Source organism: Hyperolius riggenbachi, chromosome 4, assembly GCF_040937935.1.
Source record: "Hyperolius riggenbachi isolate aHypRig1 chromosome 4, aHypRig1.pri, whole genome shotgun sequence".
Classification (NCBI taxonomy): domain Eukaryota; kingdom Metazoa; phylum Chordata; class Amphibia; order Anura; family Hyperoliidae; genus Hyperolius; species Hyperolius riggenbachi.
In genome coordinates this window covers 150,031,132-150,175,310 of record NC_090649.1, presented here as the reverse complement: position 1 = coordinate 150,175,310, position 144,179 = coordinate 150,031,132, and the positions used below count along the sequence as shown (strand labels likewise).

Sequence of the window (144,179 nt, the reverse complement as noted above, 5' to 3'; positions counted from 1 at the left end):
GCCGACCCCCCAACTTTTATCTAAAAAACCACGGAAAAATTATTGACCCGCATATAAGCCGAGGGTAGCGAATACGGCAGCTGCTGAGGTTTGTATGCACTAGAAGAAGCCAAGAGATTATGTGAAGATCCATAGAAACAGACACAAAAGTGGTACCAAGTGTTAACTGACAAGACAGGACTGGACAGTTTGGCAGCTTTACACTTGTGCTTTTTAAAAACCATAAAACTAATCTATGTTCTCATCAATTTGAGATTATAAAGCATTCCTGAATCCTGATAGAAGAAATGTGTTTTGTGCACACAGGCTTGTGCAACAGCCACCTTCCACACACTACCCCCCCTGTATATAGCCCTGTCACACATTACCCTCCCCCCCTGTATATACCAACACTCCCTCTGTATTTTCTCTGCTACAAAGCTAATTTGATGTGTGCAAACTTGCAGGGGATCTGCCATTTGCCGACACTGAAGCAACTTCAGTGGTCTGCGGATTACCTTTGAAGGAGTGCGGGGCTGAGAGGGAGTCCAGGCCTCACCGCGGGAGTTTTCTCTGCAGGAGTGCCCGGTTCACTGCCACCACGGAGTCTTGCACGGCTGAGAGGACGTTCGGGCCATCTGCAGTAGTCTGCTTGGCAGGTGTCCGGGGAGAGCAGAGCGGCAGAGAGATCGGATGCGGGCGGTGGAGAGGAGAGCGCATTGGTCGGATGCGGGAGAGGATGTTCGGGCCATCTGCAGTAGTCTGCTTGTCCGGGGAAAGAAGAGCAGAGCTGCAGCATGTATAGCCAGGCTACACAGCAGGAGCGCTCTTCCGTGTTTGTAATCTCGCGCTTCCTGCTGTCTCTGCATCCTGTGTGCCCATTGCCTGGCAATAGCTGGTAATAGCCAATGGGCACACAGGATGCAGAGACAGCAGGAAGCGCGAGATTACGAACACGGAAGAGCGCTCCTGCTGTGATCCCAGCTATATATGCTGCCGCTCTGCTCTCCCCGGACACCCGCCAAGCAGACTACTGCAGATGGCCCGAACGTCCTCTCAGCCGCGCTAGACTCCCGCATCCGACCAATGCGCTCTCCTCTCCACCGCCCGCATCCGATCTCTCTGCCGCTCTCTGTGCGTACACCTTCGGCCTGATCAGCTGGTAAAGAATGCCACTGACGGGGTCAGTCAGGTCAGTCCGCACCGCACACCCCTCACTGCAGAAAAAGGTTTGACAAATACTCATAGTGACGCGCATATAGGCCGAGGGGGTGACTTTTCAGCACATTTTTTGTGCTGAAAAATTCGGCCTATATGCGAGTATATACGGTAAGTAATTTGTGTTATGAATGTTAACTTTGTTCTCTGTTTTTTTTACTCCTAATATTAGAATAGTAACAAATATGAATATATTAATACCATCCTCACTTGACCTTTGAGGGTACCGGTCAGTTGGGGTGGTCGCAGTCCCCAAAAATATAGATGTTTTGAAGTTAAACATAAAAAACTCCCAACAGAGGTGATTGCGGCAGAGAAAAGGTAGGGGACGTTATCAAATAATTAAATACAGTTTTTAAAATAAAGTATTGGCTTATCTCCAAGTAAGACACAGGGCACAGAACACATCTACTTCTTCAGGTCAATAGATGTGCCAGTCTGCAGTGTCAAAAGAGCCCAGAGCGCCTCTACAGCCCTGGTCTTGCTGTGGTGGTTACGGTAATAATGTTCTCCTATGGATTTCCTGAGGTGCCACTTGCAACTTGCAAGTGTGTTTGCAGAGGAACAGGCAGGACCTGGAAAAGGGTAATTTCCACCATCTTCACCTCTGTGAACATACAAGGCTATAGAGTACAACGTATAGGCGAAAAAACAGCTGTCTAGACCAGGCTTTCTCAACCAGGGTTCCTTGAGTACTCTGCCGGGGTTCCTTGGCCTTTACCCCCATCTTGGGGGAAGTATAATAGAGCACACTATAATAGGTGGTACTGTAACAAGAAGCACTAAATTGGGGGCTCAGGAGACAGTATAATGAGTGGCAGTGTAATGGGGGTAGTGAAATAAACAGCCACACATACTTTTAAAGACCATGCCTCCTGCAAAATAAATGCAGGGGTTCCTCGAGATCAAAAAAATTGTTTGCAGGGGTTCCTTGAGATCCAAAATTTATTTGGATCCAAAGCCGGTCCTCACGGCCAACCAGCAGTGCATGTTTTACACCATTAAGCTGCAGTTATTAGCATCTGAGGTGTGCTGATGATTTACTTTTGGGGATTTCCACAAAACATGTACTGTTGGTGGGCTGTGAGGACAGGTTTGGAAAGCACTGCTCTACATAGTATCCCTCAAATATTCCCCCAAATTTCGATAAGTGTTTACTTCCAACAGGTAAATTATAATTGTAAGTTAAATGTAAGATATGTGACTTTAAAGGAAATATCCAGGGAGATTAAAAAAATGAAATTTACTTACCTGGGGTTTCCTCCAGCCCCTTGCTGCGGACATGTCCCTCGCAGCAGCTCCGGTCCCAGCTGCCTGTCTGGGGTCCCCATCGATACAGAGGCCGACCTCGCAAGGTTGTCCTCTACTGCGCTAGCAGCGCCTGCGTAGTACACTCCACACCACGTGCGAGGGATTGACAGGAGCAATAGAAGATGACCTTGCGAGATTGGCCTCTGCACAGATGGGGACCCTGGGCCGGCGGCTGGGAGTGGAGCTGCGAGGGACAAGTCGGTTGCAGAGGGCTGGAGGAAGCCCAGGTAAGTAAATGTCATTTTTTTTTCCTCCTTGGACATTCCCTCTAAGAAAGCAACTCCCGTTGAGGAACATCTCTGAAGAGAAGACACTCAACCTGAGGCTACTAGTCAGTTCTCTCTGCCTGGCTGAGCGAATTAAAGAAAAAACTTTTGCTATTATAGAGCCACTGTTTAGGTTAATAGAGATGTTTTGAGGTGTTGGTGAAACATGGCAAATGAGTACAAAAACACGCAGTTTCCATATTTTCCTGTTCAATTAGTTGTAGTTGAATGCTCCTAACAGCTGCAAGAAATTTATTATGCTAAATTAGTGCTCAGCTCCTGTGTAGACACACCCAATTCAGTTTTAGCAAATCCTAACAGCAACAGAGCAAAGGAAGCATAAAACAAATATATAAATATTTGATTACATTTCTTGTTTTCTTGAAATGCTTATAATTTCCTTAAGCCAAATATTAGCTTCCCTGTATCTGCAGGGAGTTAAAGGACACCTGACGTGAGAGGGAAGTGGAGGCTGCCATATTTATTTATTTATTTTAAAGCCATACCAGTTGCATGCTTTCCTGCTGAACTCTTTGGCTGCAGTAGTGTCTGACTGGATTAGCTGCATGCTTTTTTCAGGTGCGTGATTCAGACTTTTGTCACAAACATTTTTATTATTATTTAGTATATATCTAGCGCCAACATATTCTGCACCACTGTACTGTCTTGTTGCTTAACAGTCCCTCAGAGGGGCTCACAATCTAATCCCTACCATACCAATTTTAGGTGGAAGCCAATTACCAATAACTCACATATAAGCCGATGGGGTAACTTTTCAGCACATTGTTTGTGAGGAAAAATTAGGTGTATACACGAGTATACTGTATAAGGTAAATTATCTGCTCCTTTCATTCATTCAGCAGTAACGTTATCACTGCTTATCACTAGGGATGCCTAGGAGAACTCACGGAGAAGCATGTGATCAGTTTAAACAGCTGATAAGGTTCTGATTTGCTGTATTGACTTCCTGGTTTAACCCATGATCATGACCAGCAAATCAGAGCTTTACAAATTTATCAGCTGATCACATTGATCACATGCTTTTCAGTGAGTTCTCCTAGGCATCCCCATCCCGACTTATCACACATAAATGTCTATATCATATTTTTTCCCCCACAAATTAGGTTTTTTGTTGGTGATTCTTGTTTTCACAAATAACTATTTTCTATGCAATTTAAAGGGAAAATCAGGGGTAAAAATACACTATTTCTTAAATTCCATCTCCTATAGTTTTAAAATGAACAATGCTACTATAGATAAAACCCACACCTTTTATTTGCCCATTTGTCCTGGTTATCGCAACATTAAAATTATGTCCCTAGTACATTGTATGGTGGCAATATATTTTTTGTTTTCTCATTGTGCTCTATAAATTATTACAAGTACTAACAGTATTCGGTAAAATAACAGTAGTATATCCTCATGGCATACATATTTAAAAAGCTGAGGCCCTAAGGTAACAATTGATGTACTCTTTCTTTCATTTCTGTTACTTTTGTATTGTTGTTTTTTTACAGGTGTTTATTTTGTTACAGAGTACTGGAAAATAACATTTTTATTGCTTTTGATTCAGTTTGTCATTAAAAAGAATTCACATGCCAAAGGCCGCAACCCTAAAACACCCCAGATAGTTTTATCTTGCTTGTCACAGTTAAATGATACCCTACATAAATGATTAAATAGCTTTTCGTGCACACAGCAGACTTTAAACCACTAATAGCACCAATGGCTTTTTCAAATTCATTTTTTCATCAAAAGTAATACAATCATTCTTTCTTAGAAAAGCCACTGGAGAATCTGAACATTCAAGAAAACTCATAAATGTCACCATTCTGAAAACTAGAGATTTATTTTGCTATAGAGGGGGGAGGAGAGCCAGTGGCATAACACACAACAGTGTGGCGCAGACTGGGTGGGGTAAATAGGAGAATGGAGGAAACTAGGCTCTCACCAATCCCCTTGTTGTGTTCAAGGCTTTAAGCACAGAATCCTATATAATAATCGCCCTGTCCCTTCGCCCTCCTGTGTCAGCGCGCATGTGAGGCACGCAGGTAGACTTGGGACAGCACAGGAAGACGGAGCGCGTGCGGGGGTGGGCACGCGTGATTTACTGTGCAAGCATATCGGCGACTGGGGGGAGAAGAAATCCCCCAAATTACACTCACAATAGGGGAGGTCCTCTCACCTCTGTCCTCACAGCAGCTGCTATGTTCTTTGCTCCATTCCCTACCAGAGACATAGACCGTGAAATGCCGACACACCAAGGACCCAAAACAGGCTGTCCACAGCAGTGCCTGACTGCGCCAGGCCACCATGGCAACCAGGGTCACCATAGAAAGCAAGCGAGGGCCAATGAGATGCAAATTTTTCCTTGCATCCAAATTTCATGTCAATGTTATGCAGCTTGAACTTTGACCAATAAGCAATCAACAGGAAGTTATTGTGATTGGTCCAAATTCAATTGCATATAATATGTGTAGTTTGTGATTGGTCCAAATTCAACAGCATATAATATGTGTAGTTTGAATGCAGGTAGAAATGATTTGAATCCCATTCATCATCCCTATAATGGACTGATTTAACTGTGTTCCTGAAGTTAAATTTTTCAGCATCCATTGCTCTTCGCCTGCTATTACAGTTATTAATAAAAATCAGTTATGATATAAAGCTCATTTAAATTGCTTAATCGAATATTTCAGCTTTAATTTGTCATTTCTTTGATAGTTCGAAACCTCCAAATACATTTTACTTTTTTTTTTGAAAAAATCTGTCACGTTGTCTAGCAGACATCAGAGCCCTGGCTTCCTCTGCCATCTTCCAAATTTACATACTGGCACAAGAAGGGAAGGTCAGCACATGACATGCATTTGGCATTTTGGAAAATTTGCAATTCAATCATGATTTGTAACAGTCTACAGAACTATTACTGAGTTAAATCTTCATGCCAAATATAAGCAGTATCCATAATGCTTGAAAAAGCAGAAGCCATGAGCCCTAATTCAAAGAAATGCGGCAAGATTAAGCGTCCCATACAGAGTACATATTGCACCGCCGCCGGATGAGTTGGGCGCACAGTAGTAAAACTGTTACAATCCCCATCTGCTGGTGACATCCCTGTGAATATGTTGCATGAATGTTCTCTCTTCGCCAGCAGATGTCCTCATGAACCCTGCCTAAGATCATGTTGTTTCTCTGCCCGCCAGCAGAGGGCTCACTCCTCCTGAGCTTGCATTCCTCTACAGCAGGGGTCTCAAACTCAATTTACCTGGGGGGCCGCAGGAGGCAAAGTCAGGATGAGGCTGGGCCGCATAAGGAATTTCACAATCGCGGCGCATCGCCGCCTCTGCCCGCCCCTCTCACTCTTCCTTCACAGAGAGGGGTGGGGAGAGGCAGCAATCCGTGCGGCGATTGACGTCAGGAGGGGCAGAGCTGAAGCTGAAAGCTCTGCCCCTTCCAGGAAATGCCGGCGGATTGCCCTCCGGGCGATTTGGGGGCTCTGCAGCCCTCGTTTAGCGGCGGGGATGCGGCGGATTACTTGGGAGCACTGAAGCGAACTATAAGGAAGCTTTTGCCGGCGAGGGCCACAAAATATTGTATCGAGGGCCGCAAATGGCCTGCGGGCCGCGAGTTTGAGACCCCTGCTCTACAGACTGTTGGGAGGAGAGCTGAATTGTCACCTGATTTACCAGCATAGGATATAAACAAAGCCTGAGCACTAATCCAGTGCTAGTTCATTGTTGCTGCTTAGCCTGTGAGCTAGCCTGTCCTGGTTTCCCATGAGCCTTGTACCTTGTATATTGCCTTCCTGTGTTTTGACCTGTGCTTGCTATTGACGATTCTTTGCCTAAGCAACTACATCAGGGGTGTAGCAATAGACCCTGCAAGGGATGCAGCTGCAGGGGGGCCCAGAAGCCACAGTGGGCCCCATCCTGACAGACTGAGAACTAAGGTCAATGAGATTTAAAAAAAAAACGTTCTGCTCTTTGCTTAGTTCTAATGACTGCATCTGCTCAGCCACTGATAAGGAATCAAACAAAGTTTTGCAGACAAAGATTTGTAGACAGCCCCTATTCAGTGTACAGCAGGGTCTTGTGTACAGCGCCCAGCCTCTAACCTCTCTACCCCTCCCCAAGTACTCTGTACTGTAGTAATGCTTGAGGAGTCTGAGCATGGAGAGAAGGCAGGGGGACCCCGTGATTTCTAGTTACGCCCATGAACTACAGTGTATGATCTGTTCTCCTGGTTTAAAGTGGTTTGCAAAAGTATTCGGCCCCCTTGAAGTTTTTCACATTTTGTCACATTACTGCCACAAACATGAATCGATTTTATTGGAATTCCACGTGAAAGACCAATACAAAGTGGTGTACACGTGAGAAGTGGAACGAAAATCATACATGATTCCAAACATTAAAAAAAAAATAACTGCAAAGTGGGGTGTGCATAATTATTCAGACCCCTGAGTCATTACTTTATAGAACCACCTTTTGCTGCAATTACAGCTGCCAGTCTTTTAGGGTATGTCTCTACCAGCTTTTCACATCTAGAGACTGAAATCCTTGCCCATTCTTCTTTGCAAAACAGCTCCAGCTCAGTCAGATTAGATAGACAGCGTTTGTGAACAGCAGTTTTCAGATCTTGCCACAGATTCCCGATTGGATTTAGATCTGGACTTTGACTGGGCCATTCTAACACATGGAAATGTTTTGTTTTAAACCATTCCATTGTTGCTAGAGTTGGGCCGAACGGTTCGCCTGCGAACGGTTCCATGCGAACTTCAGTGGTTCGCGTTCGCGTCCCGCAGGCGAACCTTTGCGGAAGTTCGGTTCGCCCCATAATGCACATGGAGGGTCAACTTTGACCCTCTACCTCACAGTCAGCAGGCCCAGTGTAGCCAATTAGGCTACACTAGCCCCTGGAGCCCCACCCCCCCTTATATAAGGCAGGCAGCGGCGGCCATTACGGTCACTCGTGTGCTGCCTGCGTTAGTGAGAGTAGGGCGAGCTGCTGCAGACTGTCTCTCAGGGAAAGATTAGTTAGGCTTAACTTGTTCCTGTCTGGCTGCATACCTGTTCTGTGAACCCACCACTGCATACCTGTGCTGTGAACCCACCACTGCATACCTGTGCTGTGAACCCACCACTGCATACCTGTTCAGTGAACCCACCACTGCATACCTGTGCTGTAAACCCACCACTGCATACCTGTTCAGTGAACCTGCCACTGCATACCTGTTCTGTGAACCCACCACTGCATACCTGTTCAGTGAACCCACCACTGCATACCTGTTCAGTGAACCTGCCACTGCATACCTGTTCTGTGAACCCACCACTGCATACCTGTGCTGTGAACCCACCACTGCATACCTGTGCTGTGAACCCACCACTGCATACCTGTTCAGTGAACCCACCACTGCATACCTGTGCTGTGAACCCACCACTGCATACCTGTTCTGTGAACCCACCACTGCATACCTGTTCTGTGAACCCGCCACTGCATACCTGTTGTGTTCAGTGAACCCGCCACTGCATACCTGTTCTGTTCAGTGGACCCGCCACTGTATACCTGTTTAGTGACCCCGCCACTGCATACCTGTTGTGTTCAGTGAACCTGCCACTGCATACCTGTTCTGTGAACCCGCCACTGTATACCTGTTCTGTTCAGTGAACCCGCCACTGCATACCTGTTCTGTTCAGTGGACCCGCCACTGTATACCTGTTCAGTGAACCCACCACTGCATACCTGTGCTGTGAACCCACCACTGCATACCTGTTCTGTGAACCTACCACTGCATACCTGTTCAGTGAACCCACCACTGCATACCTGTTGTGTTCAGTGAACCCGCCACTGCATACCTGTTCTGTTCAGTGGACCCGCCACTGTATACCTGTTTAGTGACCCCCGCCACTGCATACCTGTTGTGTTCAGTGAACCTGCCACTGTATACCTGTACTGTTCAGTGAACCCGCCACTGCATACCTGTTCTGTGAACCCACCACTGCATACCTGTTAAGTGAACCCACCACTGCATACCTGTTCTGTTCAGTGAACCCGCCACTGTATACCTGTTCAGTGAACCCGCCACTGCATACCTGTTGTGTTCAGTGAACCCGCCACTGTATACCTGTACTGTTTAGTGAACCGGCCACTGCATACCTGTTCTGTTCAGTGAACCCGCCACTGCATACCTGTTCTGTTCAGTGGACCCGCCACTGTATACCTGTTTAGTGAACCCGCCACTGCATACCTGTTGTGTTCAGTGAACCCGCCACTGTATACCTGTACTGTTCAGTGAACCCGCCACTGCATACCTGTTCTGTGAACCCACCACTGCATACCTGTTCAGTGAACCCACCACTGCATACCTGTTCTGTTCAGTGAACCCGCCACTGTATACCTGTTCAGTGAACCCGCCACTGCATACCTGTTGTGTTCAGTGAACCCGCCACTGTATACCTGTACTGTTTAGTGAACCCACCACTGCATACCTGTTGTGTTCAGTGAACCTGCCACTGCATACCTGTTCTGTGAACCCGCCACTGCATACCTGTTGTGTTCAGTGAACCCGCCACTGTATACCTGTACTGTTCAGTGAACCCACCGCATCAGTGCGCATACCTGTGCAGTTAAGTGAACCCACCTACCTACGTGAGTGCACGCAGTGTGATATACCACTCCGTGCATACCCGATATGGACAAAACAGGTAGAGGAAGAGGTAGTGCCAGAGCCAGAGGAAGGCCACCCGGCAGGTCTGCGCGAGGTCGTGTAAATGTAATTTCGTGTGGACCTGGCCCACAGTACAGTGCTCGGAAGAAGGCACGTCCCATCACGTCCCAAGATTGTCAGGACGTGGTTGAGTATTTAGCGACACAGAACACCTCATCTTGCTTAGCCACCAGCACTACTACTAGCACCACTTCCGCTGCATTTGACACTTCGCAAGAATTATTTAGTGGTGAAATCACTGATGCACAGCCATTGTTGTTACAGCCAGATGAATTTTCACCAGCTCATATGTCTGCGTTACGCGGCAACACTATGGATGTAACGTGTAAGGAGGATGAAGGACCTACTGATGGTGCATGTTTGGATTTTTCTGAGTCAAGCGAAGCTGGGCAGGATGACTACGATGATGACGATGATAGGGATCCTCTGTATGTTCCCAATAGAGGAGATGAAGAGGGGGACAGTTCAGAGTGGGAGTCAGAGAGTAGTAGGAGGAGAGAAGTTGCTGAAAGAAGCTGGGGCAGCTCTTCGTCAGAAACAGCTGGTGGCAGAGTCCGGCACCATGTATCGCCACCTATGTACAGCCAGCCAACTTGCCCTTCAGCATCAGCTGCTGAGGTCCCCATAGTGCCCACATCCCAGGGTGGCTCAGCGGTGTGGAAATTTTTTAATGTGTGTGCCTCAGATCGGACCAAAGCCATCTGTTCGCTCTGCCAACAAAAATTGAGCCGTGGAAAGGCCAACACTCACGTAGGGACAAGTGCCTTACGAAGGCACCTGGAGAAAAGGCACAAACAGCAATGGGATGGCCACCTGAGCAAAAGCAGCAGCAGCACACAAAAGCAAAGCCACCCTCCTTCTCCTCTTCCTCCTCCATCAGGTGCATTATCTGCTTCTGCCGCTTTCTCTCTTCCACCTTCACAGGCACCCTCCTCCACTCCGCCTCTGCCCTTGAGCGGTTCCTGCTCCTCTGCCCACAGCAGCAGTCAGGTGTCCGTGAAGGAAATGTTTGAGCGGAAGAAGCCAATTTCGGCCAGTCACCCCCTTGCCCGGCGTCTGACAGCTGGCGTGGCGGAACTGTTAGCTCGGCAGCTGTTACCATACCGGCTGGTGGACTCTGAGGCCTTCCGTAAATTTGTGGCCATCGGAACACCGCAGTGGAAGATGCCAGGCCGCACTTATTTTTCGAGAAAGGCCATACCCCAACTGCACCGTGAAGTTGAGAGGCAAGTGGTGTCATCTCTTGCGAAGAGCGTTGGGTCAAGGGTACACCTGACCACGGATGCCTGGTCTGCCAAGCACGGGCAGGGCCACTACATTACGTACACAGCCCATTGGGTGAACCTGGTGGTGAACGATGGCAAGCAGGGCGCAGCGGACCAAATTGTGACACCTCCACGGCTTGCAGGCAGGCCTCCTGCCACCTCCTCTCCTCCTGCTACATGCTCTTCGCTGTCCTCCTCCTCCTTGGCTGAGTGGCAGTTCTCCTCTCCAGCTACACAGCCCCAGCTCCGCAGGGCCTATGCTGCATGCCAGGTAAGACGGTGTCACGCCATCTTAGACATGTCTTGTCTCAAAGCGGAGAGTCACACTGGAGCAGCTCTCCTGGCTGCTCTTAAGAAACAGGTGGATGAGTGGCTGACCCCGCACCACCTGGAGATAGGCAACGTGGTGTGCGACAACGGCAGCAATCTGCTTGCCGCTTTGCATATGGGGAAGCTGACACACATACCCTGCATGGCACATGTCATGAATCTAGTGGTTCAAAGATTTGTGGCAAAGTACCCTGGCTTAGCGAATGTCCTGAAGCAGGCCAGGAAGTTCTGTGGGCATTTGAGGCGGTCTTACACAGCCATGGCACGCTTTGCGGAAATTCAGCGCAAAAACAACATGCCGGTGAGACGCCTCATTTGCGATAGCCCGACTCGCTGGAACTCGACCCTGCTCATGTTCTCCCGCCTGCTAGAACAGAAGAAAGCCGTGACCCACTACCTCTACAACTACAGTAGAATGAAACAGCCTGGGAAGATGGGGATGTTCTGGCCCGACAACTGGACACTGATGAAAAATGCATGCAGGCTCATGCGGCCGTTTGAGGAGGTGACCAACCTGGTGAGCCGCAGTGAGGGCACCATCAGCGACTTAATTCCCTACGCTTACTTCTTGGAGCGTGCTGTGCGTAGAGTGGCGGATGAAGCTGTGAATGAGCATGACCAGGAACCGTTACGGCAGGAACAGGCATGGGACCAATTTGCATCAGACCCAGCTGTTTCCTCAACACCTGCGGCAGCACAGAGGGGGGAGGAGGAGGAAGAAGAGAAGTCGTGTGCAGAAGACGAGTCAGACTCAGAGGATGATGAGCAAGGTGTTTCTTTGGGGGAGGAGGAGGAGGGGACAGCGGCAGGAGAACAACCGCAGCAGGTGTCGCAAGGGGCTTGTGCTGCTCAACCTTCCCGTGGTATTGTTCGCGGCTGGGGGGAGGAGGTTGACTTACCTGATGTCACTGAGGAAGAGCAAGAGGAGATGGAGGGTACTTGATCCGACTTTGTGCAGATGTCGTCTTTTATGCTGTCCTGCCTGTTGAGGGACCCCCGTATAAAAAACCTCAAGGGGAATGAGCTGTACTGGGTGGCCACACTACTAGACCCTCGGTACAGGCACAAAGTGGCGGACCTGTTACCAACTCACCGGAAGGTGGAAAGGATGCAGCACATGCAGAACCAGCTGTCAACTATGCTTTACAATGCCTTTAAGGGTGATGTGACAGCACAACGCCAGCAAGGTACCACTGCCACTAATCCTCCTCCCGTGTCCACGCAGTCAAAGACAGGACGCTCCAGCGATTTCATGGTGATGTCGGACATGCGGACGTTCTTTAGTCCAACGCCTCGCCGTAGCCCTTCCGGATCCACCCTCCACCAACGCCTGGAACGGCAGGTAGCCGACTACCTGGCCTTAAGTGTGGATGTAGACACTGCTGTGAACAGCGATGAGGAACTCTTGAACTACTGGGTGCGCAGGCTTGACCTGTGGCCAGAGCTGTCCCAATTTGCCATCCAACTTCTCTCCTGCCCTGCCGCAAGCGTCCTGTCAGAAAGGACCTTCAGCGCAGCTGGAGGCATTGTCACAGAGAAGAGAAGTCGCCTAAGTCACAAAAGTGTTAAGTACCTCACCTTTATCAAAATGAATGAGGCATGGATCCCGGAGGGCTGCTGCCCGCCCCAAGACTAAGTCAGTCCCCGCACACACAGCATCTCTGCCTGCACGCCGTGTGACTGGCTGCCTGGCCTGCCCCAAGAAGACTAAGTCGCTCCCAGTCCCTCCACACAGCATGTCTGCCTGCAGGCCGCTTGACTACCTTCTCCGCCACCACCAACAGGGTCCGGGACTCCAGGCGGATTGCTGAATTTTTTAGGCCGCTGTTAGCAGCGGCCGCTGTAATAATTTTTCTGGTGCGTGTACATGACTGCCTAATTTTTCTGGCTGCACTGCGGGCAGCTGCAACAACAAAAGAAAAGGCATGTACATGCGCCCATTCCCCTTCGTGATCATTACCTTGCCGTGGTGAAGGGGCTTGCGTATCACAATGAAGCAATGACCGGCGCCTAGATGAGTGTCTCGGGGGGCACACAAAAGATAATAAGGTCGTTACTTCATTGTGGTCAGACCAAATTTGATCAGCTGGACAGTCACTGTTCTGTCATTCAGCTACATCAGCCAGGCGACCATATGGGCTGTAAAGCCACCAAAACCTGCACTCTCGCCATGGTGCGCACCAGTCCAGCACGGCCGTCACTACACAAACAGCTGTTTGCGGTGCGTTACACGGTGAGTTTGGTGTGTCAGTGTGAAGCAGTACCTTAATTACACCACCTGATTGATGTATACACATGCAAGATGTTTTAAAGCACTTTAGGCCTGTCATTTAGCATTCAATGTGATTTCTGCCCTTAAAACGCTGCTTTGCGTCAAATCCAGATTTTTCCCGGGGACTTTTGGCATGTATCCCACTCCGCCATGCCCCCCTCCAGGTGTTAGACCCCTTGAAACATCTTTTCCATCACTTTTGTGGCCAGCATAATTATTTTTTTTTTCAAAGTTCGCATCCCCATTGAAGTCTATTGCGGTTCGCGAACTTTAACGCGAACCGAACCTTCCGCGGAAGTTCGCGAACAAGGTTCGCGAACCTAAAATCGGAGGTTCGGCCCAACTCTAATTGTTGCCCTGGCTTTATGTGTAGGGTCGTTGTCCTGCTGGAAGTTAAACCTCCGCCCTAGTCTCAAGTCTTTTGCAGACTCCAAGAGGTTTTCTTCCAAGATTGCCCTGTATTTGGCTCCATCCATCTTCCCATCAACTCTGACCAGCTTCCCTGTCCCTGCTGAAGAGAAGCACCCCCAGAGCATGATGCTGCCACCACCATATTTGACAGTGGGCAAAAACAATATCCTCACATGGGCACCAGCTGGTGTTTAAACTGCCATATTTATTTGCAAGCTCCGCATTCAATAGACAAAATGGTACAGTGGAAGTATCAGCAATACATCACCGTCAGTCGGATCAAACCACCCACAGAGACCTGTCGGGTCGACAATTGTTTCGCTTAAGTAGCTTCCTCGTGGACCGCTGCTCTCCGCGGCGGGGATAAGGCTCAACGCCGCGGACCGAGTGGGCGCTTAAAGTACGTGTTGTGACACACGCCCACTTCTTCACCTCTGGTCCGTGATAGGCCCAAGTCCTCCAGCACGGGCGCGCATCATCACTGAGCGCAGCCTCATGCTGGTGGCAATCATGGTCACGTCACCACGCTCAGCGGCGCTGGGGATGGTGTGTTCAGAGTGATGTGCAGTGTTAGTTTTCTGCCACACATAGCGTTTTGCATTTTGGCCAAAAAGTTCTATTTTGGTCTCATCTGACCAGAGCACCTTCTTCCACATGTTTGCTGTGTCCCCCACATGGCTTGTGGCAAACTGCATACGAGAGGTAAATAGCATTCAAAGGTGGGACAGAAGGGTGAAAGAGGCGTGTTTTATGGGCACAGTGCGATCTATTCTTCCATACTGCTCTGATAAACAGGGAGACAAGGAGAGCTGACTAATCCACTTAGGGAGAGGTAGATTTGACCAATCCAACCAGTCAATCCCCTGTATAGTGTTTATATCCTGGGTACCACATACAGTACAGCACCAGTATCTGTTCATATATAGCACCAGTATATGATGTTTTTTGTTTTTTTTTATTTGGTGTGCGTTGAGAGGTAGTCTTATACAGCGAATATATTCCAAACTCCATATTTTAACTGGAAAAGTTTGGGGGGTCGTCTTATACGACATAATATACGGTAATAGAGATCTACAGCTCAGATTCCCCCACCTGAGCTGTAGATCTCTGCAGCTCGTCCAGAGTCACCATGGGCCTCTTGACTGCATTTCTAATCAGTGCTCTCCTTGTTCGGCCTGTGAGTTTAGGTGGACGGCCTTGTCTTGGTAGGTTTACAGTTATGCTATACTCCTTCCATTTCTGAATGATCGCTTGAACAGTGTTCCGTGGGATGTTTAAGGCTTTGGAAATATTTTTGTAGCCTAAGCTTGCTTTACATTTCTCAATAACTTTATCCCTGACCTGTCTGGTGTGTTCTTTGAACTTCATGGTGTTGTTGCTCCCAATGTTCTTTTAGACAACCTCTGAGGCCGTCACCGAGCAGCTGTATTTGTACTGACAGTAGATTACGCACAGGTGCACTCTATTTAGTCATTAGCACTCATCAGGCAATGTCTATGGGCAACTGACTGCACTCAGACCAAAGGGGGCTGAATAATTACGCACACCCCACTTTGCAGTTATTTATTTTTTTTAAAATGTTTGCAATCATGTATGATTTTCGTTCCACTTCTCACGTGTACACCACTTTGTATTGGTCTTTCACGAGGAATTCCAATAAAATTGATTCATGTTTGTGGCAGTAATATGACAAAATGTGGAAAACTTCAAGGGGGCCAAATACTTTTGAAAACAACTTTATGTCTTGCCTGTATACCCTTTTGTCATTAAAGAGAAGAACAAAGGGACACTGAGAGCCCAATAGTGTAGTATGTATGGATCACGGGGGGATATATGAATAATAAGTACAGGATACTCACAAACCAGGATTGCCTCCTGGGCAACCACTGTGACAGCAGGTGGGGAGAACAAGCCTGTCCCCACTATGGATTAAGAAGTTGCTCTTAGTAGATTGGAAGAAATGTAGAACGTTTTCCGCCCATCCACCAAGGGTGGGTAGACAATATAAGCAGGTGAACAGAGGCACCAAAAGTATAAAACAATATGATAAAAATTTTAAAACATGGACGTGGTGGAGGCCTAACCACTCAGAAGGACAAATGTGAGAAATACTTTTTCAAGTAATGCAACAAAAAGTTTAATAATACACTCCAAACAGCATACAACGGGTTTCGCGGGTGTAACCCCACTTCATCAGGCAATTCAAAACGGAGTATATATCAAACTGTCCTTTGGAGTGGTTAGGCCTCCACCTCTGCATGTATACCTTATGCAGGGTAGTCTAATTGTATATTGCATGTGTATACCTGTACAATACACCTGCCTGCAGGAATATTATCTTGTGTTGCTCTTGGATATTATTGCATTTATTTCCGTTGCCATACATGAAGTTAATGTACACTGGTGATTACGCGATTATTTACGTTCCTTGCATTGTTAATAAACTGTCTTTATTCATTTAATTCCTGGCCTCGTCATTTCAGTTATTTCCCGAAAAATGACTTTTCCATTCGGTTGCAGGTCTTGTGCATTGCTTGTGAGGTGCAATGCATGATTCCAATATACTCATAAGAGAACCCACTTGACCTACCACCTAAAACTAATCCCCCTCCTAGTGTCTAAAAGTAACCCCTCACCTAATGCCTAAAACCAATCCCGTTTTTTGCCGAAACCTAACCCCCAGTCTCCCACCCTCCCCGGTGCCTGCCATTTGTAGCCGGTCCGCTACTCTACTACAAACCTATTTAGCTACTTATGTACCTATGTAACAGGATCACCTGTTAGTGGCTCCAATGACCTTTATGCTGGGAATACACAGCTTGAGTCCGAGCCATTTAGATGACTCAATAGATAATTTCCGACATGTCTGACCTCCCGCCCGATCGTTTCCCCCGCTCGATTCCGCATTGAACACAATGAAAAAAGATAAGAAAAACGAGTGGAAGATAAGAGAATCGCCTGCGGAATCAAGCGGGGCATGAATCGAGCGGCAAAATCGAGCTGTGTATGCCCAGCATTAGAAATCTTCTAATTAAATTCTTGTTTTTGTTGTGCACAAGACTGAAGAGCATTCATCATTAATGTGGCAGCTACTGAGAAAGTCATCTCAACACAATGATCTCTATTATTCATAAAAGCCACGTGCTTACACATGACTCTTCCTCCCACAGACTTTAGTGTTTATTGGTTTTGCTGTCACAGGGAATGTAATTAGGTGGTTAAAAGACATCCCACACTACAGCCCTTCAGCAGTATGATCAAAGCAGAAACTTTTTGAAATGTGTTTCATTTTTCCTTGTTTCTAAGAGGCCGTAGCTTATTTGTCGAAATTGATGAAAAGGGAATTGAAATGATGCACACATTAACTGAGCAAACAGATTCCATATTGTCCATATTGTGAATTTAGTAAAGGACTTATGGGGGTCTCCTCGCTATTGATTACTATATTATTACCCCAAGCATATTCTAGTTGTCATTCATTGTAGTATTTCTATTGTATGGTGCTTGTCCAATTGTCTTAATTGGTTTAATAAAGGACAGTGGAAAATAAGTAACAATTCTGGGTGGAATAATGCTATAATAACATTCCTTTGTTAGGAGAATGTCCAAGTGTGGTCTCCAGGCCGCACTCCCCCCCAGCATAAACTGAGGTGCAAGGTCAGTCCGCCAGAGCACCAGGTCGGACACCTAGTATAAAGTCCACAAGGACCAGCACACTCAGGGATTTCTTCCAAAACTCATAGAAATCTTTATTACAGAATCTTCAACATCATAAGCATTAAAATACATGAGCCGTCACAGGGACATTCAATCGATACGATAACTGCCAAAGTTGGTTATAGCAGTCGGGTAGACAAAGGTCACCATCATATAGATAGTCCAAACATCACGGCAACAAACGCTGGCTAAGAGCTGTTTTGGGTGTCCAACCCGTTTTCAAGTCATCTGTAAAGGACAAGGGGGAAAAAGGAAGGGGAGGGGGAGAGCGCACTCAATAGACAATTTGAGAAAACTGGTTAGCCAACCGTGGAATAATCTCACATGAGATTCTTGCCGATTAGCCCATATGGGTTGGTCGGCTGAAGAGCTTTTGTCCCACTCAAAACCGGGGACCAGGTCTTTCCAGCGATCTTCCTCCACAAGATGTACTGGCACATATGCTCCTCCATCCACTGAACTTCAGTCCTGGATCAGAGGTATTTCCACTCCTCGCAAATGCTACCTACCGCTATAGGCGGCCACATTCATGCATAGAAGTGTCTGCATAGAGGTGTCTTGGATGTGCAGGAGGAACCAAGTTTGTGGCTAGATTACCACAGGCTACTCTGTAGGCTTTACACTTTTTAGCCACAAGCTGCAGGAGCTCTTGGAGCCAGGAGCAAGCTCAGTTTGTGTGAGGGGTAATGGCTGGGAGAAACTCCACTCTGCTCTGCATGTCTAGCACAAGCAAGCAGCAGGCAGCTGGAAGGAGGTTTGTGAGCTGACAAGCAGGTGCGTGGTAGAAAGGATAAAAGGCGGCTGCCGTGTAGTGTAGTTAAAAGTATTTATTCTAATAAACAGGTACGTGTTTCCGAGAGCTCAACTCTCTTTTATCAGGCTGCTTTTAAAGGAGCAGCACCAACTAATATACTTTGCCTATACTTTACATCGGTATTGCCAAGATTGCTCCCTCTGTTGAGTGTAGAGGTCAAACAACCCTTTCTTCCTCACCGTTTTCAAGTCAAGCACTTGAAGTGCACTTTACTTGGCTTGAAGATGGGCTGGACGCCTGAAACAGCTCTTGGCTCTGTCGCCGTGATGTTTGGACTTTCTATATGATGGTGACCTTTGTCTACCTGACTGCTATAAATACTCCTTCTGCTTGGGGACTAGGCTTTCAGTGGACCGTAGCCGTCTTTGGCGGTTATCATATTGCTGGATTGTCCCTGTGACGGCTCACGTATTTTAAAGAGACTCTGTAACAACATTTTCAGCCTTATTTATTCTATCCTATAAGTTCCTATACCTGTTCTAATGTGGTCTGTCTTACTGCAGCCTTTCCTACTTGCACAGTAGCTGTATTATCTCTGTTATATAATCGAATCTTCTTTCCTCTGACGGCTTTGTCGGGCTCAGGCACTCAGGCAGGAATGTGCTGCTCTTCTTGTGATAGGATAGGAGCTATACACACCCTCTCCATGCCCCCTGCAGGCTCTGTGGGAGTCACAGACTGAGCTCCTCTCAGCCTATCACAAGCTGGTTAGAAGCCATGACTTTTATTTGAAAACACTGCCTAAAACTGGCAATTACAAGCCAGGGTTGCAGCAGGGAGTAGGAGAAACAGCACAGAGGGGCCCAGGAGAACATAATGAATAGAATGGTATCCTTTTTATTGTACGAATTTTAGAGTACAGATGCTCTTTAAGATGCTGAAGATTCTGTAATAAAGATTTCTTTGAGTTTTGGACGAAATCCCTGAGTGTGTTGGCCCTTGTGAACTTAATTCCTTTGTTAGCTGAACAGCTTTCAGAGTGCTCTCTAAGGGCTGGTTCACACTGCAAGTGCTTTTCTTAGCCCCACTGATTTTAAAAGCACTTGCTAATGTAATGCTAGGTGTTCTCACTTGGCCGATGTGACTTTTAAAAAAATCACCCATGCTGCCCATGAAATTATAGTCTTTAGTTTGAGCACTGTTAGGGCTGGTTCACACTACCTGCACTTTTTAAGCACCCGTGATTTGAAAAGCTCTTACATTAACAATAACTTTTAACATCACTGGCACTTAAAAAGCACAGGTAGTGTGAACCAGCCCTAATATTGCTCAAACTGAAGACTATAATTTCAGGTGATGACGAGCAATGTATGTGTGAGTCAGTGCAGAGGGTAGTCTCTTGGACAATGATAGGGTTGGCTCACACCACCAGCGCTTTTTAGGTGCCAGTGATTTCAAAAGCTCTTGCTAATGCAATGCTATGGGTGATTTAAAAAAAAAATCACACCAGCAAGAGTTTTTAAAATCACAAGTGCTCAGAAAAGTGCTTGCAGTGTGAACCAAGCCATAGTCTGGTTGGGATGCTACATGCGGTGAACACACAAGGTTTTAATTGCAATTCTGTGCAGAATGTGTTTTTAATTGTTTTAATGTGTGCATTTTTGATAACTCTTTCGATTATAAATAAATACTATGTAAATATATGTGTGTCCTATTATTGTGCAATAAATAAGTGTTTTGGACATTATTGGATGTGGTCTGTTAAGCTGGCCATACACTGGCCCGATTTGCCACCGATTCGACAGCAGATTCGATCACTGGGATCGAATCTGCTGCCAATCGTTTGCGCTAAACGCACCCGGCGATCCGATTTCCTCCCAAAATCGGATCGGTCCGTCGATCGCGCCATGCGGGTTACTTCCGTCGATCGCCCGCGGGTAGGGAGCGCGTCGCTAGCAGCGGCCGATCCGATACAGTTATACATTACCTGACGCTGGCTCCCGGGCATCTTCTCTGCGTCTTCTCCGCATCTTCTCCGAACTTCTCTCTTGCTTCCATCCCAGCGTACATTAACGTCCTGTGTCACTCCAGTGACCAGGAAGTTCAAATCGAGGGCGCTCTATTTGAACTTCCTGGTCACGCAGTGACACAGTGTACGCTGGGATTCGGTGCGGGGTGCAGCACGGAGAAGAGGACCCGGAGCCAGCTTCAGGTAATGTATACAGAAGGGGGGGGGGGGGGGGGACAGGCAGCAGCGGCGGCTCCACAGATTGTGATCGGTTTCAGGCTGAAATCGATTCACAATCTGTTTGCAGTAAAGGCAGCCATACGATCCCTCTCTGATCAGATTCGATCAGATAGGGATCTGTCAGCTGGTCGATCTAATGGCAAATCGACCAGTGTATGGCTACCTTTATACCTTTAATGCCACAACTATTCATTGATCTTTTTCGGTTGCACCAATCTCTGATACCCGAAAACATATAAGCAATATGTTATTTGTGCACTGAGGTGTGCTGGATACCCACCCAAAAACATTTTTATGTGTAAGACGACCTCCCAACTTTTCCAGTTAAAATATAGAGTTTGGGATATACTTGCCGTATATGACTACCGCTCTTCCAACGTACACCACATAAAAATAAAAAAACATCATATACTGGTGCTGTGTATTAACAGATACTGGTGCTGTGCTGTATGTGGTACCCAGTATATAACAGTATACAGGGGATTGACTGGTTGGACGGGTCAACTCTCCCTCTCCCTAAGCGGATTGGTCAGCTCTCCCTGTCTCCCTGTTTATCAGAGCGGTATGGAAGAATAGATCGCGCTGTGCCCATAAAACACGCCTCTTTCACCTGTCTGGCCTGCCTTGTATCCTATTTACCTCCTTCTCCGCCTCTCATATCTCGCACATGCTCGTGTGCGCCGCTTCACTACAGTCCTCAGCAGCGAGAACTGAGAAGCGGTAACAGGATAGGGCCGGCCAGACGGGTAGTAGAGGCGTGTTTTATGGGCACAGTGCAATCTCTATCATCCATACCCTGCACGTCCCTGACCTTGGTGAGCTACCCCTTAGCATATGCGGTAACCACCGAATCTCCAGCACCTGGTAATTAATCATCAGCATGTCACATATGCGCATTGCGTATCATCATCATGTATCAACCAGCATTAAAGACACCCGTCGTGTAAGATCACCCCCAACTTTTCAGAAGATTTTCAAGGGCTAAAAAGTAGTCTTATACACCAGAATATACAGTAGATGTCATTAAGAGCCACAATTAGCAGCAAGGAGGTTAAATTATGTTGTCCGATAAATAATTGCGGTTTTCACTATTGCCGCCTATGGTGGCGCCATGTTTATCAGCGCTTGTCCTGCATCATTATTTATCTGCTTCCCAAAGATCTGTCCACTTTAGATGTCACACAGGTAGGTTTACACTGTACATATGTGTGCAAGTACAGTTAAAGCGGATCTGGACTCAGAACTTTCTCTCTGCTCTAAAACGCAAGCAACAGCATAATAACTTTTAATGAAAAACATTTACTTTGTTACAGGCGCTGATACAAAATGCTACAATAAATCAGCAGTTTGTCTACTTCCTGCTTTAATGGAAATAGACATATTGCTAACATCCTATGCTTACAAATTAGGTCTCTGCTGTGGCAGTCAGCTGACACAGCTGAGGGATCAAATTACAACTTGTGCTTAGTCACTCACAGATGAAGGGGAATTAGACAAGCTAAACTCTCTAGGTACATACAGGGTGCATTTCCATATGTTTTCCTTCTGTCTTGTTCAAGAGTTCAGGTCCACGTTAAAGGTAAATCTCAATGATGGCGATGCAGACAGGTTTAACCTCTACTCAATCTAATTAGAACTAAAGCACTTCAATGAATTTGCAGTAGCAAATAGTATTAGCTACACTTGTTTCATTTAGAGTTTTAGTTTTCTTACAGTAAAGGGTATTGCTATGTCATATTACAAATATTTTGTCTCCAGTCATTGAGTAAACTCCCTTGGCAGCATTTTTGATTGCTTGGAAGTCTTCAGCTGCAGTCACTTCGCATGTAATGTAAATGGTGATACGTATTGTTGCTAGAAATCTCACCTGCAAAATACTTTTAGCAAAGTCCTAAAAAGATCATTGCAGGTACCACGTGAAAGCCCCAGCTGGCAGCCACTCGACTACACATAGACAAAACCTAGTATAGCATTGCCTTCTGCAAGTTAGAAGCATTTATATGTCCTTATTCCTTCCAGAACATCTGATGTCATAAACAAGATAGCAGTATTTTAGTTCAGGATAATGAGCAGAACAATGCAAATAATTTCTTTATATTCCTCTGGCTGATGGAATGGATGCCAAAAAGGCTGAAACAACTGTGGGTGTGTGATGATAAATCCTTGGCTTCTACCACGTCCTTCATTTCCATAGAAAAGACACATTTATCACATGATGAGGAGTATATCCCAGCTCTATAGTGTCTGCATAGAGTAATCCTTCGGTCATGCTACTCCACTCAACCTCTCCTTTCCCTCTACGTAGAATGTGTTGTGTGTGTTTTTGGAAAAATGGGGGTGTGGCAGTTGTTTTGCCTGAAATAAGTCAGAAATAGCCTTGAAGGGAACAAATCTGCATGAGGAGGAGTTCTAAAGGGGACAACATTTGAGACAAGGTTAGACCTGACATTTTCCCTCCATCAGATGTTTTAGAATCTTTTGGAGTACCGTATTTTTCGGACCATAAGACGCACTTTTTTACCCCCCAAAAGAGGGGGGAAATGTTGCTGCGTCTTATGGTCCGAATGTGCCACTGCAGACTGTGCCTCCCTTAAATTATTTGCAGTATTGTGGTCCCCTCCTTCCCTCCCTGCTTGAACGCTAATGTCCCATATGGATTTAGTGGTCACAGTAGTTACACCGGCAATGTCCAGCAGCAACCAACCCCCTCCATTCCCTCCCCCTCTCCCATGCACATGTTGCAGCGAGAGCGCACTATGCTCAGTTCGGCTGCGCTCGGCTCCCCTCCTCACTCCCTCCCTTTCTCCGATAAACATATGCCATGTGCTGCTGGAAAATCCGGGTTAGTGTCACTCACCCCGCAAGTCCCTGTCCGTGGAGCGGCAGCTGTACCATAATGATAACACTGGCGGATCGTCTTCTGAACTGTAGTCGCCTTTAATGTAGTGCTTCTGGGAGGTCTGCGCTGTCACTCGCCCCCTCTATCTGTGTCCGTGGAGCAGCTGTTCGTATTATGCACCGGCGGATCGTCTTCTGAACTGTAGCCACCTTTAATGTAGTGCTTCTGGGAGGTCTGCGCTGTCACTCGCCCCCTCTATTTGTGTCCATGGAGCTACTGTTCGTATTATGCACCGGCGGATGTTCTTCTGTAGTGTAGCTTTTATCAATCATTTTTTATTAAAATAAGAAAAGACAAATACAGTAGCGAATTATATAAAACATAGGTACTATTAGAGTAGCAAGCAGGATGAATACAGTTATCTTCACAATGAACGCAAGTTATACAGGGGAAAGGTTCTCAAGCCATAGTGGCATAGTTCACCCTGTAGATCCAATAGGCTCGCTAATCCATGTATAATGATGAACATAAAATAAGATGTATAATATGGCAGGACTTCCATATTAGGAAAAAACAGACAAAAACAAACAACACAGACTTATAACCGACCAAATAGTTAAATTACTCACACAAACCAACAGATACTAAAATACCATAGTGAACACATCCCAAACCATCCAAGCTAATCAAAAGGTATTCCATAAACAAAAAAAAATATGGGGGCTTACGATTACGTGACTGGAGCCACAATGTCAAATCCCAGTCCTCCCAAGGACCCCACAGCTCGCCATGTGCCTCGATATTATCATGGCTTCTGGCCGTTAGATCTTCCAATCTCCTAACATCATTAATCTTATCTATTAATATTGTTTTACTAGGAATCGTTGTGGATTTCCAAAATTGGGCAATTAACCTCTTTGCTGCAGATAATATATGTAACATAAGCTTCCACCGCTTACGAGGGAGATTATTAACAGGAAGGCCTAGAAGTGCGTTAAGCGGATGCAGGTCTACATGGGTAATGAAACAGTCTCCCAAAAAGGTTTAATTAGAGGACAGTCCCAGAAGATATGCATCAGCGAACCCACCTTGTCCTTACACCTCCAACAAGTTGGTGAGGTATTTGGGAACCAACGGTGTAATTTCTCTGGAGTCCTGTACCAGAGCAAAATAATTTTATAATGGTTTTCTTTGTGGACTGAGCATTGCGTGCATTTAGCGATAGACTGCCAGATCTTGGACCACATTGGAGCTGTGATATCCATAGAGAGGGCCCGAGACCAATATTCCATGTACCTGTGGAAAGGTTGTAGTGTAGCTTTAAGGGTCCCTTGCTTGATGAGGTCATCAAGCAAGGACTCTAAGCTACACTACAGAAGAACATCTGCCGGTGCATAATACGAACAGCCGCTCCACGGACACAGATAGAGGGGGCGAGTGACAGCGCAGACCTCCCAGAAGCACTACATTAAAGGCGGCTACAGTTCAGAAGACGATCCGCCGGTGCATAAAACGAACAGCCGCTCCACGGACACAGATAGAGGGGGCGAGTGACAGCGCAGACCTCCCAGAAGCACTACATTAAAGGCGGCTACAGTTCAGAAGACGATCCGCCAGTGTTATCATTATGGTACAGCTGCCGCTCCACGGACAGGGACTTGCGGGGTGAGTGACACTAACCCGGACCTCCCGGCAGCACATGGCATATGTTTATCAGAGGGAGGCAGGGAGTGAGGAGGGGAGCCAAGCGCAGCCGAGCTGAGCATAGTGCGCTCTCGCTGCAACATGTGCATGGGAGAGGGGGAGGGAATGGAGGGGGCAGGTTGCTGCTGGACATTGCCGGTGTAACTACAGTGACCACTAAATCCATATGGGACATTAGCGTTCAAGCAGGTTGGGAAGAAGGCATACAAGCTGGTGATGTACAAAAGCAATATGTTATAAACTGCTTGCATAATGTTGAGGGGAGACAATCTTTCTGCTTGATGTGAATGTAAACTCTCTCTCTCTCACACACACAGTGGAGGATTGCCTGTTCTTTCTAGTAAACATGTTCTGTTCATTTTGTGAATATGGAATTGAAATGAAAGGGGTTAAAATATTAAAGCTTGCTTTAGAGACTTTTATGAATGTGGAGTCAGATGGTGAGTGACACTGGTCTTTACTGCAGGCTGCAGCACACTGTGAGCATACAGTCCCTCCTTCTTGTCACTGCACTCAGTAGCTTGGGGGGGAGAGAAGCTCCACAAGACACCCCTGCACTATGGACGCACCAGGTTTAGTATAATTTTTTCCCCCCGGATTTTACCCTCTAAACCTAGGTGCGTCGTATGGTCCGGAGCGTCTTATGGTCCGAAAAATACGGTAAATAGTAGTGTACTATTATTACAACAATTCAAGCATGGAGATTGTTTCTCCACTTCTGCTATCCTGGCCTTATATTTTGTAAGAACATTTAATTTAAAGTTTATTTCAAAGAATACATTTTATTACTATCTGCTCCCTCTGCCCATAACTAAAACTGCCACTGTACTCCCCTCCAAATGGTCTCTTGAGCTAAGGCATTCAGGGCTACTATAGCTCAGATTGACACTGTCCTGGCTCATCTCCCTCCCAGAACCCCCCACACCATAAACCAGCAACCATGTTACCCCTAAATTGCCCTTCCCCCTACTCTCTATTTCAGTATTTTATGAAACCGCTCCTCCTCAGTGTACTGGGTACTGTACAGGAAATCCAATCAATGGAAGGGGAAGGGGGTGAGTGAACATATCTTCTTCAGTGGCGTAGCTAAGGAGCTATGGGCCCCGGTGCAAGTTTTACATGGGGCCCCCCAAGCACTTTATACATAACAATTGATATGGTGCACCAAAACCTGCCAAGGATTTCCACAGTGTCAGAGGTGCAAGTAAGGATGGGAAACAGTTTGTTAATGATTACTACTATTTCATGCATCCCTAGAAATGATTATTACCAGTACAGGACCAATAGAGAGCTAATATTGTGCTTGAGGGAGGGCCCCTCAGGGCCCCTCTGGCCCAAGGGCCCCGATGCGGTCGCTACCTCTGCACCCCCTATTGCTACGCCACTGATCTTCTTTGAGAAATCACTGTTGACCATAGGACTGTCACAGCAGCCTCCACCCAAACCGAAGCCCCTGATAACATCATCACTGGTTAGAACTTTTGGTGTGGGTTTTGAAGGCGTCATAATAATAACATCATTATTACAGGAAAGCCATCTTATATATATGTAAGAATATGGCCACTCCAGCTCTGTTGGCAGTTTTGGAAAAGGCATAAGAAAGGGTGTATGGATGTTTCCAATTAAAGTTCCAATTTATCTCTATTCAGAAATTTTCATCAACGAAGGGTTTTTTTCAAGACTGAGAGGAGTTACATGACAATCACTGAGGCATCTGTCAGCTCAAATTAGGTGAAGAATCTTATATAATAGATTCATCGTATTAACTTTGGTGCAAAACGGGACTAAGGTTTTTTCCCCATCAAAATACAGTTATTTTCTCCAATAAAGCCATCTCAGTGTGGCAGGTGGGAATGACAACTGCTTATATTATTAAGGACAAGATGAACAAATTAATCTGACACAGATAGGATCAGTTTTCAGAAGGAGATTTGCAGATTTTAGCCAATCTGCCAATGACAGGATTGAATCCACTTTTTTTTATTTCCTTTGACAGTTTTCTTGGAACTTGAAAGAGTTGGTGCTGAAATACCACCCCGGCCAGTTCACCTTTCAGTATATCAGCACCATCCTCTCAATACTGGAAGACTGTGAGAGAAAGACACTGACCGACATAACATAACGGGAATGTTACAGCCCTAACTACTTTTGTGGAAGAAACTAAACTCTTAGGCCTGGAACCCACTGCAAAGCGCAATCACTAATCGCCAACGCTAGCGTTTTGTATGGGCGTTTTTGTAGCGATTACTGAAGCGTTTTCCGGCGTTTTTGTGAGCGTTTTTTAGAAATGTGTAGCGTTTTGTAAGCGTTAGCGATTAGCGTTTTTGTGCAAGCGTTTTCCATTTTCATTGGTTCTTTCAAAATTTGACTGTTGAGCCAACAATTAAGGCACTATCAGCTGATCATTGATGATGTTACTAGCTATACACACCTGATAGTGCTAATGGCATCATGTGGACTATAAAAAGTAGATTGACACAACATCCTGTGTGGGTTTTGTAGAGGAGTAATTTGAGACAGAGAGAGAGACAGAGAGAGAGACAGAGAGAGAGAGACAGAGAGAGAGAGACAGAGAGACAGAGAGAGAGACAGAGAGAGAGAGAGAGAGAGAGAGAAAGATTGGTTGTGTGGTTTGTGTTGCTTCATTATGGAGGCATGTGCTTTGACCATCCTGATGACTGGAGCTGCTTTGGTGGCCCGACGCAGGAGAAGGGCACATAGGTACTGGGTGCACCCCATGCTTCAGGAAAGGGAGAGAAAGGGCCAGTTTAGAACTCTCTACAATGACCTGCGTGCAGATGCTGAGAAGTTTTTTTGGATATACCAGGATGTCCATTTCCAGGTAAGAAGGCTGCTTATGTTACAATTATATACCCTTATTTGTATGTTTACCATGTGTGAAGTTGTTATTAGTAGTGATTTTATAGTGATGGCCATCATCAACATGATAGAAGTATAAATGCATTCAAATGTCTAACACTGTAGTATGTGTAAAAGTACAACATAATATGTGTAAGCTCAGAGTTATGTTTCAAATATCACTAAATAAATGTCATCAATATATCTCCAAATTATGGAGAACATACACACACAAAATGAAGCACACCAAGGTTTTAGGATAGTATTTATTTGGGAAATGTAAAGGTAACCAATCCCACAAACATAAGTCCCCTTAGGAACATCAATGTTTTTGTATAATTTTTTAACTGGTCAACCAAATAGGGTTGTGTATTTAGCAAAATTATAACAAGGATGTTTTATGTCATAGTTACAATTCACATAAAGTGCTTTCACCCACATATTTCAGACAGAATGCTACAGTAGTAATAGAGTTTTTTTTTTTCAGATATAAACAAAAATGCAATTTTTTCTTGAAAATAATGTATATTTTTGTTGCTATTCTAGCTTTGACTTCCTTCTGGCCAAATTGAGAGATAGTTTGCGGCACCAGGACACACAGATGCGCAAATCTATTTCTCCTACTGAGCGCTTACTGCTTACTTTGAGGTAACTATTTTTGACAATAGCATATGCATCCTATAATGTTAAACAAACGATTGTGAACTAATGTACTGTAAACAATTATCTTGGTAATACTTCCCATGACTACTCTAAGAATGTATGGACAACTCAACATCTCTATTTGTAGATGAGACACTACTGCAGCCAAATAATTGAGTACTGTACAGATGGGCTACAGGAGTAGCAGTTGTTTGTTGGCCACTAGATGCACTGATAGACAGGGCCAGGGGGGTGGCAGATGTGTACAGAGTGTTGCTCCAGATGTAACAGATGTATTGTATCGGTAGAAACACATAAATCAGGCCATGACCCAGCATACTAATGTTGCAATGCACATCTTGAGTAGCTCAAAAATAAACACTACATAATTAACTAGGCCTGACAGCCATTGCAGTCAAATCTAGTTTGTGCCTGAACAAGCAGATTCTGTCGAGTTGTCTCGCCAGTAAAAGGTGGGTAGTAATATTGTAGTGATTGTGGCAATGACCTCATGGTGATTATGGCACCATTTCTGTACTTGCTGGTGGGGTGATTTGTGTGCTTCTATCCGATACAGTACAGATGTTAACCATTTAGTACAGTGACGAGTAATAACAGAAAGGCTACATATATATTAGTTAAAATATTATATCATGTTAATGTAGTGAAAGCATAAGTATGTAAGGGAACATACACATACCTGACCAATCTTCTGTCCACGAAATTTGTACTGGACCTAGCTTGTAAATTGTGCACGCATTGTTAGAGTAAATTGGTTCAGTAATGTTAGATTTTGGCTTTAATATGAACTGAATGAAACCTATGGGTGTATTATTTGCGCCCGACACATGCAACATAAATGGAGAGCTACCTAGCCATTTTGTAGCTAGCATTAAAGATAACTAATTGTCCTCTGGTCTCATCATTTCAAGAAAAGAGGTTGGCTTGGCTGCAGCATTTTCACTTGGTTGCTGAGGCCTTGTCTGACCAATATCTGCATAGAACACTTGATCTTGTGTGTGCTCCATATTACTATTTTGGCCTGGGTAAGGGTGCACATAGCCCATATTGCTTGGTGGTCTACATGGATAATTGGGGTACCCATAATCTGTCTCATGTTGATAATAGCTGTGGTGGTAATGTAAATTTGAATAAGGTTGCTGTCTATGATATGGTGCATTTGACACTGGAGGTGATGGTGATGGTGTTGAAGATGAGGATGAGCTTTGTGAATGTTCTACCGAACTAGATGTTGTATTTTTAATGGCTTTTTTTACTAGATCTATTATAGCCTGTCTTAGATCTAAAATACGATCCTCTGGCACTTTTTTCATATATGGCACCAGACTTACAGCAAAATTGTAGTGGTCACAGCTAGCATGATGTAAGACACCTACAGCTTCCTGCATCGAATTTAACACACCACTTTCAAAAGAACTTTGTGATCTCCCTCCGCCACCTTGTCGCCTTCCTCTTGCAGTTACTTTCATTGTTGTAGTTTTGTTTGTGGAGGTAGTTGGCTGCACCGGAGACAACACATTAACACTACTAGTATTCGACGTGTCATCACTGGGTGTGTCAGATGTGCTTAATAACGATAAAGTACTGTTATCAAGTCCTTCTTCTGCATCATCATCCACAATTTGGACCACAGGTTCTGCAGGAATGTTATCTTGCGTCCTATGGAAGGACAAAGTTAGATAAGGATTTGAAGTTTCAACATTACATGTGTTCAGATATGTGTGTGTTGGGATATAGAGATAGCTAATGTAGGCGACTACTATTGTACACAAACGCTAGGTTACTTACTCATCCAAATCCATAGTGGGTCTTAAGAATGCAAGTTCAGTAGTGTAGCTGTATTTTGTACGAGTTGATGCAGCGGAACCACTTCTGCCCTCTTTCTTTTCTTCGAGGAGTTCCCTTCGAAAGTTGTCCTTAATGGACTTCCATCTTGTTTTCACTTGTTGTACTAGGGGCAAAGAAACACACACACTATTAATATTTGTTTTGTTTTCACAGGTTTCTTGCTACTGGCCATACATATGTGTCTTTACACTATCAGTTTCGTCTTGGAAGGACAACTATTCGACGAATTGTTTTGGACACATGCAGCATAATTTGGGAGATTTTGCAACCGGAATTTCTGAAGTTCCCTGATATGGCTGATTGGGAAAAGATTTGTCAGGACTTTTGGGTGAAAACCAATTTCCCTAATTGTGTGGGTGCTGTGGATGGCAAACACATCCGAATTGTGATGCCTCCAAATACTGGCAGTAAGTATTTTAATTACAAAAAATACTTCTCGATTGTGCTGCTAGCAGTAGCTGATGCCAACTACAGATTCAGTTATGTGGATGTGGGGGCACAAGGAAGCAGCAGTGACTCGGGCATATTCCAGCACAGTCGTTTTGGGGTTAAATTACAAGAAGGAAACATCAACCTCCCTCCTCCTCGCCCCTGGCCACACACCAATGGACCAGATAGGCCACTGGTCTTCATTGGGGATGAGGCTTTTGCCCTGTGTAATCACTTGATGAGGCCTTTCCCACAGCGCAGTTTGAACCCTGAAAGGACTGTTTTTAATGTTCGCCTGAGTAAGGCAAGAAAAGTGGTGGAGTGTGCCTTTGGCATAATGGCTAATAAGTGGCATATATTCCACACAAGCATGATGATGGACACTGCAAATGCTGTAACAATTGTCAAGGCTGCATGTGTCCTACACAACTTCGTCAGGGACAAAGAAGGCATCATTGTGGATGAAGATGTTCCACCACCTCCACTGGAAGCACTAACAGCATCCACTAGAAGAGGCACAATATCTGCTACCACCCTCCGTGAACAGCTCACTTTATATTTAAATTCGCCTGAGAGCTGTGTGGAAACATTATAATGTTGTCGCTTATGGGGTTTCAATTATGCCAAAAGAGCAGGTTGCTTAATATTATTTTCATTGTTTGTTATTAAACTTTTTTTTGTACGTTACACAGCCTTTTGGTTTGTTAGGGACATATGCAGACATGGAAACATGTATGTCACAAGCAGTATCGATGAATGATGTTACATACTATATACATCCTCCAGGGTTTCAGACAATGAAACATCATCAATCGATTACATGTATGTATGTATGTATGTATGTGTCTCTATATATATATTAGTATCCTGAAGCTTGGGTGAAAGATTATTCCAAGTCAAACCAGCCTCCTCAAACAGTTCTTTGGTAATGTTGGACCATATTTGGTTAGCTAGCTGGTTCAGTTTGTGGTCTTTGTTTGTCTTGGTATACAAAACATCATGCGGCTGCACTTTTGCTATGACATCCTCGGTGGAAAACCACTTCTTCCTTGGCATTGTGGCATGTAATGGTCTCTACACACAGCCTGCAGCTCTGTGACACTTCCGTTCAGCCAGAAAGACATCAACAGGAAACTTGGCTGTGAGAATTGTGGGAATAACTAAGCCTTCTGGGTAGTTTCCGCGCAGTAAAAACGCACAAAAAACGCTATGCATAGCGATTTAACAGCGTTTACACAGCGCTTGTATACTTTACATTGAAGCGCAAACGCTCAGAAAATGCTGCATGTCCTGCGTTTGCGCTTTTGGAAAGCGCAAACGCTCCTGTGGAATTAAACACATAGAATCACATTAGCACAGCGTTTTGGAAAAACGCTAGCGCTTTCAAGCGCTCCATAAATGCGAATAAAAACGCCCTTGTGGGTTCTAGCCCTTACTCATGCTTACCACTAACCTTACACTCTATCCTAATTCTAACACTAACCTTAAGACTTAAATCATGTCTAACACTATGGTTAATTCTCACATTATAGGATTATAGTACCAACCTAATCACTATTCTTAAAGCAGAATGAAACCCAGCATTTCTTCTTTGCTCTAAAAGATTATTTACAGCATATTATATACTACCACCATTTTCCTTTACTAGAACAGCTTTCAACTAGTTAAACACAGGACTTACAAACTCCTTGCCGGGAAAGCTGGACGCATCCGAACTGGAGATAATGTTATCTTGTGTTTGCATTCCTCACTTGATACATTTAAGTAAACACTTCTCTGACACTGCAGACTCTCCTGAACACAGTAGACACTCAGAAAGCATTTCTACTTATATTACAAGATGAATAAAACAGTTATGAATAAAATGCAAAGTCAGCTCTCAGAGCATAAACATTTTACTTTAAAGGGAAGGTTCAGGGAGGGTGGGTAAAAAATCAAAATCAATTTCCACTTACCTGGGGCTTCCTCCAGCCCGTGGCAGGCAGGAGGTGCCCTCGCCGCCGCTCCGCAGGCTCCCGGTGGTCTCCGGTGGCGCGCCCGACCTGGCCAGGCCGGCTGCCAGGTCGGGCTCTTCTGCGCTCCAAGGCCCAAAACTTCTGCGTCCCACGCCGGCGCGCTGACGTCATCGGACGTCCTCCGGGCTCTGGCCAGGTCGGGCGTGCCACCGGAGACCACCGGGAGCCTGCGGAGCGGCGGCGAGGGCACCTCCTGCCTGCCACGGGCTGGAGGAAGCCCCAGGTAAGTGGAAATTGATTTTGATTTTTTACCCACCCTCCCTGAACCTTCCCTTTAAGGACCTTGTAATTTCTAAATGAATAATTATACTTATTCACAAAAGCAAATGTAACTGTATGGCATATAAAAAGTAGGAAAACATGTGATTGATTGAATATTATGTCAGGGTTTTATACCACTTTAACACATTAGTCCTCACATTGATCTAAGTGCAGAAATCCCCGGGCCCCCCTGCAAAAAAAAATGCCGGGGACATTCCCCCCCCCCCCTCCCTCACCACGGGCTCTCCTCTCAGCGCTCCCCCCTCCTGCAATCATTGGTGGCAGTGGGCGGGCGGCGGCAGGCTGAGCACATACCTCCTTCTCGCCGGAGTTCTTCCGATCTCTAAGTGCTTCATGTAACTTCATGTAACGCGGTGGCAGGAGTCGCATCCCCTATTGTTACGGCAGTGCTTAAAGAGACACAGTAGTGACATATATTAGAATGTAGTAAATTGTTGAGGATACTCACGTTTACATTAATTATAATCCTGGTTTCAGCATCCAAAATACTTCCTATATCTACGGTATATATTGCTGTATAGTGGTATGTAGCCCAGTGCTCCCAGTGATGTCACCCCTTAGACTGTTTAGTTATGTGGAATTCTCCTCCCATAGCAATCTGGGAGACCTGAGCCCATATGCTATTAACTTTTTCACCTGGAGCGAATTTTCCTAGGAGATAATTTTAATTTTCTCTTTAAACAAACTTTTCAGCATTTTACAATTGAAAATGTAGGCAAAAGTTAGTGAAAAAGTATTATCAAATTTATTTTAAGTATTTTCTTGCTTGCTGGTAGCTTAAATGGCATTTTCTGACAAGGTGTGAAAACATCACCTAGAGGAAAAAGGAATTGCATATGGGCCCAGGTATTTTTCAACTGGCTTTTGAACACTCAGGGCCATATGCAATTCTCTTTTTCACCTGAGTTTTCTCCCAGGAAATAATTTTTCATCTTTGATTTTAAATAACTTTCCAGTACTTTTTAACTAAAAAAAGTACCAAAACATTGGTGAAAAAGGACTGTTACAATTATTTTGAGCATATTCTTGCCTTCTGGGGGCTTAAAAAGCATTTTATTGACAAGTTTAAAAATATCACCTAGGAGAAAACTCAGGTGAAAAAGTGAATTGCATATGGCCCTCAGGCCCATATGCAATATACTTTTTCTCCTGAGTATTCTCCTAGGAGCAAATTTTTCATCTTCGATTTAAAATAGCTTTTTAGCACTTTGCAATGGAAAAGGTATCAAAAAGTAGGTGAAAAAAAGTACTGTCAAAACTATTTAGAGTATTTGTTTGCTTGCTGGTGGTTTAAAAGGCATTTTATTTACAAGTTCTGAAAATGTCACCTAGGAGAAAACATTCTGCAGTCATGCATCTGCAAGCAGTAAAAATGTCACCACCTGTGATAAATTTCAGAACGTGAATCAGGGAGAGGAAAGGGTGAGAAAAGATTTTAAAATTGGCAAACACTGACTAAATAATTTATTAAGTGATATTATAAAAAAAATGGTAATGTTAAGCATTAGGACTGGCTTAAAGAGGAACTTCAGCCTAAACAAACATACTGTCATTAAGTTATATTAGTTATGTTAAAGCGGTATAAAACCCTGACATAATATTCAATAAAAACATGTTTTCCTACTTTTTGTTTGCCATACAATTATCATATTTGCTTTTGTGCATAAGCATTATTATTCATTTAGAAATTATACATTCCTAAAGTACACTAATTTTACTCTAAAGGCTGACTCTGCATTTTATTTATAACTGCTTTATTCATCCTCTAACTTAATCAGAAAGCATCAGAAAGCATTTATGCTTGTCTGACTTTGTTCAGCAGAGCTGGCAGTGTGAGAGAAGGCTTTGTTTACATTTCTCACTTGATACAATTAAACACTAGATAACATTATGTAAAGTTTCTGAAGTGGCCAGCTCTGCTGGAAGGGAAGCTTCTAAAGCCTGTGTTAACCTCTTGAGGACTGCAGGGCTAAACCCCCCTAGTGACCAGGTAATTTTTAGTATAAAAGGCCACTGGAGCTTTAAGGCCAAGCTGCAGGGCCGCACAACACAGCACACAAGTGATCCCCCCCCCCCTTTTCTCCCCACCAACAGAGCTCTCTGTTGGTCGGGTCTGATCGCTCCCCCATGTTTATTTTTTTTAATAAATATTTGTGTTGCAGCTTTTTTTTTAAAAAAACCTCTTCCTTTAAATCCCTTCCCTCCCTCCCTCGCTCCCTCCCTCCCCACAGCTGGCCAATTACGGCAATCGGCTGTCATAGGCTTCTGCGGCGCGACACGGTCGGCAGGAGGTTAACCCTTTGAATGCAGTTCTAGTAAAAAAAATAAAAAATAAATGCTGGTTGTATATAATATGCTGTAAATAATCTATTAGAGCAAAGTAGAAATGCTGGATTTCATTCTGCTTTAATTAAAATAGATAGGTAATATAATCTCTTACCCACTCTGTTTCAAAAGAACAGGCAAATGTTTGATTTTATGAGGGCAGCCATCTTTTTGGTTGAAAGGAGGTGACAGGGAGCATGAGACACAGTTCCAACTGTCCTGTGCGCTGATCACCCCTCCCAGTTGCTAGGCAACGTGAAAAACAACATAGGAAATCCCATCATGCTTTTCACAGCATCAGGGAAAAAAAGCCCGGGCAGTTTTCTTTGATGGGTGGAGCTTAGCTAAAAATGCAGCTAAAAATAAGGCTTGGGGAAGAAAAACAAAGTTCTGATGCTGTGAAACTGTTAAAGAAACACCAAGCTTTTCAGTTCTGCTGAGTAGATTTTTAGTCTGGAGGTTCACTTTAACTGTCATTGCTATCTAAGCCCAAAGCCTCATATACAGTACACGCTACATGGTTCTCGGCCGAGGTGTTTGATCGGTGGCATTTCTGCCAAGAATCTTGTGTGTGAAATGAGAGCTGTGAAACATACAGTTTAGCAACAGGTGCCTGCCACATAAGATGATAGCGAATGATCATCTCTTGTGACTTAAATCTGGTGTCAAGACTGAAAGTAACCTTTATCTTCACATTAACCCTTATGCTCATCCTAAATAACCTAGTTAACCCAAAAACTATATTTAATGTATCTGCTGCAAAGCATGGGAACTGTTCATGGGGAGAATATGCAGCACCAAGACTATTTGCAACAATTGTATCACTTTAATTTGCCGAGAACCTCACAATATGCTGCTTGTGAAATCACAAAAGCAAAATATGCTGCTTGTGAAATTGCAAGGCCAGTGCTGGTCCACACAGCGTTCTTATCCTTTTAGAATAAACATGTTTCATGGGTCACAGATCAGAAGCCAAAGCTTTTGTTTATTGCTTTGCTGAGGGCACAGCGTTCCTATGCTTCACTAAGAATTCGGTACAGGAATGTATTTGTGTCCATATGTAGGGGAAGTGGATGGTTATTAGTATTCTTCAACACAATAGTATCCTATATAATAATAGGCAACTGTCCCTGCGTACAGCAGGGAGAGTTGTCTCTGTTTAGCTGGCTCCGTGCTTTTTGCTATTGCACGTGCGCAGCACGGACCCAGCCTTACACAGGCAGGACGACAGGGATGGATCCAGAGGGGCGGCCGGGTGTGCGACGGGTGTGTGTGCGGCGATTGCGCGCGCACGTGTGCGGCGCGTGTGTGATGGGTGGGTAGACAGACTTAGCCCGTTTTTAAACGGGCTAAGGTCACTAGTCAAATAACCTTCTCAGGGGCGCCTGCACCACCGGATACTGTAAAGTGTTCTCCGTCCCACTGCTCCTTGGGGCCCCAGCATGTAAGCTGCATTAATCACCTGTCCTGGCAGGCGGTGGCTGCATCATCTATGCAGTCTTCAGCCACATTGTCTGCCTCTAGGACCCGTTGCGTGTTTACACATAACGCACTGATTAGAGAAGAAGCAGACAGCGTGGCTGAAGACTGCATGGACAGTGCAGCCACTGCCTGGCGGGACAGATGGGTAATTAATGGACAAGGTCCCGGGGAGCAGTGGGGTAGTGTCTATCGGTTTGTGGGGGTTAGAGGAGTCCCCGCTTAAGGGCCCCTTAAACCAGCCCTGAACATGTGTATGAGACTCTACTGGAATCATCCTTGAAGAAAGATTGCCTGAGAATGTAGAAGCCCACGTGTATGGGTACCTCAATAGCAGATAAGGATGGGTAACTGGATAAAGCGAGTAATCAGACACAGTCAGTCAATATCTGGTAAAACAGCAGATGTATTGCAGAACAACCATATATGAAATTTTTTATTCAAACCTTTTTTCCTCTGAAAAACTTAGATTCAGGTCCAGACAATATTGGTTTGTTTGCCAAAAGTCCACAATCATCTGATTTAGACATCCATGGGGATAATTACATTTGCTGAAGATCGGGCTACACATGTCCTTTCCAACTTGGGTCAGCTGAATCATTCTTCCTGTATTCACAACTTTAGGAACATAATTGCTTTTTTCTTTAGACTCAACTGAAACAAAATGTAATTATTTGCAAGGAACAGCACATTAAATTAAGTTTTTGAAACCATTAATCTTTTAAATACATTTCCATAACGTGGTCTTCCTCAAATTTTCATAATTAATGTTCACTCAACTGTGGAGGCAGTTTATTCCGTTTCAATTATTTGCCATGTTAAATTTTTAATTTGGTGAATAATTTGATGAATAGATGGTGTCAACTATTGCTTCCAAATTTTAGCAATTCATCATATCACAATTATATGTATAATATTAACTTTTCATGAAACAAGTCATTGTAGTCTCTTTTCCCATAGAAAGTAACTGATCCCTGTACAGACTAAAGATAATGAATAGAATACACTGCACAAACTTGTACAGACTAAAGATAATGAATAGAATACACTGCACAAACTTTTAGGTGGTCACAGACAGAGATTGTTTATAAAATAGCAGGAAGATACTGTGCTGGCTGTTAAACCACAGTTAGGAGCGCCTCCTCAAATGCAAAAATGGCATTCATATACAGCACATCACAATTTAAAATCCAATCCACATTGAAATCTTTAAAAGTCCAAACATTATTAAGCTGGTAGTCTTGTGTAAAGCTGATCTGCATTTAAAGGTATAAGAAAAGCCTTCACCACACCTAGTCATCATCATTAGGGCTGGTCTTCAAATTAAGGTCACTATTAACTTCTTTTGGTTACTGTAGACTCAAAAAATAGTGATGGACGCAAATTGAAAAAATGCACCTTTATTTCCAAATAAAATATTGACGCCATACATTGTTACGGGGACATAATTTAAATGCTGTAAAAACCGAGACAAATAGACTATAATGGCTGAAAACTGAGAAATAATTTTTGCCATTTTTTTCTTAATATTCCTGTTAAAAGGCATTTAGAAAAAAATAATTCTTAGCAAAATGTACCACCCAAAGAAAGTCTAATTGGTGGCGGAAAAAACAAGATATAGATCAATTAATTGTGATAAGGAGTGATAAAGCTATTGGCAAATGAATGGGAGGTGAAAGTTGCTCAGATGCATAAGATGAAATGACACTGAAGGCTGAAGTGGTTAATAAACTTTTCAACATTTTACAATTGAAAAAGTACCCAAACGTTGGTGAAAAAAATAATTTTTAGTATTTTCTTGCATGCTGGTGGTTTAACCTCGAGGACCACAGGTTATACCCCCAATGACCAGGGTATTTTTTACAATTCAGCACTTCGGCACTTTAACGATTTATTGCTTGGTCATACAACTTACCACCCAAATTAATGTTTCCTCCTTTTCTTGCCACTAATAGAGCTGTCTTTTGGTGGTCTCTGATTGCTGCTGTGATGCGTAGGTTTTTTTTATTATTAAAAGATGAGGGTTTTTTTTTTGTAAAAAAACCCCTATTACTTTTATCAAAATTGGCCCTAGACTGCGATCCATACGCTACAGTTACCTCTCATAGGCATCAGCTCAGATTGTGAGCCACTCCTGGGGACAGTTAAGTGACAAGACTGTCCCCGGTACAGCGCTGCGCTAGGTCGCAGTGCTGTAGAAATGATAATTGCCCTTTTTTTTCTTCATTTCAGCCTGCCAGCTCCAATTGTGGCTGGCAGGCTGAAGACGGATCCCCGCTCTGTTTACAAGCAGGGAACGCATGAGTAAGTGCGCATTCCCTGCACATCCCGCCCACCGCACTGTCACGCCATTCGGCATTAGGCCAACCCCAGCGATCCACTCTACCACCACACATCAGCGTGAGGTGGTCGGGAGGTGGTTAAAGTTATGACAAGGTGTGAAAATATCACCTAGGAGAAAACTCAGAAGTAAAAGTAAATTGCATATGGGCACTTATCTTTATCTCACATTGGGCCATATGCAATTCAGTTTTTCTCAAGAGTTTTCTCCTAGGTGATAGTTTTACTACTTGTCATAAAATGCTTTTATAATCAACCAAGAAAATACTCAAAATAAATTTGACAGTACTTTTTCACCAATTTTTGGATACTTTTTCAATTGCAAAATGCTGAAAATTTAGTTTACAGAGAAGATGAAAATTATATCCTAGGAGGTAACTCAGGTGAAAAAAATAATTGCATATGGGCCTTTATCACTATCAACTCACTACAAAAAAAAGTGCTCAAAAGTTGCTGTTCCCAATTAAATTAACTTTGATATTACATTTCTCATCTGATATTGAGTCCTTTTTGATTGTTTGGTTCTGAAAAGGTGTTGTATGAGTTGAAATGTGTTGAAAATAAGGTGAGGTGGGATAACTCAAAAGAAAAGATTAGAGCATCCGGGTCTCTAAATATCCTTACAGAATCTCTAGATAGTTAGATGCCAATCATATTGAGCTTATAAAATAATGATGTAAATAAGAATGTTGTTCGCTGGGATTTCTCCAAGTAACTGCAGACGCAAGTGAACAGCTGCGATTTACTGATCCTGAAAGGAAAAGGCTCTGTGGATTGAACGTTGCAGGAAATCCTGTTGTTTTCTTAAAATAACAACACTGAAGGCATTTGCTGTGCACAGTTATTCCCACTGATGTTTATATGCATATTGAGGGGAAAAAAGATTTTCCATTCGTTTAATGATTAAGCTTGACATAAACATGAGATGACAGTTTCCCATTCTAGATGAAGTGACAATTTCATGTCTTTGGTTGCGACACATTAGCTTTTGGATGACATATCAATTGGAGCGTTTTGACAACCTTGTCTCATTACATTTTTATCCCTAATTTAAAGCTCCTCTATAGTGCAATATTTGCTTTTCTACAAACTCTGTATTTAGTTGTGCAACAGCAGTAGTGTAAAATCCTCAACATGCTTTGTTTTTAAATTATTCTTAGAAATGCATTTTTTTTCGGTTTGTGGCAGTACCTCTGCTGTCCTAAGACCTCCAGCATGCTGCTGCCGCATGCTTCTGGATGAAGGGCCAATGAAGAGGAGTGGAAACAGTAAGGGCTCGTTTCCATGCAGAGCTGAGCCATGTGGCTCTGTACATTACTCCCGGCGAGGGCGGGCCTTGCTTTCCCATTCAATATACTGAATGGGATTGCGGGCTGAAGCGCACCGAAATGTAGCAAACCATGCTCTGCGATTTAGTAGTGAATCGCAGCGCATGAATGGAAAAATCAGAGAGTGCAGTCTATGCACCGTCTGCTGTACCTGCGATCGCGTTTCCATAAGCGTGCCTAAAAGCGCACTATATAGAAAAGAGCCCAAAAGAGATTTCTCTGGATGCAGGAGGCTGTCAGTTCAAGCCCTGTACATGTCATATATGCTGGGTGCATGTCAACAATGCCAAGCAAGGAAAATACTGATTTCAATTATGTACAGGTGAAACGTGAAAAAATTAGAATAAAAAAAGTAAAATAAAAAGTCCATTTATTTCAGTAATTTAACTTACAAGGTGGAACTAATATATGAAATAGACTTATTACATGCAAAAGAAGATATTTTCAGCCTTTATTTGTTATAATGTTGATGATTATGGCTTACAGCTTACGAGAACCCCAAAATCTCAGAAGGGTAGAATATTGTGAAAATGTTAATAATTATTCTAGACTCAAAGTGTCAGACTCTAATCAGCTAATTGATCCAAAACACCTGCATAGGGTTTCTCTTGTATATCTTGGTTTGCCTTTTAAGTTGAATCACTGAAATACATAGACTTTTGCATGTATTCTAGTTTTTCGAGTGTCACCTGTAGTTAAAGGGAACCTGAAGTGAGAAAGTGAGAGGGATATGGAGGATGACATTTTTTTTAAACAATGCAGATTGCTTGGCTGTCTTGCTGATCCTCTGCTTCTAATACTTTTGGCCATAGACCCTGAAAAAGCATGCAGCAGATTAGGTGTTTCTGACAGACGTCTGACTAAATCTAGTGGGACTAAATTTTTATTTGAAAATATCACCTAGGAGAAAACTTAGGAGAATAGGGGCCATATGCAGTTCACGTTTTCTCCTAGGTGATATTTTCACACCTTGACATAAAATGCATTTTAAACTACCAGTAAATACTCAAAATGATTTTGATAGTGGGTTTTCACCATTTGAGTACTTTTTTAATTGTAAAATGCTGAAAAGTTATTTTAGAGAGAAGTTGAAAATTATCTCCTAGAAGATAGCTCAGGAGAAAAAACATTAATTGCATATAGGCCTAGGTGAAATGGATCAGCCCCATTGGCCCATATGTAATTCGCTTTTTCTCCTGAGTTATCTCCAAGAAGATATTTTTTCATCTTCTATTTAAAATAACTTTCCAGCACTTTTTTAACTGAAAAAGTACTGAAAAGTAGGTGAAAAAGTACTGTCAAAGTTATTTTGAGTATTTTCTTGTTTTCTGGTAGCTTTAAAGGCATTCTATCAACAAGTTTAAAATTATCACCTTCGAGAAAACTCAGGAGAAAAAGTTAATTGCATATGCTCCAATGGCCCATTGTGTCTAAGGATAGATGGTGTAGAGAGACAGATGCAGGTGCATATTCAGCTGCATTTGTAGCACCAGCCATTGGTAGGTACAATCCTCCTTTGCCTATTGATTATTCCAGCCCTGCTATCATCTCCCTTTCCATCTGCTGTTCTCTTGCATCCACATCTCTTCAGTAAAGCCTGACACCTCATCACGAAAGCACTCTTCCTTAGTAGACTATAGGCTCCTCAAGGGCCGGCGCAGCTTTATAGGCTGCCTATAATGTGTTTTTTTTCTGGAATACTTATAGGAGCTGATCTGCTGCCACCCGCTCTGCTGAACCCAATTTCTTCTTCTTTTTGCCAATTCTTGTGAAAGTACTGTAAATGAAGATCTGTGCATACCTATATTCTCCCTTTGTTGCCTCTGCTTGCTGATCCTTCGTTAGAAAGTGAGAAATGGATCAGGAAGTGAATTCTTTGACCCAGAAAATAATAAAAACAATGTATTTATTCTTAAAAATGTAAACACAATCGCTGCACAAAGCGTGTTTTGCGTTTTTCCTATTCCTACCATTATAGCAAAAATGCCTCAAAAATGGTACAGGCACCGCTTTGCTGAGCAGATTGGAAATGAACCTCTCAGCTGCGAACTCTCATTGGGAAACATTGCACAAGTGTTTTGTGGGCGATTGTGTTTGCATTTTTAAGAATAAATACATTGTTTTTATTATTTTCTGGGTCAAAGAATTCACTTCCTGACTTAGGGAGTGTTAGGGAGTGAATAAAAAAAAAAGCTGAAAAAGCGCTTAGAAAAGTGCTTTTTACAAAAACAGCACACAGTGGATCGCCGAGAGGTGGAAAAAAACGTTTGCGTTTTCGTTTTTAGGTGTGAATTGGGCCTTGTTGTATGTTTATTTTTATAAAATGCTTTTGCGTTTGATTCAGTAAAGGGGTTAATTTCCCTGAGGCTTGTAATCTTTTCATTATTCACAGCTATTAGTCCTTAAAATTACTTTTGTAGTGACTGTGCAGGTGAGTTTTGTGTACAGCAAAACTTTGTAACAACATGCAAACAGAAGCCTCAAGTTTATTGATGAATGTCTGACGAGTGGTATTGATCTGATGTCTTAATGTGGTGGATAGATATCACTTACTTCTTTCAATCCATGCTTGTTTGTAGTGAAATTGAAAACTATGCAAATACAGAACAGTTAAAACTAAAGCAATGAAGAAAACAGAAACCTTAGAGGTCTCAGGAGAATACAAAGTTTAATGAGTGCAATAAAAAGGCTGGTCATGAAAATATGATCACATAGGCAACTACAGTATCTGAATGCTTTGTCTAGGGACGTACATTTTACAGGTGAAGTCTGACCCATAAACTGAATAGTGTATGTACTACTGCACTCTCCACTTTGTATCTGTTAACAAAGAACAACTCCACACAAAGTAATAACGTCTTAAAGGTCCACTATCGCAAAATGTATAAAAAATAAAACTAAAAATTACTGATACATAAGAGAAAAAAGGAGTAGGAAGAGTAAGGGTTAATAGTTAGTTAAAAAATAAAGCATTCCTGCTGTTTAGATTAAAATTACATTCTGCATGAGTGTAATGCGGGGGAGGCATACTCTGAGTCAGCGTGTGTGCTTCAGACTATGTAGCTGGGTAATGGAAGAGGCTCCACAGATGGACACAGGAGTAATGAACAAAGGAGCAAGATTGCCCAGAGCAACTGCAGCTCTGGGCCGCCTATCAGGCTAGATGCTAAGTGATACAATACACAACAGACGTAGTCTGTAGCAGGCTTGGGTCATACACGTTAATTCAGATGTCAGTCGTATTGGAAGGATTAGGCAGATTCGTAGTCGAGAGGCAGGCAAAGATCGGTACACGATACAATATTACAAATAATACAATACTGACTGACTAGAGTACATATATATCATGCTGATGCGCAATATATGAAATGTAGCTCTCAAATAACTCACTAGCTAAAGCACAAGTAATGATAATTGCCAAAACAGACAACAGACAGACAATGCTCAACCAGTCTAGTCACTGTTTCATCGACGGCAACATTCACACTGAGATAGACAAGACTAACAGGTAGGAGCAAAACTAATGGCAACCGCTGCTATAGTTTATCCTCAAGAACAAGGCAAGAACAAGACTAGAAGGAATACTACCAGTCACCAACGTGGTGCTGGCAGAATCCAAACTATCAGGATCAGAAGGACTTCACTGACCCCCGCAGGTCAGCAAACATCCAGCAGACATGAAAATACAGAACAAGGTATTATACATTTTTACAATAACAACTTTCACAACAAAGTCCCACCGACAACTCAGAGAGCTGAACGCTATGTCGGGCGGGGTCTGAAATGGGAGTCAGACTTTTATGCCGGCATCAGCCAATGGATGCAGGTATGCAAATTCCCACACAGCTGAATGGTAAACATTCAATCCTGAGCTGACTTGATTACCATTTGCTAGCTGAAAGACTATCATAACAAATGCATGCAGTACTATGCAACAACATGCATGCAGGAAATCCAGTGCTATCTGGCTGCAGTTCAACTGCAGCAAACCATAGGAGGAATCCTGACAGCATCCTGAACTGCTCTGAACTGCAGTGCAAATTTGGACAGAGGCGCATTGCCACTATTGGACCTTTTTGAGCTTGCACTCCTTGCCTGATGAAGTGGGTTATACCTGCGAAACGCGTTGCGGAGTGCCAAAATAAATTGTTATTTGCGATTTGAACAATCTCGATTGTCCATCATTTCAGGAGGTAAGTCCACCTGTACTCCTCCTTTTTAGTTGTTTTTAGATCATTTTAACCTGCCTGGCGCCTGTGTCCAAATTTGCACAGTATATGGTCCACCTTGGGTGGAGGGGACTGTCCCTTTCTTTCTATCTACAGAGAGCGACTTCTTAAACCTGAGTGGGGTCAGGTTCTAATACTCCCCACCTGCATTTCAAGTGGTTGCCTATGTGGTATCCAGTGTTTGTGAGTATATCCACATCTGTTAATTATTTCGCCAACAATTGTTAGACTTACTGCACTATATTGGGCTCTCGGTTTTTCTTTTTGTTTTAAGTGCATCTGAACTGCAGAGTGATTGCAAATGACAATAAGATTCACTGCGAATGCGCAACCGAATGCAAGCAGACAAGTCAGAACTGCCCAGTTGCAGCTCCACTACAAGCGACAGAACAAGCTACAGGAGAGATCTTGACAATGAAAAGTTGTTACCAATAGATGTCTGGATTTCCTTATTGCTTGCCGTGGGGGAGCAATTAATTATCCTTTTGATGCAAGAAAAGATTCCCCTCTCATTAGCTGATAGTTGTTGGACCATCCCAACGACATATACAGCTCCCAGGAGTAATTGTCATCTGTTTTCCTGAAGAGATGCATACACATCATAGCAGCTAATTGACCCCTCTCCTGCCATCTCGATGTTAGCTTAGAAGTTGGGAGGGGCCCAGCATCCCAATTACACAATAGGGCCCTGCAGCTATACCACGAACAGAAGTATGGTATTTTGGTCTCTACTATAATTGTAGCATCTACTTCATGATATACTTACAACAGCATGCCAGTCTCAATAAGGAAAACAGTGTTGACAAGGGCAGTTTCAAGGAAACAAGAACAGAAATCTCCTGCAAGAGTTAAGTACAATCCAGATATAATCAAATTAACTGCAGACCATGTTCTTTAAATTAGCAAATTTGATATGAGTTGTTTTTAATTTTAATGTTTGTGTTATATTATCACGATACATACCTGCAAAGTACAAAAAAGCTAGTTACTCATATAGGTGACCACCTAATTAAACACTCCACTTATTAAAGTGAATATAAAGGCAATATAAAAATATACTTACCTATGAACAGGGAAGGCTCTGGATCCTATATTATTATTATTATTATTATTATTGATTTATAAAGCGCCAACATATTCCGTGGCGCTGTACAAAGTGAGAAACAAACATGGGGTACATAATAATACAGACAATGGTGTACACCAAAATACAAGATACATAATTAGTGACAAAATACAAAGAATGATACAAAATACAAATTATAGAATTGGTAATGACAGTGATAAAATTAACATGATGAATAAAATGTATAATGGTTACCAAGACACAAAAGGGGGAGAGAGCCCTGCCCTTGCGAGCTTATAATCTAAAGGGAATGGGGGGGGGGGGGGGGGTGGGGGGGCAGGAGGAGGGGTAGTATGCAGCAAATATATAGAGGCTGTGTGTTTTAGGATACCTAGTAGGAGTGCAATTTGGTCTTAGGACAAAGGGAGGTGGCCTAAGGTAGCGCATATGCTTGTCGGAACAAGTGTGTTTTTAGAGAGCGTTCAGGCTAGTTTCACAGCAGGACGTTGCGTTTTAGGGGACGTTATGGTCGCATAACGTGCCCCTAACGCAACCCCTGGTGCTCTCTAAGGTGGACGTCAGAGTGAGCCGCGTTGTGCAGCTCACTCTGGCGTCCGTGATGCCGTGATGCGCACTCTTGGACGCATGCGGCATCACGTGGTCCCGCCCGGCCAATCGCCGCACAGAGCGGCCGCTCCAGGAAGTAAACACTGCACGTCACTGAGTGCAATGAATATTAATTAGCCATGTGCTTGGCCGCTCTCCGCTCCTCCCCAACATTACTGCGCATGTCCAAGCAGTCTAACGCGGCTCTGCCGCTTACAAGGTACTGCATGCAGTACGTTGTGTAATGGCGCAGCGTTACTGTGTAACGCAACGTGGGCACTGTGAACGGCCCATTGATTTTTCATTGCTGTGCGGTGGGGTGCGTTACAGGCTGCACTAACGTGCGCCTGTAACGTCCCACTGTGAAACCAGCCTAAAGGTAACAGAGGTTGGCGAGTGACAAATGTGTTGTGGGAGGGAATTCCAGAGGAGGGGTGAAGCGCATGCAAACTCTTGTAAACGTGAATGTGAGGAGTTGATTCTAGAGGAGAACAACAGAAGATCATGTGCCGATCTGAGATTGCAATTGGGTTTGTATCTGGAAATTAGTGAGGATATGTACCGGGGAGAGAGATTGTGTAGAGCTTTGTAGGTTAGGGTTAGGAGTTTGAACTGAATCCTCTGGTTAATTTGCAGCCAGTGAAGAGCTTGACAAAGAGGGTCGGCAGAGGAAGATCGAGAAGAAAGATGAATGAGACGAGCAGCTGAGTTCAGTACCGACTGGAGCGGGCCAGTCTGTTAAAAGGTAGTCCACAGAGTAGTATGTTGCAGTAGTCCAGACGAGAAATTATAAGAGCATGTATTAATATTTTAGTTGTGTCTTGAGTGAGAAAAGGACAGATGCGAGATATGTTTTTGAGTTGGAGATGGCAGGAGCTGGTTGTGGCGTGAACATGAGGAATAAAATAGAGAGATTTATTATTTATTTATTTATTGTATTTATAAAGCGCCAACATATTACGCAGCGCTGAGATGAGTCGAATATCACCCCAAGCACCGAGCTTTGGGAACTGAAGTTATGGGAGTGTTATTAACATTTATTGTTACTTCAGGCAGGGAGGTGGACAGAGACAGTGGAAAAATTATTAGTTCTGTTTTACTCATATTAAGTTTTAGGAAGCGAGAGGATATGAAGGAGGATATAGCAGACAAGCAGTCAGGAAAACGTTTAAGGAGGGAGTTAAGGTCTGGGGCAGAGAGGTACAGTTGTGTATCGTCTGCATAGAGGTGGTATTGAAACCCAAATGAGTTGATTAAATCACCAAGACCGTGCATGTAGATGGAAAAGAGGAGGGGACCAAGGACAGAGCCTTGGGGAACCCCGACAGACAAAGCATGAGGAGAAGAGATCTGATCTGAGTAGGAGACTGTGAAGGACCTTCCAGAGAGGTAGGAAGATAACCATGTGAGAGCAAGGCCCTTTATTCCTAAATTTGAAAGTATTTGTAGGAGTGAGGTGTGGTCGACAGTATCAAATGCTGATGACAGGTCAAGAAGGATGAGTATGAAAAATTGACCTTTGGATTTGGCTGTAAGAAGGTCATTGGTCACTTTGGTAAGGGCTGTTTCCGTGGAGTGGTTAGAGTGAAAGCCAGACTGGAACTGATCAAGTAGGGAGTTAGCAGATAAATAATGGCTTAATTCTGCATGTATATGGCGTTCAAGTAGTTTGGATGCAAATGGGAGAAGTGGCACTGGGCGGTAGTTGGCAAGTGTGGTAGGATCTAGAGAAGGTTTTTCAAGTAGTGGTGTCACAACAGCTTTTTTGAGTGGGGACGGAAAGATGCCAGTAGAGAGGGACAGGTTAAGTAGCGTTGTTAGTGCAGGCATGAGAGATGAGGATAGCTGCGGAATGAAATGGGAGGGAATAGGATCCAAAGAACAGGTGGTTAGATTAGCTTTGGCAATTACAGAGGAGAGAGAGTGTTCAGAGAGTGGAGAGAAGGCAGTTAGAGAACAGTCAATGAGAGGTGTGGAGGTGGGATTTGAGGGCTGCGTGGAGAATTCACTTCTGATTTTGTCAATTTTATCAGTGAAGTATGTTGCAAATTCTTCAGCTGATATACAAGATGAAGGAGGAGGAGGAGGGGGATGGAAAACGGAGTTGAAGGTGCTGAACAAGCGTCCTATAGAGCAGGGTTGTCAAACTCAAATAGACAGTGGGCCGAAGTTAAAAACTAAGAACAAGTCTAGGGCCAACACACAGTCACATTTGTTAAAAAATGGTTTAAATGTCTACCCTTTTTTGCTTTACAATTCAATGCAAACCTTTTTTTTCATAGTCTAATGCAGGGGTTGGGCAAAATTTAACATAAGGGCCACAAAGAAATCTTACATTTGTTTCCTCCATAAAACACATATTGCGTCAGCGGTTTCCCCAAAATACACATAATGCAACAGCATGTTCCACAAATTACACAGTGCAACATCATTTCATCCAAAATACCCATAATGTGAAATCGTTTACCCCAAAATTCACATAATATGGCATTGTTTCCTCCAAAATACACATAACGCGGCAGCATTTCCCCAAAAATACACACAACGCGACAGCATTTCCCCAAAAATACACATTGTGCAGATACGTTTCCTCCAAAATACAATGATGCAACAGTGTTTCCTCCAAAATAGACATAGCGTGGCAGTGTTTCCAACAAAATACACCGGATGCTGAAGCGTTTCCCCAAGATGCACATGATGCGGCAGCATTTTCTCCAAAGTACACTTAACGTGGTATTGTTTCCTCCATTAACATAATGCATCAGTGTTTCCCCAAAATACACATAATTAGCAACATTTTTTACCAAACATATAAATAAAAACATATTAGGCAGCATTTCCCCCTTACAAAAAGTGTTAAGGCAGTGTTTCCCACTCAAGAGCTGCTCCAACACTATGGAACTCCCTACCTCCACCCATTAGGGCAGCCCCCTCCTTCAACATCTTCAAGAAGGCCCTCAAAACTCACCTTTTCACTCTGGCCTACCACCCCTCACAACAAGTGCTCTAAACCCACAGCTGAACTCTGGTCCCCTACCTTTTGTGTCCCCACCTCTCCCTCTAGATTGTAAGCCTTTGGGCAGGGTCCTCCTCCTTTTGTGTCCTACCTGATCATGCACCTCCATTACTGTGAACCCATGCTATGCATTTGAGTGAACCTAACTTGCCTAATCTCCATGCTCCCCTCCAGTGACTAAGCATTACCTTGTACTCATATTGTGCTGCGTGATCTGTTTTTTCTTGTATTCCTGTATTGTCATATTGCTGCATGTCACCCCTAAATATTGTCTGTAACCTAAACTAATGTCCAGCGCTGCGTAATATGTTGGCGCTTTATAAATACAATAAATAAATACATTAATAATAATAATAATAAATAATTGCTGTCTCCCCCCCTGATAGTTCTCCACAATCTCCCTGGTGTCAGTAGTGGCACCTGAAAATGCAGCAAGTCTGGCTGCAAATCTCCTGTGCTGACAGGCAGTGCAGGGCTACAGGAAAATGGCGGCTGGAGCCCAGCACTGGAGACACAAAGAGACTCCAATGCTGGACTTCGAACGCCATTTTCCCGTAGGCCTGCCAGTATGCTATAGAGCCTTCCGTCGTCTCTTGCTCCTCTCATTCCAGCGTTGTCACCCCCAATTGGTCGAATACACATCCACAAGCCCTTGGGAGGGACTGTATCAAGTGCTTCCAAAGACGGGTGGCTCCTTAATGCACTTGCGGGAGCGTGCACATTTGCGTCTTTAGAAGCAATTGGGTACACGAGTGCTACTGAAGCCTCCTGAGGCCCCAAATTAAACGGGGGTGACATTGCTGGAACACGAGATGACAGGGAATGCTCTGTAGGATCCAGAGCTTTCCCTGTCCATAGGTAAATATCCAACCTTTTTTTTATATTGACTTTACATTACACAATTCTTATATAACAAGAATGAACACTGTGTACATTTTTTAAATATTTGAAATAGTTGGCATACTTGTATAATTCTACCAATTACAATCACTATGTTCCTCATAAGCACTGTGGGGCTGTCATGAAAAGTAATTTCGCTGTGTTACACAATGACAATAAAGTGTGTGAATTTTGAATCCTTTATTTGAAGAAGCCTAGTCGGATTATCTCATCTGCCTCCCAAATTCTGCAACTACATAACGGCGATCATTCTCTGAAAGAATATATAGTGCATTTCCATGTGTAAATTGCTGAATAAAATTGCAAAGACAAAGCCTGCTGTGTTCTGGCAAAGCTTTTTAGAATGTGTGAAGGGCGAATTACAAAAAGCAGTGCAGAGCAAAACATTCTGTGAACCTGCAAATCCCCATTAGTCTGGGAAGGGAATGAAATTTACCCGCTCAAAGCCACTTGTTGCCAATCAGTTATCTGGCAGCTAATTCATTAACCAACAGATACTGGTTTGGAATGAACTGGACAGTAGAGGTAAAGCAAAGCAGCCTACAAGGGCCACACACTTATGTGAACTTCTGCAACACAGCAGGGAAGAACTTGCTGAAGAATATCTGATTTCCATTATAGAAAGAATGCCACATGTGTGGTCAGCAGCTATTTATTTTAAAGGTGTCTATCAGGGGTGTAACTAGACTTAATAGGGCCCCCCTGCAGAAACGACAGCATGGGGTTCCCTTGGTAACTGAACGTCACATAATCAGGAGCTGACGAATGGCAGCAGACAGTGTTCTGTTGTGAAGCAACTACTGGAAGCAGGAACACATTACAGACTACTCTGCATGACATGCACAGGTGGCAGGGATGGGTTTTGTGAGCGTACGGGGAGGGTTCTTTGCTAAATGGTTGTGGTTGGGGAGAGGGAGGAGGAGGGGCCCTGAAAAAGTCTCCGGGACCCCCTGGGATGGCAGTGTTTGCAGGGGTGATTGTTACGCCCATGGTGGCTACTTTGTTGAGTCAAAAGTTTAGCATAAATTTTGGTTTATACATGGATTCTATGATTTCTCTTTTCGCTTCAATTGTTTATTTGTTCAGTGCTCTAATTTCAGACTACGACAAGGCATCGAACGGTTTAAATTGGGTTTTCAAAAAATGTTGACGGTAATATGTGTATATATGTATATATATATTTAAATACAAACTGTCCAGTATGAACACAAATCCACAGTCCATGCCTGGTTGGCCTGACAGTGCCAGCATTAAGCAGGCCATTAGATCCACTAATCCAAATACTGTAACACAAAGAAGCTGTACAAAATTGTCTGCAAATAACTTTATTCAAATAGGAAAAGCACAATACAGATTAGACTTGGTACTATTCTTTTCTTGGATGAAGTTATGTGCAGCCGGTATTGTGCAGCTTCTTTGTGTTACAATATTTGGATTAGTGGATTTAATGGCCAGTTTGAAGCTTGGCACTAGCTGCCAGGCTGTGGACTGAAATTCAGACTAAGGCCTCTTGCACACTGCAAGTGATTCTGATTCAGATTCCGCTTTTTAATCAGTTTTTACATCCGATTCAGATTCCGATTTGCAGTTTGCTCCCTGCACACTGCAAATCGGAATCTGAATCGGATGTAAAAAACGATTCAAAAGCGGAATCTGAATCGGAATCACTTGCAGTGTGCAAGAGGCCTAATTGTAGTCTGCAATGAAAGCATCGAACACATTGCCTGAGTTCCAGGACTCTACCATATACAGGTGAAACTCGGAAAATCATAATATCGTACAAAAGTTCATTTATTTCAGTAATTGTACTTAAAGGGAGCCTGAGCAGTAGCTAGAATAAAAAAATGTCACTTACCTTGGGCCTTCTCCAGCCGCGAGGTTCCCCGGCGTTGTCCTGGCTCCTGTCCATGTCTCTCCGGCGGCTCCCGTTACCGGCAACACCCGTGCCGGGTGTCAAATGACTCTTCCTGGATCTTCACGCTCGTCGTCGTCATCACGCCGGCCGCTACGCACGTGACAGGTCTATCTACCTAATTGACTCAAATACTACACTATATTGGGCTCTTGTCTTCATTTTAAGGTACAGTATTTCATATATTAGTTTCACCTTTTAAGTTGAATTACTGAAATAACTGAACTTTTGCACGCTATTCTTATTTTTCGAGTTTCACCTGTATTTTAGGTGCAATATATTCCAAGTAATCAATCATCTGGTATCAATAGCTTCTCCATAAAATAAACATTCATTAAAGGGAACCTGTAGCAAAATAAGTGCCCCAAGGGGGTACTCCCCTCGGGAGGGGAAAGCCTCTGGATCGTAAAGAGGCTTCCCCCTTCCTCCTCAGCAGCCCCATTCAGCTCAGCTCTCTTTGGCAATGTAAGGCCTGATCGAATCCATGCTACTGCGCAGTAGTGCTTGGCTATTTCCACCGGTGCCTGAGTGGGATGGTGGTAGTGTGCATGCCCACAGAGGTGGGAGGGGCCAGCGAAGGCCGATTGGATCCTAAAGAGGCTTACCCTGAGGCTTCCCTCTCCTGAGGTAAGTATCCATTTAGAAAAAAAAATCGTACAGGTTTACGTTAAATCCACGTAAGTCTCATAGAAGAATTTCCTAGAAAATGTCCTCTACTTAGACCAAGGCTATGTATTTATTATGCGGCATACAATGAACATTTGGTTGTACATAGGAATATAAATGGATTACTTTGGGTATTTATTGTTCGAATCCTCTGTGAAGCTGTTTTAATGTAGATTCAACAAATGTTACTTGGACTTTATTGCTCTTAAATAGTAAAAAATGTTTTGCCTTGTACTGTTATGACCAAGGTGAGGGTTGCAAGCCTTTGTCACCCAATGGCAAATACTTAAAAAAAACACTCCAGGTTTGTAGTTTCCCTTATGTTTTTATCTGTTCTTCAACTTATGCAAATCCTCCCTCACCAACCTGGAACATGTCCACAGATAAAGTGATCTGACTCGTGTGTTTTTATTGACTTCCTGCTTATGGCAAGAGTGTGACTGAAGCTTCTGAAGCCAAAAACCTCATCAGAGCAGCCAAAAGGGAATGAAGATCATAGCTTTCATATTCTTCTCATTACAGTTTCCTTTAGCTCCAGTTTCAGTGAGAAACACAAATCAGCTCCAGGGTAAATATATGAATTACAAGGCTATTAGCAATCTTTATTACAGAGCCTCGCTGGCTGCTGTTCAGTGAGTTCTAATTGGGAAGCTCTGCCTGGTATAATAGCGTGGAAGATCCCAGACCTGCCCTCTCAGCATCCCTTTCAAGGACAACTATCATGAAAAATTATAAGATGTAAAATACATACATATAAAATGTACATTTCATCTAAGAAACTGGACAATATTTTTTCCCCCCTTGGTTGCATTCACTTACAGCAGGCAGTAAAAAACTGATCTGACAGATTTTAGACTGGTCCTTCTCCCCATGGTGGATTCTCAGAATTCCTTTTATTCTTTACAAACTGAGTCTCTGACTAGAATATATATAAAGATGTTGGTCATCCTCCCTACTTATTTGCATAATATTCTTGCAATGGGACAGAGCAACTGCCGTTCAGGAAGTGCTTTTGTAAATAAATACTTGAGAGTCTCCCATGAGGAGATGGACCAGTCCACAACCCGTCAGATCTGTCATATTTTGACTACCTACTATAAGTGATGGTGACATAGGAAAAATTAATTTATGGTACATTTAACCCTGGGAGAAATCTGCATTTTTAGGTATGTATTTAAAATTTTAGAATATTTTGCAATAGTTGACCTTTCATCTGCAGCACCATTAGCCAGTATATCATTAAATGTGAAATGTAGAAAGGAGGCTGGCACCACCAGAAGTAGAAAAGTAAAAATTAGCTCTTTATTGATCAGTCATAAAATGACAGCATGGTCAAAAATAAGGCTTTGGCGGCGACAGCCCGCTGTTTCGAGCTGTTATAGCTCTTTCTCAAGCCGAACAGCCCATACCTGGTATGGGCTGTTCGGCTTGAGAAAGAGCTATAACAGCTCGAAACAGCGGGCTGTCGCCGCCAAAGCCTTATTTTTGACCATGCTGTCATTTTATGACTGATCAATAAAGAGCTAATTTTTCATTTTTCTACTTCTGGTGGTGCCAGCCTCCTTTCTACATTTGACTACTGAGGATTCTGAGGCAGTGGCGTTCCTACCATAGGGCGGCATGGGGCGCCCCGCACCGGGTGTCGGGCGCCCCAGGGGGTGTCATCAAGGCCCCCCACAGAGGCCTGTGCCGGCCGGACAGGAGGGGGGAAGCAACCCGGAAAGGAGGGGTGGCGGGGAAAGCGGCGGGGAGGGGGGCCGGACCCCCCACCTCCCTCACCTGGGTCCCCTCCTTCTGGCGCTTCCCCCTCCTAATTAGCAGCAGCTTGATGAGCGGGCAGGAGCGGGCGGAGAAGACTTACTCACCTACTTCCTGCGTTCCAGGCGATGGCAAATAGCGTCATCGTCACGTGACGCTGGTCTCCACCTTCTCCACCGCCCACTGTGCTTCCTGATTTGCGGAAGCACAGTGAGCGACAGAGAGACCAGCGTCACGTGAGGATGACGTTATGCGCCATCGCCTGGAGCAGGTGAGTAAGTCCTCCCCGCCCGCTTCGCTAAGCTGCTGGCTGCTGCTAATTAGGAGGGGGAAGCGCCGGAAGGAGGGGACCCCGCCACCCCACCTTCCAAGCTTCCCTCATACCGGGGGCCACTATGCTACACTGGGGGCCACTATGCTACACTGGGGGCCACTATGCTACACTGGGGGCCACTATGCTACACTGGGGGCCACTATGCTACACTGGGGGCCACTATGCTACACTGGGGGCCACTATGCTACACTGGGGGCCACTATGCTACACTGGGGGCCACTATGCTACACTGGGGGCCACTATGCTACACTGGGGGCACCTATGCTACACTGGGGGCACCTATGCTACACTGGGGGCCACTATGCTACACTGGGGGCACCTATGCTACACTGGGGGCCACTATGCTACACTGGGGGCCACTATGCTACACTGGGGGCCACTATGCTACACTGGGGGCCACTATGCTACACTGGGGGCACCTATGCTACACTGGGGCCACTATGCTACACTATGCTACACTGTGGCCACTATGCTACACTGGGGCCACTATGCTACACTAAACTATACTGGGGCCACTATGCTATACTGGGGCAACTATACTAGCTATACTGGGGCAGTGGCGGTGCCAGGGGGGTGGTTTGGGTTCTGAAGCACCCCCTAATATTGTCCAAGCACCCCCAGCGTGAACTGATTTTCGGCGTCTAATAGACGCTGTGTCAGTTCACTGACAGCAGCAGCCCGCAGCTCCAACAGCGGCAGAGCAGGGCTACAGTAAAATGGAGTCCGAAGCCCTGCTCTGGAGACTGAGTCTGCAATGCAGGGCTTCGGGCGCCATTTTCCCGTAGCCCTGCTCTCAGCGCCGGAGTTTCAGTTGCTGGCTGCAGAGGATCGTGAGAGCTGCGCGCCGGACGGAGGCCGGGACAGGAGGTCTGCTGCTGCTTCAGGTGAGTAAATTTTTATTTAATTTATATTAGCAGGTGTATCGACTGTTCTGGCCAGGTCTGCTACATGATTGAAGTGTTTTCTGGCCAGGTTGGCCACATGATTGCATATATTTTCTGGGCAAATCTGCCGACATGATTGCATATATTTTCTGGGCAAATCTGCCGACATGATTGCATATATTTTCTGGGCAAATCTGCCGACATGATTGCATGTATTTTCTGGGCAAATCTGCCGACATGATTGCATGTATTTTCTGGGCAAATCTGCCGACATGATTGCATGTATTTTCTGGGCAAATCTGCCGACATGATTGCATGTATTTTCTGGGCAAATCTGCCGACATGATTGCATGTATTTTCTGGGCAAATCTGCCGACATGATTGAACGTGTTTTTTGGGCAAATCTGCCGACATGATTGAACGTGTTTTTTGGGCAAATCTGCTGACATGATTGAACTATTTTCTGGTCAAATCTGTTCACATTATGTGTATTTTCTTGAGAAAACCTGAACAATTATGTGAATTTTCTGGGGAAAGGCCCACTGTCTTTGTGTTGCACTTTTAAGGGGAACCCGAGGTGAGAATAATATTGGGCTGCAATATTTATCTCCTTTTAAGCAATACCAGCTGCCTGGCTGCTGTGCTGGTCCTCTGCATCTAATTCTTTAAACCATAGACCCTGAATAAGCATGCAGCAGGTCAGGGGTTTCTGACAATATTGTCAGAACTGACAAGATTAGCTGCATGCTTGTTTCTGGTGTAATTCAGTTCACTACTGCAGCCAAATAGATCAGCAGGGCTGCCTATTGTTTAAAAGGAAATGAATATGGCAGCCTCCATATCACTCTTATCCCGGGTTCACTTTAAATTAGTTAGCTCTGCCCTCATCCGGTCATGGCCACGCCCATTTTTCGCCGCGGCGCTTATAACCGCACCCATTTTTTGTTAGCTATACTGGTGCCACTATACTATACTATACTAAGGACAACTTTAGGGGGGGAGCGAGCCTACACCTGGCATTACCCGCCGTGTCACGTTTAGCATGCCACATTTGCTGTTTTTTTTTTTTAATGGGGGGGGGGGGGGGGGTGTCTTTTTAATACCCAGCACCGGGTGTCAAATGCCCTAGGTACGCCACTGTTCTGAGGATACAGGGATCCAAGGCTTGGGCACACAACAGTTCCTTCCTATGGATGAGTGCTCCTCCAACTTCTGTTTTTGATCATTAAATGTGAATATCTCACTGTAGTAAACCTATCATTAATAATAATAATCATAATATGCATTCATGTAGCACTGACATCTTTTGAAGTGCTTCACTGAGTACATACTCAGGTCACTAAATGCCCCTCAGGCGCAGACTGGCCCGGGAGGATGGGGGGCTATTGCCCCCCGGGCTGCCCGAATCCTCAGTAATTAGGGCCGGTGTGCGGGGAAAAGGTGCAGGTCCGCGCCACAGTGAGTGACAGTAGAGAGCTGTGCGCAGCCTCGCGCGATTAATCTGCCGCGGCTGCTCACTTCAAAGCCAGCCCCGTGCTCTGCTCTGCCCTACCTGGCCCTCCCCCCTGTAACAGACAGGTTTACTTTTCGGGCGGAGGATGAATTAAGATGCACAAGGTCGGTCTGCCTCCTTCTAATCCAATCAGGGGCTGAGGCGACCGTGGCGTGCCCTGGTCAGTGCACTGCACGCTATTTGGTCTGGACTTGACTCCGCCCCGGCCTGAAGCCATTGCTGCTCAGCTCACTCATCTGCTGAGGCAACCTGTGTGTGTGCCTGTCAGAGTGAGCCTTCTGCTGGGCTGGCTGGAGGAGTCAGAGAGATCTAGTCCTGGCTGGGAGAGGGAGACGCCGCCTACCTAAGCTGTGGAGGAGAGGAGGTCGGGTTTAGGTCGCCAGAGGAAGTTTTTATACATTTTGTTTTTGTACTTGTTGTCACTTACTCACTTTGTTGCTTGCTGAGTTGCTGTGAATTCTCTGCCCAGTGCCCTCTGAGTTTATTTGTGATAATGAATCACCCCCACATAATGCACTTCTATGTGACTGCTCTGCACGGACTGCGCTGATAGTAATCTCTCTGCAGCACACGCAGTTCAGCTACTGTCTCTGGCTCTGCCTGACCTGAAGTGCAGTGAAGTTTAAGTGCAGTGAAGTGAGCTCATCCTGGCCAGGCCCGCCTTAGTCCCCCTCTCCCGCCTCCCCCTCTGATTCAGTGGGAATAGAGACAGCTGCTGAAGTGAAGCTATGAAGTGAGAAGAGGCTGATGGTCATTTGCTAGCTGCTTCTTAGCAGCTGGCAGAAGTTAGTAAAAGGACACCCTATGTAACCTGCAGCCAGGTTTCCAGAAACCGCAACGATCTTCTATGAAAACCAGAGGCAGGCAGCTTGTAAGGTATACACGCATTCTTCACAGACATACTCTACACACAACCACTTGCACACTACATACACACGCACCCATTACAAAAACACACACTATATATACACACGCTAGGGCTGCTGAACTTTGCACCTCAAACACAGTAAGTTACTTACACACATGCGGTAACCAGGGGCTGCAACAGCCGAGACCGACCGTATCAGCCAACGATTGTTACGCGTGTACAGCAGCCGACGATGGATATTGCTCAGGCATAGTGGGTCGTTAAAGGACACACCCGAGAACATTAAAAATAAAAAAATCTACTTACCTGGGGCTTCCTCCAGCCTTTGCCAGTCTTCCTGTGCCCTCGCCGCCGCTCCGCTCCCCGCTGGTGGTCCAGGGTCCCCACCAGTGCAAGATGTCCACTGCACCTGCGCGAGCAGCTCTCATTGTCGCGCTGACGTCATCCGGACTGTATTACGCAGGCACAATAGTTCTGTGTCTGCCCAGAACAGCCTGGATGTTTAGAAGTATAATGGCTATGAAATTCTGGTGTATGGGGGCCAAAAAGCTTTCTGGTAGTGGTAGTGTGCCCTAGAGTTAAAAGGCAGACTGCCTTACATGGGGCTGCCGAGACCTGAAAGGGCCTCTACGATTTGTTTTCCCCCCAGGCCAAAAGGTCCCAGTCCTCCCCAATGCCCCTCATAAGAGCTCACATCAAAATCCTACCATAGTCATAATCTAACGTCCCTACAACTGTCTTAGGATCGGTTCACACTGCAAGGCAAAAACTGATTGCAAAAACAGTTGACGGATCATATTTTATTAATAGGATCCGTACACACTGTTAGTCTGGAACAGATCGGTTTGATCGGATCTGGCAAATGGAACCCAAAAATCCAACTTGTATCTGTACATTTCTAGGATACGGAAATCACACAAACATTCAATGCCAATGCCATATGTAGAACACACACACACGCACACGAACACGCACACGCACACACACACACACACACATATCCCCCCAAGACCTGTATCTGTATGCTTCTAGGATACGGTATTCACACAAACATTTTCAAATGCCATATGTAAAACTAAGGATAACCACCCCCCCACCTGTATCCCCCACGACCTGTACCTGTATGTTCCTAGGATATAGTACTCACGTAAACATACAAATTCCATATGTAAAGGATAACCCCCCCCGAACCCGTGTCCCTCCCCGACCTGTATCTGTATGTTTCTAGGATATGGTGTTCACGTAAACATAGAAACTACATATGTAAAGGATACCCCCCTCCCGAAGCAGGTTGCCAAACAGCGAAACTAGGCGCTGCTATAACAGCAATGCTATAGTGCACGGAGCGCATAAGGGTAATTAGGAATTCCAGCAATCACTGATCCCGAACTACATCTCCCTCTGAGTTGCAAAAACTCAGAGGGGGAATAATATTTAACACCACCAGGGATCTGAGCAGCAGCAGAATGAGCCGTTGTGTGGCTCACCCTGCACCCAACTCACCGGTGGCGTACTAATATGAATGCAATCCCCCCCCCCCCCCTCAATCTATAGCTAAATTATGAAAAACAAAACAATGACCACATTTCCATCACACACACAAAGGAGATGAAGATATTGTGCAAAATCGGAAAGCAGTTGCCATGAATGTAAGGCAGTAACATTTCAGTCTGTGACAGATTTAGAAAATTAGAGTTAGCTGCAGACTGAAACAGAAAGGTCGTTAAATAACATTAATTTACAAAATGTCATCACATTTTTTAATACTTTACAGCAAACCCTCTGCATGTGTTAAAGGAAAAATTAGAAAAACAAATGGTGTGATGTCATTATGCAGTGTGATCAAGTCGCCTCAGACTTCCTGTATTTGCCTAACTAAACAAATCTCCAAAATTTGGAATGGCAATGTTCGTCTGATACTAAAAATCAGATTCTGCTATATTTTATTTTCTGTTTTGACATATATTCATAAATATTTTTGTAGTAAGAGGCACACTTACTGTAACCCGCATCAATGTGTCCTGCTGATGGATTCGCCGCCTGCCGCAGCAGCTGGGTCTCTGTTTATAGTGCAAACTGAGCAACTGATACCTGGGGAGCAATTTTTCAATTGTACTTTAAGTGCATGTCTGCTGCATAAGTTACAGGACACATATCTTCTGACGACTGCAGAAATGTACCCATATGTCTGGGCAGCACAGGCACACCGAAGACAGATGGAAGGCTGAAATATATCATCCAAGCTGTAGTTATGTTGAATATTTGTATTTTTCATTTATGGAAATTTCTGATCTATTCTTTTTTTTCTACTTTTCAAAAAAGCTCAAAAGAGCTCTTGTTACCCTCTACTCTCCAGGACTTCTTAACATACAACTTTCATGTTGTATAGAAGTGTGGGAAAAGCTTAAAGAGAATCTGTATTGTTAAAATCGGACAAAAGTAAACATACCAGTGCGTTAGGGGACATCTCCTATTACCCTCTGTCACAATTTCGCCGCTCCTCGCCGCATTAAAAGTGGTTAAAAACAGTTTTAAAAAGTTTGTTTATAAACAAACAAAATGGCCACCAAAACAGGAAGTAGGTTGATGTACAGTATGTCCACACATAGAAAATACATCTATACACAAGCAGGCTGTATACAGCCTTCATTTTGAATCTCAAGAGATCATTTGTGTGTTTCATTCCCCCTGCAGCTATCTTCCACTGAAGAGTCAGGCTGTTTCTTCCTGCAGAGTGCAGACAGCTCTGCCTGTATGTAATTCCTTAGTATGTGAAAGCCCAGCCAGCTCAGAGGAGGATTTATCCAGCTTGTAAAAGATAAAAGAGAAGAGAGAAGCTTCCCTAATCTAAATAATACACAGGCAGTGTGCAGAGAGGGGCGAGATGCATCACAGAACCACAACACTGAAGAACTTGGCAGCCTTCCAGACACAGGCTGACAAGTCTGACAAGAGAGAGATAAGTTGATTTATTACAGAGATGGTGATAGTAGAACGTGCTGCAGTAAGCCAGAACACATTAGAATAGCCTTTGGAACTTGTAGGATGATAAAAAACAGGATGCAATTTTTGTTACGGAGTCTCTTTAAAGAATCATCAACCAAATAAATAAAAAAATCTGCTTTACTTACCTGGGACTTTCTCCAGCCCCTTGCAGTCGACTGTCTAACGCTGACAGCTCCGCTCTCCGCCGCCGGCCTGGGGTCCCCGCACGGTGCAGAGGAAGATCTCAAGGTCGTCCTTACTGCGCCTGCGTGAAGAGACAGTCGGCTGCAAGGGGCTTGAGAAAACCCCAGATAAGTAAAGTGGATGTTTTTTTTTTTTTATTTGGCTGATGATTCCTTTAAAGAGGAATTTTAACCAAGGATTGAACTTCATCCTAGTCAGTAGCCGATAACCTCTTTCCCAAGAGAATTCTTTACCTCTTCTCGATTAGATCATCAGTACGTTCTGTATGGCTGATATGGTGGTGAAACCCCTCCCACAGTGTGATGTCATGACCATGGACAGTTTGCGGTCTGTGAACCTCATTGCATTGTGGGAAATAACATCTTTTTCCAACTGCCAAGCAAGCAAGATCTCCCTTTGTGCATAGAACTCTCAGTAAATAAACAATTCGCAGAGCTGCACATGGCAGAACTAAAGATGTTACAAGCTGTGAAAAATTCCAGAATGTAAATCAGGGAAAGGAAAGATTCTATAATGGGCAAACACTGACTAAATAATGAATATTGTAAAAAAAAAAAGGCAATTTTATTAATTATGCCATTTTCACTACAGTTCCTCTATAAGTACCGTATATTCAGGCGTATAAGACGACTGGGCGTATACAGGGCCGGCCTTAGGTTTCACAGCACCCTGAGCGTAACCAGATTTTGGTACCCCCCCCCCCCCCCCATTTATCTTCTTCACGTGAGCACACGCACACATGCCCATGTACAAGTTCCCCTTTAGTGTATATAGGCAGATCCCCTGTTTTGGTGTATATGGGCAGATTATCCCCTTTAGAGTACAATATATAAGCAGATCCCCCTTTAGTATATATAGGCAGATCCCCCCTTTAGTGTATATAGGCAGACCCCCCTATATAGGCAGAGCCTCCCCTTTAGTATATATAAAGAGATCCCCATTTTAGTGTATATAGCTAGGCAGATAAATCTATGGTATACGAGCGTATTTAGCGTATATAGGCACCCCCCCTCACACACACACACACACACACACACACACACACACACACACACACACACACACACACACACACACACACACACACACACACACACACACACACACACACACACACACACACACACAATTCCCCAGCTGAGAGGCAGTTGGGGAATCTCACTTTTCTGCTTGTAGCTGGGGATAGAACATGGCCAGGAGTCAGGAGTGACAAGCCGGTCTCTCTCTGATTAGTGCGCAGCGCAGACATCGCCTGTAAGCGAGGGAGGGGCTACTGGCACGCACGGCTCACACAGACTCAGCAAGAGGCAGCAGCAGGTTCCTGGAGTCTTTGCCCCATCAACCCCAGTGGCACCAGTTGGTGGAGCTACAACTCGCACAGATGAACCTGGAGCCCACAGCCACAGCCAGCAGGTATAAATGTGGCCAGGGCCAGTTGAATGCACATCATGTGCGCCCCCTTCGAAGCTGGCACCTTGAGCGATCGCTCCGGTCGCTCGTGTCAAAGGCCGTACATGGGCGTATAAGACTACCCCCCAACTTTTCCAGTTAAAATATATAGTTTGGGATATACTTGCCGTATAAGACTACCCCTCTTCCAACACACCAAATCAAATTTTTTTTAAAAATCATATACTGGTGCTATGTATGAACAGATACTGGTGCTGTGCTGTATGTGGTACCCAGTATATAACAGTATATAGGCGATTGACTGGTTGGATTCATCAACTCTCTCTCTCCCTAAGTGGATTGGTCAACTCTCCTTGTCTATCTGTTTTATCAGAGCGGTATGGAAGAATAGATTGTGCTGTGCCCATAAAACACGCCTCTTTCACCCTTCTGGCCCACCCTTGTATCCTATTTACCTCCTTCTCTGCCTCTCAGATCTCGCACATGTGCGCCTTCGCCGCTTCACTACAGTCCTCAGCAGTGAGATCTGAGAGGCGGTAACAGGATAGGGCGTATCCCCCGGCATTAATGACACCTGGCGTATAAGACGACCCCTGACTTTTCAGTTGATTTTCAAGGGTTAAAAAATAGTCTTGTATGCCAGAATATACAGTATTTAATGTGGGCACTAGTTCTTTGGTTTCATTTGGGCTCTGTCATAAACATAAATTGCAAATTGCAGTTTGCAGGCCCTGGGTGCTCAGTATGGGCGCAGCCCCTGGCTAACCTAAAAAAGATCAAGAGTGTAGATTGGGCAGGATGGAAAATCTAATTCGATCGGGGGAGGGCAAGAGCAGCGGTAGAAGGTCCATAGAGTTGCACTGAATTGAACAGTGTGAGTGTAATAGTGTTTTCTCGGATACCTCATTATCCTATTCGAGTTTGGTCGAATTCGGATAGTAAACTATCCGAATTCACTCGAAGTTCAATATCCGATGTAATCGAATATCCGATTCGACCTCGAATATCCGACGTCACTATCCGAGTCTGTATTCGAGTAAAATATTCGAGCTGGCCTTAAATAGCTTGTAAAACTTGTATTGGAGGTCAATGATGCATGAAACCACCTTTTTTATGAAGAAAACATCAAGTGATTATGTGGTGATGTAGTAGTTATAAAAAAGGTCTCAAAAAAAGTAAATTAACTTCATGAAAAGTGTTTGCATGAGAAGGTGTGTCCAAAATGGGTGTTGGAATCCTCCTCCTCCTCCTCCTCCTCCTTCTATATCTTCTATATCTTCTTCTATATCTTCTTCTTCTTCTGCATCTTCTTCTTCTTCTGCATCTTCTTCTTCTTCTGCTTCTTCTTCTGCATCTTCTTCTTCTTCTGCATCTTCTTCTATATCTTCTTCTTCTTCTGCATCTTCTTCTATATCTTCTTCATCTTCTGCATCTTCTTCTATATCTTCTTCATCTTCTGCATCTTCTTCTATATCTTCTTCATCTTCTGCATCTTCTTCTATATCTTCTTCATCTTCTGCATCTTCTTCTATATCTTCTTCATCTTCTGCATCTTCTTCTATATCTTCTTCTCTATCATTATATTATGTGTCTTGGTTTTCCTTTCTTTTGTAATATTTTTTTTAATTCATTTGTGGAAATATTTTATTTTAATAACACCATAGTTATATTTGTGTTGATGGCATAATAGGTAGGTAGTGGCACATTGCAAGCCACAGCGCCTTTTTCTGTGTACCCTGGCGGTGGTAAAACACAGACATCAGCAGGAGGACGAAGTAGTTGCAGCTATTGTAGTGTGGTGGTAATAGCTGGTAGGAGAGTGGGTGGCAGAAGAAAATAGTTCTTCTTCTGTTCTCCCTGGCAGTGGTAGCAGCACACAGACAGCAGAAGCTTAATGCAGCTACAGGAGGAGGAGTAATGTGTGTCAGGCAGTGTGATGTGACTGACATAATAGGCCCTGGTTCCTAGCGGTGGTACCAGGGCCGTAAATGAACATCATGAGGTTCCAGACAGCGGTCGTGAAGCCCACATTGTGTCCAATACACAATTGGAACAGCACAGTTTTCAACCCGGACCCCTCTAAAATAATTACAAGGGTTTTCTTGGGGGTTTTTAAATTATCGCAGCTATTGTTGAGCGTAATAGCTGGTGGCGCTTGGGCAGCAGCACCTTGTAATGTGTTCCCTGGCAGTGGAGAGGAGACACAGACAGCAGGAGAAAATATAACAGCAGGCAGCTTGAGGAGGATAAGTGTGTGTGGCAGACTGGCATTTGGCAGCAGGCAGGAGGGCAGGCAGAAAGACATAGTAGGCCCTGGGTCCTAGCGGTTGTTCCAGGGCCGTAAATACACAGCATGAGGTTCCAGACAGCGGTCGTGAAGCCCACATTGTGTCCAATACACAATTGGGACAGCACAGTTTTCAACCCGGACACCTCTAAAATAATTACAATTTTTTGGGGGGGTTTTTAAATTATTGCAGCTATTGTTGAGCGTAATAGCTGGTGGCGCTTGGGCAGCAGCACCTTGTAATGTGTTCCCTGGCAGTGGAGACACAGATAGCAGGATGAAATATAACAGCAGCAGCAGCAGCAGCAGCAGCAGCAGCAGGTGTATGTGTGTGTGCCAGTCGTCACTTCATGTACCCCTCTCGCCGACAACAGGGGCCATGAATTCGCCTTCCACCCAAGCCTGGTTCATTTTGAGAAACATCAGAAAGTCCACAGACTTGTGAGACAGACAAGATCGCTTCTCAGTGACGACTCCACCGGCTGCACTGAAGCAAGGCTCTGACAGTACGCTAAAAGGGGGGCAGGAGAGCACTTCCAGGGCGTACTGCGCAAGCTCGCTCCAGATCGGCAGGTGCTTGACCCAATACTCCATGGGATCAACAGGGGCCACGCTGTCAAGCCCGCTGAAGGACCCCATGTAGTCAGCCACCATGCGGGTCAAGCGCTGCCTGTGACTGGAGAAGGATGCTGCTGCAGGCACCTCCTCTCTAGTTCTTGGCAGCTCTACACTCATGTAGAGCTCTTGGGTCAGAGACAGCAGGTCTGTGGTGCGCGAGCGCTTGCTGCTGGTGGATGAAGGCACCTGCTGCTGTCTCTGTGCTGGCTGGACAGTGGGGGTGGATGTCTGAGGGAAGGCTCTTGGGTCCTTGCGCAGGCACCTCAGCATGTGCGCTGCCATTGGGAACAGTCTGGCCACGTCTGTTGGCACATCATCGGCAGCCCCAGAGCCGACATTGCTGTCCTCCTCTGCCTCCTCCACCTCATCCTCTCTCCACCCCCGCACCAGTCCAGCTGCGCTCTGCTGCTCCCCCTCATCAGCAGCAAGGTCAGGGACCTCCACCAACTCCGAGCCCTCCTCCTCAGAGGTGGCCTGTGAAGCTGCCTGCAGCTCCTGCTGGTCCAAGGCTGCCGCTCCCTCTTCCACCAGTGCATACAGGGCCCTGTCCAGCACACACCAAGGGGACCCACTTGCACACCATTGCATGGTCCCTGCTCACCATGTTGGTGGCCTGCAGGAAGGGTGCCAGGACTGAGCACACCTGCTGCATGTGCCCCCAGTCCTCCGTGGAGATGATGGACGGGAGGTTGGTGGCGGCACACCCAGTTGCAGTGAGGGAGGCAACTGTTGCTCGTGCAACGTACTGGCTGACAGCCTGCCTCTGTTCAACCAGACGCTCCAACATCGCCAGGGTGGAGTTCCAGCGAGTTGGAACATCGAGCATGAGCATGAGCCGGTGCTGTGGCAGGTGCAGCTCCTTCTGCACCTCTTCCAGGCTCGCCACGGCTGCAGGCGAGTGCCGGAAGTGACGTGCAACCTTCCTTGCCGCCTCAAGGAGTCGGTCCATCCCCTGGTAGGTCCGCAGGAACTTTTGGACTACCAGGTTCAGGACGTGCGCCAGGCAGGGGATGTGGGTCAGGTCTCCCCTGCTGATGGCAGTAACCAGGTTTGCCCCATTGTCGGACACCACCTCTCTGACTCTGAGGCCTCTGGGGGTCAGCCAATTCCTCTCCTGCTCTCGGAGTTTGGCCAGGACATGGTTCGCCGTCAGTTTGGTCTTCCCCAGGCTGACCAATTCCAGCAACGCTTGGCAGTGGCGGGGCTTCACGCTGCTGCTGAGGCGGGGGGTTTGGGCTGGTGTGGCGGAGGATGAAAGCGGATCAGAGGAACCTGCTGCTGTTCCGCTGACCCTGCATGGTGGCACCACCCACTGCGTTGTTGGTGCTGCTGCTGCTCTGGCAGTGCCCGATGCTGCTCCCCCCTCCTCACCCCCTTCCACCAAGCTGACCCAATGCGCGGTTAAGGACAGATAGCGGCCTGTCCAAAACCCGCTGCTCCACGAGTCCATGGTGACGTGGACCCGTTGACCCACCGCGTGCTCCAGCCCTCTCCCGACATTGGCCATCACAGAGCGGTGAAGTGCAGGGATGGCCGTGCGTGCGAAATAATGTCGCCTGGGGATTGGCCAATCGGAGGCTGCACACATCAGGAGCGCACGCATGTCGCTCCCCTCCTGCACAAGGGAATAAGGCAGGAGTTAGGAACACATGGCCCGTGCCAGCAAGCCGTTCAGCTGGCGCACGCAATGGCTGCTGGGAGGCAGAACCCTGACCACCCCCTGGAAGGTGTCGCTGAGCAGGGTCTGGCGAGGTCTTTTGCTGGCACGGGAAGCAGTGGAGGGAGCAGAGGAGGCCACTGAGGACTGGTTGCCAGAACAGGCCTCAGTGTCGGCGGCAGGAGTTGCAGAGGGAGGAGGAGCAGTGCGTTGCTGACGCACTCCTGCTGCCGACGGCTTCGCAGTGGTGGTGGGTCTGCCACTGCCACTGCCAGCTTCCTTCAACTTCACGAACTCCTCATGCTCGTGAAAGTGTTTCCCTGCAAGGTGGTTGACCAGAGAGGTGGTGCCAAATGCAGAGGGCTCCTTCCCTCTGCTGAGCTGCTTGCGGCACTGGTTGCAGGTGGCATACTTGCACTCCAAATATGGAAGGGTGAAAAAATTCCATATTGGGGAGGTGAAGTTGCCCCTTCGGCTGGAAGGTGCTGCTGCCGCTGGTCTCTCTGTGGTGGTTGGGGGGGGGGGGGGTTCTTGGTGTGGCTGGTGGTGGCACTGGCAGAACTTGTCTCCTGATCAGCACACTGTGTGGCCTGCATACCATGCCCACTTGTGATCCTGCCCATGCCTGCGATGCTGATCCTTCTAGCAAGGCCCGCAGACGCATCCTCCTCCTCCTCCTCAGAGCTGATGACATCCCCACTCCTAGGACCTGGCAACCAGTCTTTGTCCTTCACAATGTCATCATCATCCTCCCCCTCCACAAACATGTCCTGCTGGGATCCCCCAAACTCCCCTTCTGCATGCATGGGCGGATGGACAGTCACCACTGTCTGACTGTCCAAAGCATCATCCCCCAAAGTGCCCATCAGCATTTCTTCCTCCTCCATTGCCAATTCTGCCGCAACAGCACTCCATAGCCCCGCTGTGCTTGGGGATAAGAAGGTGCTGAGTGACAGGGTGCTGGTGTCGCCCGCTGGGGCTGGAGAACTGCACTCCTCCTCCTGCTCCCCAGGCAGTGCTGGGTGGCTGCTGCTGCTCTTGCGAACAGGAGTGGTGGCGGGGGTGGAGGACTCGGTTCCAGAGCTAATGGTGGCCTGCTCATCCACCATTAGTTCCACCACAGCGTCTGCGTCCTTCTCCTCAATAGGACGGCTACGACCTGCCGGTGGGAGGAACATCTGGGCCACACGCTGCTGCTGCTGTTGCTGTGTCTCTGCAGCGTGACTCCCAGCTGTTGGGCGGCCAAGGCGTCCACGGCCAGTGGCTAATGGCGGAATAGCCACTGGTGCAAACGCAGAACTGCGCATGGTGGTGGTGGCGCGGCTGCCACGCCCACGACCTCCTCTCTTGGCGATGCCCTTGCTGCCCTTGCTGCCCCTGCCCAGACCGCGGCTGCCAGTGCCAGACATTGTATATTTTTAATATTATACAAATGAAAAAAAAAACTTATGTATGTAAAGGCGGGTGGGACAAGTGGGGTACTTTAATGGGGTGGGACTGGTGGTGGTGTGTGTGTGACGGACAGGTGTACTCTACAGCAGAGATCGGTGTAGCGCTAACGAGAGAGTGCGCACTGCGCACACAAAGACCCTAGCTGACGCTGACTGACGGTGTCCCTATACACAGACTACAGTACAAGTCAGCAAATACACAATAGAAGTAATATATAAACAATAGGACGGGTGTAGCACCAATGAGAGGGTGCGGACAGTGCAGACGTGCACTGCGCACACAAAGACCCTAGGTAACGCGGTGACGGACGGTACCTATACACAGACTAGAGTGCAGTGCACTACAGTACTACTAACTAAACAATAGAAGAATCTAGCTATATAATACAACAGGTGTGACTAGATTACAGAGAGCAGATACAGCAGGACAGGTATAGCAGTAAAGCTGGGCCTTGCTAACTATAAAATAGTACAATATCTATCTAACACAGAAGTAGTACAGTAAGGACAGGTGAGAGCACAGGTGAGGTGAGGTAACTAGAGACTAGAGCAAGAGCACAAAGCAGGGCAGGCACAGGGCCTAGCTGCTGGCTGCAGGCCTGCAGCAGCAGCACCAGTGACAGACTCTCCCTCCCTAGTCCCTAATCACACAACCTAAACTGCCTAAAATACAATCTATCTACAATACAAAGCAATACAGTTGAAGATCAAGTGTTGGAGTGTAAAAACGCTAGGTTTAGAACAATAGCAATGCACTTGCACACAGACAAAAAGCACTGGAGCAGTCTCTCAGTACAATCAGTCAGTAAGTCGCAAGCAGGGCGAGTGAGGCAAGATGGCGTCCGCTATTTATAGAGGGGGGCTTGGCCAGGCTCCCCCTCTGTGATTGGCTTGGAGCCCTCTGATTCGCTTGTGAGGACTCGAGGTGACGTCTGTCGTGACGCTATCCGAGCTCGTGACGCTATCCGAGCTCGGATAGCTAGGATATCTCTGGATAGCTGCTTGCTATCTGAGTGCGCTCGGATAGCACAGCCTGGATAGCTAATACTATTCGAGCTCGGTATTCGAGCTCGAATAGTGAAAAAAGAGCTAGGATATCCGAGTAACTCGGATATCCTAGCTCAGATGAGCATCACTGCAGTGTAACACTGTGGTTCAATCGATATATAAAAAAAATTCCCTGATGTAATCTATTCAAAAAATCCACGTGATGTACTGTATGCGGTAGGAATCCATTCCTTCTAAATGGATTACTTTCAGAAAGGAATACATTGCTTTGGAGCATCAGGTGGAAATCTATATGTGTATGGCTAGCTTTATGGTTAGGAAGTTAGAGTTAGGTCTAAAGGAAGTAACATTGCAGACAGATGTTTACATTAGTGGGGAATGGAGGAGTTTACGGTTTGGATGAAGAAGCGCATTGTACAGGAATAGCCAGTCAAGAGGAGAAGAACTGAAAACCTCAGCTAAAGTATTATCACAAGAACAACTGTAGAATATCTGTTATTCTAAATGTCAGCATCATCCAGCACCGTAATTACATTCTTGCTGAGGCTCTTATTTTGTGGGCTCAACTGACATAACATTTATTAGAAATCAGGTTTTTAAATGGTAAAAATTGTTTAAAAAAATATGTCGATTACTTGCATGTAAGAATGTATTTCTTGCATGTAAATTAACCATATATTAAAAGTCCAACATTATTTCAGAAAAAAAAATTTCATGGAAAAAATGAGATCAACGGGATCAGCATTTCTCGGAAATCTTGACTAAGTTGTATACTGATAAGTTACAAATGGCTGTTGTGGGTCTCACTGAAATGTTCAGTAGACGTCAAACCAACAAACAGTGATTCGGGTAATACCCTAAAAGGGGCACTACCACAATATTTTGGCTACTGGGATAACCCTAGTACAGGGGTCAGGAACCTTTTTGGCTGAGAGAGCCATAAATGCCACATATTTAAAAATGTAAAAAATTCCGTGAGAGCCATACAATATGTTTAAAACTGGCACAGTGTGCATGCACAGCAGAGGGCTCCCTGTTGCCACGGTGATGTGTATACAGTTGATCAGCTGGGCAGCAGAAGTGTCAGACACGTCTTCAGCTTCTCTTGGGATTCAGCAACATCAGCAATTTCCCAGACAGGAGAAATACCAACTAACAGCTTGTACAATTAACTAGTGGACTTGGGGGTTGATTCACTTTGTAGGACAAGATCCCTGCACTTTGACCCAGAAGGCTGCCTGTCAAGTGACAGGCAGCCTATTGGGCCAATCAAAGTGCGGGAATCTCATCCTACAAAGTCACTGGACCTGACAGGGTCCAGGGTGGGACAATTGGAGCAGCTGTTCGTTTTGGGGTAGCACGAGTAAGTTAGTTGTGCATGCTACAGCAGTAGCATGCTTACTATGAGAATCTTGTTTGCGCTGCCACACTAAGCTGCACTACTTGATCAGTGTAGTTTAGTGAATCAACCCCTACTGATTTGTATGTTAGCCAGATGTAGGCATCAAAAGAGCCACATCTGGCTCCCAAGCCATAGGTTCCCTACCCCTGCCCTAGTAGCATGTTTCTATTAGTAAGAGAACACAAATTAGGTAGTGTATCTGGTTACAAATGTAAGCTGGATAGGATCATTTATAGCACCTCTTACAGATCGTGGCCGTCATTTAGAGAGAAGCAACGTCCTTCTCTGTCCAGCTCAGCTGTAACAGCTATTTCTATACACTCCATGCGTGAGATAAAAGCCTGTTCTGTAAGCTGGCTCTTCAGCGGCAAGTACAGACAACTTAGGTAAATAAACAAGCAGCTTCCTGTTTATTTACCTAAGATATCCATACTATGAACCTACAGTACAGGCTTTTATCTCACAGAGAGGATAACGCTGAACAGAGGAGCAGGTCGCATTCTAGTGATGCCAGGATCTGTAATGCTGGGCATACATGGTGCGTTTCTGCGGCTCGATTATGCCGCCGGATCGACTCCCGCGCGTCCCCGTGCTCACCTGGATCGATTCCCGCTCATCCCCGCGGGCGCTTCTCTTATCTTCTGCTCATTTTTCCCATTGTCCCGCCCGCGGTATACAGCTTGCAACGTGCTCCCAAACTGATCAATTGAGCAACGTTTGGGTTACTAATTTCATGACAGATTAAATCACATCGATCAAATTTGCTGTACATCGACAATAAGATCAAGTAGTGTATGGCCTGCTTTAGTTTATAGCTGCGTTTCTAACAATATGAGAAAACATCTTCTTCCACAGTTTCACATAGATATTTAAAGCAAGTTTTGTTAGGCTTAATTATTTAAATGATGAATTGCACCTCAGCCCATTTACACATTTAGACATTTTACAAGGACAAAAGCACATTTGGAAATTTTAAAAGGACAAAGGAGCTTTATTTTGATCACAAGGATGTTGGCTGATTATATACAATGTAGTTGCAGATAGCCAGGAGTTTATTGAATTCTTCGTCCTTGGATATCTGTCTGAGGATATTTTTGAATACAAAGTTTTACGTTTTCAGCTCATTGTGTGCAAAATCAATTTTACATCTTTCATATAAAAGGTAAAATGAATGGGAAATAGTAAGTACTGTTTGGTCAACAAGTCAGCAAACATGCATTATTCACATCATATGTATTAATACCGGTGATTAATTGAGACGAATACACACATTTTGTGAAATTACACACTCCACTCCATTATTCACATCATATGTATTAATACCGGTGATTAATTGAGAGGAATACACACATTTTGTGAAATTACACACTCCACTCCATTATTCACATTTTCACTTAAAATTCCTCTTGTCCCTTGAGCATACTCAGTAGATATTTTTCGCTGAAAATGTTTGCGTAAATAGCAAAAAAATGGCTACTGAGCAGCATAGCCAAGGGATGTGAAGGCAGTGTAAATGCAAAATTCTGATTGGAAATTGTAACCTATTGTGAAGTGAACATATTTTCGCAAATTCCCACTAACCATATTTAAACCTTATGGTTAGTGCTAAAATGCTGTATAATCACAATACATTACAATTTCCTGATTTCACAATGTAAATTCGGAATCCTTGAAAAACAGAATTACTGGGTAAATGCTGGGTAAAATTCCATAATTTTGGTAGATTCGGAATTTAACAATTCCAACCATTCTTACAGATTAAAGAGACTCCGTAACAAAAATTGCATCCTGTTTTTTATCATCCTACAAGTTCCAAAAGTTATTCTAATGTGTTCTGGCTTACTGCCGCACTTTCTACTATCACAGTCTCTGTAATAAATCAATGTATCTTTCCCCTGTCAGACTTGTCGGCCTGTGTCTGGAAGGCTGCCAAGTTCTTCAGTGTTGTGGTTCTGCTATGAACTCCCCCTTCCAGGCCCCTCTATGCACACTGCCTGTGTATTATTTAGATTAGGGCAGCTTCTCTCTTCTCTCTTATCTTTTACAAGCTGGATAAATCGTCCTCTGAGCTGGCTGGGCTTTCACATACTGAGGAATTACAGACAAAGGCAAAGCTGTTTGCAGGAAGAAAGGAGCAGCCTGAAACTTCAGTGCATGAGAGCTGAAGGGGGAAAGAAACACACAAATGATCTCTTGAGATTCAAAAGGAAGGGTGTATACAGCCTGCTTGTGTATGGATGTATTTACTATGTGTGGACATACTGTACATCAACCTACTTCCTGTTTTGGTGACCATTTTGTTTGTTTATAAACAAACTTTTAAAAACTGTTTTTAATCACTTTTAATGCGGCGAGGAGCGGCGAAATTGTGACAGAGGGTAATAGGAGATGTCCCCTAACGCACTGGTATGTTTACTTTTGTGCGATTTTAACAATACAGATTCTCTTTAATGATGGCTGCTAGCTAGCTTCACTAGAGAGGGATATACTGAGTCTTCAAGTCAGTTAACAAATAAAACATCTGCTGGTTTATTTCCCAGTTGCTAGAAGAAATCATTTGCTCAAACTAAATCCTGCCCCTTCCCCAGGTGCGGCTAGGTAAATTATCGGTCAATTTTGTTGATCATCACTACTGGTGACATTGGAGAGGGGAAGTGACCTCAGTGGGTGCACAGTTACATTATGCTGCTCATAGCTCTGCCCCCACTATTCAGCAAAATTCTACTTATTTATGAGGTCTGTTGTACTCCTCAATAGTTATGTTTTATAAAACCCAAGAACATGGTTTTTAATATTGTTGATGATTAAAATAACAGTTGCAGCCTAGGCAATAAGCTAGCTATGGCTTAACCTGGAATAAAGCATGCATTGTTTGCAATCTGTGCTCAATTCCAGGATACAACACTGATGCTGGAGGGAAGAGCGTTTTACATTTAAAGTGTGTATCTACCTGCTTTAGAATTTCTTGTCTTCTTCACTCCAGCCTCACATCTACAAACTGTTTCTGCCAAGAAAGTACCTGATCCACCTTTGGCTACTCAGCCCCACCCATTTTCCGCATCTGATAAGTCCTACTCTCCCCCGTACATGTATTTCTAGCACTTGTTGATTCACACCACCCCTAGCACTTGTTGACCCATGCACACTGCCTCAACAGAGAATCTAACATGTGTACAGTGGCTCTCGACCTTCCTCCGTGCCTTGGTCAGTGATCAGCCTGGTGGATTGTCAGCAAAATGCTGGCCTAGTGCAGTCATAGGCACACTTGGCTCTCCAGCTATTATGGAACTACAAGTCCCACAATGCATTGCAGAGTCTGACAGCCACAGTCATGATTCATAAAGGCAAATGCATTGTGGGACTTGTAGTTCCTTAACAGCTGGAGAGCAAAGTTTGCCTATCACTGGCCTAGGGCATTGTCCTCCCACTAACCCCGCCCTCTCTGTACAGGTCCGCCATGCCTCCTCTATCCTCCATAGCAACAGCACACATTGCTACCATGGAGCGTTGCACAGTCGCTCACACAATTGAGTCCTGATCCTTGCAGGGTGACAGTCTTTGTGCATGTATACAAAGCTTTAGCTGAAGGACCAAACCCCAATCACAGAACCTAACAGAGTTTGGACATGCCTTAAAATCAACTTTTCTCCAGTCATGAACAGGCTGCTTTTATGTTCCCTTTGATATGTGCTCCTTGTGCATTATTGAACTTCAGAAGAAAGAAAATTGTTTACTTTCCCCTGGATAATGAATGAGTCTCATGTTAATAAAACAGCTGTCCGCATTCGGAGGAGGATTGAAACAGACTGGTAAGCATATCTGGGAATGTGATCGATCCTTTTATATTGTTGTGTTGTGTCCAAATCAGAATACAGCTGTCATTAAATCTCCATTGCATGTCCTTTGAAAATGGATATCACAGACTAGCTTTATTCTCATAGAAGTCACCAACGAAGCACAGATTTGGCTTTACAATGGGTTGTCTAAGTTCCTGTGGACTATATAATAACCCAGGGATTCACTATAGGAAAACTATGCATAAAAGAATGGACAATGTCAGGTCTCAAACGAAATATAATAAAAAGTGCAACTGTCAATAGCAAAATGAATCTTTTGCAGCATTATTAAGCAGGTATCACAACAGCTCATCCAGTAGCTCCAGCAGTAAGGCCTGGAAACCACTTACCATTGCAATAATGCTCCAAATAACTACAAAGCAGAGCGATTTCAGGGAAAGCAATTTTAGGCCGTTTCCCTTTATGAAATCACTCCAAAAAAGCTGCATGTAGAAGGATTGCGATCTTGGCAAATTGCAATAGCTCCTGTGGCATTATGAACATTCACTTGCAGCAGCAAAGTGCTTTTGGAATGGCCAGTGATTCCTAGAGTGCATAATCACTGCTGAAAGCACTGTGGTGGGTCCCAGGTCTTCATGCCAGACCTCCCTCAGCAATGGGAGTACCAATATCAGCTGAGATCTTACTGATCTTACCTGCTTGGTTTTGTCTCTCTACTGACTTCTCTTACCTTTTAACACATTTTATTTTTATTACATTTTCAAGGAACCATTTGGGAGTTAGGCGTGGTTGTTAAAGTGGACCTGAACGCAGAACTCCCTCTTTGCTTGAAAAAAAAAATAAACAGCAGCATAACAACATTTAAAGAAAAATAATTCCTTGTTACAGCTGATACAAATCCTGCAATACATCTGCAGTGTATCTACTTTCTGCTTTAATGGAAGCAGACATTGGGTTAACATCCTGTATTAACAAATTAGCTGCTCTGCTGAGGCAGCCAGCTGACACAGCTAGGAGACTAATTTACAGTTGTAATTAGTTACAGATGAGCGGGAATTAGACAGGCTACACTCTAAATACATACAGCGTGCATGTCTCTATGTAAATTATATAAAATGTATTCAATACAAAATACCTCAACCGTAACCCTGATTCACCAAACGTCACCAGCATTGCTTTTCAAGTAAAGCCATACATTTTAAGGATCACAAATAACATTACACAAGTCTGGCCTTGCAGTTGTGCTGCTCTTTTGAATACGCCTCATTAGTCTGCAGCACATTATCAGGCAACTCCCTGATTTGACATGCTTGTGGTGTCAGTGAGTCTTGTGCTCTGCACTCATTACATGCATGGCTATCAACTCCTAGCCCATGATGGCTTTACATTTAATTAACTATGGCACATGTGAAATACCCTCATCAGCACCTTCATGTTTAATATGTGCAGTGCAGCAAGATACGTTGCTGAAACATTGAAAAATGCTACAGAGCCATGTTGCATGCTGTATGGGAATAACAGAGAATTAAAGAGAATTTAATATATGTTTACATCATGTATAGTTATCTTGTGCCAATTAATGGTACAATGTTTTCATCAGATGTGATCTTTTAAACCCGTGGGGATTTTTCACCTTATGCATCAGAGCAATTTTCACCAGCCATTCATTCGCTAATAACTATCACTTCTTAACACAATTTATTGATCTATATCTTGTTTTTCTGCCACTAATTAGGCTTTCTTTGGGTGGTACATTTTGCTAAGAATTATTTTTTTATAAATGCATTTTAACAGGATTAATAAGAAAAAATGGAAAAAAAATCATTATTTCTCAGTTTTCACAGATGCATAGTTACATAGTTATTTTGGTTGAAAAAAGACATACGTCCATCGAGTTCAACCAGAGAACAAAGTACAACACCAGCCTGCTCCCTCACATATCTCTGTTGATCCAGAGGAAGGCGAAAAAACCCTTACAAGGCATGGTCCAATTAGCTCCTAAAGGGAAAAAAATTCCTTCCCGACACCAGATGGCAATCAGATAAAATCCCTGGATCAACATCATTGGGCATTACCTAGTAATTGTAGCCATGGATGTCTTTCAACGCAAGGAATGCATCTAAGCCCCCTTTAAATGCAGGTATAGAGTTTGCCATAACGACTTCCTGTGGCAATGCATTCCACATCTTAATCACTCTTACTGTAAAGAACCCTTTCCTAAATAAATGCCTAAAACGTTTTTCCTCCATGCGCAGATCATGTCCTCTAGTCATTTGAGAAGGCCTAGGGACAAAAAGCTCATCCGCCAAGCTATTATATTGCCCTCTGATGTATTTATACATGTTAATTAGATCCCCTCTAAGGCGTCTTTTCTCTAGACTAAATAAACCCAGTTTATCTAACCTTTCTTGGTAAGTGAGACCTTCCATCCCACGTGTCAATTTTGTTGCTAGTCTCTGCACCTGCTCTAAAACTACAATATCTTTTTTGTAATGTGGTGCCCAGAACTGAATTCCATATTCCAGATGTGGCCTTACTAGAGAGTTAAACAGGGGCAATATTATGCTAGCATCTCTGGTTTTTATTTCCCTTTTAATCATCTATTATAGCTTTAAAATAATCCATGCTACCATAATTAAAACCTATGTATTTTATTTGCCTGTTTGTCTCAGTTATGACAAATTTTGTCCGTATCACCATGTATGGCGCCAATATTTTATTTGCAAATAAAGATGCATTTTTTCCATTTTGCGTCCATCGCTATTTACAATAATGTAAAAAATGTTCGTAGTATACACCCTTCAAATGCATATTTAAAAAGTTCAGACCCTTAGGTAACTATTTGTTTTTTTTATTTTTTAATTGTAATTTTTTTTCCATTAAAAATGTTATTTGGGTAATATTTTGGTGTGGCAAATAAACAGTTAATTTTTAATGTTATTATATGTGTAAATTGTAATGTAAAAAATATGTATATGTAGTTTTACTATTTGAACACAAGATGGCCACCTTGAGTTTTTTTTCTCCTTGTGCTTCTCACTAACCGGAAGCACAAGGAGGATGCGGAAAATTTTATTTGCAGAAAAACTGTCTAGTAAGAAAAAGCGTCTAGTAAGAGCGCTTCGGTTTTTCTGCTGGGGACACGGATCGGTGATCGGAAACCATGTTCCCGTTCACTGATCCCAGGGTTACCGGGGACAGCACGGGGGCGCACCCGCGATCGCGCGCAGGAGTGCGCCGAAGCGCGGCACCGCAGCAGAGCAGCCGCCTGGACGTGAGCATCACGTCCGGGCGGCTGAAATGGTTAATGTTGTCATAAACAATGCTTAACCAGTTGCAAAGTGGAATATAAGCCCTGTTTGGAGACTCTTGTCTATGCCAGGGCATAGATTGCAAAATCCTGGCTCTGTGTACTCCTGCCACAATTACGCTTCTGCCGCTACCTCATTCACCTGTCCAATGACAGGTAAGCTCTGTGAGCCTGTCAGAAGCCAATGTCCCTCTGATCACCGTGAGCCAATCACAATGATAACAAAGGAAACATTTTTTTAAAAAAGTTCTGTTCCTAAAAGTGCCAGAGCCTACCATCCAGAATCAGTTTAAGTGTACCTTAGAGAGTCTGAAGCAAAAATAAATCTCGCTTTAGACCTCATAGTTAGCAGGGGCATGTGTGCCCCTGCTAAAACGCCGCTATCCGGCGGCTTAACGGGGGTCCCTTCACTCCCAAATCCCCTCCGTGCAGCGGGGAGCGCTTCCGCATTGGGGCAGGGCTAACCGCCGCAGCGCTGCCCCACGCGCCCTGCCCCTCTCAGTCTTCCTTCACTGAGAGTGGCGGGGGAGAGGCGGCGATGCGCGTCTGATAGACGCGACTAGAGGCAGGGCTGCAGCCGTTAGCCCTGCCTCTAGGAAGAGAAAATATACGACCAAGTCTTGCGGGGGTGGGTTTGGGGGTGAAGGGACCCCCGTTTAGCCGTGGGATAGCGGCGTTTTAGCAGGGGCACACATGCCCCTGCTAACTATGAGCTCTGAAGCGAGATTTATTCTCGCTTCAGAGTCTCTTTAAATGCTTAAATAGAATCTGTGTTTGAATTGTGAATTTGAACACCCAAATTCTCCCAACCACTGCTGTTCAGCACTTGAATGAGTGGACAGGGTCAGAAGGAGTTCACTGCCCTGCGTGTCATGGAAGGAGGAAGCTTTGGAGTTACATGAAGTGCAACATAACACCCAAAGGCAGTGAACTCCTCCTGACCCTGCCTGCTTGTTCAGTGTTGAACAGTGGTGGTCAGGAGTATTTGGGTATTAAAGATTCACTATACCAAATTCCAGCACCAACACTAAATATAAATATATCAACATACACAAAAAGCAAGGTGTCCACAGTATCACATAGCTAGTAGCATAAGGCGGCAGCTGGGATTCTACCTCTGACACACACTACTGTGCTCCACATCTTTAACAGATTACATATTTGATCCAATAAAAACATCAGATTGAATAAAAATCAATGATAAATGGAGACAAATCCTCCCCCCCCCCCCCCCCCAGTAATGTTTGGTAATTTTACTATGTAAAAATTGATTGGTAATGGCTGCTCTTTAGGCAAATTATTGTGGCTGGAGAGCAGAAGACCACAGTTGGAACGGCACAAGCAAACAATCAATATCAGATATACCGTTACACCATTTTCCACTTCCCACGTTTAATAGTGAATGTCTACCTTTAGTCACACACATGGAAATAATCTTACTGAACACAATGAAAAGAAAAGAAAGCTTTTTGTTGTCACTGAGTCATTATAAACACTGCAAGGGCCAGTAATATGTTGGTAACACACCAGCCGCATCAATATCATTGCTAATTAGAAGTGGAGGAATGGTGAGAGTGAGCGTATAACACCCACTTATCACTTTCATGGGAATGAATTAACACCTCCCAGGGTTTCACAATAAGTCTCATTTTAGGATAAGTTTTATTTTGTAGTTAAAATATCATTCAAGAAACAGAATAAGAGCCACCTAATTGTGAGCAAGTAAAGCAGAACTCCAGCCACTGCCTTTCCTCATTGAGGATGAATGAGGATGGAGTAAACACTCTGTGTCTGTGGCAAGAAGTAAGGGCCCATTCAAAACTCAATTTCAATCGCCTAGCAATTGCGATTTTGCATTGTACAGTGATTGGTTTTGCAGTTCTCAACTGGTGAAATGAGAATTGCATTGGGATCACTCTAGAAATGCTGCATGCGCTGCAGTGTGATAATCCCATAGGGGTACATTGTACACAATGCTTTGCTGATCCCCGGCAAAGCTGGAAAACGCCTGCAAAGCACAGCAGTGTGATGAGGCCCGAGGGGAAGTCCCCTAAAAATGATTATTATTTTCTATTTCTGTTGTGCTGACATATTCTGAAAATGATCTAAAGGCTGAAAAAGCAGTGTTTTGATTGTTTGGTACTCGTTTCCCACAAGGATATGGGGAACGGGCCAACCATTACCTATAGCATATACTAAAACAATTTTCACGGGTCACACAGCCTCATAGAGTATAGCAAAAACCTTTTATTGTAGCAAATCTAAAACACCATCCCTCACAAATATAACCCACAGGTCAATTCATCCCAAACCCCTTAAAAACAGCAATTGCGGGGTGCATATAAATCGCTGGCTGCGTTTCAAACATATGTGCTTCAAATAAGAAATTTAAAGCAATCTACCTTTGGCCAGATAAATAGTATTGCCTCATTCCGCATTTGTCTGCACACTCATTCACCTTTCACCCTAGAAAATGCTTGATGAATAGTTTCACAGTTAGCTTTGCAACAGTTCCGCATGTATGTAATGCCATGATAACTTGAATTGTCAGCAACTTGTCACAAGCAAAGAGGATTAGATCTCACCCATAATGTCACAGACACAAGGTCACCGGAATTCCACGCTTCCGTCTGTTTAGTCCATACCGCTAGGAAGGCATGGGTGCAGGCTAATGTAAGCTCACAGTATTGCCATTCTTTACCCCTGCGAAATACGCCAGCCAGAGATCCCGTAGATGGTTTGGCAAATGCTGTGTCACACGCAGCCGCTTCAGCCCCGCCCACCGATGCATTTCAAGTCCTGATTGGACGGTTCATCAGGGTGTGGTTTGACATGTAAATGTCGCTTCCTTTGTACTGGCTTAAGCTCCGCCCACTGCACCTCGCTTCCATGCTAACCATTCTTGTTCACTGCATGGAGTGTGTCACGCAGAGCTAATTATACTTTACATAATATAGCAACTGTCACAACAGCGTATTGTTTGAAGGGTGTCCATAGGCAACAATAGACAGTCCGTATCCAGATAGATCAAATATTATTCCGAACTCTTACATCACAGTTTTTTTTACATTTTAGAAGATCTGTTGGTAGCAATCAAAATCGTCCAAAGATGGAAGGATATAGGATACAGGATGCAATCCATCACTTCAGATTCTAATGATAATTTCAGCACAATTCAAAGAATGGCATGATGTCCTATTCCCTATTTCCTGGAAATCATAGCCACTCTCAATATTGTAGTTCAATTTCGTGGCACAATTTCTTCATAAAGGCACAGTCACCATTCATTGCGGATCCACATATACAACATGCTTTACCCACTTATTGAATTTATGAATGTCAGCAGATTACTTTAGAAATCCTCTAGAGACACATACAGTAACTGTCATTGCATAAAGCCTTCAGGCATGCCCCATATTCTCAAGGAACACAATTTCACTTATCCATATCTATTGACCTTAAGAAAGGGGGATACATCTAATTCTGCATTCAGTCCGCTAGGTGTGACAGTTCCAAGTTTAAATATCCACATAGCTTCCTTGCAATAAAGTATTTTGTCAAAGTCACCCTTTCTACCTGATATTTTTAGATTGTAGATTCCTTTGACTGTGGTTCCTTTCACACTATTCTGATGATAGTGCCTGTAATGGTCATAAATGACCCCAGTCGTTTTACCCCCAATAATTTTACCAAAATGTTCCAGTACCCTTTCCTTTAGTGCCCTCTTGGTCTTCCCAATGTATTCTAGTCCACATGGACACTGTATCATATAGACTACTTTTTTGGTGTCACAATTGATAAACAATCTAATAGTGAATTCTTTATCCCCTTTACTATTATCAAATACATTGGTACGGTCAATGTGTGGGCACAACTTACATTTAGAGCACTTGAACATACCCAAAGGTTTTCTACTATCAAGCCATGTTGAGGGATTTCTAAGCAATTCACTATGCACAAGACTATCTTTAAGATTAGTTGCTCTTTTGGCAGTTAAAAGTGGTCTAGGACCCACTATTTTAGCAATCTCCTTTTAAGAGGTTAACCACCTTAGCGGTATGGACGAGCTCAGCTCGTCCATTACCGCCAGAGGGTGCCGCTCAGGCCCTGCTGTGCCGATTTTGATCAAATAAAGTGCAGCACACGCAGCCGGCACTTTGCCAGCCGCGTGTGCTGCCTGATCGCCGCCGCTCTGCGGCGATCCGCCGCGAGCAGCGGCGAAAGAGGGTTCCCCCAGCCGCCTGAGCCCTGCGCAGCCAGAACAAATAGTTCCGGCCAGCGCTAAGGGCTGGATCGGAGGCTGCTGACGTCAGGACGTCGGCTGACGTCCATGACGTCACTCCGCTCATCGCCATGGCGACGAAGTAAGCAAAACACGGAAGGCCGCTCATTGCGGCCTTCCGTGTTACTTTTGGCCGCCGGAGGCGATCAGAAGAACGCCTCCGGAGCGCCATCTAGTGGGCTTTCATGCAGCCAACTTTCAGTTGGCTGCATGAAATAGTTTTTTTTTAATTTAAAAAAAACCCTCCCGCAGCCGCCCTGGCGATCTTAATAGAATGCCAGGGTGGTTAATATTAGCCAGAATTTGTTCAATAGCCCGCGCACATTGTCCCAATGGGCTCCAAAACCGGTTACAAGGTGCATGTCCACCCCCCTCCACCCTTCGCGGCATCCCCCTCGGGGCCAGCAATTCCTTCCGGTCCAGACCCCATGCCCTCTTCAGAGCACCACGGAGTAAGGAATGTGAATAACCACGTTCACGGAAACGTTGATACATATTATGTGCTTCCTTTCTAAAATCATCATCCCTACAGCAGTTCCTCCGTAAACTGAGGCATGCCCAGGAAAGTTGGGTATAGTCCTCTGGGGCATATCTTACGCTATCATAGGCATTACCTTGTTTGTTTACAGTTTTGCACTATTAGTAAATTAGGCCAATGACCTCAATAAGATCATGCTGGAGATAAGGCAAGAGATAAGCGGTCACCACACAGTGAGAGAGTTATTTTATCTCTTCATTCTTTAAGTTACCTCCTCTGTAGTTATTTTCACACGCAGTTAATTAACAGCCTGGCCCATATGCAATTCACTTTTCCTCCTTAGTTTTCTCCAAGTTGACATTTTTAAACTTGTCAATACAATGGCCTCAATTCACTAAGATCATGCTGGAGATAATAAGGCAAGAGAAAACTTACCTCCACACGTGAGAGAGTTATCTTACCTCTTCATTCCTTAAGTTACCTCTCCTGTAGTTAATTTACCTCCTCTGTAGTTAATTTACCTCCTCTGTAGTTATTTTCACATGCAGCTAATTAACAGCCTGTCTTTAACTCTGGAGTTATTTTAAGGATTGGAGAGTTAATTTAAAGACAGAAGAGTTAACTTTAGGCTTGCCTGAGGTAAAATGTTTCCTGAATACTACATGCCTTATCACCATGGTAACAACTCTAGAAGAGTTATTAAAGACAGGAGATAAGTTTAGTGAATTGAGGCCAATGCCTTTTAAGCCACCAGAAAGCAAGAAAATGCTCAAAATAATTTTGATTGTACACTTTCAATTTCTTTTGGGTACCTTTTTAGTTTAAAAGTGCTGGCAAGTAATTTTAAATTGAAAATGAAAAATTATCTCTTAGGGGAAAACTCAGGTGAAAAAGTGAATTGCATATGGTCCCCTGTCTTTAACTTTAGAATTCTGGAGTTATTTTAAAGAGACTCTGTAACAAATTGTTTATCTTTATTTCTTCTATGCTATAAGTTCCTATGCCTTTTCTAATGTGGTCTGGCTTACTGCAGCTTTTCCTAATTGCACAGTAGCTGTGTTATCTCTGTTATATGATCTAATCTTCTCTCTATAGTCGGCACAGTCAGGCTGAGGCAGTCAGACTGGAATGTGCAGGGCTGCTTGTGATTAGCTAGAAGCTGTACACACCCCCTGCAGGCTCTGTGTGACTAACACACTCTGCTTAGCTGAGCCTATTAGAAGCTGGTTAGTTTGTTTGTAAACACTGCCTAAAACTGGCAATTACAAGCCAGGTTTGCAGCAGAGAATGGCAGAAACAGCACAGAGGGGACCAGGAGCACATAATGAATAGAATGGTATGCTTTTTATTGTAAGAATTTCAGAGTACAGATTCTCTTTAAGGAGTGAAGAGTTAACTTTAGGATTGCCTAAGGTAAAATGTTTCCTGAATACTACATGCCTTATCACCATGGTGATAACTCTAGAAATGTTATTAAAGACAGGAGATAAGGTTAGTGAATCAAGGCCATTGTCTTTTATTCTATGTAAGGAGATGAAATCTAGTCAATGGGAACAAAAAAGATGTGTAGGTCATTCTAAACATAAAACCTCACAGAGGTCTATTCCTACCCCAGTCCATATAAAACAAAAAGAGAAACAAATGCATAGTAGGTTTTGTTGTTGTAATATTTTAAGCCCTAGTTAAGGTTCCCAGTTTCCACTATGATGTGGTTGCATCACTGACTACAAGGACCACTATGTAATCCTAATGTGAACCAATTTACTGATACAGGAAGTGAGAAACCTCACAAATAAAAGCACAAAATCAAAAAGCTGAAAGAGTTTCTTACAATTTGCACTGTATCCAAAACTAACAAAAGCTTGGCTGCAGGGAGGATAAGAGGAAACAGCTTCCCAAGCAACGAAGGATGCACCGCAAATAAAAAACACAGCCTGGGGATAAAATAAACTGAAAACAGAGAAGGGCGCAGGCGGAATAAATATGTACTAAGGGGTGGTGTGTAGATTGTTAACCTCCCCAGCGTTCAATTTCCCCAGGATTTCTGTGCAAACAGTGATAAAATTTATTTTTAAAACTTTTTTTTTCCTGTAACTTGCCAAAATGTGTCAAGCAAGGGTCTAGTATACAGTGCAGGAGAGTATTGATGTGTATGCATGTCAATACTGTTCACAGCATGTTTTTTTTGAAAGGACATTTCTGTCCATACCGCTGGGGAGGTTAAAGGAAGGTTAAATTGTCAGGAATACTGAGGCAAGAGGCAACATCTCTATTATCTTATAAGCTACTGAAGCTAAAAGCTTGGCATGACAATCAGGCATCCGAATGAGGTAACTGGCATTTTATTAACGGCCATTTAATAATTCAGCAATAGAATGGTGCTTTTCATTTCCCCCATCTTGTTGCTCAGAATAGTGGATCAAAAAACCCCCCACAACATATCAACCTATTTATTAAAGAGAACCCGTACTGAGTAAAAATATTTAAAATAAACACATGAGGTAACTTCAAATGAACATCACAGAGTTACCTTGCCATCAGTTCCTCTCAGATCACCATTTTCTTCTGACAATAATCCCTTCCAGTTCTGACAATATTTTGTCAGATCTGAAATAGATCAGTTGCTGTCAGTAAAATATCAGTTGCTGTCAGTTATAGCTGAGAGGAAAACTGATGTACCAGGTAATGTCCATGTTTCCCTATGGCTGAAGTGGGGGATGTTACAGTTTAACTGTGTGCTGACCAGAAAGCTGTTATGGGTAATGGCCATTTTCAAAATGGAGGACGGAAAATTCCCTTGATCACAGTGAACAAACAGGACGCGGGACAGGAGAAAGACACTGAGGAGTAGACTACATGGAAGGTAAGTATGACTTGTGTATGCTTATTTTGACTTTTAATTTTCAGTTTAGGTTTTCTTTGAAGGCCAGTATCGTTTTGTCAAAAAAGGAACACTGCTGTGATGTGTAGTGATGTTACTTCTTAGGCTGCAAGGCTGGCTGGCCAATGAAAGAGCTGGAAAACATCCTGTCCTCTTATTGAGCACGATTGGTGGAAAGTTAAGGAAGATCAGCCCCGCATGAGAGGGATGTACATTTGGTGCCCATCAAAAGCTCCTTAGTAGTCCCATCAATTTAAACAGGATTTGACTCCAAAATGAGGCATAACTACTGGGGGAGTTTAGCAGGGGGCCCCAAAGCTGTAAGGGGGTTCCAGCTACTACATCACTTCCTCTGATAAAGGGGTTGGTCCTTCAGATCAGGTGTTTTTGTTTTATGACGCTTGCAAGATGGGCCCTCAGGCTGTGAGCGTCACAAGGGGTTGGCAGGGGAAACATTGCAGGGCCCATGAAAGTTTTGCTAGAGAGTCCCATGATTTATAGTTACACTTATGTTGTGGAGAGATGTGAGGCAAAGGAGTCTCAGGCAGCACCTCTTTACATTGAGAATGACTGGTAATTTTTTTGCATTAAAGGGAATCTAAACTAATAGGCATATGGATGTTTCCTTTTAAGCAATACCATTTGCTTGGCAGTCCTGCTGATCTCTGACTGCATTGGCTGAATCATACACCTGAAACAAGCATGCAGCTAATCCAGTCTGACTTCAGTCAGAGCACCTGATCTGCATGCTTGTTCAGGGGCTGTGGCTAAAAGTATTAGAGACACAGGATCTACAAGAAAGTCAGGCAACTGGTATTATTTTAAAAGGAAAAATCCAAATCCATCTCAGTTTAGGTTCCCTTTAACAATGCAAAATGAAATGTCACATGTTGATACAACTTGCAAGCAGCACACTGCAAAATGGATGCATCCACCTCAGCCTTAGAATCTACATACACATTTGGGTCTGTGGTTGGAAGCTATTAAAAGGTAAAAAAAAAAAAAAAAGCACAATTGCCAAGCAAAAGCGAGCCAGCAACGACTTCTTCATAACCCTCATATTTCAGGCTTCCTTGAAGTGATTGTGCGACAGCTGAATTATAAGACACATAAAGCTGCACTGGTTGGCAGCCTGCTGCCTTTGCCCTGAAGTAAATGGTGCAGGAAATGAATGAAAAGTTGCACACACCAGGGACAGTTTCAAGGGCAGGTAAATGCTATTCATACTTTCAAACACATATGGAGCTTTCCAATGGTCAAAGCAATGCAAACATGAAGCATGGTTAGTAGCATCCTAAGAAGAAAGCTGGAATGATGTAAATGGCCAGAGACAGGCCGTGAATATCTGGTACTAAATGGCATCTACTATGTAGTTCCTTCACAAAAGACTGATGAGGAAAATAACCCTAAGCAGAACGTATTTCAGTTACATTGTTACATCAATACACTCATCTGCCCTTCTCACTAAGCAATTCTGAGTCTGTTTAACTTATGCGACATACTGTATATAAAAAAAATAAATAAATGTGTATTTATGCATTGATACTATCATTTACTTTGCTTTTCTGGGAAGTGATGCATGCGTATCTTAATATAAGTCTGCCTTATATATATAGATCTTCAGGAAACCACCTAACTTCAACCACAAGCTGGTAAACAGCAAGCCTGAGACAACATTGAGTACATTAGCACACACATCGTTCCTGAGGGAGTGACTTATGGATTTGATGCATGCAGAGGTACAGTGAGATTCCTTGATTATGGCAATTTCTAAGCACCAGATTGTCTACCAGGAAAATACGTATTACATATACTATTAATACTTATGGAACACTAATACTTAGCATTATATTAGATTATTATTCATCTTTAAAGGAATTGTCCAAGCTCCAAAAAAAAGAAGAAGACCGGGAGCCATCGGAGCTGCGGCGAGGGCACAGGACGGCTGCCACAGGCTGGAGGAAGCCCCGGGTAAGTGGATTTTTTGGGGGCAGCTTGGACAATCACTTTAAGCTACATACACACTTCAGTGTTGCCCAGCCCTAAGGTGCGTACGCACACACAAATACTGTCACCAGCAGGGATTAGGGTTTTATTCCCCTGGGGGCATTCTAGGTTGAGTGCCATACAGGTGTGTGAAGTGGGGCTGTAGCTATGGAGGGGAACAGGAGGAGTGATGGCCCAGCAGCTTCCAGAGTGTGTGGTGTATGTGTGGTGTTATGGAGAGGGGCAATGTTCTCAGTCAACCTGCGCTCAGGCAATAGTATGTGTACACTAATAATAATAACATTTATATAGCGCTTTTCTCCTGTTGGACTCAAAGCGCTCAAGAGCTGCAGCCACTGGAATGCGCTCAAGAGGCCACACTGCAGTGTTAGGGAGTCTTGCCTTGAACTCCTTACTGAATAGGTACTGAATCTAGCCAGGATTTAAACCCTGGTCTGCCATGTCAAAGGCGGTGCCCTAAACCAGTACACTATCCAACCACTACTAAGCAATAGACAATTAATTATAACAAGAACTATAATATTTTTATAGCGCTTTTCTCCCTGGGGACTCAAAGTGCTGTGACCCTGCATTATGCAGTATCAAAGGCTCGGGAAAAGAGGTGAGTTTTTAGCCTTTTTTTAAAGCTGTCCAGAGAAGGAGCCTCTCATACTGATTGTGGAAGTGAGTTCCATAGAATAGGGGCTGCATAGGAAAAGGCCCGAGCACCAAATGTTAAGTGTATCCTGGGAATAACCCAACTTCATCTTGTGCACCGTCCTACGCTATTTTTTAGTTTTCGTCAAATTAATTTGCATATATTATTTATTAATAGGATTTATAGAAATACCTCTTCCCCACAAAATGTTTATGAACCAGTGTTGTCAGAACAGATATTTTAAATTCCTTTAGCATGTAGTGAACTAAAGTATAGCTAAATCACACGGGGAGCTTGTGGGGGCCAGTTTACAAGATCACTACATAGAATGACTCTTCAACAATCTGTGAATACACAAACCACAGTAGCTCCAACTTAATCATCTGCAGACTAACTTTTGAAAGGTAAATTGCATAGCCAATTTGCATGGAGACTGACTCATAGGCTCGGTGCACAGCGGAAGTTGCATTGTGTTCCCTGAAAAAAGAGAATGCAACGCAATGGGATGGGAATCTTGTGCAGCACATTGCCTGCGTGTATACAGTGAAGCATACTGTCAATTAAAGGTATGCTTCACTTTCACTGTTAACATGCACATTTTGCGGTGCATTACGTTGCCACATGCTGTTTTACTGCCACACACCCGCCACACTGTGAACATCACATAGGTGGTACACTGCAGTGCAACAAGCCATGCCACAATGTGACCATTATGTCGGATCACAACGCACCTCTGTGAATGTAGGCTTTAACAAATCATGATTTATTACACCGATTTGGATACCGTTAATTACCCAGGTAAATTTTGAGACTTACCTTAGGACAAATGATTCTGCTCTTCATTACCAAAACGTTTCCAGTCATTTTCCAGAGCAGGGACTTTTCCAGTTATCGGAGTTCTTCTGAACTGCTCAAATCTTCACTGTGCAGCTCTACAGATAGCAAGGCGTGTGATTGTAATGATAACAATGTTCTAGTACTTTTCTACTGGGGGGACTTAAAGCTTTGTATATAAATATAATGCAGTCTCATAGGCTTGGGGAAATAAATGGTTTTCAGATGTTGAGCCTCATGGACTGACTGTGAGAGTCCATAGAGTTTGGGCTGCATGCTAGAAGACTCATGGACTAATTATTTTTAGGTGGATCCTGGGAATTACGTTAAATGTGTATGTAGCGTGGAAGATACATGGAGGTCAGTTTTGTTCTAGTATTTCGGCCCAGGTTTTACAAGGCTGTGTAAGTTTTACAGACAGATCTTATAATGGATTCTCTATTTTGCTGGTAACATTTTCCACAACAGGGGTTATGTGTGAACAGCAGGAGAGTCAGATTAGACTCCGCTACCCATAGGGAGCAAAGGACTTATAACATATCAAACATATACTGTAAAACTAAAAGATGACAAAACTGAGGGCCTTGTCATCGGAGGTCAGCAATCGACAGCAAAGCAGCTTCAGTCTCAGCCAGCAACATTAAAGGGGAACTGAAAAGAGAGGTATATGGAGGCTGTCATGTTTATTTCCTTTTAATCAATACCAGTTACCTGGCGGCCCTGCTGGTCTACTTCTCTGCAGTAGTATCTGATTAAAACCAGAAACAAGCATGCAGCTAGTCTTGTCAGATCAGACTTATAAGTCTGAACCACTGAAACACCTGATCTGCTGCATGTTTGTTCAGGGGCTATGGCTAATAGTATTAGAGGCAGAGGATCAGCAGGGCTGCCAGGCAACTGGTATTGTCTAAAAGGAAATAAACATGACAGCCTCCATATACCTCTCTCTTCAGTTCCCCTTTAAGGATTGGTAGTTCAGGCCTGAACAGCTCAGACATGGTGCACCACTTGGGGGAACTGACTGATGGGGAATCAAACCTCAGCTGTTGTGAAACATTCCTTCCTTCACCCAAAGGTGGCCACTAACGATCCAATTTCTAGTGAAAAATAGTTTAGAGCGATCAGAAAATTCTGATCGGAAGAAAAATCGTTCACTACACCATCAGCAAACCAACCTTTGCTTCCTATCCATCACAACCAACAAGAAAAATCCAAATTTTGATTTGACAAAAATCCAATCTTAAGGAACACTGCAAAAATTAATGACCTCCAGCAGACCTCCCAACCCAAATTCATGCCTTCATCACATCATGGCTAGACTACTGCAATGCTCTCTCTATACAAGCCTTCTGTAACAATCGGTGTAACACAGAGAGGATCTGATTACCGGTGATCTGCAGTATCACTGGGAATACAGATATATACCAGATTATTGATGATCTGCAGTATCACCGATAATCAGATACATAAGCTAACCTCTGGACACCTGAGAAGAGTAGGAGTGTTTGGTGCAACCGTAATACTTAGAGGACTTGGCCTCAGAGCAGTAAGGAGTACTGCACAAATTCCTTCCAAAGACCTGCACTCTCCCGGGGGGAGGAGACAGGCTGAGAGTAGGAAGGACAACCGAGAGTGACACTCAGGAGGGAGTGTCACTACCAGGACTGGGAACCTCCTCTAACAGTAAGGTCGGTTCTCGAGGTCGGACAAACCAGGTCGTAACCACACAGACAGATACAGTACAGATTCAGAAGGCAGATGCGGGGTCTAATAAACAAGCAGGGTTCGGCAACAGGGTTTCAGAAATATCGAGGTACAGAATCAGGAGGCAGATGCGGAGTCTTAGGGTGAGCCGGGGTTCGGCAACAGAGTATCAGAATAGCAAGGTACAGGATCAGAGTTCAGAAGAATAGTCAGGCAAGCAAAAGGTCATAACAGATAATCACAATCAAACTAGTACTTTAGACTATCAACAGAATCTAGCTAAGTGTAGGATAACCGCTCCAGCTGGTCCCGGCACACTTTAGGATCTGACTCAGGTCTGAGTGCTACCACATAGTGATCGCAACGCCAGACAACCAGCAACTGAACAGCCAGCAGTATATATACTAAAACACTCTCCAGCCCCTCCCTAAGTGCTGGACCAATGAAACGAAGCAGGGTTGTCAGCTGACCGGCTTGGTAAGCTGACTCTTTTCTGACTGCCATATAAGTTCTGCCTCTCTGCGCGCACGCGCGTCATTCTGAACCTTGGTGGACTATCAGTCCCAGCCACACCAGTACTGTCTTGCAATGTGCTCGCTGACCTGTGCGCGGGGTTGGTCGCACCGCCATCAGCACCGGCGGCGACCTCCCCGCGCTGGGTCAGACTGTTCACAACAGGCCATGCGCGCTAACCGCCGCGTCAGACACGGCGGTTTTTCCGCGTTCCGCCATGCGCGGAAAGAGCCGCCTCCCGCTGACTTATAGCGGCGGCTCTTCCGCGTTTCTTCACACCTTCCAAACAAGGACCTGCACTGCCTGCAACTAGTACAGAGTGCCACTGCAAGGCTGTTAAGAAGCCAATCCGGCCATTGTCAAATAACACCGATCTTTCGCTCACTCCACTGGCTTCCCATAAAATGGAAAGTTCTATTTAAGATAGACTTATTGACATGCAAATCCCTGCACAATCTGGACCCTGAATACACCAAGGATTTATTGCAACTGCATCACACCTCCCGCAATCTTAGATCAAAAGGATCACATAAATTGGATACTCCCAACGGACAGGCAGCCTATTGGGCCAATCAAAGTGCGAAGATCACATCCTTTAAAGCCACTGGACCCGAAGGGGCTCAGGGTGGGACGAGGGGAGCACTCGTTATTGGCAAGTAGCGGGTATAAGATACCGGCGCTCTCTATGCTGCACTACCGCAACATAGTGTGCGCTGAGCACGCGCTCCTCTGACTGAGCTTAATTGCACACGCTATGCTGCCACTAGTGCACGTAGCATGCATGGACTTAAAATTGGGCACGCTGATTAAATAGCTTGAGTAACAGGAGGTTACTCACACTATTTACGTTAGTGAATCATCCCCTTTGAGTCCTATTGGAGAAAAGCTTTTACATTTTTGTTGTTTTGTATTGTACTGTAATGACATACGAGCACCTCACTACCAACACCTCAGTTTTATCAGAGTACAGCCTCAACTAACTAGTGGCCATTCAGTTTTGAAGTTCCTCAAGACAAGCATGATGAATATTGATGGATCCCGAGTATCATTGGACAGATATAGAAGTGTTTCATCACCACAGAGATGATAACCTAGAACAGGATTCAGGATTGAATAGTACGTGAGAGTCGAGGAGATTAATCCCATTGGACTCCTTAAGCCAGATGTACTGAGCTAGAATAATAGGAATCAAAGCCTACCAGCTGTGACCTACCAGACAGGAAAGATTGGAGTGTGCCGTGCCTCTTAGACCACAGCAATTCTATAACTACTAGGTTGTTATTTCACAGTCCACAGTTTTGAAAGCTACAAACAGGTCTACCAGAATAAGGGCTGCACATTCTTCTTTATCTCTAGCTAAGGTCATTTTTTTTGTCAAACTGGTGATGTTTAAGGCTGTTAGCTCTTTTTATTGGTCCGTTGGGTACAGAGTGGAGCTCAGGGGGACTTCTAAATATTTTCATCACAGCAATGGGGAACTGACAAAACTAGAAAACAAAATTAAAGGACTATTGTAGTGGGAAAAATAGTTAAACTTACTTGGGGCTTCTAATGGTCCCCTGCAGACATCCTGTGCCCGCACAGCCACTCACTGATGCTCCAGTCTCCACCTCTGGTTCACTTCTGGAATTTTCGACTCTAAAGTTGGAAAACCACTGCCCCTGCGGGGCCATGTCCTCGCTCCCACTGATGTCACCAGGAGCATACTGCGCAGGCGCAGACTGTGCTAGGCCTGCGTAATACACTACTGGTGATGTCAGCGGGAGTGAGGGTGCGGGCGTGCAGGCGCAGTGTTTTTCCGACTTTAAAGTCAGAAAATCTAGAAGTGAACCGGAGGTGGGGACAGGAGCATCGGTGAGTGGCTGTGCGGGCACAGGATGTCTGCGGGGACCATAAGAAGCCCCAAGTAAGTTCAACTCTTTTTCCCCCTATCCCCCTTCAGTGTTCCTTTAAGGACCATAAAGAATGCCAAGCTGCTTGTGTGTGAAACTATCTTGACTTAAAGCGGAATATAACACTGCATTTCAACTTTGCTCTAAAACATTATTTACAGCATATTATATGCAAAAAGCATTTTTTTTTTACTAGGCCAGCATTGGAAGGGTTAAACACAGAGGTTTTAAGTTCCGTGGAGAGATATGCAGACGTTCAGATAGTTACATTCTATTTAGTTATATGTATATATTTAGAAATGTTACACACTCTTTGGCTGTCCTCCAACTCCTTCTCAGTGAAAGAGATGAGTCACATTCAACACTTAGATACATTTTTGTAAACAAAATGTATCTCTCTCAAGTTCGGATGCGTCTGCAGAAATCTCCAAGAACTTTAAAGCCCTGTGTAACCCTTCCAATGCTGGTCTAGTAAAAAAAAAATGCTGGTTGCATATAATATACTGTAAATAATGTTTTAGAGCAAAGTTGAAATGCAGGGTTATATTCCGCTTTAAGCCAATGTAGTAAGTAATAGATATGTAAGTTGTTATATCCATACAGAAGAGGTCAATCCTGAAGCCCAGTTCAGTAAAGAATCTCTCTAGTTTTAAAAAAAAGTCACCTGTGCTAACTATGGGGATGAATTCACGTGCTAATGTATGTCACAAAATGAAATACATATTACCGCATAAGTTGCTAATAGAGAAATGTCAGTAATGTAAACTGCCAATATTTTATTATGCCCTACCCGTTACCTATCCTAACCTTAACCCTCCAGTTTAAGTGCCTATCCTTAAACCCCCTGGAGGTGCCTAACTTCCTTACCTAATTCCTTACCTTAACCCCCCCCTAAAAGTGCCTAATGCTAATGTAAAATGTGGGCAGCCAAACTACTGATAGTTATAGAAGATAGTCTACAACCAATTAAAAATTCTATGTAGTAGCCTATCGACTACTACTCGCATCAGGCACCCAAATGGCCAATGCAAAAATGTAACACAGGCATCTATGAGACGCTTGCCAGTTACAGGGCCGAAAACAACCAGATCTGCACAAAATGAGCATCAATGTATATATGTGGACTAGCAAGAAAACTATCAATATATGCTTTGACGTTTCACAGAAACTGCTGATTTCCAGGTCAACCTTAAAATTAGCATAAAATATTTTCATTACAACTTCAGGTCATTAAAAGAGACAATTATAAGAAGATAATTAGTCTAAAGTAAGTGCTTATATCCAGGAAAGCAATCTGAGATTAATGTGGTTGATCCAGAGAATTAATGTGAATGCCACAAAGGAGGTCAGTAAATGAGGAGATAAATAAGAAGCTGCTTTGTTTTTTTCTGTTTATGTGAAAATGACCTTAGAATATTTTGAACCTGATGACCCCATGTGTACTTACATCTATTGCTGGTATTATGACGCATTTGCCAGCACTTAGGAAAGTCTAGTACAATCTGAGATGCAATGCTGTTAATTAACTTGTTTATTCATAACTGAGCAAAGGCCAAGGATATGAAGAAAATCCTGTTTTGGGCACTTCCAGAACAGTTTCGCCTTCAGGTCTATGGAAACCACCTACATGCTTTCTGTAGCATGGCAAACTTGCCTGGCCAAGGAAGTCTATGTGCACAGTAAAGAGTGGATTGCGGGAGACTAACTTCTGGATAAAGCAAAAACAGAGAAAACCAGGAGCACCAGTGTAGTGTAGTATGCACCATAAAGCAACAAAATAGAGAATAGAGAGCTACTCACCAAAACCAGGTTGGTACCAGAGCAACCATGGTACTGGGGTGTGTTTAAAACCCCTCACCACTCAGGGTTGTAGTGTCTTCTAACTATAGGTGGTCACTCTCTAGAAAAAACAAAAAAAAATCTAGAATTAGTAGAGGCTATCCTTAGGAATCCCCTAGGAAGAATAAACTATAATGGGAGAGAGGAGTCACCCCGGAGATATAACAATTCTTAAAACAGTTTAACCACTTTGCATTCCTGGGTTTTTACCCCTTAAGATTCCTGACAATTTTTTCGGTTTTGGCTGTGTTACTATTGATACAGCAAACACTTATTACTTATACCACCAAGTAATACATATATCATTTTTTTTTCTGGACAATCTAGGCTTTATTTGGGTAATATGTTTTTGAAGAATTGTTTAATTTTACAGGCATTTTATCAAGGGAAGCAGACATCAGTGCAAAATTACACATTTCTTTATGTTTCACCCTTTCTAACTTTCATATGACTAGTGCCACAGCTGTAACACACCTCAAAATACATTAATTGGCTCGTTCCAATTAAAATTATACATGCCAAATAACATCACTAGTTGGGCAAGTGGTGTAACATTATTATGAAGCTTACAGGAAACCTGAAGTGAGAGGTATATGGAGGCTGCCATATTTATTTACCTTTATACAATACCAGTTTCCTGTCGGTCCTGCTAATCTTTGATGCATTAGTAGTGTCTGAATCACCCGCCTACAAGCATGTGGGAAATCCAGTGAAACTTCAGTCTGATCTGTCAGCTTATTTAGGGTCTACGGCTAAAAGTATACAGTAGATGATCAGTAGTACAGCCAGGCAATGTGCATTGTTCAAAAGTAAATAAATATGGCTCCATTTTCTCTCTCACTTACTGTACATGTTATTTCACAAATCTATGCCAAAATTCAACTCAGTTGGCACATTTCTTCTCAAGTTACTTTAACCGTTACAAAACAATTCTGGTGTCTGGTCACTGAAATACTGCTCTGTGTTGCACTTACCTCCAAATAATTAAAATCACGTTTTAAAGTTGTGAAACAGGAGATAGAGTAATATCTGGAAACCACATAGCAAAAAAGTCAGTAGTTCCAGAAATGTTGGCTGAAGAGGCAGCATTCAAATACTGATCTTTCTTTTAAAATCCCCACACTCCAAGTCTTCCTGGTGGTTCTTACCCTATCCACACATACAAGTATTTTATTTATTTATTGTATTTATAAAGCATCAACATATTGCACAGCACAGAACATTAGTTTAGGTTACAGACAATATTTAGGGGTGACATACAGCAATATGACAATACAGGAATACAAGAAAGACCAGATCACACAGCACAGTATGAGTACAAGGTAATGCTTAGTCAGTCACTGGATGGGAGCATGGAGATTAGGCAAGTTAGGTTCACTCAGATGCATAGCATGGGTTCACAGTAATGGAGGTGCATGATCAGGTAGGACACAAAAGGAGGAGGACCCTGCCCAAAGGCTTACAATCTAGAGGGAGTGGTAGGGACACGAAAGGTAGTGGACCAGAGTTCATCGGAGGGTTTGGAGCACCAGTGAGGGGGGTAGGACGGAGTGAAAAATTGAGTTTTGAGGGCCTTCTTGAAGATGTTGAAGGAGGGGGCTGCCCTAATGGGTGGAGGAAGGGAGTTGCATAGTGTTACAGCAGCTCTTGAGAAGTCCTGGAGGCGTGCATGGGACTGGGTGATGGGGGAGGCGGTCAGGCAAAGTTTGTTGGAGGAGCGGAGTGTGCGGCTAGGTGTGTACCTCTCTGAGTAAGATTGGAAAAGTATATAACAAAGCAAATGGTTCAATAAAATAAATCCATCAATGTAAAACTGAACTATAACCTTTGGAATAATGAATTAACTGCAATAATATTCCCTGTTAAAGAGACACTGAAGCGAAAAAAAATCTATATATATAAAATCGGATGTGTGTGTGTGTGTGTGTGTGTGTGTGCCGCGATCACGCGAAAACGGCTAGACCGATTTGAACGAAACTTGGTACACAGATCCCTTACTACCTGGGATGATATGTTCTGGGGGTCTCGTGTCCCCCCTGCACACCTGGGCGGAGCTACAAACAGCCAATCAGATTCCACCCATTCAAGTCAATGGAAAAAATAGAAAAGGCTGCCATTCTCACACTAATCAAGCCAGAGTCCCCACACATGGCACAGTTGGTCACTTGGTGACCGAGGTTACAAATCCGGGAAAAGTGGGCGGAGCATAAAACAGCCAATCAAATTTTAGCCGTTCATTTTCAATGGGAAAATGTAAACTGCAGCCATTCTTAGACTGTTAATCGCAGGGCTCTCAAACTTGCCACACTTGGTCACTGGGTGAATGTGATTAAGATTCAAGAAAATGGGTGGAGCCTACAACAGCCAATCAAAATTCACCTGTTGATTTTCAAGGGGAATATTTAAACTGCTGCTATTCTTACACTTTTAATGGCAGAGGCTTCAAACTTGCTACAGCCGGTCATTGGGTGACTGGGGTCCAAATTCACTAAAGGGGCGGGGCCACATACAGCCAATCAGATTTCCTTGGTGGATAAACTGCTTCCATTCACACATTTTTGATGCCAGGAACCTGACAGCTCACAAACTTGCTCATTGAGTGACTGTGTGTCAAGGTTACAAACAGTGGGCGGAGCCAAAACAACTTTTACTGGGAAAATATAAACTGCAGCCATTCTTACACCGTTGATGGCAGGGTTCTCAAACTTTGCACAGTTGGTCATTGGGTGACAGATTAAGATTTTGGAAGGTGGGTGGAGCCTACAACAGCCAATAAAAATTCACCTTTTGATTTTCAAAGAAAAACAAAAGTTTGCTTTCCTAAAACAGAAAGAATTTGCGATAATTCAGGTTGGAGTGAGCTCGAGATGTCTCCCAGGCACCACTGCTGAATATATGCAAATTAACCATTGTACCCTTAGAAGCTAAACACACCTCCAGAACCGCTGGAATGCAATGATGTGTCAGCTTGTTAATATGTACAGAGCCATAATAATCCAACATGCATACAGACTGTTTCGGATTGTTTGATCCTCATCAGTGCATGGCATGGATTAATTAGGCTCTATGGAGTAGGGCTTGTAAATCCGAGAGGCACAGACTAACCAGCAAGCTCATGGTGACCCAGAACTCATTGGGGTGTGTAATGGACTACAATGGTCCTAAAAGCCCCTTTTAGGACCATTGTAGTCCCTTACACACCCCAATGAGTTCTGGGTCACCATGAGCTTGCTGATTTTCAAAGGGAATATTTCATCTGCTACTATTCTCTTATACTGTTAAAAGCAGAGGCCTCAAACCTGGTACAGTTGGTCACTGGGTGACTGGGGTCCAAATTCAGAAAGGGGGCGGAGCCACAAACAGCCAGATTTGTTTATTTTTCAATGGGAATATACAAAGTATTGATACCAAGGACCCCAAAGCTGATAAACTTGATAATTGAGTGACTGTATGTCAAGGTTTGAAAAAGTGGGCGGTGCCAACAACTACATTTTTAACATGGCAGGGTTTCCAAACTTTACACAATTGGCCACTGGGTGACTGGGATGAATATTCAGAAATGTGGGTTGAGCCTACAACAGCCAATCAAAATGTACCTATTGATTTTCAAGGGGAATATTCACACTGCTACCATTTTTACACTGTTAGTGTCAGAGGCCTCAAACCTGATACAGTCAGTCACTGGGTAACTGGGGTCCAAATTCACTAAAGGGGTGGAGCCACAAACAGCCAATCAGATTTGTTAGATTGATTTCAGCCATTCTGTTATTGGCAGGGTTCTCAAACATGACACAGTTGGCCACTGGGTGACTGGGACTAATATTCAGAAAAGTGGGTGGAGCCTACAGCAGCCAATCAAAATTCACCTTTTGATTTTCAAGGGGAATATTTACATTGCTGCCATTCATGCACTCTTAATGGCAGAGGCCTAAAATCTGCTACAGTCAGTCACTGGGAGACTGGGGTTTAAATTCTGAAGGAAGCGGGCCAAAAACAGCCAATCAGATTTGTTTAATTTCAGTGGTAAAATGCAACTTATTGATGCCAAGGACACCAAAGCTCATAAAGTTGGTCATTAAGTGACTGTATGTCAAGATTAGAAATAGTGGGCGGAGCCAAAAACAACTAACTTTTTACATGGGAAAATGTAAACTGCAGCTTTTTTTACACTGTTAATGGCAGGGTTCTCAAACTTCACACAGTTGGTCACTAGGTGACTAGGATTAATATTCGGAAAAGTAGGTGGAGCCTACAAGAGCCAATCAAAATTCACCTATTGATTTTCAAGGGGAATATTGAAACTGCAGCCATTCTCACACTGTTAATAGCAGAGGCCTCAAACCTGCTGCAGTCGGTCGTTAAGTGTCTGGGGTTCAAATTCAGAAAAGGGGCGGAGCCAAAAACAGCCAGATTTATTTGCTGTATAAACTGCTTCCATTAGCACAATTTTGATGCCAGGAATCCAAAAGCTCACAAACTTGGTCATTGAGTAGTGACTGTGTGTCCAGGTTACAAAAAGTGGGTGGAGTTAAAAACAGATTTTTCTGGGAAATTGTATACTGCAGCCCTTCTTCACTGTTAATGGCAGGGTTCTCAAACTTAGCTGGTTACTGGGTGACTGGGATTAATATTCAGAAAAGTGTGTGGAGCCTAAAAATGCCAATCAAAAATCACATGTCACTTTTCAAGGAGAATATTAAAATTGCTGCCATTCTTGCACTGTTAATGGTACAAGCCTCAAACCTGGTACAGTTGGTCATTGGGTCACTGGCGTTCAAATTCAGAAAAGGGGACAGAGCCACAAACAGTGAATCAGATTTGTTTCATTTCATGGGAAAATACAAATTATTGTTGCCAAGGACCCCAAAGCTCACAAACTTGGGCATTGAGTAGTGACTTTGTGTCCAGGTTGCAAAAAGTGGGCGGAGCCAAAAACAAATTTCACTGGGAAAGTGTAAACTGCAGCCCTTCTTACACTGTTTATGCAGGGTTCTCAAACTTTGCCCAGATGGTCACTGAGTGACTGAGATTAATATTCAGGGAAGTGGGTGGAGCCTATAATAGCCAATCAAAATTCACCTGTTGATTTTCAAGTGGAATATTTAAATTGCTGCCATTTTTACACTGTTAATAGCAGATGCCTCAAACCTGCTACAGTTGGTCATTGGGTGACTGGGGTTCAAATGCTGGAGAGGGGCAGAGCCACAAACAGCGTATCTGATTTAATTTCTATGGGAATATACAAATTATTGATGCCAAGGACCCCAAAGCTCACAAACTTGGTCATTGAGTGTGCGTTAGTGTTAGAAAGTGGGCGGAGCCAACACCAGTCAAATACATATCCGGGCAACGCCGGGTCATCAGTGGGTGGAGACAAATACAAATTTCACTGGGAAAATGTAAACTGCAGCCATTCTTACACTGTTAATGGCAGGGTTTTTAAACTTTGCGCAGTTGGTCACTGGGTGACTGGGATTCATATTCAGAAAAGTGGGTGGAGCCTACAAAAGTGAATCAAACTTCACCTATTGCTTTTCAAGGGCACGGGCCTCAAACCTGGTACAGTTGCTTATTGGGTCACTGGGGTTCAAATTCAGAAATGGGGTGGAGCCACAAACAGCCAATCAGATTTGTTTCACTTCAATGCAAATTACTGATGCCAAAGACCCCAAAAGCTCACAAACTTGGTCATTGAGTAATTGTATGTTAAGGTTAGAAAAAGTGGGCGGAGCCAACACCAGCCAAATACATTCCCGGGCATCGCCGGGCAATCAGCTAGTATATGATATAATGAATTAGTTGTGTACTATGAATAATTACTAGAAGATTAGCAGCAAAGAAAATATTCTCATATTTTTATTTTCAGGTATATAGTGTTTTTTTCTAACATTGCATCACTCTATAATATGTGCAGATTACACAACACTCAGCATTTAAAATGAGTCTTTCAGAGCAGTCTGTGAAGTAACGAACTCTCTAGCAGAGGAAAAGTAAACAGTTCAATTACAGTTGAGATAATAAAAGTCAGATAACAGCCCTCTCCACGACTAAGTTAGTCGGAAAGCTTAATAGCTTTTTTGCATAGAGATAACAACTGGAGTTTCTCAACTCTTCCTGTACTGGAAACAATTAGACTGATGTATCTGATCTTAATGTTTTTTTTCTTAGCTGTACTACACATACAAATCATAATATCATCATTTTTTTTTCGCTTCAGTGTCTCTTTAAATGCTCTTAATTTCTGATGGATGGCTTCACTTACCATCTCACCTTACTTTCACTTTAGGACTAGTTCACAGTGGTCAGTTGCTCTGCAGATTAATTCTGCATCTCAACTCACTGCCCATACAATTCCATGGACCTGTTCACAGTACTGCATTGCAACTGTTCACGTTATTCTAACTCGCTGCACGCAGGCTTTGCATTAAAGTCTATGTCCAGTCTCCATTGCAGTTCACACTTATTATAACGCGTGAGTTATGCAACTGACAAAAGTGAACCTAACAATAGTCTTCAGATTTCACCAGCTTGATGCCCTGTTCATAGTGCTAAGTTGGGTTGCAGAATAATTCTGCATGTAAACTCACAGCCCATACAATTCTATGGGCCTGTTCACAGTAACGGATCGGGTTATTCTAACGCATTCCATGCAGGCTTTGCAATAAAGTCCAGTCTCAGTTGCAGTTCACACACATTTTAACACGTGCATTATGCAACTGACCACTGTGAATAGGGCCTTAGGGTCATACTTTGTCTGTGCATGGCATTGCATTTTGATGCAACACAGTCTTTCTCATGCGGCACAAACCTCACTCATGTTTTGACTCTTTATCTAGAGGTAGCCTTTGTGTTATGGATATGGAAGTGTCGCTGCGGGTACTACATAGATCTTATTTAGTTCCAGAAAAACTCCATCTAATATATCCGGATAGGTCGGAACTTTGTTTCCGTGGCTGTAATGTCGGTGGCTTGTTCTATCATATATGGTGGTCATGTCCTGTTGTGGCTAGAATTTGGTGCAAGCTAATGCACAAAATTAACTCTGTCCTGGCACTTCATCTGTGAGTTGATCCTGCGATCTGCCTACTAGGTCTACAACCAGACAAACTGCCGCATGCTAAGCATAAACTTGTCCAATTTCTCATGAACGCAACTAAGACCTATATGGCCTCGCAATGGCTAAAATAAACTTTATCTTTTCACTGTATTTTCACCCGAATACATACTACCATGCTTAATGAAAAAATTAAAGCTAACTTATGGGACAGGGACCACCATTTTAATGGAGTCTGGTCCTCTTGGATACAATCGGTTTCCTGCAAAGGTATTCAAACTGCCCTTGCAAATTTCTAGTTCTAACTCTGCGCTATACTCGACTTTTTATGCTATAATATTGACTGTCCTTGGCGCAGTGCAGACTATGTTTACTATTATTATTCTCTCTATTTAGAGAAAAAAATGTGACTTTCTTAGTTCTTTATAATGTTTATATTGTTCTAAAAAAAAAAAAAAAGAAGAATGTTATCTCTTAGCCTATAAAATTGGGCAACACATCTGTACTGCTTATATTTCATGTTTAAAAGTGCTATTTCCTCTTTGTATAAGATGTACCTTCTGTCTAAACCTTCTAATGATGGCGGTCTACCCAGACCACTAGCTTACCTTTGCACTTTTGTATGCCACTTGTTGCGTTTCTCAATAAAAGTTTTTGAAACAAAAAAGCAATGCACCAGATACAGTGAGAAAGGGATGTGAAGGAAGATGGCAGGAAGATGGGATGTCATTGGGTTGAACAGTGGAATCAACAAGCTTGATGTATATTTGCAGTCATCCATTCATGTTATTGTTCATGTTACAATAAGCATTGCTGCATGTATTCATGAAATTCAGACGTTTACTGATCTTTAGTAATACAATAAAAGCACTATGACAGTGCGTGGGTGCATGCCAAGGACCAGTGAGCCTGACAGCTGTTAGGTGCTTGATCCTACTTCCATGGAGGCTAGTCCTGGTCTGAGGTTAAATACATATATTCAGTGGAAGGCCACTGTAAATAATATGAGAAAATGCTTGAGAACAAAACCATGTGATGAATATAGAACTTAAGTCAAAAAATGTATTTCTGCTTGCAGAAGGATAAGAACATTTGCAGTGTATTACTGCTGGTTATTTACTAGCAATTGTGGAATCTTCCATATGATCTGGTGGACATAGATTAACCGAATGTTAAAGGGTAGCAAATAAAGCAAGACCTGTATATATATCCCAACTTGTAATTAAGTGCTTCTCATTGACCATCCCTATTATTCAGTATAGCTAATCATGTGAATTTTGCCTTCTATTTAGTAAATAGCAGACTTCCTTGTACTAGCAGTAGCCTGTGCCCAGCAGTATCTCAGTGTAATGCTTCGGGGTATACTTTCTGAGTCAGCGTGTATGCTCAAGACTGGAGGCCTCGCTCTTCACCTGCTGACCCTGCCTGGCACGCCACTAGCTGACCCACAACCGGTCCCTGCCTGGCACACCACTAGCTGGCCCTAATAGGACTTAGGCGAGCAAGCATACAAGCTGATGCAGAAGGCAGACCTACCACCAAGAGCAACAAAACTATGTAGCTGGGTAATGGAAGAAGCTACACTGGTTACCACAGGAATAATGAACAAGGGAGAAAGATCACCCAGAGCAACTGCAGCTCTGGGCTTCCGATACCGCCACAAATAACACACAATGATCTGAGTAACAAGACAAACAACGGACAGACAGACTGACTGACTGTTGCCCAGGGCGGCTGCCGTCTGAGCCTCTGGCTAAGTAACAAGCCAGACAACAGAAAGACAAACAGAATGCTTGCAATACTAATCGCTGTCCCAGCAAGCATCCATACTGGCACAAACAAAACAAACAGGAAGGAGCGTAACGAATAGCAACCACAGCCTATAGTTACATCCCCAGAAACAAGACTAGCAGGTATACTACCAGTCACCAACATGGTGATGGCAGAATCCAAGCTATCAGGATAGTGGACTTCACTGACCCCCGCGGGTGCAACAAACGCCCAACAGGCAGGAAAATACAGAGCAAGGCAATATACAATTTTACAATAACAACTTTCACAGCATGGACCCAACGACAACTATAGTGGCTGTACGCTATGTCGGGCGGAGTCTGAAATGGGAGGCAGACTTTTATGTGGACATCAGCCAATGGATGCAGGCATGCAAATTCCCACACAGCTGAATGGTAATTACTCAATCCTGAGCTAGCTTGATTATAAGCTGCTAGCTGACTGTAAAAAAAGGACTCTCATAACAAATACATGCAATATTATGCAACAACATGCATGTAGGAAATCCAGGGCTATCCGGCCGCAGCCCAGCTGCAGCAAGCAATAGGAAGAATCATGACAGCATCCTGAGCTGCTCTGAACTGCATAGTGATTGCAAATGACAATGAGACTTATTGCGAATGCGCAACCAAATGCAGTTCCACTGCAACCGACAGAACATGCTACAGGAGAGATCCTGACACTCAGTTTCTATATATCTGTTTTAGTTCCTATATATTTTATAATGATTTGCATTTCATTGGTCACTCAACCACTGCAACATCCAAGCCCTCAGGCAATATGGCCGCCTCGTACCATTAATAGCAGTGTTTTCACAGAATGTGTCTATAATGTTTATTTTCATAATTTATTCATATAATTTCCTGTGAACGGATATGTGTGACATTAACCTACTCTAAATGCAAAGCACAGCCTCCGAGTAAAATCTCCATAGTTCTCCAAGCAGAATGTGATAATCAGGGTTGCATGAACTCTGAAAAACAGAAAACAGCTTTTGGACTTTTATACACAGAGCTCTGCAGCTGCCAGTGGGACTCACCAGAGCTCAGCCTCATTTCATAATAAGCTGGTCACTGACCATGTATACTAACCACAAGGTTAAACACATGATTAAAAGCATAGCACGTCATAAATATTTGAAAGGTTTAAATCCAGTGTTTTTTGATACCCAAATTTTGGTTGTAAAGTGTGTGTGTGTGTGTGTAAGGGGGGTGGGGATCGGCTTATCTGCGGGTGATATACCACGAGCGGGCCCCCCTATACAGAGGGTGCAGGTGGAAGCATATCTACCTGTCCTTGTTCCAGCTTGCATTGCATTCATGTGTCTACTCTGCAACTTCTGAACTGGCCACTAGAGCTCCAGGCTCAATGTTGTCACATGAGAGTGATCTATTTTTCAGGCCAAAAGTGTGTGAGTGTGTGAGACAAAAGAGGGGGCGGGGTTGGGCTTATGTGTGGGGCAGCTTATGTTTGGGGATATATGCTTAGTTCAAAGGTTTGTGCCATTCAGACTAAAGACATCAGATGAACATTGGCCAATCAAACAATTGATGGCCAGAGTGGAAAATAATTGTATGAACATTCTTTGATACCCTAAACTCCTCCTACTTTACTACAAATGATCGGCATGTTGGATGTTTTTTCAGTGGTCTATTATAATTCTCCTAAAGGCAGGATGGAGCTTTCATCCCTTGCACCTCTATAGCAATGAGTGTGCTTGCTCAGCAGACCTGTTGAAATGATTGGGGAATTATTTCCGTGGTCAGCGCACAAGATGTGCGCTGACACTGCGGAAATCCTCCACAAGCGTATAAAAATGACAGAACCCAGCTTGGGTGCAATGCACCTGTAGAGAGAAAGTGAGCACAGAGACAGAATGTATGTGTGGCCACCAATCTAGTCTCCACCCGCGATGGTGAACGCACAACAGCGGAAACCAAGTGGGAACGCAATCGCTAGAGTGGCAATTGCCAATAGTGATACAAGACCGAGTAAGACAGAGCATGAGTGTAGCAAGAAAGACACAGCAAATAACAATGATCAGAACGCCAAGGAAAATAACAAACGCACTCGCTAAGCGCGGTCGCCGCGCGAAAAGCGCAACAGCGACAGAGCACACTGATGGCGCGGTCTCTGCACGAAAAGCGCAACAGAGACAAAGCACGCCAACCCTAACTAACCAATGTAACATGAAAACAAATAGAGAACGCGAACGCTTGCTAAACGGTAACCTCACCGAGCCTACAGCAAGCGTTCGTTCCAGACAAGACAGACAGAAGGCGTAACTAGTAGCAACTGCAGCTCTGGCCTACACTCCCAGACAGTGTACAGAAGGAACCACCGCCAGAACCGCTAGGGCAAATGCGATCCAAACAGACAGAACGATTTCCTGTCGACCGCCGCTGGTGACAAGACAATTGCAACAGAGAGACAGTACAAGGCAAACAGATAATACAACCTGACTACGCTAGAAGGAATGCTAGGAGCACTCCCAAAGTGTAACTACTCTAAGCTAGCAATAATAGCCTACTATGAGCGGAGGGCTGAGACTTCCAGGCAAGTTAGCAGGAACAAACCATCATGACCAGCAGGGAATTCTGGGAAGAAATGGTATTTATACTGCAAGCCATCAGAGGAAGCAGCTAGGCAATTTGCATGACAAGTAGATGCAAATTCCTCACCAGCAGAGCAACTCTGAAACTTGCAGAGTGAAGACAGGTCTCTTTTTTCCAAAGACCTGCAGCACTCAGACCTAAAGAATGGTCAAACAGCTGTCTGCCTGTACAGACAGCTGAGCAGATCATTACACCTGTCTTTTGCTAAGTTGATGGTGGCAGTGTAACTTATGGTAGGCAGATCTTAACTTCACTGTAGTGTGCCCTTTAAAGTTCACCTGGCAGCTCTATAGCATACTGGTTTAGAGTGCTGTCTTTGATGTATGGTTTGAACCCTTGATCAGGGCTCGAGATTCCATCTCAAGCCAATATGCAAAACAGGAAAGAATCTCTGGGCAAAGCTCCCTAATGCTTCTGTTCACCTGGGAAGCGTGTCCTAAACAGCCCCTATCCCTAATTGTGAGCTCTCCCTACAATCCCTAAAAATGACTTGCCCTACAGTGCCTCTTTACTATATGGCTCAACAGTACCTCTTTATTATATGTCACTACAGTGCCTCTTTAAGCACCAATGTACAGTAAATCAGTTCCACTCATAACTAGCACCCACAAGGCACCCAGTACCTGTACCGAGTTTACAGCCAGCCAGTACCCCTCATAGTTAGTACCCCTGCCCACTACTAGCACCCACATTGCACCTAGAATCATCACATAGTCAGCACCCATCACCCACATGGCACCCAATACCCCATCCACATGATACCCTGAACCTGCACCTACACTACATGGCATTTAGTAAGTCGCCTCAAAACCCCCATCCACATGGCACCCAGCACCCACGACATCAAGTACTTGCCCCAGCTCCTACATGGTGCCCAGTATTTGCACCCGACATCCACAGTGTACCTAGAATGTGCACCCAAACTCCACAACACTCATTACTTGCACCCAGTATCCACATGACACTCAATACAGCCCAAAACCAGCACACAAACTTTTGCTCATTAACAGCTAACAACTACAATCTCCCAAACACTACCTACATAGCACTACAATCTACTGTTCACTACCAGCCTACCACTAGACTCTATTGATTGTTTTCCTATCACTGGCCCCTCTTGGCCATGGAAGTAGCAAGCATAGTAAACCGCTGAATTGTATTTTAATAGAAAGCAGACACACTTACAAATCTAAACTATACAACCAGATCTTTGTGCACTATTGTGTTCTTTGTATATGATTACTACCTGCCTACCACTGGAATCTACTGATTACTAACAGCCTGCCACCAGAATCTACTGATTACAGTTTCTACCCCACCCAGCTTACCTTTCTTATCCAGATGTGTTCTTCTATACCATTCTGTTTACCATTCCTATCCAACTCACTGTGTTCTTCTACCCGCCCCATTTACCTTTCCTAACCATCTCACTGAGGTCTTCTCTACCCCACCTTTGCTAGCCAACTAACTGTGGTCTTCTGCTCTACCCAGCTTACCTCTCTTATCCATCTCAATGAGGTCTTCTACCCTACCCAGCTTACCTCGCTTATCCATCTCACTGTGGTCTTCTACCCTACTCAGCTTACCTCTCTTATCCATCTCACTGTGGTCTTCTACCCTACCCAGCTTACCTCTCTTATCCATCTCACTGTGGTCTTCTACCCTACCCAGCTTACCTCTCTTATCCATCTCACTGTGGTCTTTTACCTTACCCAGCTTACCTCTCTTATCCATCTCACTGTGGTCTTCTACCCTACCCAGCTTACCTCTCTTATCCATCTCACTGTGGTATTTTACCTTACCCAGCTTACCTCTCTTATCCATCTCACTGTAGTCTTCTACCCTACCCAGCTTATCTCTCTTATCCATCTCACTGTGGTCTTCTACTCCACATTTCCTATCAAATTAACTGATCTTCTTCTCTGTCCAGTTTCCTTTCCTATCCAAATCACTGTGGTCTTCCACCCTAAACAGCTTATCTTTATAATCCAACTCACTGGGTTCCTCTACCCCACCCTGCTAACCTGTCCTAATAATTCTTTCCCCCGGTACAACCTGTGTTGTGTCCAATATGAAACAATTTTTCAACAATAACAATAAGACGGAAAATGCAAACTCAATTTTGAAGATGTTAGACATTGTGATGTATGCATAGCTGTACTTAAAAAATTAAAAATAGAAAGATTATTTTTAGTTACTTTTTTTAAGTCTTGAAAAATAACAGTGTGATCTGAGATGCTCTACAAGTGTAGTAGATCTCATTAGAGGAGCTATGTGGCCGCAGGAAGGCAGCGAAGCCTGTGGCTCAGACTATTTTAGCACATTCCAAATGCAAAAAGTTGTCAGTTGTCCATGATCCACGACCTGTAAAATCTAAAGACAGGAAAAACACAGGCTTTGACACCTCTGGGGAATGAGAAGTAGAAGAGGAGCAATAATAAGCTGATTTACTTTGAAAAAAAAGAGAATCTCTGACAAGATCAGCTTGTCTGACTTGCACATTCCCCAATGCACAGATAATTAAAATGTGATCTCACAAAGGGGAGATGGCTTCAACTTCACACTGCAGCATGAAGTTTCCAAGTAAGTGAAAATAAAACTGTGGAAGGCCAATGTAGTCATTTTTTCTGACTACTGAGCGAGCAATAAAATAGCCAGTGGGTGATAAAGAATGCTACAAAGTTTATACTTTTGAAATTGGTAATCTACTTTAAGAACACCCATCTAGTGTTTAACCAGTTGTACTACACAATCATCTGCAGGATAAAGAGTGGGAGCTATGGGTGTCCTCAGGAAGGGGAAATGAATTACAGATACTCCAACTGGAAAGCTAATTTCTAACTGCCTATTTAGGAGGGTTCCATTTGTTGGCTGCTTTTACACTTAGTGTGGGTTTTGAATGATCTCACCGCACCACAGCAGAAAAAACACATTGCACGTTATAGTCAGGACTGGATTTGTACTTTTTTACCTCCCAAGGCCACTATCACAAGTCACCCCCTGACAAACAGCCCCTACCACATACTCACACTTTTATTGGTCCCAGCAATCAATGTGTTTAAAGATGTTTATTAATGATGCAATTTTACTGAACAAACAACCTTACAACTGATTGGATTGGACAGTGTTGATAAAACAATTTACTAATTGGTTGTTTGTAGTCGATTGGCACAACTGACTACAAACAACCAATTTGTCACTCGTTTTATCAATCTGTTTTGAGGATCGATTACATCTGAAATGATGGAATGGTTATCATTTTTATTCCATTTATGAGCCAAATCAATTGATGCTTTCCAATAGTTTCCTACCGATCACAGTTAATGGATCGGAAGGTTGAACATTCGGTAAAATTGCATCGTTAATAGGCACCTTAAGACCTTGGGGGTGCTATTTTGAAAATACATAGCACACACAATTTGCATACCTCCTTGTCTCTCACCTCTCTTGCCCTGCTGCAGGTCCAATTTAAGTTTTTATTCTTCTTCAGGAGGTCACTCTCTCTGCGCCTGTGCCTTGGGTTTTTCTGACACCCCAGCCATCACTGAGTCACATATAACATGATGTAATGAAATCCCCCCCTCCTCCACAGCTTTGATAGATTGGAGCTGGGCGGAGTTGAACTTGAGGAATGGTCAACAGTGATGATGAGTGACAGCTCAGGTCATGGACAATAAGCTGCCCCCGTTTGCTGCCTCTTCATCTCCTGAGTCCCAGACACTTGTCCGATTGCTGCAGTTCACATATTTGGCAGCTTGACTACATGAGTGTGCCAGCCCGATGTCCGCCCTTTGCTTCCTGGCGCTCTAGGCCATGGCCGTGGTGTGACCAAATCCAAACAAATCAGTGAGGCATACTTTCCATTGAAAGTATGCCTTACTTCCGTGATATACAGTCAGGTCTATAAATATTGGAATATCAACACACATCTAACATTTTTGGCTCTATACACAACCACAATGGATTTGAAATGAAACGAGTATGAACTGAACTACAGTCTGTCAGCTTTAATTTGATTTAAAGGTATTTACATCCAAATCAGGTGAACGGTGTAGGAATTACAACAGTTTGCATGTGTGCCTCACACTTGTGAAGCGAGCAAAAGTAATCGGACAGAATAATAATCAAATAAAATCTTCACTTTTTAATACTTGGTTGCAAATCCTTTGCAGTCAATTACAGCCTGAAGTCTGGAATGCATAGAAATCACGCTGGATTTCATTCCTGGTGATGCTCTGCCAGGTCTCTACTGCAACTGTCTTCAGTTCCTGCTTGTTCTTGGGGAATTTTCCGCTTTCGTTTTGTGTTCAGCAAGTGAAATCCCAATATTTATGGACCTAACTGTACACGAAAGTTGGCCAGTAACAAACTCCATGCAGTGTGTTACCATGCCAGGACCTGCCACACCACAGCGCACTCCGCTCAGTGTGATAGCCCCATAGGGCTCTCACTACTCCTGTGATGGGATACTACATTTTTGGTGTTCTCAGAATGCGGTGACACACTAAGTGTAAAAGGGGACGTTATCTTCCAGAGTAGTAGTCCTGCGCTGCAGTCCCATCTCCTTCCAGTCTGCATGTATCCTGTGCAGGAGAAAGCAGTAATTGAAATAAAAGCACAAATTGCATTTTACAATTAAGAGATTATATTTTCAGCAATTATCTTTCAAAACTGTACAAAGAAGCAGGTGCAAAAAATGTAGAAAAAATAATAATCTTTAAAGAGACACTGTAAACTTAAAGAGACTAACAACATTTTCAGCCTTATTTCTTCTATCCTATAAGTTCCTATACATGTTCTAATGTGGTCTGTCTTACTGCTGCCTTTCCTAGTTGCATAGTGGCTGCATTATCTCTGTTATATAATCTAATCTTCTTTCCTCTGACGGCTTTGTCGGGCTCAAGTAGTGTTGGGCGAACAGTGTTCGCCACTGTTCGGGTTCTGCAGAACATCACCCTGTTCGGGTGATGTTCGAGTTCGGCCGAACACCTGACGGTGCTCGGCCAAACCGTTCGGCCACATGGCCGAACTAAGAGCGCATGGCCGAACGTTCCCCGAACGTTCGGCTAGCGCTGTGATTGGCCGAACGGGTCACGTGGTTCGGGCCCGAACGCGCTCTGATTGGCCGAACGGTCACGTGGTTCGGGTAAATAAATACCCGAACCACGTCATATCTCCGCCATTTCTCTGTGGGTTTAGCTTTGGGTAGGCAGGCGGGGTAGTTCGCTCTCCAGCCCGCTAGCCAGGGTCCCCCCCAGTCATTGTGTGTCGCTGCTGGGAACAGTAGTACACCGCTCGCTCAGCCACACTATATATATATAGCATTGTTTACTGCCACTGTGTACCTCGCTCAGCCACGCTATATATAGCATTGTGTTTTCTGACACTCTGTGTACACGGCTTAGCCTGGCTATATAGCATTGTGTGTACTGCCACTGTGCACCTCGCTCAGCCACGCTATATATAGCATTGTGTTTTCTGACACTCTGTGTACACGGCTTAGCCTGACTATATAGCATTGTGTGTACTGCCACTGTGTACCTCGCTCAGCCACGCTATATATAGCATTGTGTTTACTGCCACTCTGTGTACACGGCTCAGCCAGACTACATAGCATTGTGTGTACTGCCACTGTGCACCTCGCTCAGCCACGCTATATATAGCATTGTGTTTTCTGACACTCTGTGTACACGGCTTAGCCTGACTATATAGCATTGTGTGTACTGCCACTGTGCACCTCGCTCAGCCACGCTATATATAGCATTGTGTTTACTGCCACTCTGTGTTCACCGCTCAGCCAAACTATATACCATTGTTTACTGACACTCTGTGTACACGGCTCAGCCTGACTATATAGCATTGTGTGTACTGCCACTGTGCACCTCGCTCAGCCACGCTATATATAGCATTGTGTTTTCTGACACTCTGTGTACACGGCTTAGCCTGACTATATAGCATTGTGTGTACTGCCACTGTGCACCTCGCTCAGCCACGCTATATATAGCATTGTGTTTACTGCCACTCTGTGTACACCGCTCAGCCAGACTATATACCATTGTTTACTGACACTCTGTGTACACCGCTCAGCCAGACTATATACCATTGTTTACTGACACTCTGTGTACACGGCTCAGCCTGACTATATAGCATTGTGTGTACTGCCACTGTGTACCTCGCTCAGCCACGCTATATATAGCATTGTTTACTGACACTCTGTGTACACGGCTCAGCCAGACTATATAGCATTGTGTGTACTGCCACTCTGTGTACACGGCTCAGCCAGACTATATAGCATTGTGTGTACTGCCACTCTGTGTACACCGCTCAGCCAGACTATATAGCATTGTGTGTACTGCCACTCTGTGTACACCGCTCAGCCAGACTATATAGCATTGTGTGTACTGCCACTCTGTGTACACCGCTCAGCCAGACTATATACCATTGTTTACTGCCACTCTGTGTACACCGCTCAGCCAGACTATATACCATTGTTTACTGACACTCTGTGTACACCGCTCAGCCAGACTATATACCATTGTTTACTGACACTGTGTGTACACCGCTCAGCCAGACTATATAGCATTGTGTGTACTGCCACTGTGTACCTCGCTCAGCCACGCTATATATAGCATTGTTTACTGACACTCTGTGTACACGGCTCAGCCAGACTATATAGCATTGTGTGTACTGCCACTCTGTGTACACCGCTCAGCCAGACTTTATAGCATTGTGTGTACTGCCACTCTGTGTACACCGCTCAGCCAGACTATATAGCATTGTGTTTACTTCCACTCTGTGTCTGCTGGGCCTGGGAACAGTAGTACACCGCTCACCTGCCACTGTATAGCATTGTGCTCTGTGTCGCTGCTGGGAATAGTGGTACACCGCTCACCCGCCACTGTATAGCATTGTGCTCTGTGTCGCTGCTGGGAATAGTGGTACTGTATAGCATTTCTGTACTGCCACTGTACTGCTGCCAGTCAGCGTGTACTGTAAGGATAAGTGAAATGAGGAAGAAATCCGGTGAAAGAGGAAGGGGCAAGGGAAGAGGTGTTTCCCCTGACGGTTCCCGTACAGGCCACAGGGGAGCACCCAAGAAAACCCACTCAATACCGCCCATGTTGTCCAGGACAACAACCCTCACAGATCCAAAAGAACAGGACCAGATAATTACTTGGATGACCTCTCAAGCGTCCAGCAGTGGGTTAAGCAGCACCAGCACATCACGCACGAGGTCCGAGTCCTCAGCCAGTTACAAGGAGCCAGTGGGCACAAAGCTGACACAACCGGCAGCGACACCACGCACACAACTGCCAGATAACCAGTCCGATGAATTACCTCAGGACACAATGGGGTATTCGCAGGAGCTATTCCCAGCCCAACAAACTTCCACCTTTCAAAGGTCAATGGAGGAACAGCCAGAAATGTTGTGCCCGGTTTTACAACCATTAACTGTAGGAAATGCACCGCGCACTGAAATACAAGGCGAGTCCGAGGAGGACTCGGAAACCCAAATCCCAGAGCAAGTTGGGCAGGAGGGGTTGCAATTGCAGGAGGTCGGCCGACAAGATCTGGAAGACGACGTTGGAGTGAGCTGCGCAGAGGTTGTTCTGGGGAGCTCTACTCCACGGCGGCGGCCCCCCACAATGACATATGACGAGTTTGAGGAGATGGAAGAGGAGGGTATGGACAATGTGGACATAGACCCAGATTTTGTTTGTGAACGAGAACATCGCCGTCGTAGCAGCAGCACAGATGAGTCTGTTGAAGAACCCACTGCTGCACGAGTTCGCCTTGTGCCACAAGGTAGGCGGCGCGCAATTTCAGGCACCACAAGCGTGGAAGTTCAAGTGAGAGGCAAAAGAGGAGCAAACAGAAATCGCCAGCAAGGAGGCAGGTGCTCCAAAGTCTGGGCTTTCTTTGAAGACTGCACTGAGGATGTTACCATGGCGATTTGCAAGGTGTGCAAGACCCGCCTGAGCAGGGGGAAAAGTATTAACAACCTCTCCACCACCAGCATGATACGCCACATGCTATCCAAACATCCCACTCTGTGGGCAAACGCGGCAGGACAGGGTACCAGCAACACTGCCTCCCTTGGGTTCACCAGACTCACCACCAGACCCGCCTCAGCAGCAGCAGTAGCCCAGCCATTGCGTGGTTCACAACATTCACAAACATCAGACGACGCTGACACTGTCACTTTCCGGAGTAGTGCTCTTGAGGTCTCCCAGTGTTCATCAAACACAACAACCAACAGCCCTTCCGTGTGCAGCGCTACGGTTCAGTTGTCTGTGTCGGAGATGTTTGAGCGCAAGAGGAAATTGCCAGCAAATGACCCCCGGGCCGTGGCAGTAACAGCCAGCATAGCCAAGCTTCTGGCCTGCGAAATGCTGCCATATCGAGTGGTGGAGACAAACAGCTTCAAGGGCATGATGTCAGTGGCCATCCCACGTTACGTGGTTCCCAGCCGCTACCACTTTGCGCGCTCTGCAGTGCCTGAGTTGCATGAGCACGTGGTCAGCAAAATAACCCGAAGCTTGAAGAATGCCGTTGCCTGCAAGGTTCACCTCACCACTGACACTTGGACGAGTGCGTTCGGACAGGGTCGATACATCTCCCTTACCGCGCACTGGGTGAACCTTGTGGAGCCTGGCAGCGATTCCTCACCTGCTACGGCGCGGGTGTTGCCCACGCCGCAAACAGCTGCACCGCCATCCCTCCCACTGGATAACAACAGCAGCACCTACCTCTCTGACTCCTTCTCCTCCAACGCATCTCAAAGCTGTACCTCATCCGGAAACGCTAACCCAGCAGCAGTAGGATCGTGGAAGCAGTGCAGCACAGCTGTTGGCATGCGTCAGCAAGCGTTGCTGAAGCTGATCTGCCTTGGGGATAAGCAGCACACAGGGGAGGAAATTTGGAAGGGAATAAAGGAACAGACAGATTTTTGGCTGGCACCGCTGGACTTGAAACCGGGCATGGTTGTGTGTGATAATGGGAGTAATCTCATTCGCGCTTTAAGGTTGGCTAAGCTGACACACATCCCTTGCCTGGCGCACGTGATGAACCTAGTAGTTCAGCGGTTCCTGAGGACATACCCAGGCGTGGCCGATCTTCTGTTGAAGGTGCGTCGAGTGGCCAAACATTGTAGAAATTCCAGTACTGCTTCGGGGGCACTCGCCAAGATGCAGGAGCGCTTCAATCTCCCCCACCATCGCTTGCTGTGTGATGTCCCTACGCGCTGGAATTCTACGCTGCACATGCTAGCACGCTTTTGTGAGCAGAAGAGTGCAGTGGTCCAGTACATGACGGCGCAGTACCGAGGCGCATCCGGACAGCTGCCAAGCTTCTGTGGATCCGATTGGGCCAACATGTTGGACCTCTGCCAAGTCCTCCAAAATTTTGAGCAATCCACGTTGCTTGTGAGCAGTGACAACTCTTCAGTCAGCATTACCATACCACTGCTGTGTTTACTGAAGAGGTCAATGTTGAAAATCAAGGAAACAGCTGTCATGATGCAACTGGGGGAATCTGAAGGAGAAAACGATCAGCGTGATGGTACCAACATCAGGCCATCCGCCTCAGGGAACGCTGGCCCCAGCAGCTATGACGAAGAAGAGGAGGAGGAACAGCTGGAGTTGGAGCAGGAATTTCATGCCACCACTGACGAGGGCCAGAGCGGTGCACGTTGGACTTCCACAATTCAGCGCGAATGGTCAGCAGAAGCAGACCAGGAGGAAGGTGACGACTATGATGCATCACAACAACTATCACAACGCTCACAAGAGGATGATGAGGATTCTGGTAGGACTCTTGCACACATGGCTCAATTCATGCTAGACTGCATTGAACGCGACCCACGCATTGTGCGCATTCTGGACAACACCAATTACTGGGTTTATACCCTTCTGGATCCACGGTACAAACACAATGTTCCAAAACTGCTTGAAGAAAGAGTCAGACAGGTCAAAATGGAAGAATACCAGCAGGCCCTTGTGGAGACTTTAGAGAGGAGATTGACATCCTCCCCCTCCTCTAGCCAGTTGTACGCCGACAGACTGACTTCCGCAAACCCAGGACGACCAGGAGGGCAGCAAACAACGCAAGCCGCAGCTAGTGCCCAAAAGGGAATGGTATCGGCAGTGTCCTTGGAGTGGGAAAAATTTCTGACACCCATGCAGCAGCAGCCCACTGAACAGCAAGCGTGCAGATCCACCTCCAACACCGATCGCCTGGAGAAGATGGTCAAGGACTACATGTCAGATGACGTAGCTGTGTCGAACAATCCATCTGCACCCTTCAACTATTGGGTATCGAAGCTAGACACCTGGCACGAATTGGCAATGTACGCAATAGAGGTGCTGGCTTGCCCGGCAGCCAGCGTTATGTCGGAACGCTGTTTCAGTGCTGCCGGAGGCATCGTCACAGATCGGCATATCCGCCTCTCCGCAGAAAATGCAGACCGTCTGACTCAAATTAAAATGAATCAATCCTGGATTGGAAATGACTACGCAACACTCCAGGACCCCAACCAAGTAACATGACCAATGAACATCTGGGATGGTGTAGCGTTTCCGGTCCCTGTTTATTGAACCTCTCATCTGTATTACATTTATGACTGCATGGCGGCAAAAAGCATTGCTGCTATATCCGCACGCTTTTTGTCCTCATGCAAGGCCTGGGTTGTTGTGTCTCAAAAAGCATGGCCTTCTCCTCCTGCGCCTGCTCCTGTTACATCACGTGTGCTGCTGCTGCTGCTGGGTTAGCGTTGCCGGTCCCTGTTTATGGAACCTCTTATCTTTATTACATTTATGACTGCATGGCGGTACAAAGCATGGTATCCGCACGCTTCTTGTCCTCATGCAAGGCCTGGGTTGTTGTGTCTCACAAAGCGTGGCCTTCTCCTCCTGCGCCTCCTCTTGTTCCATCACGTCTGCTGCTGCTGGGTTAGCGTTGCCGCGTGGTCCCTGTTTATTGAACCACTTATCTTTATTACATTTATGACTGCATGGCGGTACAAAGCATGCTATCCGCACGCTTCTTGTCCTCATGCAAGGCCTGGGTTGTTGTGTCTCACAAAGCGTGGCCTTCTCCTCCTGCGCCTCCTCCTGTTCCATCACGTCTGCTGCTGCTGGGTTAGCGTTGCCGCGTGGTCCCTGTTTATTGAACCACTTATCTTTATTACATTTATGACTGCATGGCGGTACAAAGCATGCTATCCGCACGCTTCTTGTCCTCATGCAAGGCCTGGGTTGTTGTGTCTCACAAAGCGTGGCCTTCTCCTCCTGCGCCACCCTCCTCCTGTTCCATCACGTGTGCTGCTGCTGGGTTAGCGTTAACGGTCCCTTTTCCTGGAACCTCTTATATGTATTACATTTATGACTGCATGCCGACAAAAAGCATGTTACCTGTGCAAAGAAAACAGACATTTCCCGCATTTAAAAGACAGTTTTCCCTTTGAAACTTTAAAATCGATTTTCTCAAAAACTATAACCTCTTTTTGCTAAAAAAAATTTCCTCTTGTACCCACTCCCAAGGTGCACATACCCTGTAAATTTGGGGTATGTAGCATGTAAGGAGGCTTTACAAAGCACAAAAGTTCGGGTCCCCATTGACTTCCATTATGTTCGGAGTTCGGGTCGAACACCCGAACATCGCGGCCATGTTCGGCCTGTTCGGCCCGAACCCGAACATCTAGATGTTCGCCCAACACTAGGCTCAAGCACTCAGGTAGGAATGTGCTACTCTGTGATAGGATAGAAGCTATACACACCCTCTTCAGGCCCCCTGCAGGCTCTGTATGAGTCACAGACTGAGCTCCTTTCAGCCTATCACATGCCATGTCTTTTGTTTGTAAACACTGCCTAAAACTGGCAATTACAAGCCAGGATTGCAGCAGGGAGTGGCAGAAACAGCACAAAGGGGCCCAGGAGAACATAATAAATAGAATGGTATTCTTTTTATTGTAAGAATTATAGAGTATTATTATTTATTGTATTTATAAAGCGCCAACATATTACGCAGCTCCGGACAATAAATATATACAATGATACAAGGATGACAGACATAACAAGGTTATACAACATAGAACAAAGTTAAACATGCAAATTGTTCAAAATACATGATCATGCGATATGGGCTGGTTAGGTAGGCCCAGTAGTACAAGTACAGGCTGTCATAGGACAGGAGCACACAATCCTGTAGATTACACTAGGGAGTGGAGAACCCTGCCAGAGGCTTTTAATCTAAAGGGTGGGGTGGAAACACTAGGTGGGGCTGTTAAATATTCCTTAGAGAGTTACTGTGTGGTAGGCGGTGGGTAGGCCATCATAAAGAGGTGGGTTTTGAAGGCTTGCTTGAATGTGTTGAAAGAGGGAGCAAGTCTGATGGGTGGTGGAAGGGCATTCCAGAGGGTGGGGGCAGCTCTTGAGAAATCCTGCAGGCAGGTATGGAAGTGTGCAATGCGTGGGGTGGTGAGGCGAATGTCGTTGGAGGAACGGAGGGGGCGACTTGGTGTATACCTGTGAACAAGCTCCGAGATGTAGGTGGGGCTCGGGTTTTGTGCACAGATTTATACCCCAGGCATAGAATCTTGAAACTTATCCTGAAACGGATAGGGAGTCAGTACAGGGATTCACAAAGGGGAGATGTGGATGCAGAGCGGTGCGAAGTATGGATGAGTCTTGCAGCCGCGTTCATCACTGATTGAAGGGGGGCAGTGCGTTTCAGGGGGAGGCCAGAAAGGAGGGAGTTACAGTAATCAAGGCGGGAGATGATGAGGGCATGGATGAGCAGTTTGGTCGTGTCCGGGATTAAGAAGGGGCGGATCTTGGAGATATTACGGAGGTGGAAATTGCAGGCTCTGGTGATGTTTTGGATATGTGGGATGAAGGAGAGGTCAGAGTCCAAGGTGACACCCAGACAGCGGGCCTGGGAGGTAGGGAGAATGGTTGTGTTGTCGATTGTGAGGTAGAAATCTGGGAGGGGTGCAGCAGCATGGGGTGGAAAGATCAGGAGCTCAGTTTTGTCTAGGTTAAGCTTTAGGAACCAAGCTGACATCCAGGAGGAAATTGCTGAGAGACACGAGGAGACCTTGTTTATGGTGGTGGATGAGAGATCGGGGGTATGGAGGTAAATCTGAGTGTCATCTGCATAAAGGTGGTAATTGAAGCCCAGGGAGGAGATAAGCTTGCCAGAGTACTCTGAGAGTACAGATTCTCTTTAAAAACAGTAGTGCCTGCAATAATTTTTACCTTCCCCGGCTCCAGCGCAGGCACAGTAGCAGCTCCCCAATGGGCTCAGGCAGAAATAGCCGAGCCTGGTCAGTTCCGCTCTACTGCGAGGCGCAGATAACTCACGCGGATACGATCGGGCTTGGCTATTTCTGCCTGGGCCCGAGTGGAGAGCTGCTACTGCCCGTGCACTGGAGCCGGGAAGGTAAATATTTACATGCCTGTCGTTCAGGGACTTCTAGCGCTGCCACCGTGGAACAGAGGAGAACTGGAGAAGCCTCAATAGGATACAGAGGCTTTACCTCCCGAGGTAAGTACCCCTGGGGACATTTTTAACTGGTTCAGCGCCGCAGTGCCGAAAATCTCATGCATCCGAGCAACGTTCACCTCCCAATTATTCGCCTATAACTTTATTGCTACTTATCCCAATGAATTGATCTATATCTTGTTTTTTCTGCCACTAATTAGGCTTCCTTTGGGTACTACATTTTGCTAAGAATTATTTTTTTCTAAATCCATTTTAACAGGAAGATTAAGAAAGAAATGAAAAAAATTCATTATTTCTCAGTTTTTGGCCATTATAGTTTGAAATTAATATACGCTACCGTAATTAAAACCCATGTATTTTATTTGCCCATCTGTCCCGTTAATTACACCATTTAAACGATGTCCCTATCACAATTTATGGTGCCGATATTTCATTTAGAAATAAAGGTGCATTTTTTCAATTTGTGTCCATCACTATTTAGAAGCGTATAATTTTAAATAATATAAAAACATACTCTCTTGACATGTATATTTAAAAAGTTTAGACCCTTGGGTAACTATTTATGTTGTTTTTTTTTTTTTTAATTGTATTTTTTTTATTTTTTCTTTAATAAAAAATGTATGTGGGTAATTTTTGGTGTGGGAGGGAAACTGCTTATTTTACATGTAAAATAAGCAAATTCTTTAATTAAAAATGTATGTGGGTGCAGTTTACTATTTGGCCACACGATGGAAAAGTCCTGGATGCGAACGATCTCGCATCCAGGAACCAAAATTCAGAGGAGTTGTTTCCTGGGGGCAGAAATACCACGCTCTCTGGAGAGAAAGCGTCGGTATTTCTGCGGGGAGGTTAGATCGGTGAATGGGAATTATATTCCCATTCACTGATCGGGGGGCTAGCGGCGGGCGGCGGGTGCGTGCGCGGGCGCGCGCCCGATGGCGCGCACCACGCATTGAAAGCAGCAGTGCCTTTCTGGACGAGAAAGCTCGTCCAGAAAGGCCGAACTGGTTAAGTTCACAGATTATTTTTAATTGGGCAGAGGCAACTTTGGAAACATTTTTGCGAACAAGGCCATGTTTGCTATTTTTTTTTTAATCTTTAATTAATCTAATTCAAGACAGTAAACTTCTTAACCACTTAAGAACCATGGGCTTAAGCCCCCCCAAAAGACCAGATAATTTTTCACAAATTTGGCCACTGCAGTTTTAAGGCCTCAGTGCAGGGCAGCACAACTCAGCACACACAAGAGCTCTCTGTTGGTGGGCAAGGAAAGCTCCCAGGATGTTTTTTTACTCTATAAATATTTGAATGTTTATTTTGCTAATAAATTTGTGTATTTTTTTATTTATTTTATGTTCCCTCCTCCCTCCCTCCCCCAGCCAATCACTGTGATCGGCTGTCATAGGCTTCAGCCTATGACAGCGGATCACTCCTGAGCCTGCCAGGGGGACAGCCGTGTCACAGCGCTGTACTAAGTAGACGGCAGATTCGCCATCTAACAGTCTCCGAACGGCAATCGCCGCTGGGAGACTGAAGGTGGAGAGGAGCTCCGCCATCCAAGTGGAGATGCACACGCATCAGCGCGCCAATCTCCTGCAAAACACTCCCCCAGGACTTTACATCGATCGACGTTAGGTGGTCCAGGGGGAGCCACCGCATTCAAGGCCATCGGCTAGATGTGGTCCTCTAGAGGCTAAGGTACTGTATATTTACTAAGCTAAGGAAATGCAAAATATAATGGTTTGCTTATAGTTATGCGTGAACACGGCCATTTTCTCTTCGCCATAGTCTTCACAACAAATTCACATGAAAAACACCTGGGCATAAAGAAAACACTGGGTTCACTCATATTACAATACATGCAAAAATATAAAGGCACGCAAAAAATGCATTTTTGCCTGCTGCACTGAAGTCAATGGGCATCAGAAAAGTAATTTTTGCTATAATGAAAATATTTTGAGAAAATACAGGCATGTGAAAACACACTTTTGCAACATGCACTGAAGTCAATAGGCATGAGAAAACATTTTTAAGAAAGTTCTAATTTTTGCAAAAATGTATGTATATAAAATCGATTGCATTTTCAGGAAAATTTTACGTCAGCAGAAAAATGTCAATTTTGATGTGTAAAAGACATTAGAGAAAATGTTCTACTTCAAGAACCTCTTTCTTCAAAGGGTTTAGACCAGGGTTTTTAATCTAGCCTAGGCCTAAAATATATAAATTCTGGCAACAGATTAGATTTTTAATCACATGGAGTTTTCAGTCCCCCCTAAACTGTAACATAAGTTTACTCATTACATGAAAACCCTTTTTCTTGCCTCATCACAATGTTATATAACCGAGTACACAGCAGTACCATTGGAGTGGTTTGTTGATTTGTTTTCTCTGCTAGTTTTGTTTTCTGTATCTTCGGCTACAAGTAAACAATTGATTTTCCATCCATTATGTATTATAGGATTATTATTTTTTCTCTTATTCTTGCTCTACTTCAGTTATGCTCTGTGTGGCATGATATGGTTATGCAACTACCTTGGCATATTAAATAAAGCCATTTATAGAACAAAAAAAAAAAGATATTGTAGCACTACACTTACAGCCTAAAAATAATTTATAAAGGACTTTATATTACACAACCACTGGCAGTGATCCTAATCCAACATGTTCCATCTAATTGTCTTCACCAGGGAAATTCAGCACAGTGGTTCTCTCACTTGTATTTATGCCCTGCTCTTTAAGCTCCATTATACGTCATCAATTAACGCTTTAGGGCCCGTTTCCACTATCGCGAATCCGCATGCGGGCAACGCACAGTAAGTACAAGTGGATGGGACTTTTTCCACTTGTGCGTTTCCCCGCACGTTTTTCTGTGCAGAAAAAATCTGCAGGGTAGGGGCCTCAGAATTCGCCTGCGTGTGGAATGCAGGCGAATCGCACACAATGTATTTAATAGGGAAATCGCATGCGTTTTCCCCATGCGTTTTATGCCGCGATTTCGCATGCGATTTCGCATAGGTACCCATGTTAATTCACACAGGCAGTGACATGGTTAAAATAGCATACAGCCTTACCTATGCGAAATCGCATGCGATTTGCCTGCGGTGATTCGCCGGCGATTTCGTAACGCTACAGTGGAAACGGGCCCTTAGGCTAGGTTCACATTGGGACATTGCGTTGTGATGCAACAAAAGTCATAATGCACATTAACGCCATGGTAACATCGCATACAGAAGATACAGTGAAGCATATAGACAATGAAAAGTATGCTTCCCTGTATCTGTTAACGTGTGCATTTTTAGGTAAACAAAACTTAGCCTTGTACATCACATACAATTAAATGCATACATTTTTTCAAACCAATACTAAGGATTTGGACACATTTTTAACAAATTTGAATGTTAAGTCATTTTTTTCGATAGGACAGTAGTAAAATATGATACAATACGAATGAACATTAAAATGAATAGTGCATTGTCATAAAAATATGGCATTACTTGAACCATTCAACTCCCAAACAACAATACCTTAAAGACGTTATTACTAAATGTTACCAAGTCATCCACTCTCTACAGTAAGTACTGGAGCTAAACTAGGACCCTAATTTGTTTTTATCAGCCAGTCTAATCTCTATTCCCTAAACAGAATAATGTCTTAGTATTTACCAAAGTAAACAAATAGCAAAATTACCTTTTTTTACAAGACACCAATCTAGTTATATTGGTATTCCTAAAAGAGAAGAAACATCATAAATATAGTCACATAATCATTCATCATTTATACAAATACTTAGTATTGGTTTGCAACAATGTATGCATTTACCGTAATAATTTTGACAGTAGTTTTTCACCTTCTTTTTGGTACTTTTTCCATTGCAAAGTGCTAAAAAGTTATTTTAAATTGAAGATGAAAAATTATCTCCTAGGAGGAAAATCAGGAGAAAAAGTGAATCGCATGTGGCCCTGTGTATTTATCTGATGAAGTGGGCAGAAATCCGAGAAACAGGTTATCTGTTTAGAGTCCATTAAAAAAAAAAAAAAACTTGTTTTTTCATATACAAGTTGCTTTCTTCTTTTTAGGTAAGCAAATTTACTTTATTATTATCAGCCTCAACCTACCTATTTTGGGGGCATCTCTTACCTTCAGTAATAATGTGTGCCCTGGCTGGAGGAAGTGTGGATGTCTATAATACATTTGTAGCGGCAGAATCCGTGTTATCCTGCAATGGGGAGTCTCTGGCTCCTCTCCTTCCTCCTCTTTTTACAGGAAATGGCAGGCAAAAGAATGAATGTCTGTGAAAGAGAGAAAGTATGTGCAGCAGTCACTGGTCAGACACAAATACTCTGTTTTCTAGACATTGAGGATCAACCAATCCGAAACAGTCTGTATGCATGTTGATTATTGTGGCACTGTACTATTAACAAGCTGACACATCACTGCATTCTAGTGGGTCTGGAGGTGTGATTAGCCTACAGGGACAACAAAGGATGATTTGCATATACAGCAGTGATGCATCATGGGAAACATCGTATGCTTGGTCCGAACTGAATAAACCTGTTTTAAGAAGGAACACTTATTTTGCATTGCATTTTAGTAAGGATTTTTTTTTTTGTCCTTTGTAGCCCCTTACACACTCCAATCAGTTGGTTCATAATAAGCTTGCTAAGTAGTCTGTAACTCTAGACATTACATAACAGCAAGAGTAGGATCCTTATCCTTTCTCTAAGTGACATTTAAGTGAAAATAAACTGATGAGATAAACAACTGTACCTATCCTCCTACTTCTAAAAATGACTTTCAGATATCCCACACTTTTATGTTATGTTTAAAAACTCAAAAAAGGAAAGTTATTGTTTTGTCTCAGCTCAATGAAACAGGCTGTCCTGTGTCATAGAGTGCTAAAATTTATGAGCTATTGAACTTTCTATCTATCCCCTGCTCTCAGAAGTAGTTATTTGCCAGGAAAGCTGTACTTCCTTATCAGTGAGGAACTCTATAGTCCAACTAGTTTCCGACTGGAGAAACACTGTCAGCTGCATAGCTGAATATTAATCCTTTCAGGCAGAGAAAGACGAAAAGCAACACAGAATGTTTATTTGGGTGCTTGGCACTGTATACACACATGTAACTCATCATGTCACTTAACGCAAATCTGAAGCAAAAATAAACTTATGAGATAATAAATGTAGTATAGATAGTAAATAGAACATTAGTAGCAAAGATAAGAGCCGCTAGCAGACTGAAAAAAAAGAAACAACAGTTTCTTTTGCTTGTACAGCGCTGCGCTCTACCTCAGCGCTGTACTGGGGACCGCCCCATCACTCGGCTGTCCCCTGGAGAGGCTCCGAACACGATCTTCTCTCATAGGCTGATGCCTATGAGAGAGGATCGCTCTGATTGGCTCTCGGGGGGAGAGAAAATGAAAAAACTACACGTTTTTATTTAAAAAAAGAACATACATTAATTAAAAAAAAAAATACTATGTGCAGCAGCGATGGTGGGCAGAAAAGGGGCAGGGATCTATTTGTGTGCTAAGTTGTATAGCTCTGCAGCGAGCAGTTAAAGCTGCAGAGCACTGAGTTGTAAAAAATAGGCTGGTCACTGGGGGGGGGGGTTAAGCCTGTGGTCCTGAACTGGTTAAACTGCCAAGGAACCATCACTACTTCTTTGTTTTACACCTTAACCTTTTGAGGACCGCAGTGTTAAATCCTCCTAAAGACCAGGCAATTTTTTTTGTAAAATAGGCCACTGCAACTTTAAAGTGAACCAGAGACGAAGCACCCTTGTGTATTTTACCATAGAAATCAGTGGGAACATTAGAGAAAACATTTACCATGCTCTCTGTCCCATCCTCACTGCTAAAAGTGTCTGTTATCTAGCTGAGATAAGAATCCCGGACTGAGCATTGATTCTGGCTTTGCTATAATGACTCAGCTATAATGATTCCTGAGCAAAGCCAGCAGGGGGCAGGCTTGGACTTGAAGACAGCAAAGAACACAGTCTCAGCTATAATTATTCTGTAGCAAAGCCAGACCGACTGCTTAGTCGGGATTCTTATCTTAGAGGTGATAACAGGCAAATTAAACAGAGAACAATGTAACAAAGAGCAGATTAGGTGTTTACTGTCATGTTCCCACTGATTTATAAGGTAAAATACATGAGGTTGCTTCATCTCTGGTTCTCTTTAAAGAGAATCTGTATTGTTAAAATCGCACAAAAGTAAACATACCAGTGCGTTAGGGGACATCTCCTATTACCCTCTGTCACAATTTTGCCGCTCCTCGCCGCATTAAAAGTGATTAAAAACAGTTTTAAAAAGTTTGTTTATAAACAAACAAAATGGCCACCAAAACAGGAAGTAGATTGATGTACAGTATGTCCACACATAGAAAATACATCCATACACAAGCAGGCTGTATACAGCCTTCCTTTTTAATCTCAAGAGATCATTTGTGTGTTTCTTTCCCCCTGAAGCTATCTTCCACTGAAGTGTCAGGCTGTTTCTTCCTGCAGAGTGCAGACAGCTCTGCCTGTATGTAATTCCTCAGTATGTGAAAGCCCAGCCAGCTCAGAGGAGGATTTATCCAGCTTGTAAAAGATAAGAGAGCAGAGAGAAGCTGCTCTAATTTAAATAATACACAGGCAGTGTGCAGAGAGGGGCCTAGATGGGGGAGATGCATCACAGAACCACAACACTGAAGAACTTGGCAGCCTTCCAGACACAGGCTGACAAGTCTGACAAGAGAGAGATAAGTTGATTTATTACAGAGATGGTGATAGTAGAACATGCTGCAGTAAGCCAGAACACATTAGAATAGCTTTTGGAACTTGTAGGATGATAAAAAAACAGGATGCAATTTTTGTTACGGAGTCTCTTTAAGGCCAAACTGCAGGGCCACACAACGCAGCACACAAGTGATTCCCCCCCTCCCCCATTTTATTCCCCACCAACAGAGCTTTCTGTTGGTGGGGTCTGATCGCTCCCCCATGTTCATTTTTTTTTAACAAATATTTATTTTATTATTTTTATAATAAATTTGTCTTTTTTTTTTCCAACTAGACCCTCCCTCCCCCCGTCAGCCGAACACCTTTGATCCCCTGGAGGGTACAGCCGTGTCACATGGCTGTCCCCAATTAGTGCTACCTTAGATGCTAATTAGACGGCGGTTTCGCCGTCTAACAGTCTGCGCTCCGCCTCCTAACAGGAGGTGCGTGTGATCTCCTGCAAAAGCAAGCCCCAGGACTTAACGCCGATCGGCGTCAGGCAGTCCTGGGGCTGCCGCCGAGGCCACGCCCATTGGCGTGATGCGGCTGGGAAGCAGTTAAAATACTTAGGGTGAATTCTAAAGTGCAACTGTTATAGTCTGATGCAATGTTATAAATAAAGCTATATCATTGAAAATAAAAAAATATGAGATTCTTTACTTTGCTACTAATGTTCTATTTATTATCACTACTACACATACAATTCATTATCTCATATGTTTATTTTCACTTCAGATTTGCTTTAAGCTTCCCTTTAAAGAGAAACTCCGACCAAGAATTTAACTTTATCCCAATCAGTAGCGGATACCCCCTTTTACATGAGAAATATAATGATTTTCACAAACAGACCATCAGGGGGCGCTGTATGACTGATTTTGTGCTGTAACCCCTCCCACAAGAGGCTCTGGTACCGTACGGTACTCTGGGCAAACTGCCACAATGTAACAATGTTCACAGACAGGAAATGGCTATTTACAGCTGTCTGCAAGGCCAGAACAGCTAGAAACAGCTAAATAACCTGCCCACAGTAAAAATGTCACCATGTAATACATGTCAGAATGTGAATCTGGGAGAGGAAAGATTTTACAATGAGCAAACACTGACTAAATCATTTATACATAATTATGGTAAAAATGAAGCACTTTTTTTATTACATTATTTTCACTGGAGTTCCTCTTTAAGCCTAATAAGGATTTTAGATGGAAGTCACACATGCAAAACATAATGGGTCTGATGCAATTCACCTTTTCCTCCTAAGTGAATTTTCACATCTTATTAATAAAATGTCTTTTAAGCCACCAGCAAGCAAGAAATACTGAGAATAATTTTGACAGTATTTTTTAAATACTTTTTGGTAATTTATTAATTGCAAAGTGCTGAAAAGTTATTTAAACAGAAGATGAAAAATGATCTCCTATGTGAAAACTTAGGAGAAAAGGTGAATTGCATCAGACCCTATTTGGCTTTCCTCTTTCTGGCCTAGTGCACACCAAAAACTGCTAGCAGATCTGCGAAATGCTAGTGGCTTTTGAAGCGGTTTTTCTTATCATTATGAAGCGTTTTGCTAGCGTTTTGCGGTTTTGTGTAGCAGATTACAGATATTGTTACAGTAAAGCTGTTACTGAACAGCTACTGTAACAAAAACGCCTGCAAAACCGCTCTGATCTGGCGTTTTAACAAGCGTTTTGCGTTTTTCCTATATTTAACATTGGAGGCAGAAAGGCCTCCAAAATCCCAAAAATGCAGCAGCCCGGGAGTATGCGTTTCTGCAAAACGCCTAACGCTCTGGTGTGCACCAGCCCATTGAAATACATTACCCAAGCGTTTCCACATCTGCAAGCGGTTCTAAAAACGCTACCACAAGCGCTCGGTGTGCACTAGGCCTCTGTGAGCAATTAGATGCAAAAGTACTTTTTATACACAAAATAAAAACATAATTTTTGCTATTTTGTAAATGTAGGATTCTCAGTATACAAAAACCAGGGAAGGATTTGACAATAGACACTTTAGGCCTTTGGCTTGGTGACACTTTTGGAGACTCATGGCTAAAGATGCCACCTTTGAAGCAATACCCTGCATCCAGGAGCGCTACATAAAATCACTAAGCATTGCTGCTGACCCTTCAGTATCTGAGTCATGTATACCTGTCTCCTCCTCACTACCTTATACCATTCCTTTAATAATTGTGTCTCCTGTAACTGCCTCCTCCTTACCATCTATTCCACCTTTCAGCCTCTGTATTGCCACTGCTCAATGTACCACACCTTCACAAACTCCAGGATGGAGAGGTTTAGGGTGCCAGAATTTCTTGTGCCTTTAGGATGTTGACTGAGATGCAACTGCAGCCCTAGATGATGCATTACTTAAAAATTAAGACCAATAGACTCCAAGCAATGTAAAGCACACACACATTTTGCATTATTATTTTATTAAGCAACTGTAATAAAAGAACTTGGAAATACAAAGAGAAAAGGTAAAAATTTACAAAAAACAATACAAAGTGCAGCATCATTAAAATATGAACAAGGGACAATTAAGCCAGAGTCAGTGGCAGGAATAATAAACATTGTGAATGATGCATTTTGATAGTCACCTTGACATATTACAGAAAATTCTAACGATGGTAGAATGACACCATATTATTCATGTTCCTTTTCTAGTGGTGGCATTCTGTTTAAAATGACAAAACATCTTGTCACAAACGGACTATAAATAGCGCTCACATTCTATGACACTGGCTATTCTGAACATGAATAATTGCATGTATTTGCAAGGCACTTGAGGTTGTTGGATGTGGTCACAGCTATCAGGAAAAAAACAACAACACTGCTATCGGTCATACGGAGAATTATGAATCATTCACATTTCTTTCCAGTAAACAGCAAAATGTGATGTTTATACATCTTTCTGGTTTTCCAATATGGAAACACATTTTGATCATTGTCTCATTTCATAGATTCAGATAGATTCAGAGCAGACAGGGGGTCCATTGCTATGCATATTGCTCTTGCCTGTTTTTTGTTTTTTTTTAAAGCCATCTTTGTGTGGCACTGTTTTTTTCCTTAACATTGATAAACTAAGTTACAAGTCCTCTAAACTGACAACTCCAGATCCAAATCTATCTAGAAGTCATCAGGGCCTATGTCCTCCACAAGGCCATGCTTATCTACCAAAGGCATTTGATGATAATCACTAAATTTGACATTTTATGGACAGATTAGACAGTGACTTGATGCCTTTGAGTACAGTCAGGACAAGAGAGATTTAGGACGCCAGTAAAATGTAACTTCTTACTGATTACTACTGTTTTCTTTAAAGTGGGCCTGAACCCTAGCACATCACACAATGAACAGTATTTTATTTTCACATATAGTTGCTGAATAAATTCCCTGCACTGTGCTCTGTGCTTATTTAGCTAGATCAGAATTGTATCAGCAGCTGTGAGTCAAAGCTGTGACCTGCATGTGATCTGTGCTGTGGTAGCTCTCTGCTCTGTGTAAACATAAGCTTAACACTTTTAGATTTTTTCAGTGAAGTGAATCCAAGGAAAATTTCAGGTTTTTAGGGGGGATTTAAATTGTAATGATTTTTTTCCCTTAAAGGTCATCATGCTGTGGCTAATCTTTTAAATGAGAGAGGACATTCAGAGTTGAGTTTAATTCCACTGTAAGAAGTTCTGGCATCAGATTTGCTTGCCTATTCTTTCTGTCTCCTTTCTCCACAGCTAGAAAGGTGCATGCTTTCTGCAGCCAAGCCTGCAAGTTAATAAAAACAATAATGGAAGTTAATAACTGTAGTGATCCCCAGCTGGGGTGCCCTGGTGGCAGTAAAATACTGCCTGCACATCCGTCTGTCCTCATATGTCTTAACCCCTTCCCACCAATGCATATTTACTTTCCTACAGCACTAACCAATGTTGCAGTAATGTTAATTCATTCACCATGCCATTCATGTTAGAAACTTAGTCACTCCAAACAAGAGACCAATCAGTGCAACCTCTAATCATGTGACACCTCCAATCACAAAACCACTCTTGTCTAATAGTGGAGGCTAACGGTTTGTGCAAGTGGAAGAAACTTTTCCTTTTATTTGTGGCCATGATTGAAGGGTGTTAAGGTCTGAGATCTTTCATTTATAATATGAATACATGATATACAGTATATCAGTTAAGTAAAAAAAAAACTGGACATGTATTTCCACATGCAAAATAACACAAATGTCAACACATTTATTATAAAAACTGTTTTTCAACCATCATAATTATCATGATTGCATTCTGATTAAATCAATAAATGTATATTCTATAAAGGCACGCTAGTTAAATATAAGGAAGACTATATTTCAGAAAATAGCTGTATAATTTTAAGTCACATTAGGATTGATTGCTTTCATAAATGATGAGATGATATTAATATGAATATCTGTATCCTAACACAATCCTAAAATCATATAGTCATGATAGAGATTAACCAATTGTAAGAGAGCTGCCTACTCTATAGAAATGGAGGCAGATCTGCTGTGCTTTCTTTATGTCATGTTGATATTGCAGTTTTATTTAACGTTTGATCTTTGCTACAGCACACAATATTCATCATACTTGTGCAGTGATATACATCTTTTATATGTTTTCATATTTTTTACCTCTTTTATGGAATGATATTTATATGGTTTTGATTGATTTCACTTACAGATAACCGAGTACTTTAATTACACCTTGCCCTAGCTAACATTTTTGTAATAATATTTTCTACTTTGATTACTTTCTACTTTTCATTCTTTATTGTTCATATCACTGTATTGTATATTATTTTTTTTGTCTGTGTACTTGTCATACAGAAATACAATTCCAGTGCATTATCCTATTGTTTGAAAACAATGCTAGGCAGAAATGCAATATATTGCCGTACAGCAGATTTACTGTGTATTTGTTCACATATGCAGAATGTAGATGAAACTAATAGACTCTAGAATAAATACCAGGTTATTCAGGAATACTTCTTTGTCACAATGCTTTACGTTGCTGTACAGACAGCAGAGGTGTAACTAGAAGGGAGCATCCCCTGCGATCGGTGAGGGGACCCAACTACTAACCTTCCCTTCCTCCGCTCCAGGGCTCTATACCTCAGATCAGGTGTTTTTGTGGCTACACTTGTTATGGGTATGAAGATCATGATAGCAACACTTGTTTTATGACCCTTGTGAGGTAGAACAAGATGATGCCAAGTCTCCAATTCTGGCCAAAACAGTCCCAGTCCCTCTAACTGAGGGACCAAGAATGTGGAGGTCCCTAAGCCACAATGGATACTAGCCCCGGGGAGATCTTCTATCCTCAATGCTGTATAAATGTAACATTCCAAAGTGTCTCAGCATCCTTCAGAAGTAACTTTGAATTAATGTGCTGAAATGCAAAACGGAATATGTGGACTAGGTGAGAAAGGACAAAGGGGTCCAAAAAGAGGGAATGCATGAAGGCAAAGCAAGAGGTCCGTGATCAAAACATTTGAGGTACAAGAGGGAACTCCAAAAGAGGTTTTAGCACGATCAGCAATATGCAAAGTACATATTAACAAATTGTGTGTAGAATCAGTAACATTTTCAGTGGGGGGATTTTCCAAGTCAGTTTCCTGCCTCTGCCTCACTTGCAATTAGTGCAGAAAAATACAGAAATTAATAAGACTACATTGAGCCTTATGATGAAAAGAGCTAGCACTGCCTTAAAGGGAAGGTTCAAGAAAAATAAAAAAATGAGTTTCACTTACCTGGGGCTTCTCCCAGCCCCATGCAGCCATCCTGTGCCCTCGTAGTCACTCACTGCTGCTCCAGTCCCCTGCTGGCAGCTTGCCGACCTGGGAGGTCGGCGGGACGCATTGCGTACATTTTTACGCATTCCCGCTAGTGCAGGAACATTAACACATACATTTTTACGCGTTACTGGTTCAATGCGTAAATTTTTACGCATTGAACCAGTAACGCGTAAAAATATATGTGTTAATGTTCCTGCACTAGCGGGAATGCGTAAAAATGTATGCAATGTGGCCCTGACCTCCCAGGTCGGCAAGCTGCCAGCAGGGGACTGGAGCAGCAGTGAGTGACTACGAGGGCACAGGATGGCTGCATGGGGCTGGGAGAAGCCCCAGGTAAGTGAAACTCATTTTTTTATTTTGCTTGAACCTTCCCTTTAATTCACCCATAATATTTGCATAAAGAGTATAATCCAGTTCATAAAATGGTGATTATATTTCCCCCCACATTTGTACTATGCTGCTCTATTACTTATTAGACTATTTCTCTCAGTTCCCTATATGTGCCAGTATAAACGTTTTATTGCCAGACATTACAAAGACGTGCTTGGATATTAAAGATGGTATGTTCCAAAACAAAATCTGACTGCATAAAACTCATTTGCAGCCAACTAAAAGTCACTCTGTGCCAGTTCTGTTCTTACAAAAAAATTCCCATATTGTGTGTCTCACACGGCCCTTCCTTACATAGCTTCCAAGAACAACTGCTAGACAGTTATGACAAGCTGGCAAGAACAATACACAGAAGAGATGTCACAATGAAGAGGCACCTTTGTGATGCTAAGACAAAACTGCTTAGAGTTCCTTTACCGGCTTTAACAGATGAAAACATATCTACTCAGCTTTCAATTTTAACATTTCTAGGTATTTCTGCACATGAGACACAAAACTATTAAATATAATAATAAAAAACTAACAGGAACTGATCCATGCATAACCCCATAAATTAGGTACAGGAGAAGGGGACAAATAGGCAATCTGTTACGCCTATATGGAAGCTCAGTTTTTCTAATTTGGTGTAAAGGGATTGGAGCTTGCCACCAAGGCAGACAAGAAGAAAAGGATATAAGGCACTGCTGTAAAGCTTCACCGTAAAATTATTGTTTTTTGCATAAACACTTATGTGGGTGGCATAACAGAACATAAGAGAGTAAAACAGAAGAGAAGGCAGGCAGGGTCAAGGGTATCGGAATGATTAACAGCTGTTTTGCATCTCCTGGGGCGTGATCACAGCTAATACTGGTGGAACGAGCTAGATGTAGTGAAAAAGTGTTTAATGCTCTCAGATGGATGTTCCTCCAGCAAAGCCCACTCCTGGTAACTGTAGAAATGGTAATGCCAAGTCCTCAATTCTGGCTAATACATGCCCAGTCCCTCTAACTGTTTGAGACAGGCTGCATCCCAGCACTGGCTAGAAAACCCAAAAGATAACCAAAATAAGGGACAACGAATGTGTAAGTCCCTAAGCCACAATTGATACTAGCCCCAGCGAGATCATTCATCCTCAACATAGTATAAATTTAACATTCCAAAGTGTCTTAGCAGTCTTCAGAAGTAACTTTAAATGAATGTGCTACAATGCAAAACAGAGTATGTGGACTAGTTTAGAAAGGACAAAGGGGTCCGAAAATGTGAATGCATGCAGGCAAAGCAAGAGATCCTTGATCAGAATATTGGAGGTACAAGAGGGAACTCCAAAAGAAGTTTTAGCAAGATCAGAAATATGCACAGTATATATTTAAAAGTTGTGTGCAGAACATTTTCAATGGGGGAATTTTCCAAGTCAGTTTCCTGCCTCTCCCTCACTTGCAACATCCCTAGCGGACACCTATTAAGATAATATAGAGGCTTCACGGCAATGCAAGGCAGCATTAGGGTCCCAGGTTCAAGTCTTGGCTAAGACACTGTCTGCATGGAGTTTGAATGCTCTCATCTTGTTTATGTGCATTTCCTCTGGGCATTCCTGTTTTCTCCCAGGTCCCAAAGACATACTGGTCCCAAAATGACCCTAGACATTAATAGGGGCAGATAATGGAGGGATTAGATTGTGAGCTCTTTGGAGGGACAGTTAGTGACAGGAATAAGGACACTGTTAAGTGTTGCAGAAAATGTTAGGGCTATATAAATACACAAAAAAAGTAGTAACTTGTTTCAGAATCTGTGTGTGTAGAAACAGATCATTTAGGAGCAACTTTGCAGCTCATACCCCTGCTATCTACTGCAACTCTTGTATTAGCAACAGCAAGCTAATGAAAAACAGACTAAAAATAATACTTCATGTTTTCACAAAGTAAGCAGCAGAGGAGGGCAAATAATACATGGAGTAGCTTTTACATAATAGAAAAATAAGGACATTTCACTTGAACATGTTTTACATTTTAGAAGACAGTTCATGGTGATTACAAGCAACGTCTTCACTTCAAATGAGATTAAAGTGGACCCAAGGGAAATATAATCTGATGACATAAACAACTGTATTTATCCTCCTACTGCTAAAAATTAGTTTTGTTTAGATATCCCATGGTTTTATTTTATATTTAAACATTTACTAAGTAGATTGAATGTCTTGTTGTCTCTGCTCAGTAGCAGCCTATTAAGTGTCCCTAAATGAAAATACATGACTTATTGACCTTGTTTTTATCTTCTACTGCTCTCAGAAGTTGTATGCTGCCAGGAAAACATATATGGCTATAATTTCCTTATCAGTGATGTTTACTTTATTCCCCAACAAGGTAACGACAAGACAGAAGCTGTCACTTCTATGCCTACACATTAACTCTTTCAGGCAACAAAATAAAACAAGTCAAACAGCCTAGTAATTAACCCATTCGCGTTCCGTCGTTTTCACGTGAGAAATGTTCACCTCCCATTCATTAGCCTATAACTTTATCACTACTTATCACAATGCACTGATCTATATCTTGTTTTTTCCGCCACCAATTAGGCTTTCTTTGGGGGGTACATTTTGCTAAGAGCCACTTTACTGTAAATGCATTTTAACAGGAAGAATAAGAAAAAAATTGAAACGTTCATTATTTCTCAGTTTTTAGCCATTATAGTTTTAAAATAATACATGCCTCCATAATTAAAACTCACATATTGTATTTGCCCATATGTCCCGGTTATTACACCGTTAAAATTATGTCCCTATCACAATGTATGGCGACAATATTTTATTTGGAAATAAAGGTGCATTTTTTCCATTTTGCATCTATCACTATTTACAAGTTTAAAATAAAAAAAATATAGAAATATTTCATCTTTACATTGATATTTAAAAAGTTTAGACCCTTAGGTAAATATTTACATGTTTTTGTTTTTTTTATTGTAATTTTTTTTTTTTTTTTTATAGTAAACATTTTATTTGGGTAGTTTTGGGAGGGTGGGAGGTAAACAATAGATTTATAATGTAAATGTGTGTTAATTTTTTTTTTCCTTACAGGTGTAGTATTACTTTTTGGCCACAAGATGGCGGCCATGAGTTTGTTTACATGACGTCACTCTAAGCGTAGCACACGCTTAGAGTGACGCATCGGGGAGGGAACAGCCAGAAAAAGCACAGCTTCAGAGAGAAGCTGTCGCTTTTTCAGCGGGGGAGAGGAATCAATGATCGGGCACCATAGCCCGATACATTGATTCCGTGACTACCGAATCCGCGGCCGGGAGTGTGCGTGCACGCGCGCGATCGGCCGCGGGAGCGCGCATGGTTCCTGGACGTAGAAACTACGTCCAGGAACCAAAATAGGTTAATATGTTTTGCACTGTACATACATATGTTTATCTCATCATGTCACCTCAGGTACACTTTAAGAAAATAGTTCCAAATATAAGTAATCTAATCCACTTACATGTCGAGACCAGCTAACTGGCACTCATCTTGCAGATATGAATTGCTAAAAAGATGTCTAGGTGTAAGGTGTGTATTGTCCTGGGAAAAGATGATAAGCCAACATTGTGTATTGATGATAAATGGAATTAAAGGCCCCCTCTCCTCTTGATAAGGATGAAGAACAATTCCTAAACCTACAAGGCAAAGTCATAGAGATAATACCATTTCAGCTCCTCTTACTTGATGTGCCAACGAGGGTGATGATTAATGTATGCAGAGCTCTAAAACGTGTCAACCTATTTATGGCATGTGAAGAAGATATATTTGAAGGTTTTATTTTATTCCAGCTATTGTTTTTGATACTTCAATATACAATGTTGTTTTATCATCTTTACCCAGGCATTTTAAAGGAAGCACATACCTTTCCCCTAGGCAACATGAACAATTAACATCTGCATAATGAGAGTTAATTGGCAAGACTCTTTTGTGGTTTTGGAGTAAGCGGATTGTCTGTACATATACATGTAAGTATATTTCCTATCAACCACTTGCTGTTCTTGGACGGGACTCTCACACCAAAACTTGCTCTAAAAATTCCAGGACATGAGTCACAGCCTGAACTAATCCCCCCACTGCACATGCGCATGTAGGCCCTCGTCGTTCCTGCGCATGCAGCAGTTTAAAAATGAATGATTGCTCACAGCAACCATTCATTGGAAGCTAAAAAAGAAAAGTTTAAAGTGGCAGTGAAACATGGCATGTATGGTATCATTTTCATTGGGAAAATAATACCAAATAAATAAAAAAACAAATAATAAATAATACCAAATAATGTATTCTGGCCTGGCTTTCAGATATGAGATACATGTACTGATGTACACCCGACAAATAATGTATTCTGAGCTGTTTTACAACTGTGGCACTTGTCATGTGAAAATTAGGAAGGTTGAAGCATGAAAAAATGTGTAATTTTTGCGTTTAGGTCTAATATTCCCCGATAAAATTCCTGTACAATTAAGCGATTCTTGAAAAAAATATTACCCAAAGACAGCCTAGATTGGCCTGAAAAAAACAATATATGTAATACTCTGATGGTATAAGTAATAAAAATAAATTGCTGTATAAATATGGACACAGCCAAAACGACAAAATTGTCCAGAATCTAAAGGTTAAAAACCCAGTAATGAGAAGTGGTAAAGAGATTGCATGTAATAGAAACAATGCGGTTGATTCACTATCCTACAGTAAAACTGCCATGTGCAGACCGCACCTGGCAATTTTAGCAGTACTAGCGCACATTACGCAATCTCCATAAAATGTGGTACATAAGTAATGCTCACGTTGCTATAGTAACATGTGTATCGATAATGTGTCTTACCATAGCTATGCAAGCTTTACTTATGTACTGTGGGTTGAGATGATTGCGAAATGCAAGCTACTCATATGGCATTAGTACTAGTGCAATTGCCATGCACTGTCTACACATAGCAATTTTACCGGAGGATAGTGAATCAGCCCTAATATGTGTTCTAAATTATAACAAATATAATTAAAACTACTGTATATACTCGCGTATAAGCCTAATTTTTCAGCATAAAAAATGTGCTGACAAGTTACCCCCTCGGTTTATATGTGAGTCAGTGGAGCAGAACAGATGGTGGATTGGGTTTTGTTACTGGCAGAGGAGCATAAGGATTGTGCACTAGTGATCCTGCTCTTGCCAGCTGGCTCCTTGCTGTTTCCGTGCCCCCCTTCCCCTGCAACATGGTGTGCAGACTGCGCTGCTCAGGACTACCTGTGTCCCCTGCCTCGTGGAGCGGAGTATGCAAGCAATGTGTCAGCTGTGCAATGATCGGGGATTTTTCCTGTGTGGCAATCACTGTGTCTCATATCTATGACACCATCTAGTGGCTTTTTGACACGCAGCTGTATCATCCTTGGGGCACGTTCTGGAAATGGGGAGGGGGGCTGACTTGTACTGGGGTAACATCTGGCTACTGTGGAGGGGGCTATATTAAATAGGGGGCTTATATGCTAATCAATCACTTTTTCCTGGTTTCTGGGGGAAAAGTGGGTACTTCGGCTTATACATGGGTCGGCTTATATGCGAGTATATACAGTACTTTATCCTTTCTTTGTATAAAGAAACAACATTCCCAGACATGCTGCCCTTGTACAGTAAATCTGTTGCGCTCTGCAGGAGATCATCTATCTACCTCACAACAAAAATAAATGCAAAAACTTACCAAAAAGAGTGGGAGTATCATGATAGACACAGATATCTGCATACCCAAGTTACTGGGACTTGTACGAAGGCAAGTAAACTTGTTTGTATATACTGGCACATAGAGGACAGATATACTAGATTATAGCAACCTGCTGCTCTACCATCTGACGGGTCATAATACTTGCGAGGTTTCAGGAATTCTATAATCAATGCATAGTTGCCCATTAACGATACAATTTCCCAAAGGATTAACCTCGTTGCAACCAATCTGACAGATCATTTGGGCTCACAAATGGAGAGGTAAATGATAATCAATCCAATCACATAATCGTTCAGAAATTCATAACAATCATTCGTCATTGAACGCCACCAATACCGGCGCCCATTGGATTAACCATACGGTTGATTTTTCAGACTATTGTACTGTTAATGGGCACCTTAAAAGGAAAATGCTAGCGACTGTGCTCCCTATAATGTTGCATGTTTTAGAAATTCCTGTCCTTAGAACTACAGTTATATGTCCTAATTAGAAATCTATAAAAGTTCAGAAAAAAATTCACAGCTATGTAAGATATGTGCTCATAAAGCTGTTACAGGTCTTATAATACCTCCATGAAGAGTCCTGAAGCTAAATATGGCTGTAAAAAGAAAATCTATTTATATCATTTTCCTGATTTGGAATGCAAATAGCTTAATATGAAAATATACTTGTTCTTCATAATGGATCCCATCAAAACAACAGACGAGGACAGATGTTTTACAGAAGCGTTGGAATGTATAAAGAAATGATAAAGGGTAATTCCTGTCCTGCTGCTCTCTTACTTGGATGTATGCTTGTAGCAAAACTCAATTTTCATATTTTGTGATTCTATTGTAAACATAAAACTGATCACCAATGGATCAATAAGTGAGTAAAAAAAGAAAATTGTAAAAAATAATATCTTTACTCCCAACATACAGTTAATTAAAATCAATATGAGCATATATTAACACATAACTTCTCATTAATTGCTATAGGTTTGCAATATATTTTTACAATAGTAAATTAAGGCACTGTAAGAGATGCTTCATTCCTAATAAATGCCCCAAATCAGGCAAAATGTTACTGCATGGCTTGTGGCCCATCCTTTGTAAAGCTGAGAGCCAACATTTTTACTTAAAGGGAACCTGAAACGAGAAGTGTCTCAGGTTCCATACTTAACTGGGGCTCTCGTCCCATTGCGCTCTTCTCCCTTCAAGTGACAGGAGCCATCCGGGGAGATGTAAGAGACGAACGGCCTTAAGGGGGCTTAAGGAAGCCCCAGGTAAGTATGGTATCTGAGGTGCTTCTCTTCTCAGGTACACTTTAAGACCTCTTCTTTGTGAAGCTTTGAGGAAGCCTAATGCCTAGTACACACCATGAAATTTCCCATCAGATTTTGTGTCAAATCAATCATTTCTGACAGGTTCGATCTGATTTCCAATCTTTTTCTGATTGATTTTTCCACTGACTTCTCTACAAAATTGATTAGAAAAACAATCGGAAATCAGATCGGACCTGTCAGAACCGATTGATTCAACTCAAAATGTGACGGGAAACTGCATGGTGTGTACCAGGCATAAGTGATCATATGATAGTTCAGCTTCCAGCATGTCTATACCCAACCTCCTCCACACGACTGAATGAGCCTTGCATCATTAGCATACATGTAGTTACTCTCTTCATGAATAAATAAGGGTGGGGTAGAGGGTCAGATGACCAGTCACATGATTTCACAAGAAGAGGTCTAGAAGGTTAAATATTGACTCTCAGATCCATAAGAGATTTTGGCACACTGAAGTAACTTTTTTGCTTGAAGTTGGCTCTTAAAGGAAGTATACCAGATGAAATGCATAGACAAGTTAAAAAAACAAAAACAAAATATAGCTAGAGGTGTACACAATGCATAAAATGTAAAATAAAATCATAAATTGCAACCACAAAAATCCCATATTTGCATTTTTTTTACAAACTGTTGCAATAACCTTCAATAATTCCCTTTTCCTCAACAATCATGGATACAATTGCTATATTTCCTTAACCATATTATGCTACATGTAATAATGTTACATTCCAGAAATGTATCTGGCATAACTAGAAAGAGATTATGTGTTTAAAGCTATACTGGCTTCCTGCTACATCTATAAAATGTATTTTATTTATATTATTTTTATGTACAGTTTTTCTTCATAGTTTATTCAGCTGTAGACCTCCTAAACCACACATTTCATGGAAACACTGTATAAATTCATTTTTTAAGTACAATCATCTGCTGGATGTAATATCAAAGTGTAGTTTAAGAGTAAATATATTTTTGTACAAATATAGGTACTTAAGGAGAGGAGAACAGTTCTTAGAATCCTGTAGGACCAGTTTGGAAGTACATAAAACTTCTAATTCTTTTTCCATTAGATATATTTATCTCTTTTACTTGTGAGTGGAAAATAAATGAGGAAACTTCTTCCCAGTACTGATATTTCTGGATAGATTTGGGCTTTAGCTTCACTCTTAAGTGAAATAAGGGTCATAACAATGCATGCAGCTGATATGGAGCCAAGCCTGGGTTTTGTTTATGGACAGCACAATTCATTAGTCATGTGGTGGATAATGGGAATCTCCACTCACTTTGCCTATATTTTACTCTATACCAGGGAAGTAGACGACTTCTGAACACACAAATCAAATATTACTCAGCAACATAAACCCACTACACCATGAAAAATAAGAGATTTGGACAGAAGGTGGACAGTGGGTTCAATTCCTATGTAAGACAATATATAAAACACATTACTAGGTGCAACTGCAGTATAGGAACCTAATTTTCAATCCCACACCAACACAATCTGCAAACGCCCGTGTGTGTAGGACATAGGAGAAGATGAGAGCTCACTTCCCCTGGAGGTGTGCAAAACAGAGGAATGGTAACAGCAGGAGAAGGGCCAAGAATTTTTTTAACGGAATGTGTTCTGTCATATCAAAAATCTGTGATGGTCCCCTGTAATTTTAGATATGCCTCTTTGTTTGAAATGAAGAAGGTGATTGGAATTACTGATTTAAACAAAATATGTTTTTTTGCAGCCCAGTTTGCACCAGGTTCTGTAGGCTGTTGTGGCAGGTTTTGGTATAGGCATTTCACCGGAAAATGGTACAATTAACTTTTTACTCCTCCTGTGTATTTGCTTTTAACATTTTTTGCTATATTTTCAGAATCTATTTTTACCGTATTTCAGAATACACTTCTTAAAGTTTAATTGGGGGCACAGCACATGCCAATCAAGTTCACCAAAAAATACACAGCAATATAGAGCTATCTAGCTCCATTATTGGAAGTCAGTGAAAAATCCCTGAGCCACTGAGGTGAGAAAGTAATATTGGAGCTGAACCAGAGTTTAGAGAAGAAAGCAAGTGCATGTACTGTATACAAGGACCAGCTGAGCCATTCGATTAAGGCACGCAAGGTGAGCTGGTATTTCCTGGAAACCTGCAACATGGCTGGCATATTTGTGGGGCCGACCTTAATGAGTATTTGCAAGAAAACAAACTATAGATATATAGATATGAGTGGGTGTATCATAAATTACAGTGTGGGACCAATACCACAGGTGGGCTTATCATTTTAGCCAGGATACTGGTGAATTAAAGACTTTTGCATTGAACTGCTGAGAGGATAACCCGGTGTTAGCTGCCAAAAGGAGGTTCAACCAGGACCTGACAAAACTGCTGGTGTGAGTTTGTATGGATTCATACATATTCAGATGGAGATTTTGGAAAAGAGGACTCTCAATTAATGCTGATAGTACAAGCTATAAGGTGAACTGTATCAAGAAACTTTAGAGAGTTGCGGCCCTCACCACAACTTGAAGTGTGTCAGTAGTGGCAACAATATATCCCCCTGTGATGTTCATGGGCTGCTATCTGTCCACTGAATGTGCTCCCCAAAATGTAACAGGAAGGAGGCCAGCATTTCATGTTTGTAAAGAAGTAAGGCACGTGCACCATCCAGTATTCTTTATTTGTAATCCACAGAGGTTTCTTACGCCATTACCATAACCACAGGAAGCATACAACTTTAGCAGGCTGCACTACTGACATTCATGGGGAACATCATGTGGGGGTTACAAGGAGTGGGTGCAGGGGCACAGAGGACTTTATGTGATGGCTGTTTCACATAGGAAACACTTGTTCACATGGAGTCAATCCTCTGGAGATTACAAATAAAGACGCTTAAAGCCAATACTGGGTGGTGCATGCACATACATGCAAAAGGCGCGTTAGGAAATTTGAGTGCAGGGTGATGCAGAAAAACGGCTCACCTTGCTATTTCAAATTTCCCATGGCGTTAATTGCCCTTCCCCCTCCAGGCCGGCATGGACTCAGGGTTAAGATGCAAATCGTCTGCCAGCTATTACTGGTGGCTGAATTGCACAGTTTTTTTGTCAATTGGGCTCCGTCTTTTGCCAGCGCCCAACTTACCCTCTACAGCCGTAATTTACATTACAGCCTATGGTGGCTCCCAGCAGTGCCCAAAAGCCTGGCACCCTTTTTGCCTGTCTCGTATGCACACTCCTTTCTTCTTTACAAATATCAAGGTGTAAAGGAACACTAGGCAATCATGAATGCTAAGTGAGAGACTTGAGCACAGCACTCAATGTGATATTGGAATTCAACTAAGAAAAGCGAAAATCTCTACATTACCATTGCTATAAATTGAAATACAGCTAACTCACTGTAACTTCGTAATGTGTGTAACTGTTCTTCACTTCCATAGTGGATTCATGTGTACTGTGTTAAAGATGCTCCACCCCAAACATTCCCACAAAAAAAGCTTTCATCTTTTTTTGATCATAAATAATGATAGCCATGTATAGCAAACTCCTGCTCCTGAATGGCTGGCTGTGTTCTAAATGCTAAATTGAATAACACACTTTAAAAGTTATTAAAATCAAGAATTTAAGCCCACATGACAGTCATGTGTCAGAAGGCTTGCGCCTCCTAATGTGCACATTTTCACCATGGAGAAAATG

At 43.5% G+C, this 144,179-nt stretch overlaps 1 protein-coding gene and 1 long non-coding RNA gene across 2 annotated transcripts in view; both read right to left on the bottom strand.

Moving 5' to 3' along the window:
• Positions 1-37,494: 37,494 nt before the first annotated feature.
• Positions 37,495-95,599, bottom strand: LOC137570551 (uncharacterized). Its single transcript, XR_011031085.1, has 3 exons — positions 95,516-95,599; positions 89,589-89,704; positions 37,495-37,592 (listed from the first exon to the last, which is right to left on the bottom strand). It is a non-coding gene; the product is annotated as an uncharacterized lncRNA (long non-coding RNA).
• A 34,136-nt stretch (positions 95,600-129,735) lies between these two features.
• SLC9A9 (solute carrier family 9 member A9) overlaps positions 129,736-144,179 on the bottom strand; it is a 954,803-nt gene continuing 940,359 nt past the window's right edge. Inside the window, exon 17 of the mRNA XM_068280765.1 lies at positions 129,736-131,034. Coding sequence (XP_068136866.1) covers positions 130,897-131,034 — 138 coding nt within the window. The 3' untranslated portion in view covers positions 129,736-130,896. The remainder of the gene's footprint in view (positions 131,035-144,179) is intronic.